Consider the following 140491-nt stretch of genomic DNA (forward strand, 5'->3'; position numbering starts at 1 on the left):
CACTCTGACTGTCCTGGGAAGGTTAGCCGTCTCCAGTGATGTAGGCTGCACGACCGACTGACTATTTGAGTCTGTTTGGCTCACAGCTGTCCCCCAGTGCTTGGCATATTGTAGGAACTCAATAAACATTTGTTAGATGACAAATATTTCAAAGAATGTGCAACAGCTCCTGGAGAACTGTTTCCAGTAGATACAGATATAAATTCCTAGCAGCATCTTGGAGTAAGAGGACAGGCCGCCTAGGCTGCCACCTCTAGAAGGCCTTGGATAGTGGCCAGTGCCTTCCTACAGAGGCCCAACAGTCACCCAACACGAGCTGTCATTCAGCTCCTCACTCTTGCATTTTGAAAGTCCTCTCCCGGCCGGGTGAGGTGGCTCAAGCCTGTAGTCCCAGCACTTTGGGAGGCCGAGACGGGCGGATCATGAGGTCAGGAGATGGAGACCATCCTGGCTAACATGGTGAAACCCCGTCTCTACTAAAAAATACAAAAAACTAGCCGGGCGAGGTGGCGGGCGCCTGTAGTCCCAGCTTACTCGGGAGGCTGAGGCAGGAGAATGGCGTAAACCCGGGAGGCGGAGCTTGCAGTGAGCTGTGATCCGGCCACTGCACTCCAGCCTGGGCTACAGAGCGAGACTCAGTCTCAAGAAAAAAAAAAAAAAAAGAAAGTCCTCTCCCAGGGCTAAGAGATAGAGAATTCCTCTAGCCTGTTCCCACCAGGCCGGTGGCTCCTAGAGACCCAGTCCTGGGTAACCTCTCCTATTCACCATAGACAATAGGCCACTCAGCAGACCGGCCTTGGGTGCTTGTGTTGGGATCCACCTGAGCCTATGAGCATGGACTCTGGCTCACATGGTGAAGGGGAAACTTCAGAGAGAGGGTGACCTAGGAAGAGGTGCCAGAGATGCCTGGCTTCCGATTGCCAAGCTCAGTCTGGAACCCGCTTGCAGGTGACACGGATCACTGATCATAAATGATTATTGCTTGAGGCAACAGGGCCCCAAATCTGAGGTTTTCCCAGCACTGGGGATATGGGAGACAGGTGGTTAGTGACCTTGAATGTACAGTGTTCTGGCTTGCACAGAAGGCATGGCAAAGACAAAAAGGACAAAAAGATGAAAAGGAGACCTGCCTACTTTGTAGTGACTAGCGGCAAAGACAAAAAGGAGGCCTGCCTAAGTGGTAAGTCACTGTAGGCAAGCTCTCTGAGGCACAGTCAGGAAGGAAAGGTGAGCCACTGCCCTTGATGGAAACACAGGAACAAAATGCTTCAAGCCCATTCTAAACTTGTGTTTTACTGGGTTCGTTTGACTTTTAACACACCACAAATTCAAAAGGTATCAAAGGATATAAAGGCTACCCATGCTGGCCTCCAGGCCTTTCCGCAAAGACAGCCCAGGGAGCAGTCCCAATGATCCCAGCTGCACCCTGAGCTTTCCAGGAGCACCTCATGAGAAATGCCTGAGAAATGATGCCTGCCCCCTCCCGTGTGTCCCCCCACCCCCCGCCACACACACACACACACACACACACACACACAGCCATTACAATATCCCTTTGTCTCTGTGCCAGAGGACTCAGATCTTTCTTGGGCTCGAGTTGCTGTTCCTTCCCTGAATTGTTCTTCCCTGAGCCTCAGGAAAGGCTGATGGATAGGCTGGGGTTCTCAGGTTGGGAAAAATGCAGGATCTGGCTTTGGGTGTGAGAGCGGAATGATAAACTCAGAATGCTCCCCAATGTCTGTGCCAGGGCTGAGTTGGATGAAGGAAGACAGGGTTCCAGCCCGGGCCTCACAGTACACTGTCCTCTGAACCCAATGACCACTTTTGGGAAGCAGAAAGTTGAACCAAACTGGGAGGAGAATTGCTGTCCTCAGCCTTGGCAGCCAGTTTCATTTCTCCTGCACCCACCACCTGGGACAGGCACTAAGGTAGTCAATGTGGAGGGCCCTGGAATCTGCGTTCACAACCCGCATGCTAGACAGTCTCCCACTGCTCCATTGGGCATGGCTAACCTCCTCATTTCTTCATTCACCCTGGCAGGAGGAGGAGAGGGACCAATTAGGGCTACAGTGTATTCTTGGCTTTAAGCCTTAAATGACACAAGCTTAAATCTTTCCTTCGGCACCCACAGAGTGCCAGGTAAAGTGCACTGGGTAAAGTGCTCTAAATATATTAATTTACTCCTCTTAACAGTTCCAGAGGTTGATACTAATATTACTCCCACTTGATGGATGAGAACACTGAAGCATAGAGAGATTCAGCAGCCTGTTAGCAACTGGTTAAGTGGTAGAGCCAGGATTTGAACCCAACCTAGCCAGGAGCCACGACTCTGAATCATTGCCTCAGAGACTGTATTCCTACAATGCTGCAGTCCAGGTGGCTCTTCCCCATTGGACAAAACCAGAAAGAATGTTTCCAGAAGGTGACTGATTAGCTGGGGACCCATAGCCATCAGTGGCCTTTCCCAAGCCTTGCCGGGCTCATCTAGCTGCTCCCAGGAAACCTCCCCGCTCTTCTGGTCAAGCTGCTGACCTGCAGGCTGAAAACCAGTTTGGGAGTCACAGGCATGCTCACACAAAAGGTAGAAATAATCCAAATTTCCATCAATAATGAATGGATAGACAAAAAGTGAGCTAATCATACAATGAAATATTCTTCAGTCAGAAAAATAAATGAAGTACTGATACACACTACAACATGGATGAAATTTGAAACAGTATGCTAATAAAAGACGCTAGGCACAAAAGCCACAGGTGATGATTCCATTTATATGAAATATCTAGAATAGGGAAATCCATAGAGATAGAGAGTAGATTAGTGCTTGCTTAGGGCTGGGGGTTTGAGGAGATAGAAGGCTGGGAGATCCAGATTTCTTTTTGAGCTGATGAAAATGTTCTAAAATTGACAGTGGTGATGGTTGCACATATCTGTAAATACACAAGAAAACCATTGAATTATACACTTTAAATGGGTGAATTATATGACATGTGTATTACATCTCAATAAAGCTATTACCAAAACACAAAAGCCAATACAGCATACACACATAGTTCGAGAACATAAGGCCGCCACCCAGCCGAGGTAGATCCAGGCTCTGCCCTGCAAGTGTCCATGTCCTTGCAGTCCAAGTTTCCTTCAGTCTCTGTAGAGGCCACAGCTCCCCTGCAGTGAGTGACACTGCCCCTCAATTCAAAAGGCCCCTCCTGTGCTGTACCAGGAGACTGGATCCAGCCTACCAAGAACCTCTTAGACTGGGAGACAGCCCCCTTCACAGAGTGAAGTTGGAGGGAGGGGAAGAAATTTTTGCCTTGGCAGGGCCCTTGGGGTCCCACACGAACCAACTATGTGACCTTGGTCTCAGTATCCTCTTCTGCAAATTGAGACAACTGAGTCCCTACCCTAAATAGTCTTGTGAGTATTTCATGAAATTATGAGTCTAGCACAACTTCCAGCACTAGCCAGTGTATTCCATGTTAGAAAACAGATGAAGGATCGAGCGAATTTGGGGGATGATGTAGATAAAATCAGAGTAGTGCGAGTGAATGGATTTAATTTGTTAAGAAAGAAGAAAAAGTTTTAGAAGATTGTCTCAAGTCTCTTGCATTTCTTTTGTTCATTTCAACTCCACACCTAGTGGGATTGTATTTGCCTAAAATGGACAAGTGAAAGAGGACACTCCTACCCCTACAGGGAGAGGGCAGAAGAGAAGAGGGGAATAAAGAAGCAAGGAAAAGGGAGATGGAGGAAGGAGAGAGTGTTGGTGAGGAGGATACTAGGGAAACTGCCTCAAAAACTCAAGGGACAGGAAGGACAGAACTGCCCAGGGAAGGGGTGGCTGAGGGGAGAGAGGAAGGCTGAAGAAAAGAAGGAGAAACGGAGGCAAAGGGAGGGAGAGGTGACCAAATCATCAGGTGAAAGGGGAGGAGGAGGAAGAGTCACAGAGAACTACCAGGGAGAAGAAGGAAGAAGCCAACTAGCCTGGGATCAATCTGGAGAAGATTACCAAGTCAGGAGTCCGAAAGCCCCCCTTCCAGAACCTGGGGACACTGGTCTCCATTGCCTGCCAACTGGGACCTCTCTTCCTATTCTGGCCCAGCCATCCTCTCCCTGCTCTTGGGCAGCCCTGGAGAATCCTGAGTCCTGTGGATGGACAGGTCTTTTCAGATTAAGTTGGACACCTGGAGGTTGGGTCCAGTCGTGTTCTGCCCGGGTCTGTTCAACCATCCCCGAATGAACCTCCTCCCACAAAACTTCCCCCACCTCCCAGACCCCACTACCCCTGGCTTGCCCCCTCCCTGACCCCACCCAGAGACCTGACCATTTCTCATTTCCTGAACCAGAGCATGCTGATCACCACTGGCCTTTGCTCCAGCAAAGTGCCAGCTTCCCCAGCCCTTGTCTAAATTCAGGTGGTTCCCAACCAGGCTTCATCTGGAAGCCTTTTAAATATATGGATAGCCACTAGGAACCACTAAGGAGTCATTTAGTCTTTAGCTGAGCACCAGCCATTTTAAGTTGTCTGGTTGATTTAATATGTGGCAAGTGTTGAGAACTCCAGTTTGCCTCCTTCCTTAAGCCTTCCTGGCCCTGGGCCAAGGCCACAGCCAAGGCAGTACTGCCTAATATATATTTGCCTGGTTAGGTACCTAGAGGACCTCCTCAGGTCTGACATGTTAGCAATGGTCACTCTGGTGTGGCCTTCTTTACAGCCCAGCCTAGACCCACAGCCTCCCTGGGGGAAGCCCTCCTGGTTAGGCCCTGGGACTCAGCAGATCAGGAAAGTTGCCAGCACCTTGCTTCGGGCCTGGCACACAGGCAGCAGATCTTGACAGGCTCTAGAGCTCCCACAGCTTGGCTGGAATCTCTGCTGGGGCAGAGAAGATGGAGCAAAGAGCGGCAAAGTAGGTAAGTGCTGAGGGGGCTCTGTGCTGTGCCCTGGAGGTGTCTTAGGCCCAGAAACCCACACTGAGGTGGCAGAGGGAAGGATTCAGCAGCAGTTAAAGCTACTGTCCTGCAACCCAGAGCACACAAAGCCAACTGAAGACCTTGTGGGCCTAGGCCAGCGAAGGTAAACGCCAGGTTGGACAGGTGGTGGGTCCAGAGGTGGTGCAGTGGCTGGAGTCTTTGGCTTCTCACCCTGAACCAGGCAGGTTCAGCACAGCAAATTTGGGTTCCCTGTTCCCCACTCAGGGGTAACCTCTCACCCATGCTCATAGAGAGTGCCCCTACAGCCCAAGGGTCCTTCTCCTGCGTAAACCCCAGAGGGCAACACTGGCATCCAGCACAGACGTGCCACAGTCATTTTGTGTTGTCTGAAATGAGCCGTGACTGAGCCTGCAGGGGCCAGTGATCCAGGAGGGGCCTACACAGTGAAATTTGAGGAGCTCCCCCAACCTCTCTTGACACCCCAAGGACCTGCCTATGGTCTTACTGTTGAAGCTACCTCCTTCACTTTCAGCACTGCTACTTTTCTCAGAAATAAATATATTTTTATTGTTTTATAAAAATAACAATGCTCATTGTAAAAATACCAAAATCCAATACGATCACATCTTAAAATGTCAATCCTTCCCTAGCAGTGGGTGAGTTAGTGGGCCCCTCCCAAACAGGCTGGTGCAGAGGTCAGGATCCCAGGCACTAGAGGTGGGGCACAGACAGGGGGCTGGAGAAGGAAGTGGGGTGCAGAGGCTTTCTGCCAACTCAAAGAAACTACTCCTGAGTAGTTTCTGTGAGGATTGTTCCTCTCTGCTCATCCCAAGTTCCCAGCTCTCTTTAGCTGCAAAAGAACTCCCATTCCTGCCTGATGGCTGAGCAGAATGGCAGGCCTGGAGACTGGATTTTTTGGGAGGAGGGCAAGTGCCGCGGAGGATTTCCCAGGGACCTTAAGGTGGGCCCCAAAACTAGAGAGGAGAGAGGAGGGCAAGAGACCCAAAAAGAAAGTTGTCAGAGCACAGCTGAGGAACCCAGGCTGCCTGAGCCTCTGGGGCTCTGGGCCTGAAATGGCTGGGGGGGATGCGCTAGCTGAGAGAGTTAACGGGGTGGTAGAGGCAGAGAGAGTCAAAGGGGAGGACAGGAAAGAAGCAGGGGGAGCCCCGGAAGGCACCCATGACTGCGCACCCCGGGAGAGAGGCCAGGCCCCAACCTCAGCTAGAGGGAAGCGCACCCTAAGTAGCCAGACTGAGCAGGACAGAGTGCAGGCCTGGAGAGCGGGCCTGGTGCACCGGCCAGAGCATCCCGAAGGATACGAAAGAAGACAATGCTGGACAGGTTCTGAGCACCTGAGCCGGATACTGAAGGCTCTGCCAGAGCTGCAGAGCGCTGGCAGTGAAGGACAGAACCGCTTCGCAGAGAGGTACCGGGTAGTGTCTGGGGGAACCTGGCCTACGAATTCCACCCGCCCACATACATCCCTTCGCTCCCCTAGCAGCCAGCACAGGCCTCACATTGCCGACCCTAGAGAGGGCTGCTGTGGGTCGTGGTGTTGGGGGTAGGGGGCAGGGGAGTGTATTTATCCACAGGCACCGGGGATCCAGTTCTTAGCGCCACGAAGGCTCGGGAGATCCGTCCCTCCTGCTGAGTGGCCAAAAGGCGAGAAGGTGTGTGGTGCAGGCTGGAGGGTCCACGGGGAATGACCGGAACAGGCCCGAGCCCCGAAAAGGCGGCAGGAATAGGAGGGTGGCAGAGGATGCTGAGCAAGGCTGAATCCAGAGAGGATGGCCTCTTTCCCCGACTCCAGCCCGGCTTTGGAGAAGCCCCAGGGGATCCCAGTTCTAAAGGCTCTCTAAGGGGAGCTGGGAGCAGGAGTGCCCCTCCCTGCCAACGGTCTTCCCATTTCTCCCACTGAGAATGAAGGACCTGAACCACTACTGCCCTCCCGCCACCGTCTGGTATTACCCTTCCATCTCCCTTAGGTTCAGTTTCTCAATCGCCTTACCAAAAAAGAGAGGAAGTAAAGAGTCGGAAGAAATTCTCTGGGCCCCTGGGGTCTTGGCGGGTTGAGATCACAGTGAGGCCGCAGGGGGAGACTGAAGGTGAAAAGGAGAGCAGCAGGCCCGGGACACCTGCGCTCAGGTCCCAGTCGCGAATAGGGAATCCCTGATCCCAGTGAATTCGCGCCAGGTGGACCCGCCACGCCTCCAAGCTCTGCGTCCGTCTTGCACTGGGCAGGAAGTTTCCTCTAGAGCCAGGCAGGCACTCAGCGTAGGCACGCTTTGTTCCCCAACCCACGCACATACTCTGAAGGGGCGGTGCCACACCCCTACCTCCCCCAGTACACCCTCACCATGCGTCTGTACCCAGGCACAGGTGGCCCAGCTTTCCTCACCAAGGACCCGGGGGACCTAGCGAAGCAAGATGTCCACTGTCTCTAGGAAGGGGAGGACGCGGGTGGGAGCCTAGTGGCTCCCGCACAAAGCGCCTCCTTGGTGGGGAATTAGATGGCCCAGGCAGCGAGCTTAGGGAGGCACTGGGGGCCAGGCGGCCTGGGGTTCAAGAACCTCTGTTCCTGCGGATGTCCAGGCTCCCAACTCGGCTTGAAAGGCGTCTGACTGGGTCAGGGAAGGGCTCAGTGAGGAGACCCAGTCCTCCTCTCCACTGCTCCTCTATACACACCCCGGCGCCTCCCGGCACAGAAGCCCTGACTTCCTCACTCCATCCGAGCGTGCTCGTGCACTGGGGCTGGGGCCCCACTGCCCAGTCCTGCCCACAAGAGACACCCAGGATTCCTGAGGGAGGCCGAATCTTATGCCTCCAAGAGAGAACGTGAGAAAGGAAGAATAAAGGGTGCAGGAGAAAGGAGAAGACTGGAACACCCAAAAGTCCATACCTAGCTGGCTTGGAGCCGGCCGGTGCTCCCTGCAAGGCTCCCAGGAGCAGACAGGGAAGGGAAAGTTGCCAGAACGTCCAGAGTCCAGGCTCCAGAGGACTCTATAAGAGGCCTCCGACCTCTCCCAGGAGTGTGCTCACACCCAGGACCTCATCCATAGGCACTGGAAGAGGACTCCAGACTGAGACTCGAGTTATTGGCATGGCAAGATGCCATTTGTGAAATGAAAAATTAAAGTGATGACAGCAAACGAAGCCTGGCACGTCCAGCAAGTGCTGCGTTTCCATTTTTGTCTGCACGGAAACCGGGGCCTCATCTGCAGCAAGCAGAACCGCTAGAGATGGGGGTAGGGGTGCAGTGTCCAGGCAAGCCTAGTGTTTGCTTATATTTCTGTTTATAATTTTTGTATATTAGATGCATCTTACTCAAGTAATAAAAATAAACTTGAGAGAGCCAGAGAGGCAAAAAACTCTGTTTTTTGTGTTCAAAAAACAGAGGAGCGGAGGACTTGCGAGCTGATGGCGGTGGCCACAGCCCAACGGAGGTGGCCGGGACCTCAGCCTCCAGTCCCGCAGGCTCCAGGGAGAGCGGAGCCGACAGCGACGGGCAGCCCGGCCCGGCGAGGCAGACCACTGCCGCCGCATCCTGGTGCGAGGTAAGGGGACAGCCCGCGGCCCTGCTCCACTGGACCCTCACCCTACCCATACTGGGGCCCCCGACCTTCCTGCAGGTGACATCTCCCAATTCATACATTCATTTATTCATCATCCAGTCATTCATTCAGCAAATATTATTTTGAGCGTCTATTGTGTGCTGAACATTGAGCTGAGTGAGGGGACAAAGCAGCGAATGGGACCGAAGCTGTCCCCGTTTCTCCGCCTCTCGGTCCAGTCCCCTAGTCGTAGGCCCACCCGGGACCTCTACTGTGGCGGGGGCAGAAGTGCAGAGTAGAGGTGGTGGCTGGGTGAGAGACAAGACTTTTGGGAAGCTTGGCGGATGGAGAGGGAGAGGGTCTGACCTGCATGGCTGTCATTAAGGAGTTCACTGCCACTGCTACCGCCAGGCCAGGCCAGGAGGAACAGTGCAGAGCTCACCGCACACGGGCAACATGGATTCCTTCAGCCGAGCTCAGTTCCACTGGGTCACACTTTCCCCAGGACCCTCCTGAAACCTCTTTCTCACTCCTTCCTCCTACATACATACACATTCCTACAGTGCTGTGCCCCAGGCCCACAAACTCTCAGCGCCTACAGGTAGTCCACGCTGCTCTCCCTCTGAACACCCTGACTTAAGCCTTGGGCTCAATCCCACCTTTCCTGCCACCCACCCAAATCACTTTGTGGCTGCATTTCCCCTTCCTTCCTTCCTTCCTTCCTTCCTTCCTTCTTTTCTTCCTTTCTTCCTTTCACCCTCCCTTCTTTATTACCAGCAAGACCTCCCGACCTGCCCTTTTTTACCCTCCCCTTTCCCTAGGTTCCATATCCTAAGTAGAGTAGTTGTTAATTATTCAATTAAATAATTGGTATGTGTCCCCCTGCAACCTCACCTTCTGCCGGGAGTATCTGGCATCGGAAACACACAACCATTCACATGAACACTGTACACGCACTATGGTACTGACACACGCACACACTCATATACCTGCTTTCCCACTCACAGGGATAATGGAGGCTGCACCAGGGACACATGCAGCCATGCTACAGCCACTTTCACGGGCATATCCACACCCGCTCTCACAGACCCCCTTAACCAGATTATTGGACAGACGGAAGCACCCTGCTCACGCCAGCAGGTCAAAAAAACGAAGGAAAGTCTGAGATTGTAGTGCTTTAGGGGAAGGGTCACAGGCCTTGTTGCGCGTGCACACATTTGCACACACACCTTCGTTCTCAATCTCTCGTCCAGGTCCCCTTCTGAGTCAAAGGAAGTCCCCTCCCAGTGCGTTGAGAGAGACACTAGGCTCGGGCGAGCGCCCGCCTCTTCAGTAAATGCTGGGGATCCGCACGCCTCGGGGGGCTGAACCCCGGGACCCCAGCTGCTCAACTCCTCACAGCTTGACCCTGCTTCACTTCCAACCTTGCTCACCTCCGCCCTTTACCTCTCCGCAGACTCGGAGAAGGCGGGACCCGGGACAGCGACACAGCGACAGAGCATGGGGATAGCTCCGCGGAGGGAAACAAGGAAATCCCCACCTTCTATCCCTGTCTCGTGGTGCGGTCCCCTGTGACGGCCTCAGACCTGCGGGGAAACCAGGACTTTGCCGCCTACCACGGTCTCAGCCTTGCTCTCGAGTCTCTGGGCGCCTGCACCCGGCTGTCTGCCTGTGCGCCTGTTCAGTCTCCCCCGGGGATGCGAGTGAGTCGGTTTCCTTGCCTCACTTTCCCAGCCTCATTCGCCCACTCTCGCCCTTGATCTTCCATGAGGGCCAGGGGAGGAGGTCCTCCCGTCTGCGTTCATGAGTGTAGGTGTGGGTATAAATCTAGGGGTTGGCGCACTGAGCCCAGGCCTGCGCCCCCGCCTCCAGCACCCCCACCGACCCCACCCTGCCAAGCCCCCGAGCAAGGCCAACCTCCTCTTCTCTGCTAGGTCTCGCCGAGGTCGCCTTCTTTGCGCACTTTGGTTATTGATCCTGCTGAATCGGCCGGAGCGCAGCGGCTGCGCTTCTGTGGGAACAAGGGAGTGGGGAGGTGAGTAGGCTAGGGGAACGGTGGAGGGGAGGAGAGATTGATTAACTTTAGGAGGGGTTGTAGGGCATTCTTCAAGGCCGCCCCATTCTCCCTCTGCCGGGCTTGGAGCAGTGCTAGACTACGGGTGGAGTGGGACCACCGCTCCCCTCCCCCTCCCTCTCTCCCCCTGGCGCGGAGCCCCGGCGCAGCTGGGAGTCTAGGAACCCTGACTCCCGCCCAATCAGCGGCGAGGGAAGGAGCAGCGGCCAGGGGCGGGGCCAGAGGAGGAGGAGTCGGGCGGGGGCGTGAGGGGCGGGGAGCCGCGCTCACGACCAGCCTAGGCTGGCTCCGCGATAGTGGGGTTGGCAGTGGCGGTCGGCATGGGCGATGGGGGCGCCGAGCGCGACCGGGGCCCTGCGCGCCAGGCGGAGTCTGCTGGCGGCGGTGGGCGCGGCGGGGACCGCGGCGGAGCGGAGGACTTGCGAGCTGATGGCGGTGGCCACAGCCCAACGGAGGTGGCCGGGACCTCAGCCTCCAGTCCCGCAGGCTCCAGGGAGAGCGGAGCCGACAGCGACGGGCAGCCCGGGCCCGGCGAGGCAGACCACTGCCGCCGCATCCTGGTGCGAGGTAAGGGGACAGCCCGCGGCCCTGCTCCACTGGACCCTCACCCTACCCATACTGGGGCCCCCGACCTTCCTGCAGGTGACATCTCCCAATTCATACATTCATTTATTCATCATCCAGTCATTCATTCAGCAAATATTATTTTGAGCGTCTATTGTGTGCTGAACATTGAGCTGAGTGAGGGGACAAAGCAGCGAATGGGACCGAAGCTGTCCCCGTTTCTCCGCCTCTCGGTCCAGTCCCCTAGTCGTAGGCCCACCCGGGACCTCTACTGTGGCGGGGGCAGAAATGGAGTGCCGGATGCTGAGAGCCTGGTCTCTGTCCCGTGACCCTCAAGGCAAGTGCGGAGAAAAGCGTCACGCGCGCTCCGCGGGGACAGGACGTGGAGAGAGCAGCGTCGGCAACCGCGGGAGGAAAAGGCCCCGGCTCTGCAGGGCGGCCGGGGTGCTTCCTCCCCTCCTGCTCAGCCGCGTTTCCCATCCCCGACAATCCGGACCCGCACGGATTGCCCGGGGGAGACGGTGCGGGACGCGGAGGGTGGCGTGCGCGGCACTCGCCTGCTGTGCTTCACTCTCTCGCTTCCCACTTCCTCGCGGCGCCTGGGCCCAGCCGGCTCTCGGCGCCGCCTTCCCGCGGCCTGGCCTTTCACGTCCTTCCCTTTCTCCCTTGGCTCTCTTCCTCCTCTCTTCTTTCCTGGCCATTCCTCTCAGCCGAACGCGCCTTCCCGGCACCTTCTTCCTGCAAGCGCCTGGATCTGGACTGCGACCGATTACCCAGCTCTTCCCGGCCTCCTTGCCGCGAGGCCGAGGCTCCCCAGGCCCCCAGCGCCAGCCTTTCTCAGTGCCGAGGGCTCCGCTTTCCCTGGATCTGGGCCTTGCCCGGCGAGATGGGAGGAGAAAGGGGACTCCAGGGTCTTGCCCTCAGCCCGACCCCAGGTCGCGGCCAGAGACTGAAGTCCGTTGCCTCCTCCACCCCGAAGCCCCGGAGACCCAGCGCCAGAAGAGGCCACTGGCGGTAATGGCTCCCCCAGGCTCCTTCCTGGGCTCCCTCCTCCCGACTTCCTCCCGCTGCCTCTTTCCAGCCTCTTCACACGCGCCGCTCGGGAGAGCCTCTGGGCCTCTGGAGGCCACTGGCCCGAGCTGATTTCTTTGGCCTCCGCCTGGGGAAAGGGAACAGGCTGGAAGCTGGCCCTGGGTCGTTCCAGCGAAGGGATTCTGTTTGGTCTGAGCTCGGCTACCCTCAAGCTGACTGGGACACCCTGGGCCAGTTGGGCACGACCTCTCTGCGGCTGCTGGGTGTGGGTGGCTCTGAGGACTGGAGTGCAGAGCATGAAGGCAGCCCAGGGTGAGGGTGACTGATGACTGCCTTGAATACAGAGGTAGGGGCCCTAACTCTGGGAAACATTGCTGGTGCCAGATGTCACTGGGACAGTGGGTGCTCACTGCCACTCATAGTTGACTGCTTAAGTCAAGGCAGTTATACCATCAGGAATTCTAGCAGGTGTATGGACCTGTTGGGCACTAGGAATTAAATCCGGTTTTATTCTTTAGACTGTGGGGTGTCCTGAGTGAAGGCATAAGCAGCCCTTTTGGTTCCTTTAAAAAAAATCTGTAGGACTGCCAGAGAACTCAGTCCCCCAATCCTACACATTCCCAGGGGAAGATCTAAAGTCCCTGCCTGTGACACTCATCATCTTGAACCCCACCTATGGGTGGGCATTTTCTTCCCCCCAGGACAATTATGAGTTCTGTGCCCACCTAACACCCTCTCTCCGCCCTACTAACCCTTTATGTAGAGCAAATAAGTTTTGTGTACAGATGTCAATTAAATAGCCTTCAGAGGTAAACTAATAGGAAGTGGAATTCAAAAGTGACCCTCCACCCTGTGAGGTGGGGCCACCCAAGCTGGAGCAATCCACAGTCAGGCAGAGATGGGCTTGCACTGGATGTAAGACAGCCTGTGTGAGTCTTCAGAGGCTGTACTTTTTATAAATGTATGTGCACACACAGAGGTGCCATTGCATTTGTAAAATATAATCAAAATATTAGATATAAAGCATAGAGGATATATTTACACACCTAACAGAAATGAAAGGCAAGTGTGGCTTTTATAAATCCCTCTGCCCTTCCCCATTTAATGATGGGGAGGTTATTATGGGCCTGAAACGCTCAGGATGTGATTTACCACTAATCTCTCCTAGCCAGGGTCACCTGCACTGGCAGTCCCGCCATGGCTCAGGGCTCTGATCAATGAGACAGGCCTGGCACTAGTGAAGGAAAGTCTGAACTACCTTGGACCCTGAATGAACATCCTTTCCATAGGCCTTCAATACACTTTTCCCTTGACCTCTGAGAACACATCCTCCCAAAGAATCTTTGGAAGGAAACCACTAAAAGGTAAAAGGGAGTCATTTGCACTTGCTATTGTGTGTCAATGTTGGGTTGAGGCCTCCTCAGGACCTCCCCTTTCTTGGGGAGGACTTCTGGGTCCTTTCGGCCTCCTTTCATTCTGCACTCCTCCACCTAAGGGCATACCACAGGGGAGCAGGTTTGTTGAGGGAGTCCTTTGGCACAGGGAGTAGGAGGAGAGCTTGGGCGCCAGAGTTAAGCAAAGTTGGTTTAGATTACTGACCTTATAGCCCTTTAAACCTGAATCAATTTCTTTGTTTCTCTTTGCTTGTTTCAACAACTTACAAAGAGACCCATAGCCCTTACCTTAAAGGACTTGCCAAGAATCAGAGGTGATGTCTAAAACTGCAAACACCCAGTAGGATCTCCATAAATATTTGTTGACAGAATGAAGGGTGTAGCTCTGAGGTTAACCACTTTTGATGGGTGGGGCAGTGGACCTTTGTTGTCTGAGGCCTCTCCCAAGTCACCCCTTTCTCCCTCCTTCTGGCTCTGGCCCAGGGCCTGGGCTGTACTGGGAGCTGAGCACCTAGGGGTCAAGAACACACTGATGGTAAAGGAAAATTAGCACCATCTTGCAGACCACACAGTGCGGCCCTCCCCAATCTCCTTGGTGGGAACCTTTTGGGGCCAGTGACTCAAGCCTCTGCCAATGCAGGGTAGAGAGCCAGGGAGGCCAAATGTGATCCGTCCCGTGCATCAAAATGAAGGCTCCTTCATGTCACACAAGGGCACGGACCGGAGCTGCTGAGATGATACGCCGGGCGCAACAACAGGCACCCCGCACATCGCACCGCGGACACAGCGAGCCTCCCATTCGGACCCTAAGGCCGGAGAAGGCCGCTCCACACCTCCGCGTGCACAGTCCCTAGACCAGTGAGGGCGGGGACAGAGGAATCCTTTTGTTTTATATTGGAAACCGCACACCAAAGGCAGGCAGGAAGCAACCAAAGGAACAGGCCGCCTGAGTCGTGGCTCAAACAGCACAGGGCAGCGGCCGAGCACCAGCCTTTTCGGTGGAGCTGGGATCCCAGCAGGCAGAAGAGGTGGACAACTCTGACCCCAGACTTCCTACGACCCCGCGATCGACGCTCGCACCTGCGCACTCAAACGCACCTGTTTCCCAAATTAATCCGGACGCGAATTTAACGACCGATTTTGATAGATCCGGGAAATTCTGTCCACCAGCGTCACCCAACACAGCAACTTTTACAGACAATGCGTGGTGTCCGTTCCTGTTCACCCAAAGCGGCCTCTCTGGGCTGAGAGCCACTCCTGTGGGTCCTCAAACCCCACTCGAAACCCTCCGAACCCGTCTGTCTGGGAGCGGTAGGGCGTGATGACTGCAGGATCCCTTGAAGAAGCGACTCACTGCAACCCCACCACCAGCAGCAAAAACGCTTTCACCCGGGAGCTGGATGGATGCGCAGATGGCTGGGGGCCGTGAGGGGACGCGTGAAGCCCAGGCCTCTCGCTTGGGTTGGGCGATTCCTGCCGTGGGACGGGTGGAATTGACCTTAGTGGAGTTCAGCCCCTCGGAGAATCTGCGGGCAGCCGGGATCCACGCTCCAGAAACACGCCAAGTCCGAACTCGTACACACAGCACAATGGCGTGCAGCCGCTGGAGCCCTAACTCCCAGTGGCGCGTCTGAAGAAGCCATGCAGTGGGCTGCAGCTTCTGGGCTCCGGCTGGGAGGTTAATGCAGGGACAGACGCCTCGCCTCCAGCAGCCGGGTCCAGGCTCATGGCCGGCCTCTGCTCGCTTTCTGCTTGGATTTCCAGCAGTCACCGGACTTGGGGAGATCGGCCCCGGCCACAGGCCTAGCCCTGCTGCGCAGGCGTTTAGCAAGGGCCACTGGACTTTAGTCTCAATATCTGAGTCTGTTAATAGACCTGATAACCCAGGACCAGCACCCCAGGCAGACGTGGAAAGGTGTAAATGGCTCATGCAAGGAACTACACTTTGAGATTTTTGTACTTGTTTTTATTTTTTGGTTTTAGCTTTTGTAGAGGGTTTCTTTTTTTGTTTTGTTTTCTTGGAATTGCTTTACGTTATTTTTTCCTTTTACTTGTTTTCGGCAGGAGGCCCACATTCCCGTGGTGGGTCTATGCCAGCGGGCCCTCTCATTTGGGTCTTCTTTTGTTTCCCCCCTTCCATAACCCTCACCCCCACAAACACACACTGAAGCAGACCAGCAACCCAAAAAATCATCTTGTAGTTGTATCTTGTGTGCCCAGTTTTCATTTTCAGGGAACCGTTCAGTAAGATTAGACAGCTCCTTCCCTCCTCAGGCGATTTCTGTTCCCCTTCTGGTCTGGTAGGCCCAGGAACCCATGGAACTGCCACCAAATCCCCCGCGCCACACACCCGCCTCTTCAGGAACGGTTGCCCAGGTAGCTTCTGGGGAGTCCGAGGGGGAAGGAGGCCAAATTCTTTGGAAGTCCAGACAGTGAGTGGGTACCTGGGGCTACAGAAAAGGGAAGAGATGGCAGTGACATGCACCCGCAGTCAGTCAAAGCCACCGGGCTCAAGTCTTCCTCTTTTGTGCACCATCTGTAAGAAGATAGGGTGTCTATGCATCATGTTGGCCTGGGTGCCATTTCCCCAGTTACCTCTTGGCTGCACGCTCCCTTCTTGTTGGCTACATTTCTTTGATTTCTATTTTAATGGTGGGAAGTGGAGCATATGAATTTTGCCTATTGGTTCTTTGCTTAATATAAAATCACAAATAATGCTAGACCTGACTACCCTTGGAGAGCCAGTAGCCAGTTACCTGGCTGTGCATCTGCAGATCCTGTACCCCAGTTCAAGATACTCTGATAGAGGACACCAACGCTGCATGAGCCTGCCCACCAATCCCTGGGGCCAGACAGATCTAGGAGCCTAGTTCACTCCTCACACCCCCAACCCCGCTTATCCTGGAAGGCGGTTGGGGGTTTCAGTGCCCTAGGTTCTCCCACTGTTGGTGGATGCTGACTGGGGACATCCAGCACTGCAGAAAGAGGTAGCAGCCCCAGGCTTGGATGTGGCCTACAGAGCCAGGGTGAATGCACCTGAAAAGTCAGGGTGAGTGCCAAACTGGAAGAGTGTGCTGTAAGGTCTTGGTAGGGGCTTGGGCTTATAAAGGCTCAGGGCCCGCCTTGAACCGTCTCCCCCAGAGCCTTAACATGCTTTGTTCTTTCTTTTTTTTTTTCTTTTACTTTGTTTAGATACACTGGTTGCTCCGTCGCCCAGACTGGAGTTCAAGGGTGCAATCACTGTTCACTGTAACCTTGAACCCCTGGGCTCAAGCGATCCTCCCTTCTCGACCTCCCAAATTGCTGGATTACAGGACTGAGCTACCGCGCATTTCTTGTTCTTTAACTTATTCCACAAAGATTAATGCGTACCTACTGTGTGCCAGACTGATCCTGGCTGAAGCTGCCGGCATGCAGCGTCCCAGGGATGTGAGCTATTTCTGCCCAGCTCCCACAGCCAGGCCAGGAATAGCTGGGTAGGGACTTCTGCGCTGAAGTCGAGGGGGCAGGCTCCCCGAGCCCGGTTCCCTCGACGCCAGGCAAAGACCACATAGAAGGTGGTCACTGTGCCCACCAAATCCAGGCGATCTTCCCGGATGCTTTTAGTGTAGAGTAGGCACTCAATAAATACTTCTCAAATAACTTAAACGAGACAGAATTCATCAACATCGCATATTTCTGTAGGTAATAGGCTGCCAACACCTTCTCCTGGAAGAACATGTATTCTAAGATTATCTTATTTTTTGACGTTGCAATGTCCTTCTTATATGAAACAGTGATCATGGCAGGACATAGAATAACTGTTAAAACATGAAGTTGGCAACGCCATAGCTTTGGAATTTTGTTTGTGCAATCCGCAACTTTGGGAACCACTGAATTAGGAAACCTGAAAACCCTTATATATGCGGTCGCTTAGAAGCCGGCCCAGGCTGGAGCGGAGGTCTTGGGAAGCGCTGGGCGGCTCATGAAGTCAATGGTGAGTCTCCTGGCTTTCGGCGGCTGCCGGGTGTGAGGTTCCACGGGCAAAGCCAGACAGAGGGTTGACAGAAATAACTAGATAAATCTGTGCCCCTGCCCCTGCCAGCTCACAAGGCTGCAGCCCACGGCTGGAGCCAAAAATAACCGCGCAGTTGATGCCACGGTTTCCTTAGCGTCTTGCTGGAGACATTGACTTTCAGAGCCCCTATCCCGCCTTCTATTCCCCACTGCTTGGCAGCCCACCACGTCCACCCGCGGAGCTGCGGGAGCCAGAGCCAGGGCCGGGCAAAGGACACTGTAAAGCACAGCCTCCAGCAGGGTCACACTTACAGTGTAGACAGGTGGAGGATTTAAATTCAAAAAGTAATACGAGCTCGATTTTTTTAAAAAACCGAAGGCAGAGAAGGATCCCAGGAACAGCCATTGTTTCCAATTCTGGGCGAGTCCTTCCAGGCGATTTTTCCACGCTTTTATACGAACAAATAAATAAGAGCAGAATCATATGTCATAGGCTGTTTTGCAATTTACCATTTCAAAAAATTTAATCTGCAGTGATCATCTTTTCTGCTGAACTGGTTCTGCTGTCCCTTGACTGTAGAATTAAGTATTCCTTTGGTTGGGGAAAGCCTACTTCCCCTCAAGACAGGAGGGACCTCGGGGCTGTTTTTCCTTAGTATAAATACTGTGAAGTAAGCCTCGAAGGCAGCGGTCTTCTGACCTTTGTTTCTGTGGGGTAAGTTTCTAGCAGTGTGATTGCGGCTTCAAAAGGTTTACACACACAATTTAAGTATGTTTCATTTTCTGTAATAGGTAATTGTAAAATAGATAATTCATCGAAACATCTTTGTTTTTTTCAGACATCAGGAGATGGGGGTCTCACTATTTTGAGTTTAAGCTGGACTCAAACGCCCACATAGCTAGGATTACTGGTGGGAGCCACAGCACTTTTTAAAAAGTATCCGGTGAAAAACCTCTCCCATCCCTGTCCCCATCACTCACTTCCCACCTGGCTCGAGGACTTTCTAATAATGTCCTTCCAGATAATGTTTACGCCTATGGAAATCAGTGCAGTTATATAATTTTTTTCTCCCAATATATCTTGGGGTGTAAATAACTATTTATTTTGTTTTTTTATAGATGCATAATAGTCAATTTAAATGGACTAAGTGGATCATAATCAATATCATATAACCAGTGCCCTATGTGTGGACATTTGGTTATTTTTTTATCTGTTTCTATTATATGTAATCCTGAAATTTAAAAAAAACTTGTTTCTTGGTCATTTCCACCCATATGAGTATATCTGTCAGAGAAGTTCCTAAAAGTGAGTTACTGGGTCAAATAGTATCTGTATTTGAAATTTGCAAGATAATCCCAAATTGTCCTCCGTAAGATAGTAACAATTTACACTGCCACCAGGGATGTCTGAAAGTGGTTGTATCCCCAAATTTGCCAGCACAGTTCACATTTTACATCTTGATAAATATAGTCAAGTTATTCTGCAGGCGAAGTTTAGTAATTTATGCCCACCCCTTTGCCCTGTTCCCACCTTGGACATTTTGTATCATTTCATCTTTGTCAATCTTCATATTCATTAGCCAGCTGTATTTCCTCTATCTATTGATTCATTTCCTTTGACCAGTTTAATTTGCAAATATACCATTTCCTCACTGATTTGCAGAAACTCTGTGTATTGCTTTCAATATGTGTTGCAACATTTTAGTTTACAATTTATCCTTTGATTTGGTTTAGGATGGCCTTTTGTTTTCAAAAGTATAAAATATCTTTTTATTTTTGTTATGTCATTATATTTTATTTTTTAGAGACAAGGGCTCACTCGGTCACCCAGGCTGGACTGCAGTGGCCCAACAATAACCCACTATAATCTTGAACTCCTGGCCTCAAGCAGTCCTCTCACCTCAGCCTCTGGAGTAGCTGGGACTACAGGCAATCCCCACAATGCTGACCCGCTTTAATTTTTTTTTTTTTTTTTTTTTTTTTTTTTAGTAGAGACAGGGTTTCACCATATTGAGGAGGCCAGTCTCAAACTCTTGGCCTGAAGCAATCCTCCTGCCTGGGCCTCTTATAAAATATCTTTTTGATTACAAAAGCAATCCATACTATTTTGCTATGTCATATAAAATTTAAAAGTTTCTCATTTATCTTACATAATACACTTCCACTCCTAAGATTTACCTTCCAAACTTTACCTAGTAATTGAAAAATACAAATATGTAAGTTATATATTACAAAAATGGGATTTTTGGCCATGGCTTTTTTTAATTTAAAAAAATTGTCTTAGTTTGCAAGTACGGTAAAAGAATATTTCTTTCTTTCTGGAACTCCCTCATTTTTTTTTAAACACTACATAGGATTCCATTATGTAGATATAATATAACTTATTTAACTGGTTCTCTATTGATGGGTATTTAGGTTGGTTGTAATTTTTCATTATTACAAACAAGGCTGTAATGAACATCTTTGTATCCTAATTTGAACAAATGGTTTGTTTTATATTTAATTATTCCTATCTTTTTATCAGGCAACACCTCATTTTTACCATAGAATAAGTGCTCCCTTGAACAAATGGTTTTGTTTAATCTTATTTATGAGACAATTTGGAAAATGTAAAACCAGGTGGAATATTTTATTATGTTAAGGAATAACTGTCAATTTTTATTGTGATAGTAGTATTGTAGGTGACTTTCTTAAGAGTCCCTCTTTTTTAGAGATACATGTTGAAATACTCATAAGTGAAATGTTATGACTTCTAGAATTTGCTAACAATTACAGCAGAATAGAAGAAATAAGATTATTCCTGAGTTTCTAATAGTTGAAATTGAGTGATAGGTATATCGGAGCTCATTATACTGCTCTTCCTAATTTTGTAAATGTTTGAAATTTGTCATAATAAAATGTTTAAAGTAACAACAATCATTTTACATATACATGGTATGAATATAATTACAAGATAAATTCCTGGAAGCAAACTTTTAAAATCCAAGGATATAAATTTAAAGTTATGATAGTATTTCCAAATTTTATACCAAAAACACTGATTTATGCTCTTAGCCATCTTGTATAAAAGTGCCATTTCTCTACGTCCTCCTAACTCAGGATATACTTAATTTTTTAGAGTGAAATCTTTTCAAGTGACAAAAAATCTCATTTTATTAGTAGTTTAAATTGCTAGTGAGGTGAAGCATGTTATTATGTAGTTATTTTTCATTTTAATATTCTCTTCTGTGAATTATTCATATATTTAGCCATTTCTCTATCGAATCACTAATCTTTTTCTCATCTTTGTAAGTGCTACTTATATAGTAAGGAAATGAGCCCTTTTTCTGTGACATGTATTGCAAACAACTCCCAGGTCACTTTCTAAAAACACACACACAAAAAAACAACAACAACAAAAAACTTTCTTTGTGGGATTTTTTTTTTCTAAACTGAAATTTAAACCCTAATCACATTTAATGGTCGTTCCTTTTTGGGCTTCTAGATTCTAACTCTTAGTTAGAAAAATCTTCATCCAGCATTTAAAACATTATATACACATACACAAACGTATTTTAAAAATTTTGTTACCAAAAAAATTTTATTACCTAGCTTTTTCAGCAAAAGAAATAATAAAGAGAGACAAAAAATGCGTAGAATCTTTCCTCCCTGATCAGTTTCCACTCCTCAGAGGCAAGAGAAGAATGAGGTGCTTATTTTGCCAGATTTGTTCCTATGTGGTTACAAAAACACAGACACATGCACACAGAGGATTTACTTTACTGCTTTTTTAAAATATAAAAATGGGTTTATGCACACTTGCCATTTCACTTAGTAGTATACAATAAACATCCATCCAGGTTATGTGTCTCATTCTTGTTAATGTCTACATATAGCCAAAGTTATTACTAGATTATGATTTTATTGACAATTTTCCTATTGATAAACATTCAGTTTTTTCCCTTTTGTTCCCTCTTGCAAACTATGCTACAAACAATGGGTCTGTATTTATCAAGTATGCCAATGTTTCTGTGTGATAGAAAGCTCTATAAAATTCTGAGACAAAGGCACTGTGCATTTTAAGTTTAGCTAGGCATTATTTCTCTTCAAAAACCATATATTGTATCAATTTATGTTCTTATTAACAGAGTTTGAGAGACCCTAATTCTGCTCAGCCTTGCCAGCACAATTTTCCAAGTCTGATAGATAAAATATGGCATCTCAAAAAAAAAAGAGAAGTATCTCATTGCTGTTAAAACTTTCATTTTTCTGATTCCTCTAGCCTGAGTAGTTTTTCATATTTATTAACCACATGCATTTCTCCTTCTCTGAATAATTTGTTTGGTTTCTCCCTGGACTGCTTGACTTTACTCACTGGTTTACAGAGGCTGTGTGTACACCAGACATTAGGACTCTCTTAAGCATTCATTATGAATGTTTTCTCCTAATCTTCATTCATGTTTTAACTGTCTCTTACCCTGCAGAAGTATTTATTTTTGGTACTCAAATATGTCATTTATTTTCCTTTTTAGAAGGTTATTTTATATTTGTTCTTCAAATTTTGGAGCTTTATTTACATTTAAATTTGTGTTTATTTTTGCACACAGTGTGAGATAAATAACTTGATTCCAAATAATGAACTAATTGTCCAAAAGCCATGTCTCTGATAACCCTGTCTTTCCTCCAAGTAATTCGAAATACTATCTTCATAACATACCAGATCCACACAGACGCATGGATTTGCTTCATAACCCTTGTGCAGCATTATACCATTTTAGTTGCTGTAGATCTGTAATATATTTGCTGTGTGGTAATACATGTATTCACTCCCATTGTTTAACTTTTTTTGTTGACTATTCTGGCATTTTCAATGTTCCCAATAAACTTGAGACTGAATTTTCCATAAGGAATTTTTATAGTAATCACATTATGTTTGTAGGTACAGGCAGGAAGGGCCTTGCACACTTAAAAGTCAGCATATTATCAGCCAGGCATGGTGGCTCATGCCTGTAATCCCAGCACTTTGGGAGGCCGAGGTGGGCAGATCACCTGAGGTCAGGAACTCAAAACCAGCCTGGGCAACATGGCAAAACCCCGTCTCTACTAAAAATACAAAAATTAACCAGGCGCGGCGGTGGGCACCTGTAATCTCAGCTACTCAGGAGGCTGAAGGAGGAGAATCGCTTGAACCCGGGAGGTGGAGGTTGCAGTGAGCCAAGATCACGCCGTTGCACTCCAGCCTGGGTGACAGAGCGAGACTCCGTTTCAAAGAAAAAAAAAAAAAGTCAGCACATTATCAGCTTATTGTGCACAGAGACTACCTGGTCCTAGGTAGGAAAAGAAGTGAGATAGGGCTTTGGAGGTGGGACGGGGCGCGGGGGGGGTGTCTATTGGGAGAGGTGCCAGCAGGGCACCGGAGGTCAGAAGCATAAGCTAGCTTCTATTAGGCCAGGGGTCACCATCTCTCCCAAGCAAAGGCTCTCTGGGCAGAATTCATCCTCCCACATACCCCCAGAGCTCACCCCTCTTTGAGGAGGCTTGAGGGGGAGCAAAATGTAGGACTCGGAATGAGTACATTTCACCCTAGTAAGTGCCTACCTGCAAGGAAGCCCTGGAATGAACGCTGTTCCTCTTTCCTGGTGCGCCTCCCAAACTCCTCCCAGAAAAGGAGCAATTCAAAAAAAGAGGGCTACTTTAGTAAGATAGGCTATATATTGCTGCAGAGACAACCCCAAATTTTAGAGGCCCAACAAAACACAAATGCATTTATCACTCACATAAGTCCATCACACGTGGACAGGGGCTCATCTTGGTACTCAGAAACCCAGGCTGGTAAAGCTTCTTCACTCCTGCTTCCAAGACCATCACAGTAGAAAGGGTGTGGCAGCACACACACACACTCTCTGGTTATTGGGTTTTGTTACTTAGGGCAGGGGCAGTAATATCCCCTTATCTTGTTTTATTGCCTTCCCAGCACTCATCATTGCCTTATATATTTTTAAAATTTATTTTTTATTAAAAATAAGTTGTTTGAAGGCTGGGTGCAGTGGCTCACGCCTGTAATCTCAAAACTTTGGGAGGCTGAGGCGGGCAGATCACTTGAGCATTTTGAGACCAGTTTGACCAACATGGTGAAACCCTGCCTCTAATAAACACACAAAAATTAGTGGGCATGGTGGCGGACGCCTGTAATCTCAGCTACTCAGAAGGTGGAGGCAGGAGACTCGTTCGAACTCAAGAGGCAGAGGTTGCTGTGAGCCGAGATCACACCACTGCACTCCAGCCTGCGCGACAGAGCAGGACTCTGTCTCTAAATAAATAAATAAATAAATAACTTTACATTTATTATCTGTCTCCCTCCCCAGTACAAGGTTTATGGAAACAAGTGCTTTTCTCTTTTGCCCATTTCTGTATCCCCAGGCCCTAGAATAGTATTTGACACATAAGTGCTTATTAAATACATGTTGAATGGTTGAATATATTCAGTTGTTTTTTGTTTTGTTTTGTTTTGTTTTGTTTTTGAGACGGAGTCTTGCTCTGTCACCCAGGCTGGAGTGCAGTGGCGTGATCTCAGCTCACTGCAAGCTCCGCCTCCCGGGTTTACGCCATTCTCCTGCCTCAGCCTCCAGAGTAGCTGGGACTACAGGTGCCCGCCACCTCGCCTGGCTAGTTTTTTTTTGTATTTTTTTAGTAGAGACGGGGTTTCACCGTGTTCACCAATGCGCCCGAACTATTCAGTTGTTTTAATCTACATAAATGAGATTAAACTACACATGTTATTCTGTAACTTACTTTCATACACTAATGTCTGTTCATATAGCTTATTGCCTCATTCTTTTCAATTACTAGATGGTGTTTTATAATATGAATGTACCAGTATTTGTTCAGCCATTTCTCTTGTGGAAATATTGAAGATGCTTTCAAATTTTTGATGTTTTGAGCAGTGCAGCAATACACATCATTGTTGTATATACTTTGGAGCACCTGAGCCTATGTTTCTCTAGCACAAATGCCAACGAAAATAAAATCAGGCCGGGTGTGGTGGCTCATGACTGTAATCCCAGCATTTTGAGAGGCCGAGGTAGGCGGATCACTTGAGGTCAAGAGTTTGAGACCAGCCTGGCCAACATGGTGAAACCCTGTCTCTACTAAAAAATTACAAAAATTAGGGGGCGTGGTGATGGGCACCTGTAATCCCAGCTACTTGGGAGTTGAGGCAGAAGAATCACTTGAACGTAGGAGGCAGAGGCTGCAGTGAGCCGATATCACACCACAGGACTCCAGTCTGGGCGACAGAGCAAGACTCTATCTCAAAAAAATAAATAATAATAATAAAATAAAATAATTGAAGCAAAAGTTATGCTCATCTTTAATCTTGATAAATGCAGCCTTAAAAGATGGACTCATTTATGGTTCTACTAATAGCCTATAGGAATGTAGATTTCCCTACAGTGCATCATTGTTATTAATTGTCATCATTGTTTTTAATCACCTGTTAATGTCCTTTCAATCTTATGGGATATAAAGGGCTTTCCATTGTTGCTGGAACTTGTATTATATTGATTACTATAAAGCTATGCTTACCCTTTCATAGGTTTATTGGCCATTTAGCTGTCTTTTTCTGTGAACGACCCAGATAAATTACTTGACCATTTATTTTATTAGGCTATTTTCTTTAATTTTTTTTTTTTTTTTTTTTTTGAGACAGAGTCTTGCAGTGTCACCGGGCTGGAGTGCAATGGTGTGATCTTGGCTCACTGCAACCTCTACCTCCCAGGTTCAAGTGATTCTCATGCCTCGGCCTCCCGAGTAGCTGGGATTACAGATGCATGCCATGACGCCCAACTAATTTTTGTATTTTTAGTAAAGAAGGGGTTTCACTATGTTGGAGGCTGGTCTCCAACTCCTGACCTCAAGTGATCTGCCCACCTTGGCCTCCCTAAGTGCTGGGATTACCGGCATGAGTTACCACAATCAGCCTCTTTGACTCTTAAACGTATTTTTTTTTCAAATCTGTTTCTTTTACTTTATCTTGATTTTGGTGCTTTTGTCACCCAAGTTTTTAGCTTTAATGTAGTCAAACATCCTTTATGTTTCCTTTACAGCCTCCAGTTTTTTTGTGTTTGTTTGTTATTCGTTTTTTTGAGACCGAGTCTTGCTCTGTCTCTCAGGCTGAAGTGCAATGGCACAATCTCAGCTCACTGCAACCTCCCCCTCCCAGTTCAAGTGATTCTCCTGCCTCAGCCTCTCAAGTAGCTGGGATTACAGGTGCCTGCCGCCACTCCCAGATAATTTTTGTATTTTTTAGTAGAGACGGGGTTTCACCACGTTGGCCAGGCTGGTCTCGAACTCCTGACCTCAGGTGATCCACCTGACTCTGCCTCCCAAAAGCCTGGGATTATAGGCGTGAGCCACCACGCCTGGCCTACAGCCTCCAGTTTTGTAGCTTGCTGAGAAATCTCATCCCAAGCCTAGGATTCTAAAAACATCCTCCTGTATTTTCTTGTAATGCGCTTATCATTTGATCATCTATGACTTGCTGTTTAATCCACTTTAAATGTGTTGTTATTTATGGAGCAAGAGAGAAATTTAACTTAATTTTATTCCAAACATACAATTTATGGTCACCAATCTGCCTAATTGACTAAATCACTCTTTTCCCATCTCGAATGCCCCTTTATGATAAACTCTATGACTATAGATACATGTGTCTAATATCCCCTTATCTTGTACTTTCCATGCTATTGTTTCCCCATATGCAGTCATTTGAATCCCATCTTCATTTGTTATATTCATATTCCATTTATTTTCTTAACATTTTAGCTTAATGCATTTTAAGATTAAATTTCCACTTTAGCCTCACCCTAAGCTTATAAAATTACAGGTTTAAATTTTTTATAGTAAACATTAAAATAAATGCCTAACTTTTGACATGACATATGTTTATTTATGTACCATTTTAAATCATCTTACAGATGGAATACAGAGACACTATTGTGTTCTTTCTACTAATGGATTAGTCAGTTTCTGTGACAACACATCACTCTAGCTTTATGGCATGCTTTTGTTGTCAACTTTTTATCTTGAAATAATTATAGACTCACAAGGTGTTACAAAAATACTACAGAGAGGTCCTGTGTATCCATCACCTAGCTTCTCTGTAGACGGCATTTTACAAACCTATAGTACATGATCAAAACCAAAAATTCACACCAGTACAATATAATTAACTAGACTACAGACCTTCCTCAGATTTCACCTGTTTTTCCTTGCACTATTTTTTTGATTTTTGTATATAGTTCTATGACATTTTATTACATTTATAGATCCATGTCACCACCACCACAGCCATGATACAGTACTATGGTGTCACCACAAAGGAACTTCCTCTTACTACTCATTGATGGCCAGGTCCTTCCTCCATCCCCAAACTCTGGCAATCACTGATCTGGTCTCCACCTCTATAATTTTGTTACTTTTATATTAAATAAATGGAATCATATAGCATATAACTTTTGGGGACTGTTTTTTCCCCTCAGTATAATTTCCTGAGTAAATGTGTGTATCAATCATTATTCCTTTTTTTCCTGAGTGTTATCCCAGAGTACAGTTATGCCACAGTTTGTTTAACCATTCACCCACTGAGGGACGTCTGATTTGTTTCCATTCGGGGGCTATTACAAATAAAGCTGCTATGGTCATTTGTATACAGGTTTTTGTGTGAAGATAAGATTTCAGCGGGCATAGTGGCTCGCGCCTGTAATCCCAACACTTTGGGAGGCTGAGGCAGGCGGATCACCTGAGGTCAGGAGTTCGAGACCAGCCTGGCCAACGTGGTGAAACTCCATCTCTACTAAAAATACAACAATTAGCTGGATGTGGTGGCAGGCACCTGTAATCCCAGCTACTTGGGATTATTGGGAGGCTGAGGCAGGAAAATCACTTGAAACTGGAAGGTGGAGGTTGCAGTAAGCTGAGATCGCGCCACTGCACTCCAGCCTGGGCAACAAAAGTGAAACTCCATCTCAAAAAAAAAAAAAAAATGCCATACATGTTGGCAGGTGCCTGTAACCCCAGCTACTCAGGAGGCTGAGGCATAAAAATCGTTTGAACCTGGGAGGTGGAGGTTGCAGTGAGCTGAGATCACACCACTGCCCTCCAGTCTGGGGGATACAGCGAGACTCTGTCTCTAAATAAATAAATAAACAAAACAAAACAAATATTTCATTTCCCTAGAATAAATGCCCAGGAGTCCAGTCACTGAGTTATAGGATAAGTATATTTTTAACTCTTTAAGAAACTGCCAAGCTAGTTGTACCATTTTCCATTCCCATCAGCAGTGTAGGAGAGATCCAGCTTCCCTGCATCCTCACCAGCTTTTCCACTCTCGGTATTTTTTCTTTTCGCTGTTCTGATAGGTGTTTCTTATTGTGACTTTAATTGTCTTTCCCTGACGGCCAGCAATGTTGAACAATTTTCATGCGCTTATTTGTATGGCATGTTTTGATATTTGGTGGCAAGTCTGAGGTTGCCTTTCTCATCTGGTTCGTGCCTCCCTGACCCTGAGGGAGACAGCTGTACTTGGCTGCTCCCTGAGGTGGCAATCCTCCTTTTAGGTCTTGTATAAAGAAGGAGGGGTGATTTGATCTTATGATTAAGGGCTCAGGTTCAGATGCTCCAGGGAGGGCTTGAGGAGGCTGATTAAGGGGAGGGTATGACACTAGCTGTAATAGCACCGTTCCTCCTATTCATACCCCACAAAACATGTTTGATAAAATCAGTGCCATTTGAGATGGATTCACTTGGGAGTGTTGTGACAAAGTTCTGAGTCTGCTCTCACAATTGGAAATTATGGAACCTGAGCAAAGGAGACTGATCCAGTCACAGTGGGGTCACAAATATTACCCTATCATTTTAGAATGTGAACAGAATTGGAGCTGGGAAGCTTGAGTTGTCCTAAGAGGTCTATAGTTTCTACGACACATCCTTTTGATAGGCTCCGCCCAGCAGCCTGGCAGGACCCGGCCTGGGATGGGGAGGGAGGCCACCTCTGAGTGAGCAGTGACACATCCTCCACCCTGGCTTACCTTCTCCCTGAGGCTGACTGTGAACAGGATGGTGCTTGAGAACCTGTGAGATCAGAGCCAGGACTCTTGAGCCAGGAGCCAGAGCATACCCTGGAGAGGGAGCGTCAACTGGCACCGGCACGACCCAGAAAGAGTCAGTCTCCTGGGGTGCCACACTTGGAGGGAGGGACTCAGGGTAACCATCTAGAGCAGGGATTCTCAAGGTAGGTGCCTCAGTCCCTGTGGATTACAAAGAGCCTCCTGGTAGACAGCATGTCCCAAATACAGCTCTTTCCATTATGTTCTCCAGGGGAGTGATGAACTCATCCAGAAGATTCCATCTTTACTCATGACCAAGTCCACTTCATTTCAACCTATTAATTGAATTATTAAGAATTACCAACTGAGGGCCAGTTATGATGGCTTACGCCTGTAATCCCAGCACTTTGGGTGGCCGAGGCAGGAGGATCATGAGGTCAGGAGATCGAGACTATCCTGGCTAATATGGTGAAACCTCATCTCTACTAAAAATACAAAAAACTAGCCAGGCATGGTGGCGGGTGCCTGTAGTCCCAGCTACTCGGGAGGCTGAGGCAGGAGAATGGTGTGAAACCAGGAGATGGAGTTTGCAGTAAGCCGAGATTGCACTACTGCACTCCAGCCTGGGCGACAGAGCAAGACTCCATCTCAAAAAGAAAGAAAAGAAAAGAAAGACAGAAAGACAGAAAGACAAGAAAGAAAGAAAAGAAAGAAAAGAAAGAAAGAAAAGAAAAGAAAGAAAGAAAGAAAGAAAGAAAGAAAGGAAAGGAAAGGAAAGGAAAGGAAAGGAAGGAAGGAAAGGAAAGGAAAGGAAAGGAAAGAAAGAAGGAAGGAGAAAGAAAGAAAGGAAGGAAGGAAGGAAGAAAGAAAGAAAGAACCGAGGGAAGGCATAAAGTAAAATGATGGAGCCAGGCGCAGTGGCTCATGCCTGTAATCCCAGCACTTTGGGAGGTCGAGGTGGATGGATCATGAATGAGACCAGGAGTTCGAGACCAGCCTGGCCAACATAGTGAAACCCCGTCTCTACTAAAAATACAAAAATTAGCCGGGCATGGTGGCACGCACTTGTAGTCCCAGTTACTCGGGAGGCTGAGGCAGGAGAATCACTTGAACCTGGGAGGAGGAGGTTGTGGTGAGCCGAGATAGTGCCACTGCACTCCAGCCTAAGCAACAGAGTGTGTTCACAAAAGAAAAAAAAAAAAAAAAAGGAGGGTGTTTCAAGAGTTTCTTGGACACTGCCAGTATGACCTTGAGTAAATTACTTAAAATTTGTTACTCCATTTCCTCATCTGTAAAATGGGGATCATAATTCCAAATTCATGGAGACATTGGGAAGGTTAAAGTGCTTAAAAGAGCGGGGTGTGGTGGCTCACAGCTGCAATCCCAGCACTTTGGAAGGCTGAGACAAGAGGATCACTTGAGCCCAGGAGTTCAAAACCAGCTTGAGTGAGACCCCATCTCATTTTTTAAAAACAAAGAAAAAAATAATTTAAAAATAAAATAAGGCCGGGTGCAGTGACTCAGGCCTGTAATCCCACCACTTTGGGAGGCTGAGGAGGGCAGATCACTTGAGCTCAGAAGTTACAGACCAGCCTGGACAACACGGTGAAATCCCCTATGCCCCCGTCTCTACAAAAAAATACAAAAATTAGCTGGGCGTTGTGGTGCGCTCCTGTAGTCCCAGTGACTCGGGAGGCTGAAGTAGGAAGATCGATTGAACCCAGGAGATCGAGACTGCAGTAAGCTGAGATGAGCCACTGCACTCCAGCCTGGGCGAGAGAGTGAGACCCTGTCTCAAAAAATAAATAAACAAAACAAAATTAAATTAAATTAAGTGCTTAGAACAGTGCCTGGCCCAGAGCAAGTACTGCAGATGTGTCAGCCTTTGTTATGGCTGCAATGTCAGCTGCCACTGCCCAGTCTGGCCGCGTTGCAAACTCCGACTGCGTGCGCCCCCTGGAGGGTATTGGAATTCCTGCACCTGTGGAGGGTTGCTTTCTTCCCTGGGTTTCCTCATGGCGGCCTTGAGTTGGTAAGCTTCCCATTGCCAATGTTAAGTAATGGAAATTCCTGTTAGTTTAGCTTCGTTATCATGGACATCATTTGTTGGTAGTGATTTTGAAAATCCTACAGGTGTGATGCTGCATATTTCCACAATCTAATTTGTAACAGAAAATGTTCTAATAACTAGATTTCAAGCCATCAGTATGTGTGGGTCAAACATGGATCATCTCCACCCCTGTAGTTACATGTTACTAAGTTCTTTATCAGGAATGCATGGGGAACATGGGCTGCTGGGTTTTCAATCTCTCTTCAGTGGGCTCCAAAATATTGGAGGCCCTGTGCGTGGAGGGCATTGGTCAGAGTCCAGGAGTGGCCCTGCTGTTCAGGACTAGGTATATGGGGAATGGCAGAAGCCCCCATCTGGAAGGCATCCCAGCAGCCTGATATGGCAGCAGTTGTCCTTGGGCTCCTCCTGGGGACCTCAGCTTCCCAGACTGTCCTCTGCCCCTCATCAGCTAGCCTCCTCCTCATGGACCCCAGGTCTGTGGATAACACTCCTTCATGCATGCACACACACACAACACATACACACACACACAGCTTAAGACCTGGCTCTGGCCTCTCCAGTAAGCCTTATCTGATTGATCACACTCAATTCTAACCCATCATTCCCTATGTACTTGAGGATCCAGCATATTTTTCCCATCTGTTCCTTACTCTGCAAAGGCCCAGAATCCTGGCTGGGTCAGAGTGAGTCCTTTCTTCCCAGACCACGATGGTATTTGTACTGAGGCCTATTCACATACATTTAGCCACTCATTCGATACAATATCCTGCATTGGGTGGTTAAGGAATCTGGGCCCAGAGAGGGTGAGCAACTTGTTACAGGTCATGCAACCAGATCCAGGCCGGAGCAGCTCCGCGATAGATCACACCACCTTTTATTAAGATGCTTTCTGGTGATCTAACTCCCTAGCTAATGAACTAACCTGGCTCCTTTCATGGTCTCCGCAGATGCCAAGGGGACAATTCGGGAAATTGTCCTGCCTAAGGGCCTGGACCTGGACCGGCCCAAGCGGACACGTACATCCTTCACTGCCGAGCAGCTGTACCGCCTGGAGATGGAGTTCCAGCGCTGCCAGTATGTGGTGGGCCGCGAGCGCACTGAGCTGGCCCGCCAGCTGAACCTCTCCGAGACCCAGGTAAGAGACCAGGGCCAGGCCACTCCACTCTTGTCCTGGCAGCCTGGGAACTCCTGGGGATATGAGGCCCTGTGAACTGCTACAGGGAGACCCAACTTCAGAGGAGTTCAGACAAGCATGAGGGAAAGATTTTCAGCTACAGGTAAATGAAAGCAAAAGAGCAAATAAACACACCGCGACCACAGACAGTCAGGAAATGCCAGTGAGGGCCTTCTGGATACATCAGGCACTTTTGGATGGAATATGGAAAAGGTTCAGAGAAACGGGGAGAGCAGCCCTCAGGGCTCAGGGAATGGCTTGAGGGGGTGTTGACATGTAAGAGGCGTGACGAGAAGGGATGGTGAGGGCTTGGCTGGTTGGAAATAAAGATTCTGGGGAAGATGAAACATTATAAAATTGGGCTGGGGACCTCTTGCTTCTCCATTCCTGGCCCTGTCCCACTCTCCATCACCTTCCCTTCATCTCAGGGTGCCTCGGTCTCTTGTTGGAAAGGAGGGGTCTGCACACCCCCTTCACCTGGGTAGGGCTGGCATTTTAACAATAGTATGCTTAACTCGAAAGAAAAAAACTTTTGTAAATTAAGCACCTACACTGTATGAATGGAGACCCTTCGAGCTGGTTCTAGAGCTACAGAATACGACTACTAATGATAATAATAATACTTAGTACTTAACATGTGTCAGGCACTAAGTGCTTTGCCTATGTTAAGTAACTAATCCCTGCCGAGATGCAGATGATGTCATTCCCATGTTACAGGTGACAGGAAGTTATGCCCAAGGTCAGAGAACTAATTCATTCCAGAGCTGGGCTTTGGACAAGCAGTCTCTCATCTTCATGTTGCCTATAAACGGGGCAACCTTCCTTGAGCTTGTCAAAGAATAACTCAGAGACCCTTCTTTCAGCCAGAGCTCTAGTAGTTTGCTTTCATATTTGGGGGAGATCAATCAACACATGCATTGCAAACAATGGCCAAAATAGGATTGATAAAGTGGAGAGGAAGGGAGGAGGGGAGTGAGGAAGCGCTGGTCTGGAGCAGTGTGCTGGTTTCCTTCCAGGGAGTGAGGCAGGAGGCTGTGCTGGAGTGAGGGCTTCCCCTCTGTGCTGTGTGGCTGCTGTCCTCCCCTGTGTCCCTGCCTCAGTGAGGTCAGCTCTCCTTGCTTCCCTCAGCATAATTCCTCCAGCCCCTCAAATCCCACCAACAGAGTGCTGTGTAGCCCACCCCTGGGGAGGGAGTAGTCAGATGCCCGTGGAAGTCCTGGTCCCCTTGAGGGGTGAGCAGGTTCCTCCTGGGGTACACTGAGTGTAAGACAGAGGAAGAGGCAAGAAGGGGCGAGAGGCAGAGGAGGGGCAGACAGGGAGGAGAGGCAGACCAGGAGGAGGGGCAGGCTGGGGAAGGACAGCAGCTGCTGTCCTGCAGGGCTGGGTCATCTCCACCTGCACTTGCTTTCCCCCAGCTGCCACTGCAGAGCTCCCAAACAACCCTTCAGGGCCTCCCTCCAGCTGGGCTCAACAGGGGGCTGGGAAGCCCGGCCTGTGTTCAGAGAGAAGGCTGCAGCGGCAGGCCCAGGCCAGAGCTCCTGGGGAAGTCACCGAGGCCCGTATTCCCTACACTGAGCTGCCCTTGGAGGTCAAGCCCAAGCCCCTCCTCTTCCAGGAAGCCTTCTGCAGGCGCCTTGCCCTCTTCCCAAGAGACCTTTCCACATGGCTTGACCTGGAGAGAGACAGAGAGAGAGAGAGAGAGAGAGCATGTGTACATGTGTGTGGTGTTGGATCTCCACCAGTATTTGCTTCCAAGGGCAAGAATGTGTTTATAGGCCATGGCCCCTCGTCACGCTCCACAAGGAGCCCAGAACACAGCTGGTCACATAGTAGGCCCTCAGCAAGTTCTCTGCACTGTTCCCACTGATGACCCTCCTTTCTCTGTCCCCAGTCCTAGGGTTGACAGATAGTAAAAGTCATGGACAGCTAATGCTTATTGAGCACTTCCCATGCACCAGATCCTGTTCCAAGGGTGTGACACAGTCTAACTAGTTTAGTCCTCACCACAACCTTGTGGGATACATGTGAGATTTTTCTTCCAACACCAAGTGTATGGTATGTTCCAACCACCAGCAGGCAGTGCTCCAATTCTCCAGCGTCACTGAGTATATTCAACAGTTCAGTACTGACATCTATTCCCAGAGCTAGCTCAGACCCTACAAGTTAAGGGCTCAGTCCCACAAGACAGTGCCACAGCAGACTCAAGTTCCAGAAGCCACCTGTGCTTCTGAATGGACTGGCCTAAAACTGGGGGCTCCCACATCACCCTCTTCAGGTTTGACAATTTACTAGAATGACGCACAGAACTCAGGAAACACCTCCCCTACACTTGCTGGTTTGTTATAAATGACACAAGTGAGGAACAGCCAGATGGAAGAGGTGCAAAGGGCAAGGTAAGGGGGAAGTGCGTGGAGCTCCCATACCATTTCCAGTGTCCCCGTTCCCAGTGCTTCCACGTGTTCGCCAACCAGAAGTTCTCCTGGTCTCCTTGTTCAAGACTAAATCCAGGCTGGCCCAGCACAGTGGCTCATGCCTGTAATCCCAGCACTTTGGGAGGCCAAGGAGGGAGGATCACTCAGGATCCTAGGAGTTCAAGACCAGCCTGGGCAGCACAGGGAGACCTTATCTCTAAAATAGTTTTTTGAAACATTTTTTACAGTTTACACTGTAAACTGCAGGGTGTGGTGGCACACACCTGTAGTACCAGCTACTTGGGAGGCTGAGGCGGGAGGATTGTTTGAGCCCAGGAGGTCAAGGCTACAGTGACTCGTGTTAGCTCCACTACACTCCAGCCTGGGTGACAGAGCAAGACTCTCGCAAAAACAAACAAAAAAAGACTATAATCCAATCTCCATTTCCCTCCCCTGACTAGAAGGAAAAAATGGGGTCGGCTGAAAGTTTCTACCCTCTAATCACAAGTATGGTCTTTCTAGAACCAGCCCCAGTCCTGAAACTACCTAGAGATCCACCCTGAATCACCTCATTAGCATACGACAGTAAGTCTTATTTATTTATTTATTTATTTATTTATTTATTTATTTTATTTTATTTATTTACTTACTGTAGAGATGGGGTCTTGCTTTGTTTCCTAGGCTGACCTGGAACTCCTGGTCTCAAGTAATCCTTCCTCCTCCGCCTTCCAAAGTGCTGGGATTATAGGTGTGAGCCACCATGCCCAGCAATAAGAGTATATGGTTTCCACTTTAAAAAGAAGGAAACTGAGGCATAGAAAAGTTAAATAAATAACTTGCTCAAGATTTGCAGCAGGCTCATTCATGAGCTCATTTAACCTTTAGAAGAAGATGGCTTTATGAGTCCTATTATCCCCATTTAAGCAAACTGAGCCTCAGAGAGGTTAACTAACTTGTAGCTAGGATTCTGTGGCATTCTCAGTATGTTCAGCCATACTTTTGTTCAAAAATATTATTAAATATCTACTATATAGCAGGTACTCTTCTGGGCACTAGGGCTATAGCTTAGAACAAAACAGACCAGGCACCTGCCCTTGTGCAGCTAAGATCCATGGAGACAAAGACAAACTGGATTTCCAAGAGTGATAAGTGTTATGAGGGAGCTCAAATGGGGTCATAGGAGAGACTAGAAGGAAGTGTTTTATTGAGGTGTTCAGGGAAGGCCTCTTTGAGAAGATGACATTGAGCTTAGGCCTGAGTGACAAGGAAGAGACAGCCAGATGAGGAGCCAGGACACGTCAAGGCAGAGGGTAACTATGAAGACCTGAGGGGCAGGAACTGGCATAGAATGCTCTAGAAGTGTCAGAAGGCCAGAGTGGCTGGAGCTACAGGGTAATTGAGTAAGTAGGTAGGGGAGGATCATGCGGGGCTTAGAAATCATGATAATACATTGAAGAGAAAGTGACAGGAGATGATTGGCATTTTACAGAAGTTGCTCTGGCTGCCACCCAGGGAAGGGACCACAGGGGACAGGAGTGGACGGGTAGGGACTACTGACATGGGCCTTGAACAGAGAGGTGGTGGAGAAGAGAAGCGCACTGACATGAGAGGTACTCTAATTTAGCGCTGGAACCTGTTAGGACTTGCTCATGGATTACATGCACAGGGTGAGGGAAAGGAAGTGGTTTAGGTTGAACAACTGGGAGAATGGTGACACCATTTAATGAGTTGAGAAAGTAGGGGAGAAGCAAGATGGTGGGAGCGTAATCAAGAATATTGTTCTGGATCAGTTAAGTTTGAGATCCCAGCAGAGATGTCAGGAAGGCATGTCAGATTTTGGGGGGAGGGCTGGGTTTTCTCTGATTTAAGTTATCTGAGAGTCTCTGTCAGAGCTCTTTTGGGGGAAAAGATAAGAAATTCCTTCAGGTGCCCTCAGATAATGGATGGTCTCCCCAGGGATAAAAACAGAAGCCATAGCCTTGTGGAAATTCAATAACAGGAACCACGGTGTAGCCAGGAATTGGAAGAGACTGGAAGCCAAAGGTTCTTTTGGGCCCAAGAGATTCAGCACCAGCTACTCACAGATCTTCCTCCCAGTGCTCTGCTGAATATGCGCTCCAACGGCTCTCCAAAATATCTGCTTCTCTCTCTGTTTCTCCTCTCCTCTCCTCTCTTCTCTCTTCTTATCTCTTCTCTTCTCTCTTTTTTCTCTTCTCCTTCTGCCAAACAACATCTCTACCTTCTTCCCTGGATACTCAGAGGACCCAGGCATGGTTCCAATTCAGGCAGAGAAAACACAGAGCTTGCTCAGGGCCCATTTCCATGGCTAGTCTCTTTTTTTAATCTAGAGTGCCCAATTCAGTTGAGTTGCCTACAGATTTAAATCAGAAGCCCACTTACATGATTGGGCAGGCAGAATGGGGAAGCCCTTTCCTTGGCTCCCCACCACCCACAGGGCTCTGCAGGATAAAGAGTCCACCAGAGTAGGAACAGAGAGCAAGACACAGTGCAGCTGACCTCCGTCCCAGCCTTGCCCAGACTCCGTGGCTGTGAAACAGAGGCTGCGCATGGCTGCCCTGGAGAGCAGGGGCAGCCTCAGAGGAATCTCTCTCTTGAGACTGCAAAAGAACCCTCTGCCCACCTTTATCAGCCCAAGGGTAGCATGCACTCAAAGCTCTTCTCATGTTGGAGAACAGGGACAGCCCCACTTAGTCCAGTTCTCCTTGATTTTAGAAACTTTCTGATACACCTTGTCACCATGCTTTGTTTAAAAAAGAAAGTTTGGTGTTTGATTAAAGCGGCATTTCTCAAGGTATGCTCTGGAGACTAGCCTGTACGTACAGCTCCCCTGAGGTAAAATACAGATGCCTGTGCCACCCTCAGCCCAGAGGTTCCCAGTCAGATTTCTAGGGAAGACCCCACAACCTATATATTTTTCGTCCCCAGTGCACAGTGATGTCTGAGAATCACTGGCTTACGGAAAAGTGAGCAAATCTGACCAGATGTGATCACCATGTTGCTTAAAAGACTTTATCATCGGCTGAGCACAGTGGCTCACTCCTGTAATCCCAGCACTTTGCGAGGCCGAGGCAGGCGGATCACAAGGTCAGGAGATTGAGACCATCCTGGCTAATACGGTGAAACCCCGTCTCTACTAAAAATACAAAAAATTAGCCAGGCGTGGTGGCAGGCGCCTATAGTCCCAGCTACTTGAGAGGCTGAGGCAGGAGAATGGCGTGAACCCGGGAGGCGGAGCTTGCAGTGAGCCAAGATTGTGCCACTGCACTCTAGCCTGGGTAGCAGAGTAAACCCCATCTCAAAAAAAAAAAAAAGAAAAGACTTCATCATCTGCCAGGCACTTTACTAAGTCCATGATTATTAGCCTACGGAGTCATTACAACAAAACTATGAGGAAGAGTTATGAACCCTGTTTTACTGATGGGGAAACTGAGGCACCAAGAAGTTAAGTAACTTGTCCTAAGTCATCTAGCTAGTAAGGGAACCAGGATTGAATTAGGGGCTGTCTGACCTCTGATTCTCCACTATATTGTCTGCTACTTCAACCAAAACACTTACCATATCATAACACTTACTGCTTGCCCATGACCCACTAGTGCCTGACAGCCAAGAGGGTCGAAATGGAGTTTTATTTATTTTTGTTTTTTCAGCACCTGGCAATGCCTGGCTTGCATCAAATGCTTGATATTTCTGTGTTGCCTGAATGAATGACCGGAGTACCAGGGTCCGAACAGGACATAAGAGGATGTGGCTACAGAGGAAGGGAAGGTGAGAGGCTGGCTCAGGACTCCCCTCCTGCAGCTGGCCTGGAGGACATTCTTAAGGCCAGGAGCCCAGGAGTCAGGCGGAGAACAAACTGCCAAGTCCCAATATGCCCCCGGGATGTCCACTTAGCTTGGATAAGAGCTGCTCCAGCCCTTCAGCATTGTCCTCAGCCTCATGCTTGATGCCTCTGCCCCACATGGCTTCTTCCAGAACAGCAGAATAGATTATACCTTTCCAGTGCAGATTACAAAAATCAGGCCATCCTAGATACACAGATACCGCTCACCTCAGATTAAGTATGGGCCCATGGTCACAGGAAACAGTCTTTAAAAGAAGAATGCCATTTCCAGATCAACAATGAACCTTGGAATTTAATACTGACCATGAGCCCAAAGAAACTGGTGGATAATCTCCTGGAAAATTCCTCTGTAGTCCTGGCAGCCAAGTGGAAACCGTGCCCATCCCCTGGTGCGCAGCTGTGGGTCACAGTGTAGCCTAGCAAGAGATCAGGGAGGGGGCGGGGCCATGGGTCACAGTGTGGCCCAGCAAGAGATCGGGAGGCGGGTGGGGCAGCCACCAAGCACTCACTGAGTCCCAGGGAGTCAAGATGACAGCCTCCAGGAGGTCACACGGGGCCCTGAGAAGACAGAGGAGGGAGACAGCCCAGAAGGTGCACTGAGCAGGTGAGGGGAGAGGCACACGTCAGGAGGTGTGCTGGCCTCGCCACCCTGTGAAGTTGGCTAGGAATGGTTTCCCAGAAGCGGAAAAGGACGGATCACTTTGGATTTAACCTTGAGAAGAGGATGACCCTGAGGTGGAAATGAAGGCCTCCTGTGGGAGGAGGGACACATTCAGAGGGTTCTGAGCCTGTCTGTTCTTCAGAGAGACAGAGAGACAACATTTGCAGGACCTTATGAACCTACCTGTTAGGGCCTGATGGGCCTGATGGGATTGATGGTGGGAAGTAGACAGTTGAGCCTTCTTACTCCTTCCTGCCCTTGAAGTCTGCAATGCTGGGAAGCACATTAGAATCACCCACAGAGCTTTAGAAGAATACCCAGGCCTCAGCCCCATTCCCTAGAGATTCTGAGTTAATATGGGTGTGGAATGAGGCCTGGGCATCGTCCCAGAAAATTCCAATGTGCAGCCAAGTTTGAGAATTCCTGACCTAGCCCGTATGTGGCCAAGAAACAAGAACCCCTGCTCCCAGCCCCTGCTCTATCTGCCTCTGACTTCTCCTCTCCTAGAGTCCAGGCTCACCTTCTCAGGAGATGCCCAAAACCATCACCAGCTCATACCCACCTCTCCTTGCTACACTCAGAGCTGCAGAAAGATGGGATATGTGGGACAGCGCCTTGCAAATGCCTGGTCATTCCTCATCTGTCACACCCGGTTACTGCCACTCCCTGAGTACGAATTGCCCTCTGTTTGTCGGTAATGAGTTAGTGCCACTCCCCTACTAGACCTTCAGCTTCCCAAGGACCAGAATCATGACATCTGTGTCTCCTCTCCCTCTAGTTCAGAAACAGAGCTAGAAACAAAGAAAGCAAGTGATAAATAACTACCCACATTTCCTGTGGGCCAGGCACAATGCTAAGCCCTCTAAATGGGTTTTCTTCTTTCATCTCCGCAATAGCCAAGTATTATTGTCCCCATTTTAAAGATGAGACACTGAGGCTCAGGGGTTCCTGGAGGTGGTGCCTGGCTTCATGTCCTAGGACGGGGAGGTGCTGGCTTGGCTAAGAGGTCAGGAAGCTTCCCAGCAGGGACAGGGAATGCAGCAGTGTACAGCGCTATGCTCCTTGAGGATCTGGTGGGATTGCTTCCCTCAGCAGTCAGATTCCAGAGGTGACAAATAGGAAAGGATTTTCTTTTTTCCATTCATTGCCTCTAGCTGGATTTGGCTGAATCTCCCTTGACCATCCCTTACTGATATCTTCTTCAAATGTCCCCTCTTCAGGGAGGCTGCATGTGCCATTCCATTAACAAAATAGTCACCCCCCCCTCCTTTCTGCTATCCTGCCACCTTTCTCTAAAGCAGTGCCCCCCATAGTATGACCCTTGGGCCACTGCCAGCCCATAAACTGTTACTTGTCTATGACATGGTAAGTACAGAAATAGACAATAGGTATTTAGAAAAGGCCTGGTGCAGTGGCTCATGCCTGTAATCCCAGCACTTTAGGAGGCCGAGGTGGGCAGATCACAAGGTCAGGAGTTCAAGACCAGCCTGGCCAACATGGTGAAACCCTGTCTCTACTAAAAATACAAAAATTAGCTGGGTGTGATGGCACACGCCTATAATCCCAGCTACTCAGGATGCTGAGGCAGGAGAATCACTTGAACCCCGGAGGTGGAGGTTGCAGTGAGCCGAGATCGTGCCACTGCACTCTAGCCTGGGCTACAGAGTGAGACTCCATCTCAAAAAAAAAAAAAAAAAATGTATACAGCAATCTTTCCAGTAATTCATTTTAATTGTATTTTTTTAAAGTATTGGTCCTCAACAAAATTGGACACTTAATAAGTGGTCTTCACCTCAAATAATTTGAGAAACACGGCTCAAAGCCCTTGTTGCCAATTGACAGATAGGCTTGCTTGTGTTTGTTGTTCATCCTCTGCCTCCCCAACTCCACTGCCCACTCCACATGGCAAGGATTCACTCGGCTTTGTTCACTGCTGATTCCCTGGGCCTCAGTGTATATCTGATGAGTGAATGAACACATAAAGGAAGCAATCAACCTCAAGTAGATCCCATAACTTTCTGGTCATTTTTGGTTATTGAATCTGTGTCCGCCAGGTGCGGTGGTGTGCACCTGTAGTCCCAGAACTTGGGAGGCTGAGGCAAGAGGATCGCTTGAGGCCAGGATTTTGAGGCTACAGTGAGCTCTCATCGCACCAGTGCACTCCAGCCTGGGCAGAAAACCAACACTTTGTCTCTAAAAACAAAAATAAAGAAATAAACTCAATCCAATGTCCTTCAAAACACCAAGCTCACATCTAGTTTAAATCTCATCTTCTCCTGAAGCCCCACACTGCTTCCCCACTCAGAACAGCCTTGACTCACTGCTTGCCAGCAAGGTTTGAGGTTTGCGGAAAGCACATCTCACATAGAAGCATGAACACGCGATCATCCTGCTGAAGAACTACGAAAGGACCCCTGCCCACTCTGCCTCCTCCCAGTGCAGCCTCTGGAGGGAATTGTGATCTGTCTCAGTCACTTGCTCCCTCTTCCCCCAACAGCCACCTCCTCCAGGATCAGAGGGCAGGGGGTGGCTTCAAGGAGGCAGAGATATTTTTAAAAGACTGGACATCTTCTGGTGTGAGGAGGGGAGGCACACAGGCCTCACTTTCTGAAGGCCTTTGCTGGCGGGCCAGTCACTCCTAGGAGGTGGTGATGTCTGGCATGGCCAAGGCGGCCTAGTCTGCCTTGGTTCTGCCTGTCTTCTTAACCTGGGCAACCCTCTGGCTCCAGCCTCCTCCTCCACCCATTTCTTGGCACCTTCTCAAAACCTTCCTTACAGGAAGGAACCAGCAAGGTCTTCCTGACCTTTTCTTATTAGGCCCTCCCCTCCATGATTCTCAACCTCCCTCCTGGTACACCTGCCCCAGCTCCAGGCGAGGAGCAGGGTTGGCCTCTGTGTTCCCAGGGAAACAACTCTGGGTCCTCCCATGGTGGCACCCATGACATGGGCCTGTAGGTGCTGTGGCCTGATGAGTTTCTGGACTGGGGCATGAATGCCAGTCTCTCCTAGTGCCTACAAATGATTCTTTTGGGCTCTCCCCCAACTTGCGTCTGTGGGGCAGCACACCCTTCCTCCCATGAGGTTCTGTGGCCCCCGGGGGACTGAGCCTGAGCTTCCTGCCCAGTTCCCTTTCCTCACGTAGACTAGGAAGGGGATTGGAGCACTGGGTGCTGGGTGCTAGAGGCAGGGCCAGTTCTGCCTCCTCTCAGAGGCCCTAAGAAAGACCTCTTCCATGATGCTGGTGACTCTCTTCAGACTGTGGCACCACTTTGTCCTCAGCTTTGAGTGTGTGGCCATCAGAAGTCCCCCTCAACAACCTGCCACATCCAGTCGCACTTGGTGTCATGTTGAGAAACTTGGCCTTTATAGGTGATGGGGCGGGAGGGTGCTGCTAAAAACTTCAAACTGGGCAATGGTCAGATCAGGTTAGAAAGAGCTCCTGGCCGGGCGTGGTGGCTCACACCTGTAATCCCAGCACTTTGGGAGGCCGAGGTGGGCGGATCACAAAGTCAGGAGATCGAGACCACAGTGAAACCCTGTCTCTACTAAAAATACAAAAAATTAGCTGGGCGTGGTGGCGGGCATCTGTAGTCCCAGCTACTCAGGAGGCTGAGGCAGGAGAATGGCGTAAACCCAGGAGGCGGAGCTTGCAGTGAGCCGAGATCGCACCACTGCACTCCGGCCTGGGCGACAGAGCGAGACTCCATCTCAAAAAAAAAAAAAAAAGAAAAAAGAAAAAAGAAAGAGCTCCCTCCAAAGGCAGCAGCAGCCAGCATGGAGGCAGAGACCTCACCGTCCTCAGACAGGAATCTGGCCCCTCCTCTGGCCATGGCTCCCCCGACGTGATAAGGACTCTGCAAAGCCAAGGGGTCTAGGCTGCCAGAAGCCTGTGCCCACCTTCGAGACCACCCATCCCTGCCACCAAAGTGTCCAGTTTCAGAATTCCCTGCCAAATGGCCCTGAGCCCACATCCAGCACCTGTCTGGGCCTCTCCAGGGTCAGTCCTCCCAAGGGGAGACCACAGACATTATTCAGCACTCCAGGCCCAAGAAGCAGCCAAGGCGCGGTTATTTGCAGAGTGTGAACAGGCTGAGGCAGCCACACACGTGTGGGTCAGAGCCAGGGTGGGCCATGAGCCAGAGGCTTTCATTTTTTCTCTTGCCCCAAGCCCTCTAGATGTTACAGTTTAGACCTGGGGCAGAGACACCTTTAAAACACCGGTTTCTTCACCTTGGAACCACCTGGTGAGCTTTAAAAACTAGTAGAGTCTGGGTCCCAGGCTCCCCCGTTCTGAGTTTATTGGTCCAAGGTGAGAAGTGAACTAGGGTCTTAAAGCTCCCCAGGTTCTCAGGGGCAGCCAGGGTCGAGAGGTGCTGCTGTAGAGACAGTGCCATGGTCCAGGTCAGAGAGAACAAAGGAAGAGAGGAGGGTCTGCTCTAGGGAACGGGGAGAGGGGCTCTTGCATAGGTGAGTGGAGGCGGCCATGATGGAAGAGGGAACATGGGAAGCCTCTGTTTGGAGGACAGAGCTGCACATGTGGGGTTTGGGGTGTTTTTTGAGTTATCCATGGGGAGATGTCTAGCAGGCAGGTGGATACGTGGCCTGGATCTCAGTTCAGACTCCTGGGCCTGAGGTAGAGTTGGAATTACCAGCACATAAATGGTGGCTGAGGCCATGAACTTGACTTTGAGCCAAGGGCATGTGGGCCAAGAGGAGAACATCAGTTGTACCCCCAAACTCCATCCTCTGTCTGTCAATCCATTCCTCCATCCTAGGCCAGAGTCAGTTTAGCAGTAGAGGGGCCTCCATAATTTGGGGGACCAGAGTCCCTAATCAGTTGGTTTAGAGCAGGCTGGTTGTGGGGAGACCCTAACAACAATCTGCTCTTCTTTCCCTCCTGCTCCACCCTCACATCCTGCCCCACCCCATCCACCACCTGCCCCACCCATGCCCTTCCTCTCCTCTCCTCCTCCCTCCTGCCCCCACTTTGCTTCGCCTGTCCCATCTCCCTCCTTGACAACCCCTCCCCCACCTCAAGGTGAAGGTCTGGTTCCAGAACCGCCGCACCAAGCAGAAGAAAGACCAGAGCAGAGACCTGGAGAAGCGGGCGTCCTCCTCAGCCTCCGAGGCCTTTGCCACCTCCAACATTCTGCGGCTGCTGGAGCAGGGCCGGCTGCTCTCTGTACCCAGGACCCCCAGCCTCCTGGCGCTGACCCCTAGCCTGCCAGGCTTACCTGCCAGCCACAGGGGCACCTCCTTAGGTCACCCCAGGAACTCCTCCCCATGCCTCAACCCACTGCCCTCGGCCTCGGCTTCCCCTCCGCTGCCGCCCCCTCTGCCAGCTGTCTGCTTTTCCTCGGCCCCACTGCTGGACCTGCCTGCCGGCTACGAACTGGGTTCCTCGGCCTTTGAGCCATACAGCTGGCTAGAACGGAAAGTGGGCAGCGCCGGCAGCGGCAAGAAAGCTAACACTTAAGGCTCCTACCCTGTGACACTGAGTCCTGAGCACAGCACCTTCCCAGCCTCCTGTGCCCCAGCGGACTGCACTGAGCAGGCCCCGGAGAGGAGGGACAGCAGCCACACACTCCTCCCCACCTGCCCCCCAGCTCAGAGACTCAAGACCAAATGGCCTTGGTCCCGCAGCTTGTGTGCGTGAGTGGTGTGCGTGTGTGTGTCTCTCACTGAAATAAAAGGAAAACAATGACAAGAAGGGAAACAGCGCCCACAGCACAACTACTTACCCCTCAATCCCTTCTATCCCTCTTGTCCCTGGACGGGAAAATGGGCTTAGAGTCAGAGGGACCTCAGATGGGAGGAGGCAGAAACTGGGATTCTGGGGGTCAGGGGACTCACATGTGTGGGTCAGCAGGCACCTGACTCCCACTCAATAGAGGCCCATGGCACCAACACGAATTCTTTGGTTAAATGTTGCCCTTTACAAACTCTCTTTCAAACATAAAAAATACTTGAGAGAGGGAAACATTGTCACGTTGAAGAGGATGAATGATGAAAGGTGAGACCAGGTCGAGAGAGAGGGAGAGAGGGCATCAAAGGTAAATGCAAGCAAGAGTCCAGGTATTCAGAGTGGGCCTACCCATCACAGACTGCAACATGAAACCCTTTAGAATATATATATACACAGCCTGGCCAACACAGTGAAACCCCATCTCCACGAAACATACAAAAACTAGCTGGGCATAGTGTCAGGCACCTGTAATCTCAGCCACTCAAGAGGCTGAGGCAGGAGAATCGCTTGAACCCAGGAGGCGGAGGCTGCAGTGAGCTGAAATCATGCCTCTGCACTCCAGCCTGACAACAGAGGGAGACTCTGTCTCAAAATGTATATATATAATGTATATATTTTATATTGCTCAAACAATATAAAATTTTTAAAAGTTAAATAAGAGTCTTGCTCAAGACTCTTTTATTTAACTTTTTATTTTGTAGTAATTGTAGATTTACAGGAAGCTGCAGAGATAGGACAGAGAAGTTCCCTCCATTGGCAGGAACTCAATAGTATGAGACAGATAAGCTTCATCTTCCCTAACTATAGTACAATATCAAAACCAGGAAATTGACATTGGTACCATGTGTGTGCATAGTGCCATGTCATTTTATAGATTCGTGGACTCACCACTGCAATCCAGATGCAGACCTGTTCCATCACCACAAAGATCTTGCTCGTGCTGCTCCTTGGTGGTCACACCCACCCCCGCCCTCCACAGGAGAGTTCTTTGAAAGGATGGGCATTACGAGACAGGAACCAGAGACCTGAAATGGGTCCTCAGGCGGGAGGATGCGGGGTCAGATTTTGACTCTGTGAACATAAATAACAAGCACAGTCTCCTCCAGTCTGCTCTGAGAAACATAGCAGCCACTGCTTTGGTTTCAAATTGGCTGTCCTGAGTCACCTGGAATGGGTGCTTGGGGACAGTGATCCCTAGACAAACATACTTCCGCCCTTCCCTCTGCTCAGTGGTATGGTTTGGGGAGGAGCTTAGAAATGCAGAAATCCTGAGTCTAGAATGAGGCATGGGGGTGATCGGAAGACCTTGGGTTGGGCAGGTCCCGCTACCACCCGGGGTTCACCCTGCCTTGCCCAGTGGACCTGTACCACACTCCACTCACCAGGAGAAACCACAACTCTTAGTTTCATGACACAAAGAGAGTTCTTGGGAAGCAGTGGCGAGGTCTTGGGTGGAACCCAGGCCAGGCTGTGCACATAGCTTGATTTATAACTCCAGGTATTTAGTTATACAGTACAGGGACCTCTATTTTACTTTCTGACCTGGACTGGAAAGGTCAGGGCAGGCCTGCTGTATAGAACTCTGGAGGTGAATGTGAGAAGATGAGACCTGGTTCTACGATCAGATGGAGCGAGACCAGCCCTCGTTTTCAAGGTCTCTCAATAATCTGAGACAGACAGGCTTCAGGAGACCCAGGTCTGTGGGTGGAGACACAGGCTCAGCTTTTGGGGGTTCACAGCCCAGTAGCAGGGACAAGAGAGGCCTCTCCTAAAGGGCTGACTTTGGGAAGAGGCTAGATGTTTAGCAAATCTTGGCTGCTAGAGAATCCAGAGAAGGCTTCATGCAGGAGGCAGCACTGAGACTGACCAGAAAATAATTCTCTACAGATGTTCAAAAAGATGACGATGGAATTGTGGGGAGGAAGAAGTATCCAGGTATAGTCAGGGCAAGGAGTGCAGGGTGAGGTCAGGTGGCGAGAACAGTGAAGAGAGGGCAGCCTGCCAGAAGTTGGGTGTGGAGAGACCAGAAAGAGCTGTGCTGAGGGACGAGTATGGGAATGTTGACAGCACCTGAAGGTCCAGGGGGAGGAATTGAATTCACACAGTTTGGGGTTGGCGAGGAGGGACCGCCTAGCACAGAAGCAGGAAAAAGCCAGCCCTCCCCTCTGCCCTTCTCCCTCCACATCCTGCAGCTCCCAGGTGACCGGGGCCCCTCCCAGACCTGCAAAACTCAGTGTGGGGAAAGCTTGGGAGCCAGAGCCCGAGGCTTCCTTGTTTACTGTCAACCTAGAGGAGGAAGAGAGGGAGGGGAGGGGAGAGGGGAGGGGTGGCCGCAGGGGAAGGCTGAGCGGCTCTCTCCAGCTCCAGCTGGACCTGAGGTCTCAGAGCTGCCACCAGCAGCAGGCTCAGGCACTGGGCTCCCAGCCGGGCACTGCATCATGGCCATGGAGATAGACAGCAGGCCTGGGGGGCTCCCTGGCAGTGGCTGCAACCTAGGCGCAGTCCGAGAGCACATGCAGGCGGTCACCCGAAACTACATCACCCACCCCCGTGTCAGTGAGTAGCCCCTCCACCGTGGTGGGTGAGGTCAGGGTGGGGAGCTGGGGTGGGCTGCCAGATTCCCTGGCTCTGCTTCTTGCCTCAGAAAAGGAGGAGGATCCAAGACCTGGGGAGACTTGGAGGGCTCTCTGTCCAGCAGAGTGACACCGTGGGGCCACCTGGACCAGGGGCCACCTCTGCAGGTGAGGGGTTGCAGGTCCCCAGCCCAGCCTACCCCAGAAGAGAGGGCTGGGGAATAGCTGCATCAGCCCAATCCTGCTGTAACACCCCAAGTCCAGAGACAGCTTCCAGTTGCCCCTGAGAGTGGGGTGTGCTGTGCACCTGCTTTTGTGTAAACGTGCCTCTGTGAGGAGTGTGCACCCAAGCACTCAGCGTGAGGCGGGGTGTGAAAAAGTGTACTTGGAGTGGCGTGTGTGGCAGTGTAGAGTGTCAGCACTCTCAGCCTGAGGAAATAGGTGCCTTGTGTGCGTCACATCAATGGGTGCATGTCGTGTTCTGCTCCCGACTGGGGAGGTGCCTGTGTGCATAAGCAGGTAGGAGCATGTATCTAGGGGGTACTCCCACCTTCACTTGGGGTAAGGAAATGTGTGCAGCATGCTTATGCACTCAGGGCAAAGGTGTGTGTGTGTGCACTTAGGTGTGATGTACGTGTGTGCATGTGCGCTTATGGAGAGAGCACGTGTGTATGTGTTCCAGCAGGGTCATATATCTGAGTATGGTGAGAGTGTGTACAGCTGGGATAAGAACAAGTATCCAGGTTTGAGGCATGGAAGTGTCCACAGGCGCTGGGATGTACCCTTGTCAATTTCAGAGGGGAGGCCTTATGTGTGGCTCCTGTGCCTGTCCTGCAAGGGTGGCCCAGATGTCTGGGGCAAGGTCCAGAGGACCAAAGGGAACCCCTGCATCTCCTTGTCCAAGGTCACTCTCCCTAGCTTGGTGAATTCTCAGGCCGCCCTGCTCACTGGAGTAAACCAGCGTGGCCCGCCACAGCTATGCTGAGCCAGAGGCTCACTGGAGTAAACCAGCGTGGCTGCCACAGCTATGCAGAGCCAGAGGCTCCTAACAGGGAGTGTGATGTGAAGGGAAGTGAGCCTGACACAGCCACCCCACCTCCCTCTGTTCCTCTGTTACTATCCAGGCCAGGAGAGGAGGTGGCCTGAACTCAGAGGGTAGCTGAGGGGTGAAATCAGAGCAAAGGGGCCCAGGGGCGCATGGGAGGAGAGCCCTGGGGTGTGGGGCACCTCCTGAGGCCTGAGGCAGGTGCTGAGGGTGGAGCACATTCCAGCTAAGAAGAAATGGTGAGAATGGGGTGGGTCAGATTTCTCAAGGAAGGCCTGTAGGCCCTGCCCCATGGAGGTTGGGGGAGGATAGGAGGTCCAGATTCTCCCTAGACCAAAGTTAGGGTCACCTAGGCCCAAAAATATGCAGTGACTGGACCCCCTTGGGTCCAGAGCCCAGGCCTGGAACCCTAAGCTAGGATGTGTGACTCTTGCCAGTCTGTTGTGATGAGCCCCACTCCCTTCAGGCCGTCCCTCCTCCCTGTGGGCACTGGGGAGCCGCTGGGTGCTGAGTGTGGTGTGTGATCTGCACCTTCATGCTCTGCTTTCCTTCTTCCTGGAATATGCCCCCACCTCCTGATGCCCAGGGACCCTATAGATAACATCTAACCCCACACTCCTCTGGGCAGGACGGCCCAAGCCTGGAACCACCTCCTGTCAGCTCCTTCCCACCCAGCTCCTTACTTATAGTCAACATTCCTTGGAGGTTCTGACCCAGGCTGGAACCCAGGGGTGGCAGTGTCCCCCCGCCACCCCCATGTTTGCATGCCTCCCTCGATGCTGGCTGTATATGGCCTCCACCCAGGAAAATGTGTTCACACCCAACAACCCAACAGGGACCCAGAGCAAAGGTCAGTGCAGGGGAGCCCCTCTAGGCTCTGCTCCCTGCCAGCACCTTTACTTTTGCTGCCTATCAAGTGTCTCCACAGGATGCACGGGACCAGCCTCAGCCCAGCCCAGATGCCCTCCCACCCCCAGGGGCATGCTCAGGTTCCCTTCATCCTCAGTGTCTCCCAATCCCCTCCCCACCCCACTCGCTTCCTCCTCAGGCTCTGAGGGTGGGAGGGGTGGGGGTGGGGTTCTCCCTGGGGCCTGTGGACAGGCACATGGCTGGCAAGGGTTTGAAAATGTAGGGCTGCACCCTCAGTACACTGGAGGCAGGGTTGCTCTATCCCTCTCCGCCTGTCTCCTCCCCAGCCTGGCCTCCTACCCTGGGTCTGTAAGCACTCCCAGACAGGAGAACTCTGGGAGAAAAGCTGGGGAGCGGGGAGCTAAGGGCAAGGAGGCCCCAGGGCTCGCTCGGCCACGGGTGGAGATGAGTCCAGGTGACTTAAGAGGCATTCCCTTTGCCGGGGAGGTGTGCTAAAGAGGCCTGAGACTTTAAGGGTGATTTCACTGCAGTGGCTGAGAGAGGACTGGCCAGAAAGGAGGAGATACCAGAAAGGGTGGAGGAGCTAGAATTGTTCCCCAAGGGCCTTGGCTCCCAGCAGGGGAGGAGGTATCCTGGAGCTTCATCTGTTTGGGCAGAAGATGTTGGGCTTGGCAGGTGGAGGTGCCCAGCAGGAGCAAAGGTCAGGAAGGACAAGCTGGCAGCCTGGTTGGAGGGATGAAGCCAGGTCAGATCCCCGCAGATCCCCCAGGAGCTTGAGTGCCAAACCACTGGCTTTGCTTCCCCGCCTCGGTTTCCTCAACTGGAAGGGGAAGGAGTTACACGGAGAGAGTCCCAACAAGCAGGGTCTTGGGCTGAAGAGCCCTCAGCTTCCAGCCCCTGACCTCCCTCCGCTAATCCCTCCAGCGGGATCGGGGAGGAGGTGCGGGACCTGCTGCCCTGGGCTTGCCCCCACCCTGGCCTCACGCATGGGCGCCTGTCTCAGCCCTCTCCCAGGACGCTGCAGGTGTGGCTGGGCCAGCGCTAATTAGTGGGCCGCGCGGGAGCCCCGCTGAGCCTTTGACAGAAAAGGCGGTAGGGAGGTGGGGGCAGGGAGGCGCTCCACCAGCCAGAAGTCCGGAGCACAACCCAAAGTGTCAGCTAGGACAATGGAGAGGGGGTGGGCCGGGCAGCTGGAGGGAGTGTCGGCAAAGTCTCTGGAAGGCCCATGGAAGGAGCGCCCCTCGAGTCTTCTGATCCAGCCCTCTGCCTGTGGCAATGCACCCGCTTCCTTCTCCAGGGTCCAGGCGAACATCCCAGGGTTGCAGAGTGGCTATAATCGCTGAGCGCTGCAGGATACCGTCCTGAAATGTGGCGCGTCCTATGAGAAACTAGCCTACTTTCTGGGCCTCGTTTTGCCACTCCATGCAAGGGACACATGGAGGTGGAGGCTGCAATATACAAACAAAAGGACTGGCTTGCAGTCAAGGACACCTCTGTTGCTCAGCCCCCATTTTGGCTGTGTCCAAACCGAACAGCCTAGAAGAAAAGATCAGGCTGGCCTAACAGCGGAAGGGCAGAGCTCTAAGACACCTGAGGGGAGAGACATCATCCCTCTAGGGTCCCTGTCTATAGTACTGTGGGACAGCAGTAGGGAGAGGACCCAGTGGGCTGCAGTAGTCAGTCAAGGGCAAGGCCTTGAAGGATGTGCATAGTCCAGTGCTGAACAGAAACAGCCGCGTAAGTGGATTATCTGCCATGAAGGGTCCAGGCTACGAAGCGATGTGTTCACGCAGAGCCAGGCCTGGAAGCTGCCAGAAGACCAGGAAGGCAACTCACAGCTGAGGCTGATGTGCTAAGATGTTGAGCTTTGATATCTCACCCTGATCACCCGTGTGGCCTGGCCGGGGAAGGCATCTGACTCCCAGAGGGCCTGCGGCAAGTACTTTGCAGCTGCCTCTAGGCCTCTTCCAGCCCAGCCCCTCCTCCAGAGGGAAGGGCTGTGTGGATCCCCTAATCCTCTGCCCCCCATCACCACTCTGCTGCTGCCCCCACTCCCAGGTGGAGCTGCTGGATGTCAGGGTTAATGGGGATTCTACATGACAGGGTCTGTGAAGTGGGGGAGCAGCTGTGAAAGAAGGGCGGAAGTTGAAAGACTTGTCTCCGGAGGCAGTGGAATTAGAAATGATTCCCTGGACTTTTCTGGTCCTTGGGCCCCATCCCCTCCCACACCCCCCCCTCCCTATCCAGCCCACCCACCCTGCATCTTTTCATCACTGCTTTCTTCCCCCAGCGCAGCCCTTTGGCAGGTGTGGCGTGCCAGATGCCAGCTCTCCCTGGGGCTTATAAAAATGAGGGTCTCTCCTGCCTGCCCCGCATTCCCCTGCTTGCACAATCCACTAGCAATCCAGACAATCTGATCCAAACACCACGTGGGTGTGGGAGTGCTGTAGCTGTTTAGAGGGTTTTTTTTATTGGTGGAAAGGGTAATGCCCAAGCCTCTGTTTCCTACCCTTTCTTGTTGAGGAGTCTTCCTACACCCAACAACCCCTTAGTCCAGTGCATCCTCTTTCTCTTCTACTCTCTGCCTTCTCAGGAAGTATAAGTGGTGCTACCGGTGCAACCCTTTAGGCTGGACAATAGGACTCTCATTTGGTTTGGAGGCTTGGGAAGGTCAGGAGGGGACACACAACGGTTCTGATGTGGGAAGCATGGGAAGGAGCAGATGGGGTCAGTTAACATAATCCATCCGCAAAGATTTCTTTTTCTTTCTTTCGTTTTCTTTCTTTCTTTCTTTCTTTCTTTCTTTCTTTCTTTCTTTTTTTTTTTTATTTTTTATTTTTGATGGGATCTTACTCTGTCACCCAGGCTGGAGTGCAATAATAGCGTGATCAGAGCTCACTGCAGCCTCAACCTCCCTGGGCTCAGGTGATCCTCCCACCTCAGCCTCCTGAGAGCTAGGACCACAGGCATGTTCCTCCGTGCCCGGCTAATTTTTTAATTTTCTGTAGAGATGGGGCTTCACCATATTGCTAGTCTCAAACTCCTGGGCTCAAGCGATCCACACACCTCAGCCTCCCAAAGCGCTGGGACTACAGGCGTGAGCCACTGTACCTGTACAAATATTTCTTTAGTGTGTACATATTCCCGGCACTATTCCACGAAGTGGGACACCGCGATGAGCACCACAGATGATGTCTTGCCCTCTTGGAGGTGACAGGTCTTACTGCACCTGACGTGAGCCTGTGCATGCCAGCCCACTGCCCCTCTTTCTGATCCCCAAAGGCCCTGAGTTCTTTCTCACCTCTGCTGGAAGGTGTCCTTTCCCTAGCTCCCTGGGGGCTGGCACCCCTTGACCCTGAAGGCTCAGCTCAAACAGCTCTTCCCATAAGATGCTTCCTCCAAGCGCACCCAGTCTGGTCTTCCCTCCCACTCTCGTTTACCCATCCTGATCTTTCCCTTAGGAGCACCCACTGCAGTTTGTAATTATGTTATTTGCTCTGTATCCTTCTTTTAGCCTGTAGGCACTTCATATTTTCATTTGTCACTTTCATTTGCCTCGCTTAGTACCTAGAAGGCATCCATGCAGTAGACATGCTTGAAGAAAGGAAGCGGGGAGGGAAGGAAGAAAGCAGATCTCAGAGGAAAGGAGAGGGAGAAGTGGAGAGCCAGGCCAAACCTTGAAGTCCTCTGGCATCCAAAGGTCTGAGAGTGAGGAGTGTGACTGTGAGTCTTCAGAGAAGGCTGATGGGCGGCCCCAGAGGAGATCTTCCAGAGGGCAGCGTGCCCGGGCTCTGAGTATAGCCATCGGAGACCACTGAAGCCAGAGTTGATAGGGCCAAGGAGAGGGTGGAAGGTGGGGAAGGAAAGCCAGCAGTGGGGGCCATGCTTGTGAGGGGAGGAGCTGGAGAAGGACTGGGACTGAGCGAGGTTTCTTTAGGACTGGAAACATCAGAGCTTCATGGGAAGACAAGAGAGGAAAGAGGGAGAGAGGCAAGGAGGCTCTGGTCCTTCATCCCATGGAGTCATCTCTAGGGCCTGTTTCCCAGTGCAGGGGAAGGACCCGCTATGAAGGAAGCAGGGACACCTCCTTGGTGGGAATAGGAAGGAAGAAGAGGGTGTCTCAGGTGCAGGCCAGTCAGGTCTGTAAGGTAGGTCTGAAGGCAGGGAACTGAGGGAGGTCCCCTGCTATGGCAAAGTGCAAGTTGAACTTGTCTTCTCTGGCTGTCCTCGAGGCCCTGAGTTTTCCAAATGGTTCTCACACTTGGAGGATCCTTGTACAGATCTGTGCAAGAATCACTGTGCCCAGTGGGTCTTCCTAGTTCAAGTCCTGGTGAAGAGCTTAGATCAAACAAAAATAAGAAGTTTGACCACAGATATCCATATTGGAAAGGGGAGGGACTTTTGGTTTTTCTTTAGCATGTGGTGGCTTGGGGCCAGGCTTGTCCAAAGCAGGAGGGTAAGTGAGCCGAGAACCAGTGTGGTCCAGCAAGAAGCACAAGGCGGGGTCCCAGCTCCAGCTCTGCCACAGATGTGCTGTGTGGCCCTGGCCAAGGCTTCTCACACTTCTGGGCCCCATTTTCCTTGCCTGTGAAAGAAGGGTTGGGCCACTCCCCTCTGCATCCTGCCAGCCTGTGACTGACCTAGTGGCCTCACAGGCCCCATGCCCACCTTGCCAAGTGCCTTCATTTCAGGTGTCTCATCTCATTGGTGCATCACAAGAACCCCAGAGAAGGGCACTGGTATCCCAGGACTATGGGCAAGGGACTGTCCCAGGTCTCTCAGCCAGCCTCTAGCAGAACCAAAACTAGGCTTGCCTCCTGCCAGTCCACAGCTTCTTCTATGGGAGTTTGGAAGTATTTCTTGACATCTAACGCAATTCCCTCTGCAAGCTGAGCTCATCTCCCATGTGTGGGTCTCTGCAGCTGCCACATCTGCAGGCATTTCCCTCCTTCCCCTGCCTTTTCACTCCCTCCCCTCCCATGCTGAGCACCCAGTGAGCCTGGGGAGTCCAGGAACCTTGTGATGAGAGCAGAGGCCCCATTTGGTTTGTCTCACTGACACCTGCACCCCCTACACACCACACACACACAGTCCTGGTGAGGGCAGAGGAGGGCACTTTTCGGCCACAGCCGGGGGCCAGGAACTTTTGGAAAATGTTTGGAGTGAGAGAGGATGGAGTGGGTGAGGTGGGGGTTGAAGCCAGAGGGGAAGCAGCCCCAGGGATGAGAGGCCTCTGTGTGATGGGGGCGGACTCTGAGGAGGCCTCTGCCCTCTGCCCGGCTCTCCCCCAGCCTCCTGCAGGTGTCCGAGCAGCGGGGGCCCTACGGGCAGGGGCATGACCCTTACAGCAATGGTGGCTGGCCCTGTCACAGCTAATGACCCTGACGGCCCAGGCTGGGAAGGAGGTGGGGTGTGGAGAGGAAGGGAAGGCGGAGGATGCCTCTGTGTGTGTGAGCAGGTGTTTGGGGTGAGACCCCTCCTCACCCCTGCCCCTCCCCCAGCCTACAGGACTGTGTGCAGTGTGAACGGGCCTCTGGTGGTGCTGGACCGGGTCAAGGTAAGACTCTTCCGCTGCCTCCCTGGCACTAATCCCAGGGTGCCTCTCCCCTGCCCTGCAGGATTTCTTCTAAATTACCCTTTCCCTCCATGGCCCCCAGGGCCTGCTCTATTCTCTCCGTCCAGGCACCCACTCCCACTTTCCTACCCTAGCTGTATCCGCAGCCATCCAAGCTTTCTCCTCCCTGCCTTTTCAGTAAAAACCATAAAAACCCATGGAGGCCCAGCCCTGGGCCTTGGGAAACTTGCTTCTACCCCTAATGAGTTGTCCTTCCTCTTTGTTTCCCCATCAGTGGCATGGGCGTACCTAACCTCAGAGGAAGGCTGGACCATAGCACGGTTGCACCTAACCTCCTCGAGGGCTAGACTCTCCCCACCCGCAACTCTCACAGGATCTTCTTTTAAGGGGAAAGAGGAGGAGGTGGCGAGTCAATGCCAACTAAAATTTCTAGGGATCTTGATGACTTCCAAAGGCCTTTGGAATATCTCAGTCTCAGCAACATGGGTGGGAAGTGAAGTGGCCCCACCAAAGTAAGTGGGCTGTGGGCTATTTTGTAGCCCCTGGGAAACTGGCAGACACTGACAGTATCTTGAGTCCTGGGGTTGGGAATTCTTGAGCCATAAAGAGCCCTGCAAAGGTACAAGATCACTCTCTTATACTTCCTCCACCAACCAGCCCCAATCCCTCAGCCTCCCACCCCACCTCCTAGCTGAGCAAACTGGAAGTCTCAGGGCCCCTTTGAACCCTCTTGTCCCAGACCCCACACCTGCCGGCACCCATGTCTGTAGCTCCCTCCCACCCCACTGCTACCTTGTTATGGCAATGGCCTTGGGCTCCCAGCCTGGCACCCTCCTATCCTCTTTTCATCCTCCAGCCTTTCAGACCTGACCCTTGCATCAAATTCGCCTAGGGCTCCCCAGTGCCCTCAGCTTACAGGTCTTTTCTTTTCTTTTCTTTTCTTTTCTTTTTTTTTTTGAGAAAGAGTCTCACTCTGTCGCCCAGGCTGGAGTGCAGTGGCGCAATCTCTGCTCACTGCAAGCTCCGCCTCCCGGGTTTACGCCATTCTCCTGCCTCAGCCTCCCGAGTAGCTGGGACTACAGGTGCCCACCACGACGCCCGGCTAACTTTTTGGAGTTTTAGTAGAGATGGGGTTTCACCGTGTTAGCCAGGATGGTCTCCGTCTCCTGACCTTGTGATCCACCCGCCTTGGCCTCCCAAAGTGCTGGGATTACAGGCGTGAGCCACCGCACCCAGCCACTTACAGGTCTTTTCTATGAAGGTGGCTGCAAGCCTTTCCACTCATGCTCATCACTCTCCCTTCCCCGTATAAAAACTAACACCTGAAATAGTGTCTGCATGGGGCTGCCACTTGAGATCTCTGGGCACTTGCATATCATTTTTAAAAATGTGATCAGTAATGTATGTTTATTAACAAATTAAATAACGAGATCTCGCCACCAGTTTCACAGCTATAATTTTAAAGTAGTGATGAGCACAAATAGTATTTTGAGATCTCTGCAACAGCTGTAATGTGATATGAAAATATCTGTGATTTCTGATGGTGACAAAGTCACAGGTACTGTGGAACTGCTAATTCTACTGTGGTTTGTTCCTTACATTCAGAACTAGAGGAAACACTAAATTTCTGTAAACGTTAATGAACGTAAAAATGTAACTTTCCCATCCAAGATCACAGAACCCCTGAGTTCTCTCTGTAGACTCTGAGATAGGTTCCAGGCAAAGAATCCTTCTCACAATTAATTGGACAAGAGGATAGAGTATGTGGAAAGGAATGACAAAGATTGGGGGCTTGTGTCTGGGCATTTTATAATAGACACACAATAATTGTACATATTCCTGGGGTACACAGTGATGTTTTGATTTATATAATGCATAGTGATCAGGTCAGGGCAATTAGCATATCCATCATCTCCAGCATCCTTTCTTTGTGTTGGGAATATTAGTATCCTCTTTCTGGTTATTTGAAGATATATATATATATTTGTTAACTACAGTCATGGACAGTCATCCTATTGTGGTATAGAACACTAGAACTTATTGCTCCTGGCTAGCTGTAATTTTGTGCACAGATTTTTCCCTCTGCCTCCTATACTACCCCTCCCCCTGTTCCCTCCCTCTGACTCATCCCCAGGGATGAGAGGTCACCTTCTCCTGGATGCCTCTCCCTCTTTTCTACTTTTTGTGGTCTTATTAGTGGCGTCCATTGAGGCATTTGGTCAAGATCTGGCCATGTATCTCCTCCCTGCCCTTCCCCACACACACCATGCCCTGCTATTGGCCATGAACTGTGTTTTGTTCGTCTTTAGCTCCAGAAGCCCAACACAGCTTTTTTACTGAACACATAGGCTATAGTAGGTGCTCAGTATGTTTGCTCAAAGGAAAGGTGAGTACATTAATGAGATAAATGAGTGAATAAATGTTAGCATGACTAGCTATGGACCTGTCAAAACCTGAGCCAGCAATATTAAAGAAATCAGACCGATTCGTTGCTACCAAACAGATTCTGAGTTCATAGGGACATTACCGCTTGACCCCCCAGTGTAATGGACGTCCCAGGAGGAAGTGTGGCTGAGTGGTTAAGTGTAGCACACTGGGTTTGGATTTTAATCCCAGCTCCATCCCACTCTTTTCTACTAGCTACCTGCCAACCCTAGATCAACAGCATCAGTACCACCCAGGAACTTGTCAGATATACAAATTCTTGGGCTCCACCTCAGACTGACAGAATCAGAAACTCTGGGGGTAGGGCCCAGAAGTCTGTCCTCACAAGCCTTCCAGATGAACTGATGCTCTAGTTAGAGAACCATCGATCTAGGATTGCAAGTCCCAGTTTCCTCATCTATTAAATAATAATAGGGTTATTGTGAGGGTCACATCAGACAAACGAACTATTATTCTCCCTTGAGAATAGCCAGCAGTATTTCTGCCTGGAATGCAGAAATGCTAATAAGCCTGATTAAACAGTTGGTGCCACCTCCTGCCCCCTCTCCACCTCCACCACACTCTCCACCAGACCTGCCATTCTCCATGGGACCCAGGGTGGCATGGAGTCGGAACCTATACAGGTGTCCACTTTCTCCACTGTAAAATGAGGCCAACCTAGGAAACCAGAACTAGGTCCCCAGATCTGTGGTTCTGCGACTATCGTTTGCATCTGTAGCTTTGGCAGAGAAAATAATTGGGTGGTGGAGGCACCTCTCCGCATCCCTCTCCGCTGCCCCTACCCCTTTCTCTCTCCCAGGATTTGGCAAATGCTACAGCGTTTCTACAGCGCCACCTTCTGCCCACATTGAATTACACAGGCAATTACTCTTCCTGCTTCCGTCCTCAAATGTAAGAACATTTGAGGGAAGAATTTTGTGTAGATCAGAGGTTCTTAGTTTAGGGAATTAGGTCCTTGAAATTGTGTGCAAACCTCTGAAGGTATGCATGAATGTGCCTGTGCATTTTTCTGGGAGGAGTTTCTACAGTTTCATCTGATTTTCCAGATGTTTGTGACCCAGAAAAAGCTAACTGATTTGCAGAAGTTGAACAAGCATCAGAATATCGGGGGTGCAGGGCCCCACCCCAGAGCTCTGATTCAGCATGTCTGGCGTAGGAGGCCCAAGAATGTACATTTCTATCAAATTCCTAGGTGATGCTGCTGGTATGGGGACCACACAGAGAACCTCTGTTCTAGAGAATTTTCTGACTCCTGTATTCTGTGATTCAAATTGCTCCTTGTTTGAGAATTGGAGTAAGCACTCACCTTAACCACCAGACTCGACCCCCAACGTCTGTGGCTGCTTTCAAAAGAGTCTGCATCAGCTCTGAAGAAAATTTCCAAAGAGGAGCTCCCGCACTGCCCTGGCCATTGTCAGCAGGAGGGACCTTAGAGGCAGCATTCCTGTGCACAAATCCCGACAGGCTTGCTAAGAACTTCCAGTCCTCCGTGTGTACGCAGCAGCTCCGCGGTGCCTGGCCACTTGCTGGTTGACAGCTCAGGTGAACCTCCAGCACGGGGTTACATTGCACTGCATCATGCCCTCTTCCTGCAGCCCTCTTAGTAACCCACAGTGAGAGTCGATAGGATCAGGCCTGCTCAGTATGCGGTTGGGAAATAGGGCCCCTTATGATACAAGCTCCTGGACTCGCTATCCCCCAGTGGAATTCTCCCTGGCACCCACTGCCCTAACTGGTCATGAGACGCCATCACCACCAACGAACAGCCAGCACACACTTAGAGTCTGGGGCTCCCCCTAAAGTTTCCAGACACTACACCCTCCATGCCTGGGTGTGAAAACCTGATGGCCCTTCCCCAGATCTGACCATCATTTCTGCTATTTAAAGTTCATTTTCTCTGATTTTATCCTTCAGGGACACAGAATGCATCCCTCTCCTCTCCACTCTCCTCTCCTGCCACCCTCCCTCCCTAACCCACATAAGCCCACATGAAAATCATCACTATTTATTTATTTATTTATTTATTTACTTACTTACTTACTTATTTATTGAGACGGAGTCTTGCTCTGTCGCCAGGCTGGAGTGCTGTGGCACGACCTAGGCTCACTGCAACCTTCGCCTACCGGGTTCAAGCGATTTTCCTGCCTCAGCCTCCCGAGTAGCTGGAATTACAGAAAATGATCACTTTTAATCACTCCACAGCCTGATTTCTTTGGGGCACACTCTGGCCTGTGCTCTGTACAGCAACTTTTCCCCTGAGGTTAAAACAGCCCTCCGTCACCTCCAGGGAGGTGATAAACAATGAGGCAGGGCCCGTTTCGTATCGAAACACAGGTTATCAGAGTGGGAGAGGAAAACGTGTGTTCCACGCGTTTCCCAGGCACTCGCTGTCCGTGCTCCTGGGTTCCCTCTTGTGGTTGAGAACCCAAGATGCCTGGGTTTTCGCACCTCCTCCCACCTCGGAGCCTTCCTCCTGGGCCGGCCTCCTGCTGAGGACCCTGCTCCGCAAGGCTGAGGGGTGGTTTGGGGAACCACAGGTCACCTTCCTGGCATCCTCTTCACAGGACAAGGAGGGACCTAAGCTAGAGCTTCCTTCCGTGTGACTGTCAGAGCTGCAAACCTTCTAGTCTCAAGTTCGACCAGCAGGGGTTCCTGGCGTAGTGGCCCCTAACCTGGTCACACCTTGCTGGGGAACTGGGCCCGTCGCTCCTCCCCGCCAAGCCCTTAAGGTCACTAGTTTGTGGCCAGTAGGTGATATGATAGTAATGATGATGATAATCACCAGCACTGTGCTGATAAGGCAAGTCCTCTATCTCTGATCTTTTTCATAACTACTTTGGCTATTCTCAGACATTTATGTGAACTTTAAAATCATTTTATTTTAAAATAAACAATAATCCATTAGGGTTGGATTACATTTATATACTTTTTAAAAGGATCCATGTTTTTATGCTAGTAAGTCATTCTGTCTTGGAAGACAATAATGTTCTTCATTGTTTAGGACTTGTTTTATGTTATTCCATATTTTTTTCTTCTACCTTTCTTATTTATAGCTATTTTATGAGTTTTGGCCCTATGGCGGATGGGATAGTCTTCTCCATTGCTTCTTCTAACTGGTTACCACTAAAATAGAAAAGAAAGGGGGGGAGATGATTTTTATATATTTATCTTATAAACAGCCAAATTATCTTATTCATTCTAAAACTTTTTTCTAAACCTCTTAGTTTTTCTAAATGTAGCCTCTTGAGTTTTTCTAAATGTATAATATAATCTGCAAGTAAAGCGAATTATGTCTCTTTTTCCATCAGCATACTTTTACTTTACTTTTTATTTTGAGACAATTTCAATTTTATAAAAATTTTCAAAAATAAAAATATAGTAGGAACATCCACGTCACCAACTGTTAACATATTATCTCATTTGCTCTATCATTTGCTCTCCATGTGTGGCTGTGTGTGCATAATTTTTTCCTGACACTTTTTTTTTTTTTTTTTGAGACGGAGTTTCACTCTTGTTGCCCAGGCTGGAGTACAGTGGCACAATCTTGGCTCACTGCAACCTCCACCTCCCCTGTTCAAGCGATTCTCCTGCCTCAGCCTCCCGAGTAGCTGAGATTACAGGTGCCCTCTACCACGTCCGGCTAAGTTTTGTATTTTTAGTAGAAATGGGGTTTCACCATTTTGACCAGACTGGTCTTGAGCTTCTGACCTCAGGTGATTCACCCGCCTCAGCCTCCCAAAGTGCAGGGATTACAGGCATGAGCCACCACACCTGGACTTCCTGAATCTTTTGAGGGTATGTTAAGCTCAAGTACTTTGGTGTGTATTTCCTAAGAATTAAGATATTCTTTTATATACCCACAGTACAGCTATCAACTTCTGAAATTTATACTGATACAATACTTTAATCTACCATCCATATTCCAATTCCCGGGTAAGCTGATAAATTGGAATATAGCATTTTTTTTCTTCACTCCAGTATAGGATCTAGTCTAGGGTCAGGTATTGCACTTGTCATGTCTGTCTAGCTTCCTATCATCTGGAACATTTTCCCACAGCCTTTGTCTGACATTTTGAAGAATACAGTCACCTCCCACCACCATCTTTAAAAAAGTAGAACATTCGGCCAGTTGTGGTGGCTCACGCCTGTAATCCCAGCACTTTAGGAGGCCGAGGCAGGCAGATCACCTGTGGTTAGGGGTTCAAGACCAGCCTGACCAACATGGAGAAACCCCATCTCTACTAAAAATACAAAAACTTTGCTGGGCATGGTGGCACATGCCTGTAATCCCAGCTACTCAGGAGGCTGAGGTAGGAGAATCATTTGAACTCAGGAGGCAGAGGTTGCAGCGAGCCGAGATCGCACCATTGCACTCCAGCCTGGGCAACAAGAGCGAAAGTCTGTTTAAAAAAAAAAAAAAGGACATTTTCTGTTTATGTTTAATTTTCTCTTTTCTTTTTCTGGTCTTACTGTATAAACAAAAACTTCCAAAACACTGTTAGGTAACAATTGTAATATAGGTATCTGTGTCTGTTATTGATTTTTATTGGAAATGAAGGTAACTTTCACATTTTACCATGTACAAGGATGCCGATGTTGGTTTTGGTTAATAGTTTAGTGTTCAAGTAGTTGCCTTCCATTCCTGTTTTATACAGAATTGTATTAGAAACAGATGCTTGGCCAGGCACAGTAGCTCACGCCCATAATCCCAGCACTTTGGGAGACCAAGGCCGGCAGATCACCTGAGGTCAGGAGTTCAAGACCAGCCTGGCCAACATGGTGAAACCCCGTCTCTACTGAAAATACAAAAAATCAGCCAGGCGTGGTGGCACACGCCTGTAATCCTAGCTACTTGAGAGGCTGAGGAAGGAGAATTGCTTGAACCCGGGAGGCAGAGGTTGCAGTGAGCCGAGATCTCACCATTGCACTCCACCCTGGGGGACAGAGTAAGATTCTGTCTCAAAACAAACAAGCGAAACAGATGCTGAATTTTATCAGAAGCCTTTTGGCTTCTATTTACATAATCTTATAGGATTCTTTTTTAATCTATGTTGACGAACTCTCTATTATTATGATTTTTGTTATCAAATGTTGACAAATTCCGTAATGTTGATTGCTCTAGTCTTGCATTCTTGGATTAAATCCTACTTGGTCATACATGTTTATTTAATACACTGCTTGATTAGACTAATAATTTATTTCTGCATCTATGTTAATAAGAGAAATTGACCTACAGTTTTCCTTTTGGTACTATCTTTAATGTATTTGGGAATTGGGGGGGCTTTCTATTTGGTAATTGTTTCCTTCTAATTGTTACTCATTTTATTTTATTAGTTTAACTAGGTCCTCCAGTACAAGGCTGAATAGAATGAAAATAGCAGAGATTCTCACTTTGCTCCTAATTTTAAAGGGAATGCTTTATGCATCATATCATTGAATTTCATATTTTCTGTAGAGTTTGTTTGTTTTTTGTCGAGACAGGGTCTTGCTGTGTCACCTGGTGCAGTGGTGCGATCTCAGCTCACTGCAACCTCTGCCTCCCAGGTTCAAGCGATTCTCCTGCCTAAGCTTTCCCAATAGCTAGGATTACAGGCACACACTACCACACCTGGCTAATTTTGTATTTTTAGTAGAGATGAGGTTTCGCCACGTTGGCCAGGCTGGTCTCAAACTTCTGACCTCAAACGATTCGCGCACCTCAGTCTCCCAAACTGCTGGGATTACAGGCGTGAGCCAATGCACCCAGCCTATGTAGGTTTTTTGAGGATATTCTTTTTGGGGTTAAGAAATTTCCCTTTTATTTCCCGTTTTCAAAGAGTACTTTTGTTCTTTTTGATTTTAGTTTTAATCATGGATGGGTTTTTTTAAAAAACTTTTTTCAAAATGTTTTCAGATGTTCATAGTTTTTAATCTTTTAATTTGTTAATAAGGTGAATTATATAAATAAATATTCTCATACTAGACCAGCCTAACATTCCTAAAATAATCCCAACTTGGTCTTTTAAAATTTCTGTTTGTGTGTATATGTTTATCTTCATTTCTTTTCTTTACTATTTTGGCTTACAACTTGGTCTTTTTAATGCATTGCTAGATTGGATTTGTTAATATTTTGTTAGGATTTGTGCATCCATGTTCATGAGTGAGATTGCCTACAAGTTTCCCATAATTATTTTATTTTGGTATCAAGGCTATAATTGCCTCATAAAATGAGTTAAATACAGTACCTTCTCTTCCCAGCTTTGAAGAGCTTAAGTTTCAAATTGTTTATTCCTTGACTGTTAGAACTCACTGCTAAAACTATCTGGGACTGGTGTTTTCTTTGCTTATTTAATATCTTCAAGATTTCAGGATTATTCTGGCTTTCAATTTCATTTTCAGTTGGCTTTGGTTTGAGTTATATTTATTCATTTCATTTAATTTCTCAAATATGTTGCATAAAATTGTTCATAGTTCCTTTCATTATCTTTTAAATATTATCAGTTTATCTAGTTGTGACTTTTTTTATTCCAACAATTATTTATTCATGCCTTTCTTATTTCTTAATCTGTGTTGCCAGCAATTTGTCTTTTTTAGTCAGCTTTTCAAAAAACCAGTTGGCTTTGTTGGTCTTCTCTATTATATATTTGTTTTCTGTTTTAATAATTTCTACTCTTATTTCCTCTACTTTCTTTGGGGTTTTAATGCTGTTCTTTTTTCTCACTTCTCACATTGCATACTTTTAGCTTCTTCAACTATTTTTCTTATCTAATATAATCATTTAAAGCTTTAAATGCTTCACACATATGTTGATATACAGCTTTTCACTATTACGGGAGCTAAATGTTTTCTAATTCTGATATAAATGCTTCTATACTTAGAATGCTTTTCTTCCAAATGTAAGAGGTTTTTCTGACTTTTTTTTTTTTGCTCTTGTTATTGATTTGTAACCTACTTTTATGGTCAGAGAACATGGTACAGCTTTATATCTTTCATAGGTAGTGGCACAAAAGGATGACCTCCTCATTCTTTTCCAGATAATCTGTTATTTCAGTCTTAATCGCCTCTAATGACCAAAGGTAATTCAAAAGAGTGCTTTAATTTCCCAGAATATTAGGAATTTGGGAGGAAAGTGTTGTCTTTTTACCATCAATATTTTGTTTGTTTGTTTGTTTGTTTTGGGTTTTTGTTTGGTTTGGTTTTTTTTTTTTGTAGAGATGGGTCTCGCTGTGTTGCCCAGGCTGATCTCAACCTCCTAGATTCAAGTAATCTTCTCACCTCAGCCTCCCAAAGTGCTGGGATTACAGGCGTGAGCCACTGTGCCTGGAACCATTAATTTTAGTTGGATTAAGATTATGGCTTACTCCCTGGAGTAAATCAGCCACCTAGGAAGTGAGGTGAGGGAGCCTAGAGGATGCAATGTGTTTACTCCAGGACTTTTTCCAGGAAGAAGGTGCAGATATGGGGCTTAGATCTCTTGGTACTTATGACAGCTGGTGATGAGTGTCAATGGGGATGGTGTGTTCTGCTAGCCCAGCTTCCCTGGCCAAGTCTGTGGTCTCCTCTAGCTGTGGGTAAAGACTGGGACTGGGTGGCTCCCAGAGCATGCATAGACAGCAGAGCTCAGGGATTCCCCGGGACAAAGCTCTACCTGCCCATGTGCTGCCTGTGGTCCTGGAGGGACAGCCTGATGGTTTATTGGTTTGGTTTTTGGATTGGTTTGGTTTGGTTTTCTGAGACAGAGTCTCACTCTGTCACCCAGGCTGAAGTGGGACATGATCATGCAGTGGCATGCAGTGGCATAATCATGGCTCATTGCAACTTCGACCTCCTGGGCTCAAGTGATCCTCCTGTCTCAGCCACCTGACTATCTGGGACCCTGATGTGTTATAAAAATTGAAATATAATTTGCGTACTGTGAATTCAGTGGCTTTTAGTATACTCACAGAGTTATGCAAACATCATCATGATCAAATTCCAAAACATTGTCATCACCTCAAAAAGAGACCCCACACCCATTAGTTCTCACTCCAGTCCTCCCTCTCCCAGCCCTGAGCACCAACTAATCTACTTTCTGTCTTTATGGAGTTACCTATTCTGGACATTTTCTATTAATAGGACTGTGGAATATGTGGCCTGTTGTGTCTGGCTTTTTTCACTTAGCATAATATTTTCAAGGTTCATTCATGTTGCGGCGTCTATCAGTACTTCTTTTTTTATGAATTGGCATATTTATTTCTCAATTTGTGAAAATGTCCTTAATTTGTTGATGTAACAAACAAATTTCAACTCTGATTGCTATGCAAAAAACAAATCTGCTTTGCAATGAACTTTATACAGGCAACACACTATATATGAAAAAATTACTAACTGAACTATGGGTATTAACTACTGAAAAGAGTTAACAGTTGATTATAATTTATTTTAACAATCTAGGAAGGTGGCAGCCAGCAGCAGTTCTAACGCAATTATGGGTGCTATCGGGAATTCGGGAATCTTGGTGGAGCTGGTAGTGTAGTGAAACTTGTTCGCAAAATACAAACATACTTTTAATAGCACATGTGAACGGATCTCTCTAAAATTGACCTCATTGGTTTTGTTCTCAGCAAACTGATCTGGGCCACTCAACACAGATTTTATTGTGCCTGGTGTTGATATATGTTCCCTTTTTACAGTACGTTCGTGACCATCAGATGATATCGATTTGACATACATGGCATCAGGGCCTTCGCAGCCACCATAGGTTTTCTCCCCTCCATCCATTTTGTTCTTATGAAATCCTCCTTTGCTTCCCAAGGATCTTGAGAAGTTTTTCACTAGCCCCACAGCCACCATAGCCAGGTCCCCATGTACCACCACAACCCCATTCCAGGGCCGCCCCCTGAGCTGGCTGCCTGCCCCCATGGGTTCCAGGGCAGTCTCTTCCTTTTTAATGCTGAATAATATTCTACTGTATAAATACACCATATTTTGTTTATCCATTCATCAGTTGATGGACATTGAGTTATTTTCACTTTTGGCTATTATGAATATTGCCAGACTGCTTTCCAAAGTGGCTGCACCGTTTTCTATTCCTCCCAGCACTGTATGAGCATTCAAATTTCTTCACATCCTCAACAACACTTGTTATTATCTATCATTTTATTTTATTTTATTTTATTTTATTGAGATGGAGTCTTGCTCTGTTGCCCAGGCTGGAGTACAGTTGTGTGATCTTAGCTCACTGCAACCTCTGCCCACCCCCGGCTCAAGGGATTCTCCTGCTTCAGCCTCCCAAGGAGCTGGGACTATAGGTGCCTGCCACCATGCCTGGCTAATTTTTGTATTTTTGTAGAGACAGAGTTTCACCATGTTCGCCGGGCTGATCTCAAACTCCTCATATGATCCATGTGCCTCAGCCTCCCAAAGTGCTGGGATTATAGGCATGAACCACCTCACCTTGCCTATCTTTTTTATTATAGCCATTCTAGGGTGTGCGAAGTGGCATCTGTCTCATTGTGGTTTTGATTTTCATTTCCCTAATAACCACTGATGGTGAGTATTTTATCTTGTGGCTTTTGGCCATTTGTATGTCATCTTTGGAGAAATGTTTTTTCAAATCCTTTGATCAAATCCTTTTGATTATTGCATTTTAAAAGTTCTTTTTTTTTTTGGATGGAGTCTCACTGTGTCACCCAGGCTGGAGTGCAGTGGTGCAATGTCAGCTCGCTGCAACCTCTGCCTCCTGGGTTCAAGCGATTCTCCAGCCTCATCCTTCTGAGTAGCTGGGACCAAAGGTGTGCACCACCACACCTGGCAATATATGCGTATATATATATATTTTTTTTCTTTTTTCAGTAGAGACGGAGTTTCACCATGTTGCCCAGGCTGGTCTCAAACTCCTGACCTCAAAGTGATCTGCCCGCCTCAGCCTCCCAAAGTGCTGGGATTACAGACATGAGCCACCACACCCAGCCTAAGAGTTCTGTATATATTCTGAATATTAGCCTGATTTTTAAAATTCCTGATCCCTGGAAGGACTACATAAGTCAATTCTAGTCCCATGCCACTGGTACCGAAAGACGCCTGTGAGCAGAGCGTCTTTCTCCTGGTGCCTCAGCAGAGGCAAGCGCTTTGCCAGTGTGTTGACCGCTAGTCCACAGGGGCAGAAACAGATATGCTGTCCAGGAACCCGAGGCAGCCCAATCATTACTACATCTTTATTGAGCTTTTACAAAGTGCCAGGCACCATGCTAATGGATCTGCATATATTATCTCATTTCTTCCCTGTAGCAGCTGTGGGAAGTAGGTATTATTATTATCCTCATTTTAAAGATGAGGAAACTAAAGCTCATTACTTATGACTCACATATTTAATGAGTTACTGAAATCGTAAAGTAACTTCCACAAGGTCAGGCAGCTACTAAACTTCAGAGTTTCATTTCTAACCTGGTCTTGCAACTCCGAAGTGGGTGCAACTGCCTCTCAAACAGAATTCAGACTTTCTCTTCCCAGCCCCTCGAGTTCATTTCCACAAGTGTCTGGGCACAAGAGGGGAGAGAACAGCTTGGGACTGGGTCAGGGAGGGCCGGAGGAGGAGAAGGGACTCTGCCTCTGGTCTCACTGTCACGTGGCTGCTCTCCCTCCTGCCAGTTTGCCCAGTATGCGGAGATCGTCCACTTCACCCTCCCAGATGGGACTCAGAGGAGCGGGCAGGTGCTTGAGGTGGCTGGCACCAAGGCGATTGTTCAGGTGAGTGGGGTCAATGGGACATTGGCTAGTTAAATCAATGAATTAACCCATAAAGTTCCCACACTATCTTACAAACTCTGAGGGCAGGAAATGGTCTATTTCCCTGAGAGCACAAAACATGTCCAGAATGGGTAGCCCTGTTCCCTCCAGCAGGCTCCTTAGTGGAGAAACTCCCTCTTGTTCCCACAGGTGTTTGAAGGGACATCAGGGATCGATGCCAGGAAGACCACTTGCGAATTTACAGGGGACATCCTACGAACTCCAGTGTCAGAGGACATGCTGGGTGAGGGACAGGAAGGAGAAGGGATGGAGGTGCTCCTCTGCCCTCCCAGCCCAGCTTCTCTGACCAAGCCCTCAAGCACACTACATTGTCACTTCCTGTTTATATGCCTGTCTCTCCGGTGGGCTCTTTGAGGTCTGGGCTGTGTCTTCTTCTCTCTGATTCCTGACCCCAGCGCAGGGTCTGACGTACAGGTGTTCAATAAATGAGGAAGGTGGGTTCAATAGACTAGAGACACAGTAGGTAGCCACCTATTTGGAACCAGGCTGAAAGGGACTGCTAAGCCTTGAATATCCCCTAATTCTCTCCCAAGACCTGGCCTGGCCCTCTCCTCTCTCTAGTCCTGGAATCCCCCATTAGATTGTCCTGGGCCAAGGCCTTGCCTATAAAGGTTTCCAGGAGAGGAAGGAAGACTCTCACAGGAACAGTCACTGTAGCTGGCTCTCTGGGCTACCTGTGGGCTGCAGGGGAGGGGGACACGGGACACTCCTTTGGGGAGTGGGAGGGAGCTGGTTGTGGTGTGGAGGGTAGGCAGCAGTGAGGGACACGGCTAGCCTGAGCACCCTCCAACACTCCTCGCCCACACTCAGGTCGGGTTTTCAATGGCTCCGGCAAGCCCATTGACAAGGGGCCAGTGGTCATGGCGGAGGACTTTCTGGATATCAATGGTGAGTGACTGGAGGCTCTGGATGGCTTCAGGACCAAGCCCTAACACCTTCCCCACTCCTGGAAGTTCTGTCCAGACTCACGAGCAGATCAGATGTGATGGGAGAGCAGCAAAGGCGTCTCTATCCCCAAATCTTCCACTGAACCTCAACACTGCCATCAGCACTCCATGTCCATCCTCTGTAAAATGCCATCATCGTTGGGCAGTGCTCCACGCCTGCCCCAAGGCCATCATGCCCCTGCCTTTGGCTTCCTGTCCACAATCCTGAGAGTGGGCTGCGGTGCTCTGCCAGCTCTCATCCATTCAAGTGGGTACCTTCCCCAGGCCTCAAACCCTATCCCACCTGTTTACTGAGGACATGCTGGAGGCCTGTGGGGACTCATGGCTTGCCCTAGGCCACACAGAAAGTCAGTGGCAAAGCACAGAAGACTCATCTGCTCAGACAGGAGGTTGAGTCACCCGCAGGCCCTCTGAACCCTGCACTAGTACCTGGAGGTGGGGATGAGGGCTCTGCCCCCTTGGGCCCTAGAGCCTCAGCCCGAGTTTCCACCTGCCTGCCACTTCCAAAGCACAAGGGCAGCGCTGTCCAAGGTAGCACTGGGCCTGTGGCTATTTAAATTTGAACTAATTCAAATAGAAAGAAAGTCCCATTTCAGAGCCACATGTCATGTGCTCTGTAGCCATTTGTATCTAGGGCTACATCAGGCAGCACGGCCAGAACGCGTTTCTATCATCGCCAGAAGGCCCGTCAAACAGTGCTGCTCTGGAGTCTGGGGTCAGTGTTGAGGAGGTCAGGGAAGGGTTTGAACCCCTGAGCATGGCTCTGTGCTCGCCCTCTCCCAGGCCAGCCCATCAACCCGCACTCCCGCATCTACCCCGAAGAGATGATTCAGACGGGCATTTCTCCCATTGACATCATGAACAGCATTGCCCGCGGCCAGAAGATCCCCATCTTCTCAGCAGCCGGGCTCCCCCACAATGAGGTGAGGCCTGCATGGCCGGCAGGCACGGCTAGGGGAGGGACAGAGCAGTGGCTGCGCTGCTGGGCCAGTGAGGACAGCTCCTGTGCCAAGCAGGCAGGGGCTGGCGGGGCTGGGGTCGCCAGTATCAAGACTGGCAGCTGTCCCCAGGCAGCTCAGGGACTCAGGACTACACAAGATTTCCTCCAGGTCCAATCTTCAGGCTGCCCCAAGCGAGGGAGCCCATGGGGAGCTCCCAGAGTAGAAAGTCCTGCTCAGTGGAGCTCACAGCCCCTACCACTGTCCCTGCACTCATCTTTACTACCCGCTCCTGCTTCTCTCAACCACCAACAGCGAACAGCCACTTCCTCTCAGAGCAGCTGGTGTGACAAGGTCTCGAGATGCTCCTCCAGCCACCCAGCACCCTGACCACTCAAAGTGGCCTGAGTGATCAGAGGGCATAAGTGCCCCCACCCTACTGTGACCCTTCCTTCCTGACTCTGGGCATGGTGTCTTGGAGGCCCGCACACTGCAGGCTCAGGGCAACTCTGTGCCCAGATAGCCCCCCAGCAGGCTGTGGAAGGGTATGGCCCTGCCCTATGCCAAGGTGCCCAGACCCGTATGGAGGCAGCTGCTCTTTGGGGCTGATACTCTGTCCTGCCTCTCGTATCAGGCATCCCCAGCCCACTAGCAGCCGCACAATAGCCCCCACCCTCCACCCCCAAGAAAGACTGTAGCACCTGGGGCAGCCCCTTCACCTCTCTGGGCTTGGATCCCTCCCACCAAAGGCCATGAGCCAGTGGTGCTCAATGGGGCGGGCATTGGCTCCGACTGTGACGTACTCCCGCCCAATCCACTCTGCCCTAGATTGCCGCTCAGATCTGCCGCCAGGCGGGGCTAGTGAAGAAGTCCAAGGCTGTGCTGGATTACCATGATGACAACTTCGCCATCGTCTTTGCAGCCATGGGGGTGAGGGACTTAGCAGACTGGCAAGTGCTGGAGGCTGGGAGCAGGCAGCCTGTCTCCCTCAGCCCCTGGCATGACCTGATCTGATGGGGAAGCCATCAGTGTCCCGGCCAGCCAGGAGGGGTGAGGATGGGAGCAGTGACCAGGGCCATGTGGCCCTCAGGGTGTCCCAAAGGCAATCACAGTGGTAAGATGGGCCCTGGGTGGCCTGAAGGAGGGGAAGCCAGGGGATTTGGGGAGAAAAGATAGCTTCAGGAAGGGGAGGCCTGGGAGGCCAGGGAGGTGGGCAGAGCAGCAGCTGGTGACAGGAGGGTCGGGGATGGCACTGAGCAGAGCTGGACTTAAAGAAATCTCAGTCTCTCCGGGGTCATCTGACGAGGTCCTGTGAGGACTGGGGCAGCAAACCCAGCGCCTGCCCTTTCCAGCCCCAGGGTCACCACCCCGTGGCCATGGTGCATAGGGACTGGTGGCTGGTCAGTCTACAGGCTTTCCTGAGGACAGCTGGGAGGGGCCGGGCCTTGCCCTCAGGCCACAGGGCCCTATCTCCAGCCAACCCTGCTGTGTATCCAGGTGAACATGGAGACAGCCAGATTCTTCAAGTCTGACTTTGAGCAGAATGGAACCATGGGGAACGTCTGCCTCTTCCTGAACTTGGCCAACGACCCCACGTGAGCTCTCCCCTGAGGCCCAAACTGCCCTCAGGTGGGCAGACCCTGTCCCCTTCCGAGACCTAGAGTGCCAGGGCTCCAGGGCATCCCAGAACTACAGCCATGGGCCGTAGCTGGGAGAACAACCTTCATTGTGTAGATGGGGAAACTGAGGCCTGGGAAGGGCTAGGAAAGGCTAGCCTCCTAGGAAGGGCTAGGAAAAACCCACAGACAGGGGGAGCCAGACCATGACTCTGCCTGCTGCCTGTGCCCTCTGCTCTTCCCACAACCCATGTCCAGCCACCATCCCAACTCAGGGCTCCTTATCTCCGTGTCACATCCACAAAGTCACCCCAAGGAGATCATTTCCCTAAACATTTGTTTAGAAAAACTGCTATTTTAAAAGTGTAGAAAATGGGAGTTTAAATCTGGGGGTCAGGTGGGTGAACAGAATTCTAATAAACTGTCCTGGGTATTTCTGGAGGGTACTCCAGAAAGCAGGCAATAGAATTCTGGAGGTGTTGGTGACATCCCCAAGGGGAAGAGCCACAGCCCCAAAGCTGGGAACTGAGAGTGTCTGAAGCCAAGGTACGGTGTTCAGGAGTGCTCCACGTGGGAAGGGTTTGTAGGGCTGGCAAGCATAGAGACAGGGACATTAGGTGTGCTTGGAGCAGTGAAAGGGACAGTGAGAGGAGCAGTGAGAGGGAAGAAACCATCCAGAGAATGTGGGGTGACAGTGCTCCAGCTGACCCAAGTGTGGGTGCCCTAGGGTAAGACAGAGGTAAAGCAGGTGCCCCCAACTCATCTACAGGGTGATATGCCAGAGTCCTTCCCCTTCAGCCCGCAGGGGACAAAAGCCACTTTCATCTTCACCAGACAAAGTCCTGGCCCTGCCTGGCTTTTCCCACCCAACTTGCCTCCTGGCCTCAGCCTCTGCCCCCTTTCCTACCTTAGACAGTAGGCGAGGTGTGTGTTGGAGTCTGCCTACTCCCGGAAACCGTGGTCCTGGCCTAGGGGATGGGGGCAAGGGCTCATCTTATCCATTCCTCTGCCACTATGCACAACACCAGCTTCCCAGTTCACCTTGCACTCAGCCCCCGGGCTATGTGGAGCATTAGCCCAGGCTCCAGGCTCTCTCAACACCTGGCCACACCTCCAGGATCGAGCGGATCATCACCCCACGCCTGGCGCTGACCACTGCTGAATTCCTTGCCTACCAGTGTGAGAAGCATGTGCTGGTTATACTGACGGACATGAGTTCTTATGCAGAGGCCTTGCGGGAGGTGAGCTGGCTAGCAAGGGGTGTCAGGTTCCTTCCTACCCCTCCCTAAGCCCGACACCCCAGAGGGTCACCCTGCAAATAGAGGGGAGCTGGTCCACTCAAGCCTGCCCCACTCCCATGAGTTCCAGGGCTTGGTCTCAGCCTGGCCATCCCTCCCCTGCGCCCCACTCCATTTCTCACAGGGTCACTGAACTCCCACCCACCCTTCCTAGCTTCAGCCTCTCACCCACTTTCTTACCCCAATGCCCATGGATATTGCAGGTCTCTGCTGCTAGAGAGGAGGTGCCTGGGCGCCGAGGCTTTCCTGGATATATGTACACAGACCTGGCCACCATCTACGAGCGGGCGGGCCGCGTGGAGGGTCGGGGCGGATCCATCACGCAGATCCCCATCCTCACCATGCCCAATGACGGTAGCCTCCTCACAGCCCACTACCCTCCAGAGCTCCCCTGCCCTCCCTTTTCCAACCACACACTTAAAGAGCCCACGTTGCTTTGCAAAGATGTGCACCAGCGCTTTTCCTCCATCGAGATAGACACGGCCCTTTCCTCCACCATCCATGCCCCCCACACACCGCTATCACTCCCATGAGGGAAACAGAACCCAGGTGGCCCTGAGTGGTTGGAGACCTGGGCCCCACCCACACTGAGACCACTGTGTTTTCTTGTAGATATCACCCACCCCATCCCAGACTTGACAGGCTTCATCACAGAGGGACAGATCTATGTGGACAGACAGCTTCACAACAGACAGGTACTGCCCTGTCCCTGCCCACTTCCTGCTCTCAGCCCAGAGAAACACTAAGGAACAGATGTTCCACTGCCCCCAGGCGTGAATTAGGAGGGGCCAGGAAAAGCGAACCCCAAACAGGAGACAGCCACAGGGAAGACTGCGTGGTTCACAGACAGAAGATAGGCCTGAGCAGAATCTGGCTTAACTGGCTCTGGGATCTTGAGAAGATAATTTCATCTCTTGGATCCTAGGTTTCCTCATCCATAAAATGGGAATAATCAAATATATCATCCAGACGCATTGTGGAGGATAAAAATAAGTTGGCATATAGACAGCATCTGGCAGATAGTAAATACTATTTCCCTTCCCTTTCTAGTTATTTGCTTTGGTGGACAGAAAACAACGGCTGACACACATCTGTCCTGTGTGTAGGTTAAAGGCGACCCCTATGACATTTTTCTCTTTGCTTGGCAGGTTTTTGTTTTTGTTTTTTTCAGCTATTAACCTTTAAGCTTCAAAGAGGTTTTTGTCCACATTATCAAAAGTTTTGAAATACTGAGCCTTTTATTGACTAATGCCATGTCATCTACCCTCTCCACTGTTCTGTCTAGGGCCACATATGACAGCTGCATGCCCAAGCCCTAGAATTTGTGGGAGATAAGAGAGGGTGGATGTGCCTGTTGACCCCTCGGAATGTAGAATAAGTGAGGAGCTTCTCCTGAGAACAATTTGGGGACAGGGGGAGCAAAGCTTGAGGCCTGCTCTCCACCACTTCCTTCTTCCTCTCCCTCAGATCTACCCCCCGATCAACGTGCTCCCTTCCCTGTCGCGGCTGATGAAGTCAGCCATTGGGGAGGGCATGACAAGGAAGGACCATGGAGACGTCTCCAACCAGCTGGTAAGGAGGAGAGGGTCCGGGGCTGGTGGGTCCTCTAGTTTCAGAAGCTGAAGGTCTGAGCCCCATCTGAAGGACAAGCTTTTCTCCTGTCAAAATTCCTTTCCGAACGGGGTCCCAGCAGAGCCAGGTTAGGGGCTACTGGACTCCAGTGGTAAGCCCGCAGCGGACACCGACGCCTTGCCCCTTCCGCAGTACGCCTGCTATGCCATCGGGAAGGACGTGCAGGCCATGAAAGCAGTGGTTGGGGAGGAGGCGCTCACCTCTGAGGACCTGCTCTACCTGGAATTCCTGCAGAAGTTTGAGAAGAACTTCATCAACCAGGGTAAGGCGCGTCGCTGGCGTGGAGCCAGTAAACTCTTCACCCTCCTCCCGCCCCACACGCATTTCTACCACTCCCGGGAATCTCGCTCTGTCCCTAGGCCCCTACGAGAACCGCTCGGTGTTCGAGTCGCTGGACCTGGGCTGGAAGCTGCTGCGCATCTTCCCCAAGGAGATGCTGAAGCGCATTCCGCAGGCCGTGATCGACGAGTTCTACTCCCGCGAGGGGGCGCTGCAGGACCTCGCGCCCGACACTGCGCTCTAGCCCGGCGCGCCGTGGTGCCCCAACACCCGCAGGGACCCTGCCCTCGGCTCCCGGGTCTCGCCTCCCTCGCCACCCCAACCAGCGGCTTCTGCGCTGCCCTCCGCCCTCCGCTGGCTCCAAGGTGGGGGGCCGCGCGCTCCATCCCTTTGCCTCTCTCGGTTGCTTTCCCGCGCTCCATGGCTCCCCCTCGATTCCCGGCGCTGCGGAAGAACAGAAGGTTGCGATGCCTTGCTCTGACGGGAGCATCTGTATTTTTATGTTAAAAGCCCACGAAATAAAAATAAAAAGTAACTGAGATGAATTTATCTTCGTTGAAAACAAGATTGGCAAAAGAAAGATAAAAATGAAAGGAAAAGATAATCGTTGAAGCTGGGGGCTGGGGTGATGAGTACATGAAGTTCATTAAACTATTCTCCCTATAAAAAAAAAAAAGAAAGAAAGAAAGCCCAGCGCGGAGCCTGAGGATGTTGTCCCAGCTACTCGGGAGGCTGAGACGGGAGGATCGCTCGAGCTCAGGAGTTCCGGTCTGTCGTGAGCTATGCTGATGTGGTGTCCACACTAAGTTGGGCATCAATATGGTGACCTCCCAGAGACGGGGGCCAGCAGGTTCCCTAAGGAGGGGTGAACAAGTCCAGGTCTGAAACCAAAAGGTCATAACTCCAGTGCTGATCAATAGCTGAATCGTGCCTGGGAATAGCCACTGCACTCCAGCCTGGGCAACATAGCGAGACTCATGCCTGTAATCCAAGCACTTTGGGAGGCCGAGGCGGGGGTCACTTGAGGTCAGCAGTTCGAGACCAGCGTGGCCAACATGGCGAAAGCCCCGTCTCTACTAATATGAAAAAACATTAGCTGGGTGTGATATCGCATGCTTGTAATCCCAGCTACTAGGGAGGCTGAGGCAGGAGAATCACTTGAACCCGGGGGGAGCAGAGGTTGCAGTGAGCCGAGATCGCACCACTGCACTCCAGCCTAGGTGACAGAGTGAGACTCCATCTCAAATAAATAAATAAATAAAAATTTTAAAAGCTACATTAATGTCTTAACAGTTGACAATAGAATTTTTCTTAGGGAGATAATTATCTTCCTTAAGAAATAGCTTGGGCTGGGAGCGGTGGCTCACACCTGTAATCCCACCACTTTGGGAGGCCAAGGCGGGTGGATCACCTGAGGTCGGGAGTTCGAGACCAGCCTGACCAACATGGAGAAACCCCGTCTCTACTAAAAATAAAAATAAAAATAAAAAAATAGCCGGGTGTGGTGGCACATGCCTGTAATCCCAGCTGCATGGGAGGCTGAGGCAGGAGAATCGCTTGAAACCGGGAGGCAGAGGTTGTGGTGTGCCAAGATCGTGCCATTGCACTCCAGCCTGGGCAATAAGAGTGAGACTCCGTCTCAAAAAAAGAAAGAAAGAAAGAAAGAAAGAAGGGAGGGAGGGAGGGAGGGAAGGAAGGAAGGAAGGAAGGAAGCTTGATAGACTGGGTGTGATAGTTCAAGCCTGTAATCCCAGCACTTTGGGAGGCTAAAACAGGATTGCTTGAGCCCAGGAGTTCAAGACCAGCCTGGGCATCATAGTGAGATCCCTGTGCCTAGAAAAATAATTTTTAAAAATCACCTAGTCCTGATGGCACACACCTGTAGTCCCAGCTACCCAGGAGGCTGAGGCGGGAGGATTACTTGAGCCTGGGAGGTCAAGGCCACAGTGAGCCGTGATGGCGCCACTGCACTCCAGCCTGGGCGGCAGAGAGAGACAGGGTGGGTCCCTGTCTCCATAACAAACAAACACACACATATCTTGATAAATTTCATGTGGAACGTGAGCTCAGGAGCCTTGGAAGGGACAACCAAGGCCACAAAAGATGTGCGTAACTCTAAACAGCTCTGGCTGAGAGATGCTAGGTAGAATTTGATTTGCTCCAGACAGGATGAGAGGAGAATTGCTAGGCAGAGGCCCTGAAGGACATGGGCGGCATGAGTGCAGAAGACTGAAGATCCCCAGTTAAGAAATGGATGAAGAGTATTCTATAAATCAGGCTGGCTCATGTTACTTTCAAAGCTGCCAACTTTTCTGTAATATCAATCCCTCTGTCTCCCCTGACCCATCGACAGTGAAATCATGAATGCTACCTAGGAAGGGAAAGATGGGTGGTTTGGAAGGATAGAACTTCAGCAAAGAGCTGAGTTTCATTTCTAGGTAAACGTTTTGTAGATGACGTCAGAATTATTGGATCAAGAACTAGCACCAAAGGAGGCCCTCCCTATTCCCATCCCAAGATAATTTACAGCCATCTTGGGGAAAGGTTTGAGTGTCCACTGGGCAAAGAGTTGTTTTTATTTAATAACAGCTTTATTGAAATATAATTCCCATACTATACAATTTATTTATAATTGTAAGAGTTAAGTTTTTGACATAGTCACAGAGCTGTGCATCCATGGCCACAATCAATTTTAGAACGTCATCATTACCACAAAAAGAAACCCTACACCCTTAGCTTTCACCTTTCAACACCTCCCTACAATCCATTCACTCCTCAGCCCTAGGCAACTACTAACCAACTTTCTCTCTATGGATTTGTCTGTTTTATGTCATATAAACGGAAACATACAACATGTGGTCTTTTGTGACTGGCTTCTTAGCAAAATATTTTCAGGGTTCATCCATGCATGCATCAGTACTTCATTTCTTTTTATTGCCAAATAATATTTTACAGAATGGATATACCACCTTTTGTTTATCCAGCAGTTTGTGGACATGTGAGATGTTTTCACTTTTTTGCTGTTATGCATAATGCTGCTATGAACATTCCTGTGAAAGTTGTTATGAGGACATGTTTTCATTTCTCTTAGGTAGATAACTAGCAGTGGAATCGCTGGGTCAGATGGTAACTTAGTTGAACGTTTTGAAGGACTGCCAGCTGCTTTCTAAAGTGGGTGCACCATTTTCCATTTCCCCCAGCAGTGGATGAGGGCTCCAGTTTGTCCACATCCTCAGCAACCCTTATTATCTGTCCTTTTTATTACAGCCATATTAGTGGGTACAAAGTTGTATCTCATTGTGGTTTTGATTTTCATTTTCCTAACAATGAATGATTATTGATCATTTGTATATCTTCTTGGGAGAAATATCTATTCACATCCTTTGCCCATTTTAAAATTGGGTTGTCATTCTATTACTGAGTTGTAAGATTTGTTCATATATTTGACATACCAATTCTAGTCCTTTACCAATGATTTGCAAATATTTTCTCTCATTCTGCATGTGTGTTGTCTGCTCACTTTCTTGATGATGTCTTTTAAAGCAAAAAAAAAAAAAACTTAATGTTGATGATGTCTTGTTTATTTTTTCTTTTGGTGTCATATCTAAGAACCTATTGCCTAATCCAAAGTCACAATGGTTTGTACTTATGTTTTCTTCTGAGAGTTTTATAGTTTTTTGTTTTTGTTTTTGTTTTCAGATGGAGTCTCACTCTGTCACCCAGGCTGGAGTGCAGTGGCACGATCTCGGCTCACTGCAACCTCTGCCTCCCGGGTTCAAGTGATTCTCCTGTCTCAGCTACCCGAGTAGCTGGGACTACAGGCAAGCACCACCACACCAGGCTAATTTTTGCACTTTTAGTAGACATGGGGTTTTGCCATGTTGGCCAGGCTGGTCTGAAACTCCTGACCTCAAGTGATCCTCCCTCCTCGGCCTCCCACAGTGCTGGATTACAGGTGTGAGCCACCGCGCCCAGCCGAGTTTTACAGGTTTTTTGTTTTGTTTTGTTTTGTTTTTTTGAGATGGAGTCTTGCTCTGTCGCCCAGGCTGGAGTGCAGTGGTGCGATCTCCGCTCACTGCAAGCTCCACCTCCCAGGTTCACGCCATTCTCCTGCCTCAGCCTCCCCAGCAGCTGGGACTACAGGCACCCACCACCATGCCTGGCTAATTTTTTGTATTTTTAGTAGAGACAGGGTTTCACCTTGTTAGCCAGGATGGTCTCGATCACCTGACCTCGTGATCCGCCCGCCTCAGCCTCCCAAAGTGCTGGGATTACAGGCGTGAGCCACCGCGCCCGGCCAAGTTTTGCAGTTTTAACTGTTATATTTGAGTCTTTCATCCATTGTAATCTCTTATATTATGTGAGCCAGGGTTCCAATTTCATTCTTTTGCATATGGATGTTCCAGTGTCCCATGTTTTGGAGAGACTATTCTTTCTCCCATTGAATTGTCTTAGCAAAAATCAGTTGACCATTAATGTGACAGATTATTTCTGGACTCCAGATTTATTCCATTGATCTATATATCCATTATTATGCTATTACTACACCTTCTTAGTTACTGTAGATTTGTAATAAGTTTTGATTGGGAAGTGGATGTGCTCCCACTTTTCCAAGATGGTTTTGGCTATTCTGGATCCCTTGAATTTCCACATGAATTTTAGGATCAACCTGTCATTTTCTAAAAGGAAGCCAGCCTGAATTATGAAGAGGACTGCATTAAATCTGTAGATTGATTTGGGGAGTATTGCTATCTTAGCAATATTAAGTCTTCTGATCCATGGACATGGAATATCTTTCTATTTATTCCGGTCTTCTTTAATTTATTTCAACTAAGTTTTATAATTTTCAGGGAATAAGTTTTGTTTGTAGCACAGTGTTGAATAGAGGTGGTAAGAATGGACACCATTGTCTTGTTCCTGATCTTAAAGGGAAATCATTCAGCTGTTCACCATTAAGTATGATGTTAACTGTGGATTTTCATAGATTTCCTTTACCAAGTTGAGGAAGTTCAATCTATTCCAAGTTTGTTGAGTGTTTTATAATAAGAGATGTAGAATTTTGTCAAATGCTCTTTTTGTGGCTATTGAGATGCTCATGGTTTTTTATCCTTTATTCAATTGATATAGTGCATTATATTGATTTTCAGATATCAAACCAAACCTATATTCTTGGAATAAATTTCCTTCGTCATGGTGCACAATCTTTTTAAATATGTTACTGGATATGATTTGCTAGTGTTTTGTGGAGGATTTTTGCATCTATATTCACAAGAGATATTGGTCTGTAAATTTTTTTCTTGTGATGTCTTTATCTGATTTTAGTAGCAGGGTAATACTAGCCTAATAAAATGAGTTGAAATTGTTCATTTTTCGTTTATATTTTGGGAAGACTTTGTGAACAACTGGTATTAATTCTTTTTTAAATGTTTGGTAAAATTCACCAAACATCTGGACTTGGACTTTTCGGCAGTTTTTACTACTAATTTCTACTACTACTAACTGATTATCTTTAATTATTATATGTCTATTCAGATTTTCCATTTCTTCCTGAATCCATTTTGGTGGCTGTGTTATTACAGGATTTTTTCCCTTGTTATCTAAGTCATCTAAATTGTTGGCAAGTAATTGTTCATAATATTCCCTTGTACTCCTTTCTATTTCTGTAAAGTACACAGTAATATCCCCCTTCATCTCTTATTTTAATAAATTTAGTCTTCTCTCTCTCTTTTTTTGGTCAGTCTAGCTAAAGATTTACCAATTTTTAAAAAACAATTATTTTACTGATGCATAGTAGATGTACATAATTTCAGAGTACATTTGATAATTTAATACATTCATATAATTTTTAAAGATCAAATCAGTGTACTTGGGACATTCATCACCTTAAATACTTGTCTTGTCTTTATGCTAGAAACACTGAAATTATTCTCTCCTGGCTATTTTGAAATGTACAATAGATTGTTGTAAACCATAGTCACCCTACTGATCTATCAAACACTAGGTCTTATTTCTTCAAGTTTGCCAAATTTGGTGTCCTTTTCTAAAAACCAACTTTGAGGCCAGGCATGGTGGCTCATGTCTGTAATCCCATCACTTTGGGAGGACAAGGTGGGAGGATCACTTGAGCCCAGGAACTCGAGACCAGCCTGGGCAACATAGTGAGACCTCATTTCTACAAAAAATTAAACAAAATTAGCTGAGCATGGTGGCACGTTCCTGTAGTCCTAGCTACTCAGGAGGCTGAGGTGGGAGGATCACTTGAGCCTGGGAGGCTGAGGTTGCAGTGAACCATTGGAACAATGGAGATTGTGCCATTATACTCCAGCCTGGGTGACAGAGTGAGATCCTGTCTCAAAAAAATAAATAAATAAAAAATAAAAATTGACTTTGAGTTTAGTTAATTTTCCCTATTGTTTTCATCAATCTCAAAGCAGTCTCTAATTTTCCTTGTGGTTTCTTCTTTGACCCATTTGTTATTTAGGAGTGAATTGTTTAATTTCCACATCTTTGTGAATTTCTCAAGTTAATTTCTTATTCATTTCTAATTTCATTCCAACGTGGTCAGAAAACATTTCAATTATTTTAAATTTACTGAGTCTTGCTTTATGGTCCAGCATATTGTCTATTCTACACATGTTTCATGTGCACTTGAGAGGAATGTGTACTCTGCTGTTGTTGGATGAAGAGTACAACAGACGTCTTTCAGATTTAGTTGGTTGATAGCATTGTTCAAGACTTCTATTTCCTTATCTTCTGGGTACTTGTTCTATCCATTATCAAAAGTGGGATATTGATGTCTTCAATTATTATTGTTGAATTATCTATTTTTTCTTCAATTCTGTCAGTTTTTACTTCCTATATTTTTGGACTCTGGTGTTAGGTGCATATATGTTTATAATTGTTATATCTTTCTGACAGATTGACCCTGTTTTCATTACAAAATATCCTCCTTTGTCTCTAGTAACATGGTTTGATTGTGGGTTTTGTTTTGTTTTGTTTTGATGTTCAAGTCTATTTTGTCCGACATTAGTGTAGCCACTCCATCTTTCTTATGTTTACTGTTTGCATAATATATCTATTTCCTTTTCAACCTACTTGTATCTTTGAATCTAAAGTGTCTTCTGGGCTGGGGGCAGTGGCTCACGCCTGTAATCTCAACTCTTTTGGAGGCCAAGATGGGAGAATCACTTAAAGCTAACAGTTTGAGACCAGCCTGGGCAACATAGTAAGACCCTATTGCTACAAAAAATATAAATAAATAAAAAATAAAGTGTCTCCTGTAGACAGCATATAGTTGAATATTGATTTTTATCCAGTCTGACTGTTATTACTGATATGGTAGGATATACAGCTGTCATTTTACTTTTCTTTTTTGTTTTATTTATTTCTGACTTCATTACTTTTCATTTTCTGTATATGTCATGTCTTTTCCATTCCTGTTTCTCCTTTAATCTTTCTTTTGCATTAAGTGAATATTTCATAATGTAACATTTTAATTCCCTCAATAATTTTTCATTCTATTTTTTTCAGTTGTTTTCTTAGTGGTTGCTCTAGGGCTTACTATATTCATTTTAGCTTATCAGAATCTATTTCAGATTTATACTAAATTAATTCTGGTGAGACACTGAAACATTATTCTTCTATTACTCAATTCCCTTTTCTAACTTTTTGGGCTATTATTATACATAGTGTATATATAGTATGCAAATAATACATTGTTATAATTATTGCTCTGTATAGTTTTATGTCATTTAAAGAAGGTGAGAATATAGTAAATACATATTTATAGGGTGTATTATATTAATCTTCTAACTTACTATTTCTGGTTCTTGTTATTTGTTCTCACGGATATGAGTTACCATCTGCTGTTACATCTTTACTCCAATACAGTTTTGCTCCCACCCACCTCATTTGTGTTGTTATTGTCAAATAGATTACATTTCTATACATTATAGGCCCAACAAAACAATCATATACATGTTGTTTTATACAATTTATTTTTAAGTCAGTTAAGAAGAGAAGAAATACACATTTATATTGTTTTTATAATTACATAGTCATCTTTACCAGTGCTCTTTGGATTTGTTTGTTTTGTGTTTATTTTGTGAGGATTCAGATTGTGGTGTGGGGTCACTTACTTCTAGTCTGAAGAACTTCCATTAGTAATTCTTGTAAGGCAGGGATGCTAGCAACAAATTTTCTGAGTTTTTGTTTGTCAGGCAATGTCTTTATTTTGCCTTTATTTTCAAAGATAGCTTTTCTGGATATAAAATTCTTGAGAGTTGTTTTATGTTCAGCATTTTGAATATGTTACCCATTGCCTTTCGGCCTCCATTGTTTCTGATGAGAATTCAGCTATTAATCTTATTGAGGTTCCCTTGAATGTGATTTGTTCTTTTTCTCTTGCTGCTTTCAGAACGTTGTCTCTCAGCATTTTTAGTATGATGAGCTTACGTGTAGATATATTTGTGTTTAACTTACTTGGAGTTTGCTGAGCTTCTTAAATCTGTAGATTAATCTTTTTCATCAAACTTGGCTAATTTTCAGCCATTGCCTCTTCAATTACTTTCTCTGCTCTTTTCTCTCACCTCTCCTTCTGGAATTCCCATTATGAGTACATTGGTATGCCTAATGGTGCCCCCCGGCTTTTTCTGAGGCTCTGTTTTCCTTCATTCTTTTTTCTCTTTGCTCTTTGGATTGCATGATCTCTACTCCCTATCTTCAAGTTTGCTGATCCTTTCTTCTGCAAGTTCAAATCCACTATTGTTCCTCTCTAGTGAATTTTTCATTTCAATTATTATCCTCTGCAATTCCAGAATTCATTGGATTATTTTTAATGGTTTATCTTATCGATAGTTTCTATTTGTTCAGAAATTGCCACCATAACTTTTTCTACTTTTTTTTTTTTAACATAGTTTCATTTAGTTCTTTAAACATAGTTATAACGGCTGCTTTGAAGTCTTGGTCTGTTAAATCTGATATCTGGCCTCTTTCATAGGCAGTTTCTGTTGTCTGCTTTTTTCCCCTATGTATGGGTCATACTTTCCTGTTTATTTGTATAGCTCATGGTTTTTTGTTGAAATTAAACTTTTTAGGAAATATGTTGTAGTAACTGTGAATTCTGATTTCCCTTCCCCCCTCTCAGGCTTGTTTTTTGTTGTTTGCTTGTTTATTTGTTTAGGGACTTGGATAGGCTCTCGTAGTGAAGTCCTTTTCCCCTTCAATGTAAATCTGATTTAAGGGGTATGACTTGCTCTTTAGGGTTCCTGTCCTGAGCAGACCTCCCCACCCCTACAATGTAGTGGGCACCCAGATACCTGCCTTCCTCCACATCTGGTCCCAAGAGGCAGAGAATCCCTCTCCCACCTGTTAGAACCTGTCTTTCAAATTTTTCTTTCTCCCCCAAAAGCATTATCCACTTCCTTCCAAATAGATACTCCAGGGTGCCGTCCTGAAAGTCCTGTTTCCTACCCCATTACCACCCCAGCCAGAACCCAGACTCACTACTGGAGGACTCCCAATTCTCACAGCCATGTTCCCCCACCCTACTCCCATCCATGGGCGAGCATGCTGCCTGGCCACAGTGAAAAGTGTCAGCTTCCACAGCCTAGGCCTGTCTTAGGGTGTGTCCCTGCTCAAACAAATGGATCTCAGCACTCCAGGCATAATTAGTTAGTTTCACATACCTGACCATTTCTCTGGGGTATACCGCTCCTCCTCCTGGAAGACAGCACAGGGCGCCAGGTTCCAATGTCCCCTGGGTCTTCACAGTGCCCTAGTCCACACAGCTCTTTTCTGGGACTATCCCACAGGTCCTAATAATTCTTTTACCCAATAGAGGCTTTAACCTCAGGAGGTTTTACTAGTCAGGCTTCAGTTGAAAGTGACAGAAGCTCAATCAAAACTAGCTTAAGCTTCAAGAGGATCCTGGGGTGGTTTAGAGAATAGATGGGAAGCACCTGGCCTTGGGCACTGGCCCTGAAGTGTGCAGACAGCGCCTCTCTAGATGCTCCCCCTACTTCTCCCTGATGGGCCTGCTCCCCTCAGCCTTCCATCTCCCTTGCCTGGAGCTGTAGAACCAGTTACTCTGGAGCCACACCCTTACTATCACCTTCCAAAGAAGAAATTGAACCTTTCTCTGGGCATTTTCTGCTGTCTGCCCTTCTCATGGTCCAGCTTCTGTTGTTCCACCAGGCGTTATGTTTGCCTAGCTGCATGGCTGTGGCCAAGGGGTTTTTAGGATGACACATTCTCTCCTCCCAGAGACTCTCCTAGTTTCCTATATCTTCCTCCCTTACTCTATTGACCCTTCTCCCTCAAAATCACTTGCAGCCTCTTGCCTCCCTAGAAAGAGGACTGAGGCAGAAAGGCCTCAAAGTGCTTCTCAACCCTGGTTACACACGAGAATCACCTGAAGAACTTTACAAATACCATCGCCCAGGCCCCAAACCAGATGAATTAATCGGAATCTTTACGGGTAAGTCCCCTGCATGAGTGTTTGTACAGCCAGGGTTGCAAAACACTGGTACAGAGATGTAAGATACCACAGGTCAAGACAGTGAGGATGAACTTGGAGAGGTACTGAGATGCTCTCTCCAACCCCACTACATACACAGGGTCCTGTTGTCATTATTAGAATCCTAATACCCCAGAAGCAACAAAAGCCCAGGAAATCCTCAAACTTTATCCCTGAAAAGCATTGTCACTTTATCTCAACTTGAAGCCAGTTGCTAAGGCCCTACCTGGGACAGATAGCCAGCATGATTTGCTAGTTTTGAAGGTGTTTGGCAGGTGTGCTGAGTCCTGGCTACTGGGGTTGGGGGACAAGTGGGCTCTCAGAAGACGGTTCCCTGGAAAGTGAGAAAGGTGCTTCTGGGTGGATAATCTGTATTCTTGTCCCTCTCTGCAGGTCACTGTGGTCTTAGGGGACCTCCTGTCCTTTTCTTAGGGGAAATACATGGAATGTGGGGGTACAGAGGACAGACTGTGGTAGGGATGGAGTCAGATATGCCCAGAGTTGACCCTGGAGCCACAGGAGCCTTCTGATCAACTTGGGGTCATTCCTGTTGAGAAGGGATGAGAATGTGGATGGCTCAGTAAGACAACACTGATTCAAGCAACAGTTATTGCTTGGCTACTATGTATTCTAAAAAGTCAAAAGGCAAACTAAGGAAAATATTGACAACAAATATAACATACATAAAGGGTGACTATGCTAATAAGTTTTACAGATCAATAAGAAACACATTAAGGCCCTCAAAGAACCATGTAAGTAAAAGAATTCCTAGAAGACAAAACCACTGATAATTAAATGTTTAACCCTTGTTGGTAATTAAAGAGCCACACTAGAACATCATTTGCCACTACCAAATTAGTGAACATTTACTTAAAATCCTAATATCCGATGCTAGCAATGGTTTGAATAGTTCCTCTTTGGGTAATAGCAGATTTACAGGTAGTGCTTCTCTGCTAGCACCGTTCTCATTGTTTGCATTCCTTCATTCCTTGTAAACTAGGTGCTATTATCCCCATTTTGCTGCTGTAGAAACTAAGTCAGGTAACTTGCCCAAAGCCACACTGCTGATGGGACGCGCACCCGCTTCACTGCAGTTGGAAGTGGACGTGAATATATAACCTTCCTGGAAGGCAGTCTGCAATCCCATATTGACAGCTGAAAAATATTCATTCCCTTTCACCTAGTGATTCAACTCCCAGGAATCCATTCTAAGAAAACAACCAGAGTTAAGCCATTTCGTTCCCCGCAGCTCATGTGAAACAATGGCACATCCATTGTGATGCTGGGCTGTGGTTGCATCATAATGTACATGTAGTATGTGGAGTGACAAATGGGCGCTAGCTCATAATATAATGCTATTAATAAACGAAAAGAGATACAAAAAATAGTCATGATATGCATATATATTGCAATAAACCATGATTTCTGTGGGTGGTGGGATGGTAATTTTTAATTTCCACATTGAACATTTCTGTTTTCTACTTATTAGTTTGATAATCGGAAACAAAAGCTAAGCTAAGTGTCTTTGTTGTTTGTGTGTTTGATGCTGAGTTTCCCGGGCAGCAGGACTGGGAGGTTGGGTGGGGGTTTTGGCTCAGGCCGGGAGCAGAGCGGCGGGTGGGGAGCGGCAGGCGGGCAGGGTCCCCGGAGGCTCCCGGGCTCTGCCCCTCTAGCTAGAGAGGCGGCCGAACCCTAGCGGCCTGGAAGGGAAACTGCGGCCAGCGGGCGAGGAGCCGCCCCCGGGGACGGGGCGCCGGCGGGTGGGTGAGCAGCCAGCCTGGCCCGGGTCGGAGTTCCAGCCCCGCGATGGCCTCCGCGGGCAGCACCGCTCGGCGGGCGGGCTCAGGAAGCTGGCACTCAGAAAGGGAAGAAGGGAGAGGTGCTCGGCCGCAGCCAGCTCCACGTGGCTCCATGCAGCGGGCGAACAAAGTCTCCTTGAAGGCCACCTCGACTGATGCGGAGTCCAAGCAGCCCAGGTGGGTAGCGGGAGAAGGTGTCCAGGCTGTGAGGCGCGAGAACCCGGCCCAGCGCCTCCCTGGTGGGCAGGGCCTGGAGCGGGCTGGGGCCGAGGCTGCAGCCGGAGAAGCCCGGAGAGCCAGGCGGGGGCCAGGGATCGCCTCCCGAGAGGTGCCCGGGCCGTGGCCCAGAGTCGCTTCCCCACTGCCCCTCCCACCAGCCAGCCCCTGCCCGACCTCGCCGACCACCTCCGTGCGCAGGCGACTGCCCTCGCCACGCCACGCCGCCCTGCCTCGCTCACCGCGCCCCACGCTGATCCCAGCCCCAGCAAGGAGTCCGACCAGACCACGATCGACCAGACGGCGATCTGGAGCTACTACCAGCTGTTCGCGGCGGCTGTGGGCAACGTGGAATGGCTGCGGTTCAGTCTGAACCAGAGCCTCAGGGAAATCCCCACCGACTACAAGGTAAGGTCTTGAGTGTGGTGGCAAAGACTGAGGTCCCTCTCCCGCTACCCTGCTCAGAGTGGTCACCTGGAGAAGAAGATGTCCTTTTCTGGGTAGAACCTCCTAATTTAACTCATCTTCTGGCTGTGGAAGGACCATTTTGGGGGCAGGGAGGTTGGGTGGGCTGATGAACACACACTGGTTAATTAACAAAAGGATGTGAGCATTCCTGGGGACAAAGGAAAGACAGTGAAGGTAACCCCAATAAATTTATATAAATTGTGGACCCTGGGATCTCAATCCCACTCAGCCTCATCCTGCCTGCTCTGGACCTCACAGGGCTTCACTGCCATCCACTTCGCAGCCCAACGGGGCAAGCTTGCATGCCTGCAGGTCCTGGTAGAGGAGTACAAGTTTCCCGTGAACCTGCTGACCAACAATAGCCAGACCCCCCTGCACCTCGTCATCCGCAGGGACAACACCACCGTGGCCCTCCCCTGCATCTACTACCTGCTGGAGAAAGGCGCAGCCCTCAATGCGTGAGTCCGGCCTGCTTCAGGAGGGAGGCTTCAGGCACGGGCACAGCCCCACCTCCAGGCAGGCAAATCCATGCAGGACAAGCAGAGGGGCTGCTGGAGGTGATAAGGATTGGGTCCCACATAAAGCAGTCAGGAATCCACATGGTGTAGTAAAGAGACTGGGCTTTAGCCGGGCGCGGTGGCTCATGCCTGTAATCCCAGCACTTTGGAAGGCGGAAGCGGGCGGATCACCTGAGGTAGGGAGTTCGACACCAGCCTGACCAACATGGAGAAACCCTGTCTGTACTAAAATACAAAATTAGCCGGGCATGGTGGTACATGCCTGTAATCCTAGTTACTCGGCAGGCTGAGGCAGGTAATTGCTTGAACCCGGGAGGTGGAGGTTGCGGTGAACCGAGATCGCGCCACTGTACTTCAGCCTGGGTAACAAGAGCGAGACTCCGTCTCAAAAAAAAAAAAAAAAAGAGAGAGAGAGAGAGAGAGATTGCCCTTTGACAGACCTAGTCTACATCCCAGCTCTGCAACTTGCTAGCAGACAGCGGCACCTTAGGCAAGTCACTCAACCTCTAAGCCCAGTGCTTTGGCTCCCAAACTTAGGAGTACATTGGAATTACCTAGGGAGCTCAAAAAATATGAACACCTGGCCAGGTGGTGTGGTGGCGTAGTCCCAGCTACTCAGGAGGCTGAGGCAGGAGAATCGCTTGAATCCGGGAGATGGAGGTTGCAGTGAGCCGAGATTGCACCAATGCACTCCAGCCTGGCCATAGAGCAAGACTCCTGTCTCAAAAAATAAAAAATAAAAAAAATTAGGCCGGGCGCGGTGGCTCACGCCTGTAATCCCAGCACTTTTGGAGGCCAAGACGGGTGGATCACGAGGTCAGGAGATGGAGACCATCCTGGCTAACACAGTGAAACCGCGTCTCTACGAAAAATACACAAAAGTTAGCCAGGTGTGGTGGTGGGCGCCTGTTGTCCCAGCTACTCGAGAGGCTTAGGTGGGAGAATGACGTGAACCTGGGAGGCGGAGCTTGCAGTGAGCTGAGATTGCGTGGCTGCACTCCAACCTGGGCGACAGAGTGAGACTCCGTCTCAAAAAAAAAAAAAAATTAAAATTAAAAAATATGAACACCAGTGTTGCAATCCAAAGGTTATAATTTAATGGGTCTGTGGTGTGACCTAGGCTTTGGAAGTCAGAAAAGATCCCCAGGTGCTTCTAACTTGCAGCTAAGTTTGGGAACCTCTGTCTCAGTGTCTTCAACTGAAACTTGGGAGAATGGCAGTGCCTATCACATGGGACTACTGTGATCACTGAAAAGTGCATGGCATATAGGAGACTGCATTCATTCAAAGCATCAAGCATGCACTATGTGCCAAGCACTACGCTGGAGTCACAGAAATGGTCCCTCTCCTCACGAAGCTGACATTCTAGTGCAGGAGCAGAGAGTAAATTAGCAAACAAATAAATGAACAAAATCTTGACAGAGCATGGGAAGTGGTTATGAAAAAAATTAACAAGGTGATGGGGTAGGTGGTAAAGCAGGTAGGGGGAGGATCTATTTTGGATGAAGCAATCACCTCTAAGGAGGTGACATTAAATTGCAACCTGAAGACAGAGTGAGCCAGCCATGCAAAGAGCCAGGGCAGTGTTCCAGGTAGAGGTAACATCATGTGTTGGGAAACAGTGGGCAAGGTCAAAGGATAAATCAAGGAGGTTAGACCCAGGTCACGCAGATCTTGTGGGCATAAGGAATCTGGTGAGACATAGGGAAAGGGCAGGGGGCTGGTTGGTTTAAGAGTAGATGAGGTTAGTGGTCTCTGAACCAAGCCAGCCCTCCTTCCAGCAGTTCTTAACTGTCACATATCTCCTAAAATCAGATTTTTACTGTTCACTTAGTCCAATTCCTCCCTCTACAGTAAAGGAAATGGAGGTGCTGAAAGGGAGAGACATAGCTAGGGTCGCCCAGTGGACAGATGGTAGAGCAGGGCTTGGAAACTGGTGTGTCCATCTATCTGATGGGCAGATGCCCTTTGTCTTTCCTTTCTGCTGTCATCCCCATTGGCGGGGCCTTCCACAGTCAGACATGCAACGGCTCCACGCCCCTGCACCTGGCAGTCTGTGAGGGCCTGCTGGACTGTGTGAAGGTCCTGGTACAGAGTGGCGCCGACGTCCACGCCCAAGATGCCATGGGCTACAAACCCATTGACTTCTGCAAAATATGGAACCACCGTGCCTGTGCCCGGTGAGAGTGTGAGAACCAGCTAGAGCCTGCCCACCCCTTCCCCTCCCCCAGCCTTTTCCCTAGAGCCCTCACCATAGCTGAGCCTTTAAGGGGAGGGTTGGGAAGCCAGACAGCTGGAGGAAGCGTCTACTGCCCAGGATATTTTGGATGAGGCAATCACCTCATCACCTAGGCTGGGGGGTAAGTCTGCCCAGGTCCCCTGCCCTCTGGGTTGACCACTGCCCTCCGTTCCTGCCCTGGGGCCCCTGGCTCCTCAGCAGGAGGGCGGTGACCATGTCATCAAGGACTTTCCTCTTTCACCTAAAGAAGTAGGGAGCCGGAGGGCCCCAGGCAATGGGGATGGCTCATCTTGCTCATCTCCCTCTGGCCACTCCCCTCATCCCCATCCAAGCCCTCAGCAGCAGCCAGTCTTCCCAGCCCAGGTGGAATCTCTGTCACTGTGGGATGACACCCCTGTCCCGATCTTGGCACCAGGTTCTTGAAGGATGCCATGTGGAAAAAGGACAAGAAGGACTTTGCCCGTGAGATGAGAAAAATGAAGACGTTCAAGAGCCAGCTGGCCCTCATGGAATACAACTACCTGATTGAGTATGAAGTAAGCAGGGAAGCGGGGGGCTGGGTGCCAGCTGCTATGCAGGCATGTGAGCAGAGGGGCAGTGACCCACATACTGTGGAACAGTGGCTAGAAGCACTCCCACCCTGAAAGAGTCACCCTTTCACCTGTACTCCCACCCTGTACTCTGACTGAAATTCCACTTTTAAATAAGCCAGTCTTTTGGTCAAAAGTCTTATCCTGTGTTAGAAACCCAATTTAAGCAAGCTTAAATTCACAAGCATTTCCGGGCCCCTCCTAGTGCACTGCCTCTTTCAGGATGAGAACCTTCAACGAGACCAAGGCCCTGCCGGTAACTGGAGCTCACACTCTGGTTAAAAAAATCTACCCTTCCTTCCAGCAGCACTGGGCATTCACTCTGTGCTAGGAACCGACTAGACCCTGAGGTCCAAAGATGAACAATATGTGGTCCCCGTGCTCAAGGAGCTTAGAGTCTAGCAGAGGAGGCAGGTTACAGCCCCATCAAGGAGAAGAGGGTCCAGGAGGGTGTCAGGAGGCATGATGCTTAAGAGGAGTCTTGAAGGATGCGCAGCAGTTAGCTATATGAAGAAGGAGGGAAGGGCTGACCAGGCATAAGGAGCAGCCGCATAGGAAGGCATAGAGGCACCTGGGAACACAATGTATGCAGAGAACCGAAAACTCAGAGCAGCTGGGGATCAGATGTAAGTTGGAGGCTGCCAAGATTTGGCAGGGGCCCACATCAGTGAAGGACCTTGGCTGGGTAAGAAAGGGGATTTTAAGCAGGTGTAATTACATAGGGTGCAAAACCCAGAAAACTCAGAAGATACTGGCAATCTTAAGTGAATCCTGAAGTGGGGAGGGCTTTGAGGCTGCTGACTCCAGCACATCAGGTCTGTTTCAGCTCCATTTCTCTCCAGTTCTCAGCCCTATCCTCCTCTAATGCCAGGGTCACTAGTCCTCAGAGTCACACACTGTCCAGAGGAGGCAAGGCCCATCTGTTTTCTGTAGCTCTAACCTTTTCCAGAAGCTCCTTGCATCTCCCCTCATCTCTTATGGCCTCAATTTGATCAAGGGTCCATTCTTGTTTCTATAGCTACAACTAAAGGAAAGCCATATGCTGACTGACTTAGGTCTGGGGCAAGGTCTGATGGAATTATTATGATTGGCTTAGCCTAATCAGAGCCTGTGCCTGGAGCTGGGTCAATCTCCAAAGCCTCTGATTGCTTAGCAACAGTCTGGGAGTGAGATAGTGAGACAATGGCGGTGGGGGAGGTTCTATGACAACATATGGAAGGCTCCAGTGGAGGCAAGGAGAGAGCTAGATTGAGCTGCTGCCACCCGGCCTGGAGAGCCAGCCAATTGTATCCTCCCTGCATGACTTCTCACTTCCAAGAAGTGTGTCCACATCAGGCCATCTGGTCCTTTCTGCTTTCTCCTTCCAGGGTCAAGGATGCAGTGTGCACTTCCCATTTGCCTTTTCCCCCTTCACACCAGAGACTCTCTTATGACAGGACATGTCTCTACTATCAGATTGCAGATTCCTTTAGAGAAGTGGGGACTTGTCTTTCTGTAAGACTTCAGGTTTTCCCTAGGGCAGGGACTGTGTCTCCCATGTCAAGTTGGAGCCTCACCTAGGGCAGAGGCTATATCTCTCCCATCAGATTGGAGATCTCCCCTTTGGGAGAGATGCTTTGTCTCCCCACTCAGCCCAGAGGCACCCTTATGGAAAAAGTTGTCTCCCCCATCGGAACACTGGCTTCCGTAAGGTAGGTGTTAGTCCCATCAGACTCAGAGTTTCCCTCATCCGTCAGACCGTGGTTTCCGAAAGCTACAGGACATCCTTGCACAGAAGCAGAGGGCAGCAGGCCTCCATGACTCTCTTGTACCCTCTGTTGTTCCAGAAAGAGCACAAAATTCTCAGAGAAGCTGCTATCAGAAAGTGGCTACAGGGCAAGCTGCACCCAGGCCACTCTCTGGTCTCTAATACCAAGCAAGCCCGGGCCACCGCCATCTCCAAGACCCCAGAGCAACAGGGATCGCAGCTTTCCAGGAGCTTCCAGCCCTCTGTGGAGGCGCGCCTGCAATGCATTTCACAGCCCACGGAGATGCCCAAGCCCATCTACAGGAAGTCCACGATCAAGCGGCCCACGATGTGGAACGTTAGCAACAACCCTGCTAGACCCCCCACCACCCAGATCAGCCACTCGCAAGGCATCCGCCTGGGCGTGCATCCAGACCCCAGCCCGCAGCACGACTTCAGCAGCTTCCTGGAGGTGAGGCCAGACGGGCACGGCGGTGCACGGCTGCACACAGTGGATGGCCACTGGGTGGCGCCAGTGCCGCGGCTGCCTTTTGAGGTGCTGCTCCGCATGCTGTACCCACGTGTGTGGCCCTACAGAATGAAGGTGCCCCAGGGCTTTTACCCCATCACCATGAGGGAAGTGCCCAGGAAGCGGCACCTGGGTGAGGACACCTTCTGGACTGACACTCTGGCCATGAACCTGCGTGACACATTTGATGAAGCCTTCCTGGCAGCTGTGCGATCCCATCAAGGACTCCCTGCCCTGCCCTCCCCACAAATCAACCCATAAAGTTATCATTGCTACCTCTCCCCCTGAGGCAGCCCAGTGAAGGCTGACGTGTGGCGATTCGCATTGTGGGTGGTGAGGAAAGGGGGAAGGGTGCCTATGGGCTTCCCACTCCCAAGCTCGAGAACAGGAGTCCCCCTTCCCAATCAAAAGCCCAGACCCCAGGCCTCCTTTCACCCTGCAAAGAAATCTCTTGGCACCCCCCCAGGAAATCCAAGTTAGGTTCAGAGTCGGGGGTCAGTCGCTATCCTTCACCTTGGCATTGTAAAAGTTGTCACATTTTGGCACCCCCAGTGCCCTCCCACGCCAAAGGGCCCAGGCTTCCAGGATGGAAGGACCCACTGGGAAATTCTGTTTCTTGTTCAGATTAAGCCCTTCCTGCTGCAGGCTCTAAGCTGAGACCCAGAATGGGGTGGAGGACAGCTAATATGTCCCCCTGGCACGGGCTTCCCTGCTACTCTGGGCTGCCATCCTTATTCCCAGCAGCCACTGAGGTTCTTATTCCCAGCAGTTCAGGGAGGCATGGGCAGCACATCCAGGGAGGGGAGGGATGTGTGGTTTCCATCCCAGTCTATGAAAGTACTTGTACTTCCTCCAGGAAGTTAACTGGCTCCCCTGTATCCCTTTGTACACATCACTACAATTCATTCATTAAACAAACATTTATTGAGTGCTTTCTAGGTGCCAGGCATCAAGCCAGGCACTGTTAATACAAAAATTCCAGCACAATCCTTGCCCTCAAGGAGCTTACAGTCTAGTGGGGAGATGACCATTAGGCAGGCAAGTAAGCCCAGAGTGATCTGTGTAGTATGCCAAGGTGGGGGTCAGGAGGAGAGGGTATAGTCAAAGCTCCTCGGAGGAAGTCAAGTCTAAGTTGAGATTTCACAGAGAAAGTACCCTTTCTCTGTGACCAAAAGAAAGGAGGAATCAGAGTGGCAAGGGAGAGCCACTGCATCTCTGGATACAGGAGGCTGGGACCCAGAATGCAAGAAGACAAGTGATGAGACCAGAGAGGTGAGCAGGGACCAGGACACCATGAGTCTCACAAGCCATGCTGAGGGGTCCAGATTTTATCCTGAGGGCAGCAGGGAGCCATGGAAGGTTTTAGGCCAGAGAGTGACTTGATCAACTATGCAATGCATTTTAGGAAGACAGCTCTGGCTACGGGATAGAGAAGCAGTAGGAGACTGTCACGATAATCCAGGTGAAAGATGATGACAGTGGGAGTGGCTCAAATCAAGATGTTAAGGTAGACCTGACCATTTTGCGAGATTGGATGTGGTGGGCAGAAAACGAAAACAGGAATAGAAGAAGTTTCCTGTCTGGCTCCTGAGTGATCTTGGGGCCAAGGGAAGTACCCAGAAGGGACAGGTTCACAGAAGACAGCAAGTACCATCTGGCCCGTGGACCTGCACACAAAAGGCAGCAAAACTGTGATTCAGGTGATCAGGAAGGATGTTGGGGCTGGAGGTCAACACTAAATTCCTCACAGTCCTTGAAGCCATCCAGATGGATAGGCTTCCCCAGGGAGCCCACAGCAGAACCCTGAAAGACCCTACTGTGCGTGGGCAAGTGGAGAAGCCTGCACAGAAGCCTGAAAGGAACAGCCAGAGAGGTAGGAGGACAACTAGCCACAGAGGTGCCAGGGAAGTGTCATCTAAGAAGCAAGGGGTGATCAGCCATGTCAAAGGCCGCCCAGATCTAGTAAGATAGGAAAGGGGTCTGCTGGATATAGCAACCTCTGGGAGAACACTGACAGTAGAACGGAGGGGGCGAAGCCTCATCATCAAGGTGAAGAACCAAGCAGCAGAGGGAGGCGAGTAGGGCCAGCTATCAGTCCGATGGGAGGATAACGCAGGCCGCCAGTGTCCCCTGCCTTGTCTATTCTGGTCTGTATAGGAGAAAAGGGCCTGGCAATCTCGTTCACACTGAGTGAAGACCAACATGTGCTCTTCCTCTCGGGGAAAGGGGAAAGCTGGTATTCTTAAGAGAAGGTAAATGCTAAAGCCAAGGAAATGAAGGGCTATGATGGAACTTCAGGCATGATCTAGAGGAAATATTTTCAAGCACAGGGGTTTTTCCAGTGGCTTAAAGGTATCACATGTGTACAGTTTGTCTCTGTACCTGCCCGCCTCACTTTGAGGTATAGAACATGGCCAGAAATGGCTCTCACGGGGACTTCATTCCAATATGTACTGTTGAGCACTTGCAAGGCACTGTAGTTGGAGTATAAGGTCAACAAATGCAGGTCTGTGCCCAAGACCTGGCCTGCCTTCTTAGAAGGCAGATATATCTCCCCAGGAGCCAAGAGTGCACAGAAGAGGGCCAGGCCTTGGATGCTCTTAGAGTGACAAACAGCTTCTCCCATTAGTCCCATTTCTTTAAAAACAGGCTGCCTGGAAGCTAATTTTTATTTCGTTTCTCCTTGAGCCTAAGATAGTATTCAGCCAGAAACCACTCCTTTTCCCAGAGGAAGATTTATAAATAGGATATTGTAGATGTTCTTCTGAAAATCTAGCCCAGTCCTAAATTGTCCCCTCTCCTACTCCCAGTTTGACAGTCACAGAGCCTTGGGGAAAGAGATGGAAGAGAGTACATCAGAGAGGCTGCCTATAGCCCCACTTCCCACTCCTTGAGCAGGCTCAGTTCCTCACCCCTGCCCCCTTCCCATTAAGGGCCACAAGAACAGTCCCTTGGGAAGGGCAAGACCCAGACCCAGAAAAGGAGTCCCTGGAGCAGAAAAGTGAGTCCAGTCCAGGGCAGAAGATTAGCAGGAAGAAAGGAAGATGAACTGTCAGGGTATTAAGGCAAACAGTGCCACCTAGAAGCTTTATTCAAACGGAAATCCGTACTTGGAGAGAAATCACAGTTCAACAGCAAAAACTATTTCTGTTGGACATGCCAAGCCATGGCCCCTCCCCATGGCCACCTGCCCAGAGAACTTGTCACCATCTGCTCTTCAGCTTCACAGACCCTGCCCTGCCTGACCCAGCTGGGCCAGAACCTCCTGACCCACCTTGGAAGGGACAGGGGCGGGCTGAGGGATCTCAGCCTCCTGGCTAAGCAAGCTCTGCCACCCTCCTTGGTGCCCTTTGAGGTTACAGCCTCTTGCAGCATCAGATCTGAGCCAAGCTGAGCCCCCCAAGGAGAGTGGGGATGGGGCTTCAGAGTTGAGGGGAGAAAAGCCAGGGCAGGTAGTAGGTGCCTTCCTGACTTCTGGTCCCCACCTGGCATAGAGGCCCAGGGGCCTGACTCTTCTGATCTTGCCCCCACATCCTGCCCGCATCGGGGTCAGTATATCTTCTGACGACTGGGTAGAATGGCCTCTTTGATGAAGGAGAAGACAACCAGGATCCCTAAGCGTTTGCCCCGCTTGCCTTTGGTGAAATAATTGGAGACGACATCATCTGTGGAGACACAGGCAAGAATATGAGAGAGAGAGAGAGAGAGAGAGAGAGAGAGAGAGAGAAAGTGTGTGTGAGCGTGTGTGTGAATACGGCTCTCCCAACCCCGAGCCCAGGTGTCTCCAACACAGGGCTGGAATCCGGTTCCCTCAGTGGACCCCTGCCAACCCAGGCCTTGCTGGCTTGCTCCCACCTCGGCCCCTTACAAATCCCTTCTCACCTCCTGGCTGCATGGTAGAGGGCAGGACATTCTCCCCAGCCGAAAGTGACACAAAAAACGCAAACGGAATAATCCACAGGCAGAAAGTGAAATAGGCCAGGACCTGGCAACAAGAGAGACTGAGAAGAGGGTGCCCCAGAGGTGCCAAGAGTGGGCTGGCTGTGGTCATTGCGTGTTGGTCAAGAGTGCACAGAGGGCCACACCTGATCTCCAAAGGGGGCCCAGGCCTGGGAAGCAGGGAACGCCACCCTCAGACATGGAAATCCTTCTGTGGGGAAAGGTGGAGGCTAAAGATGACTGAATGTGGCCACAAGCCCCACATCTTGGTCACTAGGACAAGTAACTCCCCTGGACTGAAGGGGGCAGACGAAGTCCTAAGCCATGACTGACTGACCCACACTCCCCAAAGAAGTGACCTTGCTTTTCCCAGAGGTTCAAACTGGAGCAGGAGGGTGTGGAGAAATCGTGAGAGAAGAAAACCTTGGCAGCCACTGAGAAAAGCTGGGGCTCAGGGGTGCAGTCCATCCCAGCCCTGTAAGGACTGTGTCAGAGAAGGTCACCCTAGTGCCCCTTCCTGACCTCAGGATGACCCCTCCAGGGGGACCCAAAGGACTCACTGAGGAAGAGCAGTGTCCTCCCCGCCTCGGCCAAAGGGGCACATTCTGTCCCCATCCACACTGCTTTCTCAAACCATCTATGTTTTGTTTTTTTTCAAACATGTAATCCTTGAACAGATTCCGTTTCAAATCATAGCTAAGTTCACAAAGTAAACCATGCAAGTTCCCTTTTACTACCCTGTCCCTGTTAACAGCTGAATGTGCTGGACACCTCTTACCTCTGAGAAGGGATAATATTCTTCTGCAAAAAACTGAAATGCTAGGTAATGATTCACCACCACTAGTCCTGTTGAAGGAATGAAGAGTCAGTCAGTTTAAGGGGAATAACAGAAAGCTGTACTTTTAACTTCAAAAGGCCCTCAGAAGTTGGGAGCCTCCATGGAGTCTTAGGCCTGACTTTACACTCAACTCAGAGTAGGCTACTGCCTAGAACTGTCTCCCATCTGCTACAATGGGAGAAGGAGCCTCAACCTGCCCACTGCACAGGGCATTCCAAGTAAAATTAGAAGGTAACAAAGCTCTTTGCATGTTATAAAAATGAGACTTCTATGTTACATAATCCAAAGTATCTTGATAATGAACCTCGTTTTTAGAGGATGTGAGTGCTAAAGAAAGCTCTCCCACAGTGACACGTGGGGAGAAATCATGGGTTTGCAGACTAGATGCCCCTAAGAGGCTCTATTCCAAACTGGGCAGCACGGAGAAGTCCTGCTCAAATAAAAAGGCTCTCACTCCTCAGGAATAAAAGGGCACGACTTGCTAGATGCTTTGAGGTGCGGTCTTCAGGTTCCTCAACATCCTGCTGGAGGGGGTCCTTCCCCATCCTGTCCCCAGGTAAGGCATACTGGTGTGAACGGATACGTTCTGGACACACACACACATAGCCACCCCTCCTTGGTGTGCAACTGAGTTTATAAAAGAGGGCACGTGTGCATATCCTAGACACAGGCTGCTCAAGACACTCATCCCTGACTGTTCCCATGGTGAGGTAAAGGGCAGGCACCAGAAAGAACATGTTGCCTGAAACTGTCCCCTCATACACACCTCACAGCAATTCCCATATCTCCTTTCTTCTCTCCTGCCTCTCCCATTCTAAGGCAAAGACTACAGTTCTGCTATGCCTAGCCACATGCTAGGGCTAAGAGATAATGGGAGGTAGGATAGTGCCTGGTGCCCACAAGATCTTTTGGAAAAACTCTTTTAGGCATCAAAAGGCAGATCAAGGGAATGAAGTCAGGGGAGTCTGCTGCTGAGGGGCTGGGGGCAGGACCTCTTCCCTAGGACAGAGGCACCTGGTCACCATGGAAGATCTCCCTAAACAAACTCTGCTGAACAAATTCTTTGGTGAAATCACACCAACATCCAAGGAAGGAACCAGTTTTGGCTTTAACAATATGCCCTTTGTAGGGATAATATTCACTCTCCAGGGTCTCTCACAGAAATAGAAAAGTCACTCTAAAAGAACCCCTAACTCCATCTGATACCCTGACTGAAAGCTAGGGTAGCCAGTAATGATGAACAGGAGCAATGGTAATCTTGGCAACCAAAATACTTTCCGAAGCCTTTTCCAGGAATATCTGTAAATATCTATACGCACCTACTATATGTCCACTGAGTCTCCCAACAGTTCTTTCAGAAACATCCTCTCTGAACAGATGGAGAAGCTAAGGCCCAGACAGGGCCAACGATTCCCCAGGGTCAGAAAGTGGTGGCAGGGCAACACCAAGAAGACGGGTCCTCCACATCCTGGCTCAAGCCCGAGGCAGTGGCAACCAGTGAGAATGAGATGAGAAGCTGCAGCTGCCAGGAGGCGTTCACACCAGGCCAGAGTCTGCAGGGCGCTCACAGCCCCACGAGGCTCCAGTCCTAACCGTAACTTTGGGTCAGAGGACTAGACGGAGAGCTGCCTGCCTGCCTGCCTGCCTACCGGAAGGGCTTTCAGCTTTTTCTGGCCAAGTGGTTTTTTTGAGGCTGGAACTGCTCAGTTGGGGGCCCTGCCTCAGCCAATCCACAACCTCCTTTTTCCCAAACTCTCCTTCAAACTTACCTCTCTGGGAAAGCTCTCCCTGTCTGAGCCTCCAGCCCCCACAAATTCTATTCACTAGAGCCAAGGTGGGCTCTAGAGTCCTCAGCAGTAAGAACCGCATCTTCCCAATTAGCCTGGATTCCTGGAGGACTTCAACAGTTGGATTCCTGTTTCTGTATCCCCTTTAGTGCCCAGGACGGAGATGGGCACACCCAACCACTTCAGGGGCTTCCCCAACTCTGTCCCCTCTCACCACATGACAGGATGAAGTTAGGCGAGGTCAGCATGATGAAGGGGAAGGTCTGGAGGAGGCCAAAGTAGACGAGGTTGGTGAATAGGCCCACTCCAATCATGCCGGTGGGGAAGCGCTCAAAGATGTAGAGACCGATCAGTACAGCGGTGGAGAACTGAAACAACCAGAGGCAGACGATGCAGGGCGCTTCTTCCAGGAAACCTTCCTGGACTCACCCACCCCCAGCCGGCTCTGGGCAGTACTAGGTTCATGCTTCAATCTCCTCATTTCAAAGGTCTGGCCTCCCCAACTAGATCTCTGCTCCCAAAAGGCAACTTTTTTTTTTTTTTTTTTTTTGAGATGGAGTCTTACTCTGTCACCCAGGCTGGAGTGCAGTGGTGCGTTCTCCTGGACTCAAGCAATTATCCTGCCTCAGCCTCCTGAGTAGTTGGGACTACAGGCATGCACCACCACACCCAGTTAATTTTTGTGTCTTTAGTATGGACCAGGTTTCACATGTTGGCCAGGCTGGTCTCGAACTTCTGATGGCCTCCCAAAGTGCTGGGATTACAGGTGTGAGCCACCGCACCCAGGCCATTTCTCAAACTTTTTGACAGCAACCCACAGTAAGAAAAACATCTGCCAGGGGCAGTGGCTCACGCCTGTAATCCCGGCACTTTGGGAGGCCAAGGCACAGGCAGATCACCTGAAGTTGGGAGTTCAAGACCAGCCTGACCAACATGGAGAAATCCCATCTCTACTAAAAATACAAAATTAGTCAGGCATGGTGGCACATGCCTATAATCCCAGGTACTCGGGAGGCTGAGGGAGAAGAATCACTTGAACCCAGGAGGCGGAGGTTGTGGTGAGCCGAGACTGCGCCACTGCACTGCAGCCTGGGCAATAAGAGCGAAACTCCGGCCGGGCGCGGTGGCTCAAGCCTGTAATCCCAGCACTTTGGGAGGCCGAGACGGGCGGATCACGAGGTCAGGAGATCGAGACCATCCTGGCTAACACGGTGAAACCCCGTCTCTACTAAAAAAATACAAAAAATTAGCCGGGCGAGATGGCGGGCGCCTGTAGTCCCAGCTACTCGGGAGGCTGAGGCGAGAGAATGGCGTAAACCCGGGAGGCGGAGCTTGCAGTGAGCTGAGATCCAGCCACTGCACGCCAGCCTGGGCGACACAGCGAGACTCCGTCTCAACAAAAAAAAAAAAAAAAAAAGAGCGAAACTCCATCTCTCAAAAAAAAAAAAAGAAAAAAACATTTTACACTGTGACCCCAACACATATATACATATATATGATCAAAGCTCAAATTTCAATTCTATTTATGTTCCTTTTTTTAAAAAATGCTGATTGTGACCTACTGAATTAACTATACAGCCAAATAATGAATCATGCCTACAGTATGAAAAACACTACTTATAAGGACCTACAGTTGTCAGTGCTTAGCAAATGACAGTTGGCTGCATGAAGGGCTAATTCCTGCGCCAACACCCACAAGCTGGGCCTCTGGACCAGAGCTGAGGGCTATAGTCTTGTCTCCACTGTGAACTCCCAACCTCAGGCCATGGCCAGAGTGCAAGTGGCTGCTGATACCAGGCAACCTGAGGGGCTGTGGATGCTTTCCCGCCAACAGCACCCTACCCCCAGCCTTTCCTGCAGCTGAGGGAAGCCTGTCCACCAGTAGTCACCCCTATGGCTTTGACATCAGTGGCAAGGACGGTGTCTTCAGTAAGAGAAGTCTCCCATGAGAGCAGGGGAGGGCGAGACCAGCGACGCTGTGCTGCTCTTAGGACAAATCACTTGATCCGATTAGAAAGACGGCAATGAACATATACTCAAAACTGTCTTATGGCTCCTCTAAGTTTTAAATGCTGTGAGCAGAGCAAAGGGCTAAAGACAGTAAGAAACAGCTAAGCAAAGTCAAATCCATGGTCTTGTCAACAGAGAATGTACACTTAGCTGTCACCTTAGGGACTAGAGGACAAGGCCTGCAGTGAAACAATGCCACTTGGGGAAGGAGGCCAGGGAAGGTCTGGGCCCAGGAGTGCAGACCCAAAAGACAGCGTTCAGGGCAAGGAGGTAAGCGTGTATGCTCAGGAAACAGCAGAGACACAGGCCTCATCATTCAGGCCAAACTCTCCCCACTTCCTGCTTTTAAGGCAGGGTAAAAAGTGAGGAGGACTCCTGGAGAAAGATGCCACTTACCCAGATCATGTATTTTATGATCCTGCTGGTGGCCACTGTGTATTCTTCTATCAGTTCTGCCAGGTAATAGAGTCCAGCCGCTGCAGAGTGGGAGGCAGGGAGACTATCAGCCAGGGTCATTCCCACCATCCTGGTCACCCCTCTCCCTGCAGCCCAGTCCCCATCCACCCTTTATGGACCCCAGAAGGTCAAGAACAAACCAAACATCCCATATGTTGCCCTTCCAAGTCTGCAGAAGTAAAACTTTTTAAGGGCAACTAAGGAGAAATCTCCTAAAAATCAATGAAAGTCTGCATTTGATGCCTCAGTGCAATGCTAACCTCTGGTTCAGAAAACGGAATTTCGAGTATTCGATAAACACCTGCTGGGCACTTGGCATGAGCCAGGTCCTTGGGCTGAGGATACAGCTGAACAAGACAGACAAGGGTCCTCCCCGACCCAGCTCAGGAAAGGGAAGGGGAACAGTAGGGGGAGACAGACGGACGAGTTCAGTGTGAGAACTACTACTTTAGGGAAAGGACAGCGCGCTGCTGGACCATCAACCCCTGTGGACTTCCCGGAGAAGATGACATCTCAACTGAGGCCGAATGGGAACTAGCCAGAGGGGAAGTGTCAAAGGTGGAGAGAGCAGCAAGTATGAAGGGCCAGAGGCGCAAAGGCGGCGGTGGGCGTTGGGGAAAAGTTCCGCGCCGCAGGCCAGCGAAGAGTGGTTAGTGGTCAGCAGGCGCGGGCGGGGCATTCGAGCCACCCTTTCCTGGGCACTGCCGGAGCGGACTTTGTGACACCTGGAAGAAGCCGCGGTCAGGCCAGGCGGTCAGGCCGGGCTGCCAGGCTCGACAGGAGGGGCAGGATCAGGCGGGATGGGATTGGGACGGCGAAGGCCAGGAGCACCGGGCAATGGCCCCACGAGTGGCTCTGAAACCCCCGCGATGCGACCCCCAACGAGCACCGATGCCGAGGCGCGACCCCGCGCGGGGCGGGGTCGTGCAGTCTCACCGACGGCCAGCGTGATGAAGGCCACCTGGATGAAGAGCGACAGCCAGCTCAGCAGGTACATAAACCACATGGCGCCCCACCCGCCCGCTCCCCGGCCGCCGGGACCGGCCTGCGCGCTTCGGCTCCGGCGACACAGAGCCACCGCCGCTGCCGCCGCGTCCCCGCCCCGCGGACCGCAGGACGACGGTGCGCCGCCGCCGAGAGGAGCTCGGCTCGAGCGCAGCCCGGGGCCAGGCCCGCGCTAGCGCCGCCCTCCGGAGAGGAGGGCCAACCGCCGCTGTCCCGCGTTCTCCGACCACCAGGATCCCCCGCTCCTCTGAGCGGAATGAATGCAGACGGCGGCAGCCGAGGGGAGGCGGGACGGTCCCCAGGGGCGGAGACCAAGCGCCCGTACTGGGGTTCGGAGTGCAGCCTCCAGCCCCACCGTGTGCACTCCCGCACCACCCTGGAGGTGGTCCTGGGCCGGACAGGGCAGCCCGACAGCGCCCCAGTAACCTCCCCAGAACCTGCCTCCCGGCAGGTTGCGGACAAATCTGTCTCTTGCTATCGCAGGTGACAGGGACAAAATTATTGAAATTCCTAATATATGCCACGCTCTGTGATAAAGGCGAGGTGTGTTCTTGTTGGAAATCTGAGCAGATGATGTCAATCATTTTATGGATGGGGAAGACCAAAGGAAGTTGCCCCGGGTCATGCACCTAGGAAGCGGCACAATCAGGAGTTGGAGTGATTTTAATCGGTCATCCTCAGGCCTAATTCCCCTCTAGGCTGTTCTTTTGGGGTACGTTCTGCACCTTTGTATCTCCTGCACCTCACCCCATGCCGGGCACGCAGGGCGCTAGGCGCTGGATGCATTTACTATACCTTTGGAAGGGTTCCTGAGGGGCACCTGGAACCGGTTAGTTCTTGTGAACAAGTCTCCCATGTAGTGGCTGAGACAGGCATGCAAAATAAAGTATGTAGAACAAGAGTCTAGTAGGCTTATTTCAGACTCATATTTTTCATGCATAAAAATACATATTCCTAAAAAAACAATTACCATATGATTTAGCAATTCTACTTCTGGGTACATACCCAAAAGAACTGAGAAAGCGGAGACATTTGTATACCAGTATTCGTAGCATTATTTACAATGGTCAGAAGAGGGAGGCAACCCAAATGTCCATCGGCTGACAAAAAGATAGACATAAAGTGCTATAAACATACAATGAAATATTATCTAGCCTTAAAATGAAGTGAAATTCTGACACATGCTACAACATCAATGAACCTTGAAGGCATGAGTGAAATAAGCTAAGTGAAAATAAGCCAAATAGGAAAGGACACACATTGTATGATTCCACTTATATGAGGTACCCAGAGTAGTCAAAATCATAGACAGAAAGTTAAATGGTGCTTGCCAGGGTCTGGGGGACAAAGAACAGGGAGTTACTTTTTAATGGATACAGGGTTTCAGTTTGGGAAGATGAAAAAGTTCTGGAGATGGTTGGTGCTGATGGCATCACAACAGTGTGAATGTGCTTAATGTCACTGAATTGTATACGTAAAAAATGGTTAAAATGGTAAATTTTATGTTATGCATAACTCCCCCCCTCCAAAAAAAAATAATAATACATAAGATTACAAAGCCCACCCTTGCTAATACGGTGAAACCCCGTCTCTACTAAAAATACAAAAAATTAGCCAGGCGCGGTGGCGGGCGCCTGTAGTCCCAGCTACTCAGGAGGCTGAGGCAGGAGAATAGCGTGAATCCGGGAGGTGGAGCTTGCAGTGAGCCGAGATTGCATCACTGCACTCCAGCCTGGGCTACAGAGCGAGACTCCGTCTCAAGACAAAAAAAAAAAAAAAAAAGATTACAAAGCAGGCTGGGCACAGTGGCTCATGCCTGTAATCCTAGCACTTTGGGAGGCTGAGGTCAGAGAATCACTTGAGGCCACGAGTTCAAGACCAGCCTGGGCAACAAAAAATTTTAAAATGGCCAGGCATGGTGGTGTGTACCTATAGTCCCAGTTACTCTGGGCTGAGGCAGGAGGATTACTTGAGTCCAGGAGATGGCGACGGCAGTGAGCTATGATTGGGCCACTGCATTGCAGCTGGGATGACAGAATGAAAACCTGTCTCAAAAAAAAAAAAAAAAAGATTACAGTTGCCGGGCACGGTGGCTCACGCCTGTAATTCCAGCACTTTGGGAGGCCGAGGCGGGTGGATCACAAGGTCAGGAGATCGAGACCATCCTGGCTAACCCGGTGAAACCCTGTCTCCACTAAAAAATACAAAAAAAAAAAATTAGCCGGGCGTGGTGGCAGGCGCCTGTAGTCCCAGCTACTTGGGAGGCTGAGGCAGGAGAATGGCGTGAACCCGGGAGACGGAGCTTGCAGTGAGCCAAGATCATGCCACTGCACTCCAGCCTGGGAGACAGAACGAGACTCCATCTCAAAAACAACAACAACAACAAAAAAAAAAACAAAAACAAAAACAAAAGAAAGATTACAAAGCAAACCAATTATATTGAAATGCAAGTATTAAAATATTTTTAGAAAACCAAATGTATTCTGTAATTTCTGTGCTTCTTTATTAATATATGACATAAGCAGACCTATTACAAAATCTAATAACTACCTATCACAATGACAAAGTAGGAGTTAGTATAAATGATATTTTAAGATATCATTAATCATATGAGAGAGTTATAGATAAAAATAGAAACTTTTCTCCTTCCGAGTTTTCAGGCTTCTTGAATTTGTCTCCCTAAATTCTATACCTGCTGACTTCTAAGGGGTTCCTGGACCCCCAGTTAAGAATGCCTGAGAGATATGTATATGGGGTATGGTGGGGTGGCTCACACCTATAATCCTAGCACTTTGGGAGGCCTAGGCAGGAGGATTACTTGAGCCTAGGAGTTCAAGATTGACCTAGACAACAAAGTGAGACCCCATCTCTACAAAAAATTTAGAAATTATGCAGGTGCAATGGTGCCTGTAGTCCTGGCTACTCAGGAGTCTGAGGTGGGAGATTGCTTGAGCCTGGGAGTTCAAGGTTGCAGTGAGCCAGGATCACACCACTGCACTCCAGCCTGGGTGACAGAGTGAGACCTTAAAGGCTATATGCTTTTTTTTTTTTTTCTCTTTTTTGAGATAGAGTCTTGTTCTGTTGCCCAGGCTGGAGTGCAATGACATGATTTCAGCTCACTGCAACCTCTGCCTCCTGGGTTCAATAGATTCTCCTGCCCCAGTCTCCCGAGCAGTTGGGATTACAGGTGCTTGCCACCACACCCAGCTAATTTTTGTATTTTTGTAGAGATGGGATTTCGCCATGTTGGCCAGGCTGGTCTTGAACTCCTGACCTCAAGTAATCCACCCTCCTTGGCCTCCCAAAGTGCTGGGATTACAAGTATGAGCCACTGCACCCGGCCTCACCATATGCTTATTTACAAGGCTTTTCACTGCAGCACTGTAGGAGACTGAGAACAACCTAAGTGTTCATTGACAGGAAACTGGTTAAGTATATTTTGGTACATCATAAAACCAAGCCCTAAAAGCCAATGAGGGTGTTCTTTATGTACCTATATAGGACTATTTTTGAAAAAAAGCAAAAGAATGGGGAGAAAGAATCTATATACACATTTTTTACAAGGAGGGACAGGGTATCACTCTGTTACCCAGGCTGGAGCACAGTGACAAGATCATGGCTCACTGCACCCTTGATCCCCAGGGTTCAAGAGATCCTCCCACCTCAGCCTCTCAAGTAGTTGGGACTACAAGTGCATGCCATAACACCTGGCTGATTTTTTTTTTTATTTTTTTGTACAGATGAGGTCTCACTATACTGTCCAGGCTGGTCTGGAACTCCTGGGCTCAAGCAATGCTCCTGCCACAGCCTCCCAAAGTAGTACTTTGGGAATACAGGCATGAGCCACATCACCCAGGCTACACATTTTTTCTATAAAATATCTCTGGAAGGATACATTAGAAAACAGTAATATTGCTTGCTTCCTAGGAAGAGAAGGGGTGGGGTTTGAGAGTAGAAAACGGCATTCCCACTGTATGTCTTTTTATATCCTTAAAACATTGAACTATATAAAGATATGGAAAGGTGTTACCTATTCATAAATGAAGTTTAAAATTAAAATGTTCATAATATGATGGACCTGCTAGGATGTCTCTAATTTCCTGTTGTTACCCAGTCCCTATGTGAGGAAAAACCACTGAATGGTGCCCTACTGGTAAGTTTGCTAACCTTGGGTCATGGGACGTGGTCATCCCTGATTGTTCCAATAGGGGGGCTTCATGTCCAGATCATTTCTACTGAGGAGTCTGTATTGGAGACACAGAAGCATCAGTGAGTAGAGGCACAGTAAAGTGTCTCTCTCTCTCCCCGCCTCTCTTATTTATTTACTTATTTGACACAGAGTCTTGCTCTGTTGCCCAGGCTGGAGTGCAGTGGCACGATCTCAGCTCACTGCAACCTCCGCTTCCTAGGTTCAAGCGATTCTCCTGCCTCAGCCTCCCAAGCAGCTGGGATTACAGGCATTCGCCACCACGCCCAGATAATTTTTGTATTTTTAGTAGAGATGGAGTTTCACCATGATGGCCTGGCTGGCCTCAAGTGATCCACCTGCCACAGTCTCCCAAAGTGCTGGGATTACAAGCATAAGCCACCATACCCAACCAGTAAAGTCTCAATTGGTCTTTCTTTCTTCCCTAAACATCTTCCCAGGGAAGGAGGAAACTATAAAAATATCCCCCATCCCTCTCCAGAATTGTAGATAAGGGAAACTGGAGGCCCCAAAAGGTTAGGTGCTTTTACCTTTGCACCAGTCTTGTTTTTCCAGGGCTGGGCACTTTCACTTCCCCACAGTTTTAAAGCCAAAAGTAGCCTGAGAGAGGTAAGGCTGAGGATTCGAATTTCCTCCAACAGCAGGAAGAGAGAAGCCACCATTTCCTGAAAGTGGTGAGAAGTCAGCTCCACCTGACCCAACAGGATAGGGCGGGGCTCAGGGAGGGTCCTCAGGCTGTGTTTAGGGAAGGAGTTACCAGGGGAGCAAACCCAGGCCTTTCCTGAAGGAGGGAAGAAAGGATAGCAGGGCCACCACACTCAATTCAAGGTACTGATTTCAAGAGTGAAAGGGTTTGGAAGTTCAAAGGTGACTGACCAGTTTGTTGATTTATATATTGACAGGTGGCTGGGCATGGTGGCTCACATCTGTAATCCCAGCAATTTGGGCACCGAGGCAGGAGGATTGCTTGAGCCCAGGAGTTCAAGACTAGCCTGGGCAACCTAGTGGGACCCCATCTCTACAAGAAATAAAAAAAAATTAGTTGGGCATAGTGGCATACACTTGTGGTCCTAGCTACTTGAGAGGCTCAGTTGGGAGGATCCCTTGAACCCAGGGGTTCAAGCCTGCAGTGAGCCATGTTTGCACCACTGCCCTCCAGCCTGAGTGACAGAGTGAGACCTTGTCTCCAAAAAAACCCCACAAGGGGCCAGGCGCAGTGGCTCAAGCCTGTAATCCCAGCACTTTGGGAGGCCGAGACGGGCGGATCACGAGGTCAGGAGATCGAGACCATCCTGGCTAACACGGTGAAACCCCGTCTCTACTAAAAAATACAAAAAACTAGCCGGGTGAGGGAGCAGGCGCCTATAGTCTCAGCTACTTGGGAGGCTGAGGCAGGAGAATGGCGTGAACCCGGGAGGCGGAGCTTGCGGTGAGCTGAGATCCGGCCACTGCACTCCAGCCTGGGCGACAGAGCAAGACTCCGTCTCGCCGGGCGCGGTGGCTCAAGCCTGTAATCCCAGCACTTTGGGAGGCCGAGACGGGCGGATCACGAGGTCAGGAGATCGAGACCATCCTGGCTAACACGGTGAAACCCCGTCTCTATTAAAAAATACAAAAAACTAGCCGGGCGAGGTGGCGGGCGCCTGTAGTCCCAGCTACTCGGGAGGCTGAGGCAGGAGAATGGCGTAAACCCGGGAGGCGGAGCTTGCAGTGAGCTGAGAACCGGCCACTGCACTCCAGCCTGGGCGACAGAGCGAGACTCCGTCTCAAAAAAAAAAAAAAAAAAAAAAAAACCCCACAAGGGCCGGTCGCGGTGGCTCATGCCTGTAATCCCAGCACTTTGAGAAGCTGAGGCAGGTGGATCACCTGAGGTTGGGGGTTCGAGACCAGCCTGAACAACATGGAGAAACCCCCGTCTGTACTAAAAATACAAAAAATTAGCCAGGCTTGGTGGTACATGCCTGTAATCCCAGGTACTCAGGAGGCTGAGGCAAGAGAATCACTTGAATCCAGGAAGCAGAGGTTGCAGTGAGTCAAGATCGTGCCATTGCACTACAGCCTGAGCAACAAGAGCGAAACTCCATCTCAAGAAAAAAAAAGAAAAGAAAAGAAAAATGTCACCATTAAATGTTTGTAGGGCGGGGGACCAATTCCATATATTTCATGAGAGGGTTCTAGGGGAAACTAGTTATTTCAAAATAATCGGCATCTCTACTTGAGAAAACAAAAACCAAATTGCTTTTCAGCTTTTTGGCTAAGATGAAGTGCAGAAAGCAATAATTGCTAGCATTTATAGTGTTGTTTCTCTGTGTCAGACACTGTTCTAAGTGATTTGCATGTACTAACCTATTTAATACACACATCTAGCACAGGCGATACTATTACTGTCTCCATCACAGATAAGAAACCAAGGCACTTAGAGGTTCAATATCTTGTCCAAAGTCACACCGCTAATATTTTAAGCAGCCGGGGCTCAAACCTGGGCAGGCTGGCTCCGGAGTCCACGTGTTTTCTCTGGTCTTTCTGAGTTGAGTCACCTGCCTTTGCAGTTACGGTGATTCTGCCTGCCTTGTCATTAGGTGCCACTTGGCCAGTGGGCTGGGTCCTGCCTCATCTCCCTGCAGGCTGCCTGGTCCCCCAGGGTTTTCCTCTTCTCCCCGTGCCTTTATCCTTGCAGGAACAAATGAATACACCTCAGGGTTCTGGCTCTGACCACTCCTGGTCACTTTTGGTCCCCTCCACTGTCTTCACCCACTCCCCTTCTCATTCTAACAGACTTACATATTCACTATGCCTGAGGCCAAGGACATCCTTAGTAGGATCTGTGGTCCCAGTGGTCCACCCACACAGTGGGGACTGCACATCCCCAGGGGCTGGGAAGGTGCGGACAGGTGGAAGTAGCAGGCAGTAGGGCCAGGAGTCTGCCGCAAAGTTCCCCTTGCCGGACTGTGCGGGCTGCTGCCCTCTAGTGGCGACCAGAGAGCTGGCGAGGACCAAAGACAGGTTCATCGCTTACGGAAAGGAGTTTTGAGAGACAGTGGGGACCCCACTATCCGGCTCATGAAGGCCAGGTGGGCAGGCCCCGAGACACACAGCAGACACCCACCCGCCACACACACACAGTACACACAATTGTAGAGAGGGTCCACCTTGGCATCGGGGCTCCTGCTGCCCCGGCATGGTCTGGCTACAGACGATGGTTGCGTGAGAGACGTGGCAGAGACAGGCCTGGAGGCCCAGGGCCCTCCCTCTGCCTAGTCCTCTCCTCCCACTGTGTGGCTCTTACGTCAACCTGAACTCCTTCCCCACCAACTCCCCAGGCCTCCCAGGAGCGCAGTGTTGGGGTAGGAAGAGCTGAGGAGAGAGGTTACTGCCCGCCCCACTGCACCCTAACACATGCCATCCACCACACGATGTCCCCTCTTTAAGGTGCCACATGCCGGGGGAAATTTTTTCTGTGATGGCCCCTGTAGTTGGCAGGTGTGTTGCTTGGCACCCCACCTCTAAGATCTTGGTTCTGCAGCCGTCTAGCAAGACCAAAATTCTAGTGAGAGAAAAACTACAATGAAAAACAATGACCCCTGCTATGTCCACATAATCTGTATGTCCAAGGAACCTAGGCCTCCCCACCTGGTTTCTACACGGTGCCTGTGCCTTACCCAAGCAGCTGCCACACGGCCCTGGCACCCCTCCTCCATCCCTGTCACATGCCTGGGGCCCTAACTCAGGTGACTGGGTTAAAGAGCTTTCTAGTGACAAGTCCTCAAAGGGCACTGTTAATTGTCTCAACGTTGTCTTCAGCTAAACTGCTAGAGGACAAAGGGCAGGGGGTGGGGCGGGGGTAAAGGGGTGGGGATGGGGAATGACAAGAAGGAAAGGGTGGGGAGGGAAGCACACGCACACATGCATGCACACACACACATGCGCATACACACACACGCACACACACATGCATGCACACGCATGCAGCAGAGCCCCTGAACAGGACTGTTCTAGTCCCACAGCCTGGGGTGCAGGGAGGTGAGCAGCTGGCTGATGGAAGTCCAGCCGCCCTGGGCTAGCAGCTCCTATCCTGAGGCAGCCCCATTAGCCAGGACAGCAGAGAGCCATTCACGGTCACTCCTGTCATTAGCATAATGCGGATCACTGGAATCTCGGCTGCAGTGTCTCTCTGTCTTTATCCAAGCAGCTCCAGGGGGTCCTCCCATGACAGGAATTCCTGATTCGAAGAAAAGGTGCAGCTCTCTCTGACAAGCTAGCTCCCCTCCTCAGAAAAAAAGAAAGAAAGAAAGAGAAGAGACGACATTGAATGTATCAGAGAATAAGAAATGCTGCCAGCCTGAGCAACTTCTCCAGCTGGGGCGACAGAGTAAGACCATGTCTCAAACAAACAAACAAACAAAGAAATTTCTGGATCAGGCAGATGCTAGCTCTACATTCCACTTCACAACCAGACCCTACATCAGCCTGTATTTGAACACCATGGCAATTCACTACCCCATGATCTGTGAGGAAATTTTTCCTTACACTAAACAGATTGGTCCAGTTTCCCCACTTGGGACTACCCAGAAAAAGCCTATATATCTAATATAATTTATTATAAATAGGTGATATTTGTTGGACATGTCTTTTACCAGGCACTGGGTTAGGTCCTTTATACACTCTCTTGTTTAAACCATAATACTTCTATAAAGTAGATAGTAGTAGTAGTAGTAGTAGTAGTAGTAGTAGTAGTATTGAGACAGAATCTCGCTCTGTCGCCCAGGCTGGAGTGCATAGCAGGATCACGGCTCACTGCAGCGTTGACATTCCCAGGTTCAGGTGATTTTCCTACCTCAGCCTCCCGAGAAGCTGGGACTACAAGAGTATGTCACCATGCCTGGCTGGTTTTTGTATTTTTTTGTAGAGACAAGAATTTGCCGTGTTTCCCAGGCTGACCTTGAACTCCCGGGGCTCAAGCAATCTGCCTACATCGGCCTCCCCAAGTGCTGGAATTACAGGCATAATCCACCACACCCAGCCAAAATAGGTATCCATTAGATCCATTTTACAGAGGAGGAATCTGAGGCACAGAGAAGTTAGGTAACAGCTAGCAAGTCCCAGCTAGGGCAATCCATACTACTATACTCATGACACTACGGGACTTTTAGTGCTAAAGCCAGGAAAGCCACTGGCATACTGGGACAAGTTGGGCACTCCAGTCGCCAGTCTTCCTGGCAATAGCATCCACATGCTTACCCACTGAAATACACTGCCTCGGCACGTCCACTCTTCACGTTTCTCACACGCACACGCACGCAGGCACGCACACAGCCCCCATCTTCTTCCAGACCACGTCTCACCTTTTCACAGCCATTCTTCATTTGATACAAGTGCCAGTCCCTTTGCCAGCCTCCTCCCTCTCTCGCCAGTGTTTCCTGGGCAGCATGTCCTTCCCTCCCGGTGCAGTTCTCCCCACGTCTTGTGCAGTCAGATGCTGACAATCAAGGGGACCATGTCCATAGGTTGAGGGTTTGTGTCCAATGTCCTCTTTTCCTTTTTTCCTCCCCAGCAGAGCCTCTATTTTGTTTAGAGCAGCAGTGTGCCCTGCTTTTAAAAAAACAAACATAAAATAGAACAACTCTCCATATCACCCTCAGCCCAACCACTGGAGGAAGGACGTCTGATTCTGGGGCAGTGGGCGGTGGCAGGAGGAGGAAAATGCACAGTGAATCTCAAATCCAAACAACACGTTAGGATGGTCTCCCTTGGGGGTCCCTCCACGCCTTGGCATTCTCTACTCCACCCAGACAGAGGGGAGAGAGCTGGTTGCTGTCTTCTCTTTCTGGGGGGTTCTTTCCTCAGACACAGAATCCCCCTTCACCCATTACCACCTGCCCACCTCTCCACCTGAAAAACGCCCACTCATTTCTCAAAGCCCAGCTCAAATATTTCCTGAGCAGGCCATAGAGTGTCCTCATCTCTGTGTCCACAGTACCCAGCACAGGGCCTGGCATGAAGAGGTACATGAGGTGGGCAGGAGTTATCCTGCCTATGGGGATGGCCCCTGAAGCCATATTTCTGCCAGGTCACCCTCCCTCCATTAGAGGTGGAGATCCTTGACCCAAGCTGGCTAAATGGGTTCTTTCCCACAACTGGAGAGCAGAACTGAGCGAGGCCAGATTGGCCTGTGTGCAGTGTGTGGCAATGAACCATCTCAATGGCAGCTTGTGAGCCCTGTGGTGGCCATTTATGCCATGTGGAAATGACGGAGGAAGTCAGTCTATGGTGAGAAGGCCCTAGCCGATGCTTGCGAGGAAGGTGTCTCACATGTCCGTGTGAAGAGACCACCAAACAGGCTTTGTGTGAGCAACAAGGCTGTTTATTTCACCTGGGTGCAGGCGGGCCGAGTCCGAAAAGAGAGTCAGCAAAGCGTGGTGGATTATCATTAGTTCTTACAGATTTTGGGGTAGACGGTGGAGTTAGGAGCAATGTTTTGGGGGCAGGGGGTGGATCTCACAAAGTACATTCTCAAGGGTGGGGTGAATTACAAAGAACCTTCTTAAGGGTGGGGGAGATTATAAAGAACCTTTGTAAGGGTGGGGGAGATTGCAAAGTACATTGATCAGTTAGGGTGGGACAGAAACAAATCACAATGGTGGAATGTCATCAGTTAAGGCTATTTTCACTTCTGTGGAAGGCTTGACAGAGGGTATGGTCAGTGGGGTGTGGCCTCAGCCTTACAGACCCTTCCCGTTCCGGCTGCTCCCTGCACCCTTGGGTTCTCTGAGGCACTACTGAATTTCTATTTCTTGCAACTCAAGAGTCCTAGCCGGGCGCGGTGGCTCATGCCTGTAATCCCAGCACTTTGGGAGGCCAAGGTGGGTGGATCACAAGGTCAGGAGATCAAGACCATCTCGGCTAACACGGTGAAACCCCGTCTTTACTGAAAATACAAAAAATTAGCCAGGCATGGTGGCGGATGCCTGTAGTATCAGCTACTAGGGAGGCTGAGGCAGGAGAATGGCATGAACCCAGGAGGCGGAGCTTGCAGTGAGTCGAGATTGCACCACTGCACTCCAGCCTGGGTGACAGAGTGAGACGCTGTCTCAAAAAAAAAGAGTCCTAACTGCTCCAGGGGAGGAGGTTCCCAGGGCTCAATAGATGCTGACCCAGAGTTTGGGCCCTACCTGTCCCACAGCCAGCTGTACCAATGTCCCCTCATTGTCCCCCAACTCCCAGTCTGGTAGCTCTCAGCTGGGGCCGTACATTGTAGTTACCTCAGACAGGTTGAATCAGACTCTCCAGGACGGTCTCCAGCAGCTCTTCAAGTCAACCTGCTTCCACAGGGCCACATTGCATTTCCTCAGGGCTTTCACAGGGCAGCCAGGATGGAACACAGCCCTAGGGAAGAAGGAGCACAGGAGAGCACCGGGCCACTAGAGTCCTGAGCACCAACACCCGCCTTTACCCATGCAGAGCTGTAGAGATGACAGCAGTGGAGGGGCCTGCAAGTGAGGCCAGCCCTGCCCAGCCTGCCCTTCCTCCTCTTCCTCCTAACCCAACCCAGCAAGGGTGATCCCTGGAGCTGTCCTGGTCCCACCCACCACTCACATGCATGACACACTGAATTATAGGCATAATCCACCACACCCAGCCAAAATAGGTACCCATTAGATCCATTTTACAGAGGAGGAATCTGAGGCACAGAGAAGTTAGGTAACAGCTAGCAAGTCTCAGGTAGGGTAACCAACCACACCGGTATACTCATGCCACTGAACTTTCAGTGCTAAAGCCAGGAAAGCCACTGGCATACTGGGACAAGTTGGGCACTCCAGTCGCCAGTCTTCCTGGCAATAGCATCCACATGCTTACCCACTGAAATACACTGCCTCGGAAGGTCCACTCTTCACGTTTCTCACACGCACACGCACGCAGGCACGCAGGCATGCACACAGCCCCCAAGTCTTTTTCCAGACCACGTCTTTTCACAGCCATTCTTCATATGAGACAAGTGCCAGTCCCTTTGCCAGCCTCCTCCCTTTTTCGCCAGCATTTCCTGGGCAGCATGTCCGTCCCTCCCGGTGTAGCTCCCCCCATGTCTTGCAGAGTCAGAGTCAGCCATGACACTCTGAGTCATAGCTCTGAAACTCTGAAGAGCCCTGTCCATCCTCCTGCGCATACCCCTCCTCCACCCCACCCGTGATCACTCCACGCGCCCTTCCTGCCCCTTCTCTCTGCCTATCCAGTTACCAGTCTTTCAAGACCTAGGTAACATCCCTGCCTCCAGGAAGCCTTCCCGACTGCTCCAGTCCATTCTAACCCTTTCTTCTCTAGCCTCCTGTTTGCACCCAGCGTTCACGGTCCTCATCGGACATACTCACTGACTCCCTGTGACTTCTGCTGCTTCTTTTTTTTTTTTTTTTTTTGAGGCGGAGTCTCGCCTGTTGCCCAGACTGGAGTGCAGTGGCGCAATCTCGGCTCACTGCAAGCTCCGCCTCCCGGGTTCACGCCATTCTCCTGCCTCAGCCTCCCGAGTAGCTGGGACTACAGGCGCCCGCCACCTCGCCCAGCTAGTTTTTTGTATTTTTAGTAGAGATGGGGTTTCACCATATTAGCCAGGATAGTCTCAATCTCCTGACCTCATGATCCGCCCATCTCGGCCTCCCAAAGTGCTGGGATTACAGGCTTGAGCCACCGCGCCCAGCCTCCACTGCTTCTTATCTGACTTTCCAGGCCTTTAACACCTTGCCTCACTGACCAGTCTGTGAGACCCTTGTCTACTCACCACACCCTGGCCAAACATTGAGCCGGGCATGAGGGAGATGCTCAGAAGTCCAGGCACTGGTGGATGCTCCCACCCCACTTTCCCACTTCCCCACTCCAGACAGTGTCAGTGAGGGGCCCATACTTAGAAGGGTCCTTGGAGAATCAGGTTGGATGGGAGCAGGAGCCCTCTCTCTCTCACACACACACACACAACAGTGGCTTTTAGCACCAGTCGATGGTAGAGGGATGGGGGAGGCTAGATTACCTCTTAATTTCATCCCAAACCTGAAATCTCTGAGCCCAGCACACCAGATTAGCTTCCTGTGGCAGCCACACTGCCTGTCCCACCTAAGCTGCCTGTCTTTACTCACCACTACTCTCCATGCACCTTCAGGGGGAAGGGGCTGGGAGTGGGCAGTGGCAGTGATGTGAGTCTGAAACCACATTCAGAGACCAGTAAGAGACCAAAATCAATGCGTGACTAATTTTAGGGCTGCTGGCTTGGCTGGCTGCAAGCAATGTGTGTGTGTGTATGGGTGTGTGTGTGTGTGTGTGTGTGTGTGTAATGACAGTGAAGAGAAAGCTAAGTGCAAACCTCTGCCAGCCAACAGCAGCAGAACTGCACCTCCCGAGAGCTTCTTGAGTCTCCTTGCCATCCCCATATGCAGTGTTGGTGAGAGCTCAGCAGGCAGCTTCTCCCCAGAGAGCCTCAGGGCAAGGCTGGGGAACAGAGTGTTACAGACTCAGCGGCTGACAGGCACAAACCTAGGGACATCTCACACACAGAAAGGCACACACAAGAGAGGCCCCCCGCAGCTGGCAGTGCAGGGCTCCCAGGGAGTGCACAGGTAGACATGTGGGCACATGAAGACTCACTCACAGACACCCAAGCAAGCAGAAAGGTACCAGACTAACCTAGACACCAAATCCACACAGGTAGCAGGCCCACAGACACAGCTTCACACCTGACATCCTCCCGAGACACCCAAATCAGTCTTCCCCAGTCAAAGGCAGCCTCTGGCTAGTTTGGTGCAGTGACAACAGTTTGTCACTCCCATCTCACCTCCCTTTCTTTGCATCTACCCAATTTTTTTTGAGGTCACCTGAAGCAGGGCCAGTTGAGCTTTGCCTGCCCTGGACCTAAGAGGTTCTCTATCCCAGGGCTGTGGGGTTTGGGAGATGGAGGCCAAAGTTGGAAACTGGCTCTCCACCCCTCTGCTAGGGACTGGAGCCTGCCCTTTCCATGGAGGGGAGGTGGTTGGGGCAGTGAGGGCAGGCAAGGCTCCCCAGCTTTCCCAGGGCCCGGCCCTGGTTGCTTCACTTGCTGGAATTGCATACCGCGTCAGGCCTCTGAACCCCAAGGGAAAGTCTGGGGGCGGGGGCTGGGAGAGCCTGGTATGGAGTCTCCAGTGTCCCCTCAGTTCTCTGGGCAGGCCCATCCCATCATCTGCCAGTGGGTCCTACATACCAGAACATCCATGGGCAGCTGTGCCTCTGGTCACTAGAATGCAGCTTCGAGAGCAGCTTCAGGCTCTGGTCCCAGGGTCAAGCCTGGCTGTATGAGCCCTGATCACTCTTCCTGGGCATCCCTTGGAGCTGGACACCATGTGGACACAGCGGGATCTGCAGAGCCAGGGGTACCCACAGGGGCAGTCCCAGGCGCTGACTACACAAGCAGGGGAGGCCCGTGTGCGCCACGCAGGGGAGCTGGGCCTAGGGAGGGAGTCGGAGCTGCCCCTCAGGGTTGAGCTGGGCAAGTATGTTCTTACTGAGGGTTGCCCCCATCTGGGCTGCCAGATGCCACCCCAGATATGGTATCTCCCTTCTCCTCCTGTCCACACTACACACAGCATAGTAGAATTGCAGCTTCTCTCACTCTGGCCCTGCTCTCTGCCCTCTGTCTATAGCCCTCCTCTTTCAGATATTCAACAGGCTGCCTCCTCATCATTCGGTCCAAGATCACCTCCTCGGGGGGCCTCCCTGATCACACTAGCTGAACAGCAGACCCCAGCCCATTCCCCACTTTGACTTTCTCATAGCACTTATCACTACAAGACAATACAGTTGATGTGCATTTATCTTCTGTCTCTCCCACTGGAATGTAAACTCCATGAGGGCAGGGACTTTGGCCTGTCTAGTCCCAGAATTCCCAGTGCAAACAAAGTAGGCATGCACTAAATATGTTCCATGAACATGAGCAAGCATGCACATGCAACTGACACACGACAAACGTGCACAACGCAGACACACAACACACATGCACGCACCCCCACATGCACTTGTGGGCAGAGGCATTTGAATGTCTCACTTGGCTCAGCTCCCGAGAGCCCAAGGGAAGCGTTATCACCCACGCTCTCCCACTCAGGTAGCCTCCAGTCGGACTCCACTCAGCCCTCCTGGTGCTAACTCGGCCTGACACACCGGTTGCACATGGGACCTCCTGTGGAAGCTGCAGCGAGCCCACCACCATTGTGGTGGCTGCTAATTGGCTCTGTGTTGGGCCGTGGGTCACCGCTCGGTCAGCCATGGCTGATACCTTCTTCCCACTTGTCTCAGGAAAGGCGCTGCTGTCCCCTCTGCTTAGTCCTCAGCAGGCCACTGAACCGCACATGCCTGGCCACATGGGACCAACTGGGCCAGCCAGCCTTTCTGATGGTGCCTCCAGCTCCACTCGTTCTTGAGAAAGAGCAGAGACAGCTCAGCAGTAAGACTGGCCCTGGGCTGGGTGGTTGCCCACGGATGTAGCGTAATAAAGAGGGTGTAACGAAGGGCCCAAGCCCAGCACCTGTGCATAACCTGTCACGGTGCCCCTGCCATCAGAAGAACACCCCTCCAGGCCAATACTTGCTCTCCCTTAGGGCTTCTCTTAAAGTGCACAGCCCTAACTGGGGCGGGGTCCTGAAAGGTGGGGAGAGGAAGGCCCGCTCACTGGAACACACAGTCGATCCTTGCACATATCCACCGTCAGGTCTCTGAGCTTGATGCTGTTATGTCCCTTGACACTGCTTCCGGGGCTTTTCAGTGGACGGCTTTTGGGGTAGAAGTGGCAGCCCCAGCTTACCGGCCGTCATGCTCATGTCTGGGATCTCAGTACTCTGGGGAAGGTGAGGTGGCTTTTCCTCAGCCTAGGCTGGGATCCTCAGTGGGTGCTGGTTTACCTGACTTTCCTCCCAGTGGGGTTTGAGGGTGGAGAGGGGACAGTGCCTGGGCCACGAGACAGCACAAGACCTGGATTCCTGTGGAAGGGTGCCCACTCCACTCCCACCTCTCAGGCCTCTAGAGCCCAACTTGTACCACTTCACAGTTTTACCAGGGCCCAAATCGCCTCCTAGAACACCTCTCACTCTCCAAGCCATCCTCCAATCTTGCCTTTTCTACTGCCTCTCTTGCCTGCTCCTGCACACTCTGACTAATCCTTGCCCCATCTGCCCTGACAGGGGACTGCAGAGCTGAGGGCAGGTCTTGGGTAAGGCCCGCCTCTCCTGCCTTTCTTCTCCTAATGCTCCAGCTGGGGGTTCATGACTACAGAAAAATCCATTGTGTCAACAACTCCAATGGCCTCCCTTGATATAATAGTCCATTATGCAGACAGAGGCAGGATGCTAGGGAGGGCCCATGAGAGGTCCTGGGTGACACCTCTTGGCCCTGATCTGGCCCTGGCCTGGGTCTGGAGAACTGAAAGCCACCTGACTTGTTTTCCACAGGGGCCAGAAAAGGCTGGAGCAGCCGAAGTCTTTCGGAAACAGTATCTGGGGGATATTCAGGGCTGCCTCAGAAAAGAAGGTAAGGGAAAGAAAGAGTGGAGGGCCAGCCCCACTCTCCCATGCTGCCAGGCCTCAGCTTGCTGCATCTTCCTGAAGCCTTCAGAAGTGATGAGCTGGCTCCAGGGCATGGACCCCCAGCTGCTGCTGGTCCCAACCTCAGGGAAACAAAGCCCAGGCCTAGGGTTTTGGTATGAGGCATGTGGGGAGGTGAAATTTTGTAGCCTTTGAATAGCATCCAGTATTAATCCAGTCATAATCCAGCCAGTGGATTATTAAAGAAAAAAAATCAAACAAGAATAGAAAGTACACTTCTACCTGATTTATCCTTAAAACCTGGCTGTGGGATTATTGAGTTGATAGAGGGACTCCAGGGTCATAAAGTGGGTGGCATCCTGTCATCTATATTCACTTCCAGAGTTTTCCAAACTCGATGGAAGAGAAAACCTGTGGTGTGTGTAGCAGCGAAAATGTATTAGGGACTCAATACCACCTGAGAAACCAGACTACATCTGTGCAAATAGCCTTGCTTCTTTAGCCATTGAACAGGATGAAACAAGTCTCTCTCCTTTGGGGCTTTCTGGGCCTCAATCTACTGATGGGCAGTACGTTGTGTTTCTCCAGGGTAAGGGTGAGACAGGTAGATTTGTGAGGACGTAGTGTTCCCAAGGACCGTAAGAATCCTGTGTTCTGGAGGTACCCATTAACATCTCTTGAGGAAATATTGGGAAACACTGCCGAACTGATCTATGGATCAGTTTAATCCATTCTATGAATATCTCATTTTATTATTTGCAGTAACATATAAATCCTGCCCTAAGTTATTGGAAGACAGTTTTATAAAACTGAAAACCAAACATTTCCCCTCCTAAAAACACTCAAGTCGTACTACCGATAGCATGGATCACTGCGGTCACTCCCTCAGCCTTGCTCTTGGCCCCCTCTCTGGAAGAGATTTCTTCACAGAGTGACCAACTCCTCCGATTTTAAAAATGGAAAAGTCCTATGTCCCAGGAGCCCTCCTCAGTTCTGCGCAAACCAGACTATTGGGCTCACTCTCCTCTAGCAGGTACTGGAAGAGCCAGGACTGGCTGCAGTCAGCCCCAGGAACTCTCTGAGACCTACAGATCATGATGCAAGGGGACTGGTATCACTGATTAAGCTACTGGCTGGCCCGTCCTCTTTCTTCTGTCCAGTCTCTTGCCTGCAGGTCACTGTCCAGACCTCCTGGGCAGGTGAAGGGAAGAAAAGCTGCCTAGCCCTGCCCACCAGCCACAAGCACCCAAGCATGACACTCTGAGTTCCAGCTCTGACCCCATCTCCTGCACAAACCCCTCCTCCGCCCCACCCTTGCTTCACTCCAAGTGCCCTTCCTGCCCCTTCTCTCTATGCATTCATGTCTCACCAGTCTTTTAAGACTACTGCCTCCAGGAAGCCTTCCTGACTGCTCCAGTCCATTCTAACTCGTTTCTTTTCTAGCCTCCCAATGCTCCCAGCTGGTTGACTCTCCCAGCCCCTCTTTCTCACTTTCTAGCTTCAGAGTGTCAGAGAGGGACTCATGCCTGTAATCCCAGGATTTTGGGAGGCTGAGGCAGGAAGATTGCTTGAGGCAAGAGTTCAACACCAGCCTGGGCAACACAGGGAGACTTTGTCTCTATAAAAAATTAGCCAGATGTGGTGGTGTGCACCTGGAGTCCTAGCTACTGGGGAGGCTGAGGTGGGAGGATCACTTGAGCCCAGGAGTTCGAATCTGCAGTGAGCCATGATCACACCACTGCACTCTAGCCTGGGCAACAGGGGAGGGGGCACCCTTAGAAGTGTCCTGAGAGAATCAGGTTGGATGGGAGCAGGCTTTTGCTCATGTACACATGTAACTGTGAAGGATGGAACTGTTAAGTTGAAGAGGGGTTGAAAACCCTCAGGATTCTGGGAGAAGGCACTCTGGCTGGAAGGAGAGTCTTCTGGGAACCTGGTAGGAAGTGGCAAAACCAGTCGAGACAGTTGCCTGGAGCAAGTCTCACAGCCTCTGCTTTCTTCCTTCCCCCAACAACCCTTTCCTCCATCCCCCAGGGACTGTCCCTTGTCTCAGCAGGAGCTCTCCCAGAAGCCCTCACTCAGCCCCAGGCTTGGGCTGCTTCCCAGATGCCTAAAGGCAGATGGGGAAGGTGGGTTCCAGCCAGGCTCCACTCCAGGAGCTGAGAAGAAAGCCCCAGAGGTGGCTCTGTCTTGCATTCTTCCTTGAGGCTCAAGGATTCAGATAAGGAGCCATGACTTTATAACCTTTATGTAGAGTATAGAGAGATTTATATGTGTGACTGTGTCACTAAAATGGCACTTTTTATTTTTATTTTAAAATTATTTTCATTTTTATTTTAAAATTACACGGGGAGATGCGGAGATCACTATGTTGCCTAGGCTGATCTTGAACTCCTGGCCTCAAGTGATCATCCTACCTCAGCCTCCCAAAGTGCTGGGATTGCAGGCATGAGCCACTGTGCCCAACCCAATTCTATTTATATAACATTCCTGAAATGACAAAAGTTTGGAAATGGAGAGCAAATTAGCTGCCAGGGTTCAAGGCAGAAAGGGAGTGTGAGTATACAAGGAGGAGAACTGGAGAAATACCACTAGAGATGGATTCCAGCTCGGTATCTCAACTGTGGTGGTGGATACGTGAACCTACACATGTGATAAAACTAGAACTAAACACACACATGTATTTGTAAAAATGGGTACAACAGGCCGGGTGCGGTGGCTCAAGCCTGTAATCCCAGCACTTTGGGAGGCCGAGACGGGCAGATCACGAGGTCAGGAGATCGAGACCATCCTGGCTAACACGGTGAAACCCCGTCTCTACTAAAAAATACAAAAAACTAGCCGGGCGAGGTGGCAGGCGCCTGTAGTCCCAGCTACTCGGGAGGCTGAGGCAGGAGAATGGCATAAACCCAGGAGGCGGAGCTTGCAGTGAGCTGAGAACCGGCCACTGCACTCCAGCCTGGGCGACAGAGCGAAACTCCGTCTCAAAAAAAAAAAAAAAAAAAAATGGGTACAACAGGCTGGGCGTGATGGCTCACACCTGTAATCCCAGCACTTTCGGAGGCCGAGGTGGGCAGATCACCTGAGGTCAGGAGTTCAAGACCAGCCCGGCCAACATGGTGAAACCCCATCTCTGCTAAAACTATAACAATTAGCCAGGCGTGGTGGTGTGTGCCTGTAATCCCACCTACTCGGGCGGCTGAGGCAGGAGAATCGCTTGAACCCAGGAGGCAGAGGTTGGGTTGCAGTGAGCCGAGATGGTGCCACTGCACTCCAACCTGGGCGACAAGAATTAAACTCCATCTCAACAAACAAAAACAAAGACAAAAAATGGGTATGATAAAAAAATGGAGAAATCTGGGGCTGGGCACGGTAGCTCACGTCTGTAATCCCAGCACTTTGGGAGGCCGAGGCGGGTGGATCATGAGATCAGGAGATCGAGAACAGCCTGGCTAACACAGTGAAACCCCATCTCTACTAAAAACACAAAAAATTAGCCGGGCGTGGTGGCAGGTGCCTGGAGTCCCAGCCACTTGGGAGGCTGAGGCAGGAGAATGGTGTGAACCCAGTAGGCGCCACTGTACTCCAGCCTCGGCGACACAGCGAGACTTTGTCTCAAAAATAAATAAATAAATACATACATAAATACATAAATAAAAAGAAAGACAAAAGAAAAAGCATTCTGACAGCTACGTATATGCCTTGCAATGGCTCAATTCACCCACCATTTGGGCCAGGCACAGTGGCTCACACCTATAATCCCAGCACTTTGGGAGGCCGAGGCAGGCGGATTACCTGAGGTCAGGAGTTTGAGACCAGCTTGACCAACATGGAGAAACCTCATCTCTACTAAAAATACAAAATCAGCCAGGTGTGGTGGCACATGCCTGTAATCCCAGCTACTAGGGAGGCTGAGGCAGGAGAATCGCTTGAGATCGTGCCATTGCACTCCAGCCTGGACGAAAGAGTGAAACTCCATCTCAGAAAAAAAAAAAAAAAGGAGAAATCTGAAAGACTGATGGACTGTATCTACGTTAATACCTGAGTAGTGATATTGTAGTTGTAAAAGATGTTACCACTGGGGGAAACTGAGATCTCTTTGTAGTATTTCTTTCAACTGTATGTGAATCTAAAGTTATCTCGAAAAATTATAATTATTGATTTTTTTTCAAAAAATAAATACAGCCAGGTGCAGTGGCTCACCCCTGTAATCCTAGCACTTTGGGAGGCTGAGGCAGGAGGATCACTTGAAGCTAGACGTTCAAGACCAACCTGGGTAACAAAGCGAGACCTCATCTCTACAAAAAAAATTTAAAAATTAGCCTCGCGTGGTGATGCATGCTTCTAGTCCTAGCTCTTTTGGAGGCTGAGGCAAGAGTATCACTTGAGCCCAGGAGCTGGAGGCTACAGTGAGCTATGATTACACCACTGCACTCCAGCCTGGGAGACAGAATGAGACCCTATCTCTTAAAAAAATACAATTTTATAAAAGGGGGAACTATGAGTTCTGCACATTTGCTAATGGGCAAGGCAGGGGCCTGGAAGAGATCCCCCTCCCTCTAAACCTTGCCCACCGTTTCCTTGCAGCAACTTCACAAGGCCTCTTCCAGAGGAGGTCTGTTCTGGAAAAACCCACCCCACTGCTGTGAGTTCTTTGCCTCTCTCTTCTGGGACACACAGTGTTGGTAGCTCAGTACCAGGGCTCCATCTAGAAGCCAGATAACTACATCCTGATAAAGGAACTAGACAGGCTTGGGAGGGGAGGTCTGTGAAACTTATTCCACTGGTTTTACATGCCACAGAATTCATATTGGTTCCACCTCCCAGCCATCTCTCCATGTACACTTATTTTTGGGTTTCCTGCTATATCATAGCATAGGAGATGTCACAGTTGGTGCAGGGTCCAGTGATGGAATGGGGGATTCTGATTATTCAAGCACCAATGTCTCATTCATCATGACCAAAAGCATGTACTAGCGTCCATAACTCACAGGGCGTTGTGGCAATCTGGTCCCTAACCTCTGAGCATTTCTGCCGCTATAAAATGGACATACACTTTATCTTACAGAGTGTTGTATAGTTAGGCACTACGAAAGAGATATAAACATCCCTGACACCTGACAAGGAGACACATTCCCAAAATGGCAGTATAGACTGGGCAACTGGAGGGCTCATGGTGCCTTGGGAATCTTAGGAGATGTCAGGAGACCAAATGCCCCAGTGAGAAAACTGCACATCTCAGCAGAGGCATCTCCTCAGTGCTGCTGCAGTGCTGTTTAACCCTGGCTGTCACATGTCACCCTGGTGAGCCAAGAAGAGGAGGACAAGTGTTGGACCTCAGTTGAAATCTGAAATGACTGAGTTTACCTGTAAATGATTAACTGGATTAAGCTTTCTGCTTTTAGGGAGAGGGGAGGATTGAGTCAGAAATCAAGTTTAGTTGTAGAAAAAGTTATCTTTTTGTACCCCTGAGTTTGCAGTCTGTAAAACATTGGAGCCGCTACACAGGTACACACTTTCATATACAGTGTGTGCTTATACACTGATATACACAGCCCATGAGCTTTCTCACAGGCATATACCCAGTGGTGCGCTGTTAAGTGTTAACGGTCAGCTTTCTGGAAACAATAATACTAACCTGAGTTGTAGCAGTTACCGATTTCTGTGGTGTAAATACTCCCACCATGGTGATTTCAAGCTACCAACATAATTACACCTCATGGAAGATGGAGAGTTGTACATGAAACTGGGTCTTTGTGAGCTGTGTGAGCTGGCTCCAGCGTAAGTTACAGGTGCACATTTACGCATCTGCCTAAAGGTGCCTACATATGCAGGCTTGCTTAGGTTTCTTTGAGAACTGAAATGTTAACTTGAAATCTGTAGACACATTAATATAGAAAAATACATGAGGACGTCATCTCAACTACATGCATCTGTAGACACATTCAGTCACTTAGAAACATATATGAAGAGAAGTTCGAATATATAAAAAAATACACACCTATGCATAGATTGACACAAGCCAGGACATGCATATAAACTCACACATAGACACCCACACGCTCAGAAAAGAAGAGGGAGTCAACTAACCGGATTTGCTCCAGTTGCTGCCCTGGCCTAAGGCCCCACATCCCTCAGAACAATTTAAGATCAAGGCAGATAAGATCCCTCTTTTCTTTCAGTTCCCTTACATGGCTGAAGAGACTTGAAGAACAGAACATTTACACCAGCTGTGCATGGCTGCCTCTGTGCTCTGGGGACCCCATGCACCCCTTGTCCCTTCTGGGTTGGTCCTGGCAGTCCCGTAGGCTGTCTTTCCCTTGCTTTGCAGATGCCAGCCCCAGAGTCCCACCTCCACCCTTGGTAAGGAAGCCCCTCACCTCTGCCTCTTTCATTGTGGGAAAGTGAACTCCAGCCTCTCTCTACTTCCTCATCCCAGATCAACAGATGTTAGCATGACCCCCTCCTTGCTCCCTCCCCGTGACTCCTGCTCTGTCCCCCACCCCCACCTCCATCACTTGCTTGTTCAACTCTCACCTGGACCAATGTCCAGCCTTGTAAGTGTTTCCCTTCTCCAAACTCTCCCTTCCCATTTGTCACCCTGTAAGTGACCTACCAGATTATTTTAAAGCACAGTGCTGAGGTCACACATGTACTGGCAACTTCGAATGCAAGACCAACTAGGGCTAGATCTCTTTGAGGCCCCCTGACCACATGTCCAATTCCTGCTTTCTCAGTTCACAATTTCACGTCTCCTTATTTTCTCTTTCTCTTCCTGATCTGTTCTGTACATTTAGTTTCCGCTGTGGAATTTGCTTGCTCCCTTCTTTAGCTCACATTGGGCATTGGCTACCCGTCATGTTTGTGACACCATGCTTTATAGTTTATAAACCACTCTCAAAGCCATTTGTGGAGTACTGAGGTTAGCCCTGGACATACTGTGGTGAGTAAAAACAGATGTCGCTGTGTTTCGTGAATTAAGTTGACAAAATCTGTTGAGGACCCTGACCAAAAGTCATCTGGCCCAAAATTGCAAGTGGATTTGTGAGGTAAGATATTTTCCTATTGTCTCTCTTACCACTCTTTCCCCAAACTATGGCCTCCCTGGGGTCATAGGGACAAAGTACAGAAGACAGAGAAGACTGCAGCTTGCAGATTCTTAAAGAACTTTATCAACCTTGTGAGCATCATGGGAGCAGCTACTGGATGTTGCAAGCCCAGTGTACACTTGTATACCCTGCTATATTGCAACATCTTAAATTTCCTTCCCTTGATATTAACTACCCACACATAATAAGCCACATATATTATTTGTGTGAGCCTTAGGCTTATTACTTTTATTTTAGAGCCTCCCGTTTCCTCATTTGTAATATGTGATTAGAAATCTGTCATTCTCGGCCTGCCGCAGTGGCTCACCGCTATAACCCGGCACTTTGGGAGGCCGAGGCAGGCGGATCACTTGAGGTCAGGAGTTCGAGATCAGCCTGGCCAACATGGTGAAAACCTGTCTCTACTAAAAATACAAAAATTAGCTGGGCGTGGTGGCGCATCCCTATAGTCCCAGTTACTTGGGAGGCTGAGGGGCGGAGGCAGGAGAATCACCTGAACCCAGGAAGCATAGGTTGCAGTGAGCTGAGATCGCGGCACTGCACTCCAGCCTGGGTCACAGAGTGAAACTCTTGTCTCAAAAAAAAAAAAAAAAGTGTCATTCTCATAAGGTTTTTAGGATGATCAAACAAGATAAAGGTACATATAAAACAAGTTAAAGGTACATAAAAGAGCTCTATACAATTATAATACACAACATCAATGTATTTTATTTATTCAATGCCATTTCTTCTTTAAATCAATTATATGGCCATTATTTATTTCATAAATAGGCACTCAGTGACTTTGAAATATTATGGTCCAGATGGAGACAACAGGGTTGTACAACAGAAATACAATGTGGGTCAAAACTTTAAATATTCTAGTAGCGACACTAAAAAAGGTAATAAATTGGCAAAATTAATTTTACTAATCTATAATCTTGACCTACTATATCCAGAATGTTATCATCTCAACATGTGATTCATATAATAGTGACTAATGAGGTATTTTACACTCCTTTCTTGGTACTAAGTCTTTGAAATCCTGTGTGTATTCTACACTGATGGGACATCTCATTTTGGACTAACCACATTTCAAGTGCTCAGTAATCACATATGGATACTGTGTAGGACAGCACACACTAATTGGTAATGTAAATACAAGTTAGTTAAGATCTGTGAAGGACTTTATGGTTTCCAAAAGTCTTTTGACATTTAAATCTTGCGTTAGCCCCAGCAGGCGGATGTTTATCATTTCCATTTTGTAGAGGAGAGGCTGCAGCAATTACCTGTAAGTCACCCAAGATCATCCAGCTAGTAAATGGTCAACTCAATTCTTGTCTTAAACCTAGGCACTTTCCCTTTTGCTTGCTTGCCTCAACAAGCAATACAAAGACAAACTTAATATTATCATACACATAGGCCCCATGGCTCATTGCAGTAGTACAGGAGAGAAACAATTATTTCAAAATCCACCTACAATCTAGTCTTCAAAAATCCTGCCCAGTTTAATTGCACCAGAATCTATTAACTCTGTAATTCTAAAAATATGTGTCTTGGATAATCTTCCAGCTCTAATGTGCTGTGAATAAAAAATGTCGTAGGTAGGCATAAAAAAATCCTACCCTCTTCTATTACATTCTCCATCTGATATAGAATATATGATATGCACATATTCTATAAACGAATACATGATATAGAATCTAGCATGTAGCGATTTTTTACTTCTGTGAATTACAACGTGGTACAGTAGGAAATGAGGAAGCTTAAAAAGCACAATTTTCTCACTAAAGCATAACCAGACACAGCAGCCTATTAGGGTTTCTCCACCAGAAGATGGCAGGCAGTCAAGGGGGACAGAGTTCGACCGGTGATAGGCCAGCTGATTTCCCCTAAGAGATGCCAAGGGCAGCTGACCGCCCCTCCTGGCCCGTGAAGCTGCTCCTTGCGGGCCGAGAACTGCCCAGAGGAGCCAGAGGAGGCCCTCAGGAGCCACAGCTCTCCCTGACCTGGCCTGTATTTGCACCCCTAGGGATCCCATTCCCTTTCCCGACGCATTGAAGGAAAGGGAGCGGAACGGGGGCGGAAAGGCAATAAAAAACTTGTAAAGCCGTAACTGCTAGTTCTCCCAGTAGCCTATGTCCCTGCAAACATCCTCCACAAGAAGTAAACTGGGTGGGTAGTAAGGGGTGAAGGCTCCCTTCTCAGGGCTGCCGGGACGGCCTCGAGGGCTTGACTCTGTTTAGGTCCCAATTCCTCCCGGATCCGTACACTCACACAAGCACAGGGCAACAATCTGAGCGAGTGTTCGTGTGTGCCCGTGTGACTCGCCATCGCGTGGCAGATGTTCGGTTGAACACTACAGTAATTTCTGTAACAGGCTTATGAGCGTAGGTCCCTGGGCCCACAGCTTCGCGGGGGTCTGGTCGAGCGTGCGTCACAATCTACGCGGCCAAGAGCAATGCGCACGCGCAATATAACGCGGGGCTGCCAGCAACTTCCGGGCGCTAAGGGGCAGGCAAGGCAGTGACGTGTCCTAACAGTCCGACGGACCTAGATACCCCTCTTTGGTTCCTCCTCTTGGGATTAGTCTCCATCTCTGGAAGCAGGATCCAGGAGGACGGGAGGGGCCGCTGCGGACCGCAGTCGCGCGACCCTGAGGAGACGCCAGCCTGAGGAACTCAGCGATCCCCGACTCCTACCGGCGCTGCGCCCCGCCCCGCCCATGCGCACGCGCACTGGGCGGCAGCTGGCTGCGCGGAGCTTTCCGGACACGGGGCGGTGCCCAGCCAGCTGGAGGGAGGGAGGCGTCAGGCGGGGAGGGAAGCGAACGGCTGGACCAGCGGCGACGGTAGCAGCAGCATGGCCGCGATCTATGGGGGTATAGAGGGGTGAGTGCGGCCCGGCGGAGGGAGCCTGGGCCCGATGGTGGGGCGGAAGGCCGTGGCCAGGCTGGCAAGCTGGTGGCCTTGAGCCACGGCGTCCGGGCACTTTGGGCGGTGGGACCTTGCGGAGAAGAGGTGTGTGCACGCGCAGGGGCGCCCTGCAGCGCGCGGCCGTCTGCCTTACGGGGACTCTGCGTGTGCAATAGCCACACCCCAGGTGGGGGATCCTTTGTGTTTCTTGGCGGAACCACGCCCCTTTCTCCCACGAAACACCCACTCCGCTGTCTTCAGCTGGGGAAGCAGCCCCTTTTTCCTATTCCTGACCTCGGACAGAGTTTTGAAGAACAGGTGTCAGGTGTGAAATTGCTGAGCGGGGTCAGGGTGGGGAGTGGGAGTGGGGGTGGGGAAAAGCGGGACAGAGATCTTAGTTGGAGGTTATCCGGGAGCTGGAGCAGCTGTGAGCCAGAGTGCTAGGTTGTCCTGATGTCTGAAAACCACTCCATCCCTGTTGGCCTGCCATGCTGCTTTCACTAGATTGCATTTTTCTGCTCAGAAGCTTGTTTACTGAACTTTTTGTAATAGTTCTGCCCCTGGGTATGGCTATGGATAAGATATTTACCCTCCCTGGGCTACATATGTGCAAAGTGAGGATAGAGATAAATAAGATCGCTACGTCCCTGTCAGTGGCAACATCCTGTGAATCTGAGTGTGTCAAATCAGGGAATAATGGGGTGGCTGTTCTCTCAGCCAGGGCACTGTACTTTCGAATCTGTAATTGTTTTCACTTCTCTGGCAGCCACACCCCACTCTTGATTCACAGACTCCACAGTCTTTTCCCATAAATTATTAGGAATGAGCTTTCCCAGGCCGGGCGCGGTGGCTCAAGCCTGTAATCCCAGCACTTTGGGAGGCCGAGACGGGCGGATCACAAGGTCAGGAGATCGAGACCATCCTGGCTAACACGGTGAAACCCCGTCTCTACTAAAAAATACAAAAAACTAGCCGGGCGAGGTGGCGGGCGCCTGTAGTCCCAGCTACTCCGGAGGCTGAGGCAGGAGAATAGCGTGAACCCAGGAGGCGGGAGCTTGCAGTGAGCTGAGATCCAGCCACTGCACTCCAGCCTGGGCGACAGAGCAAGACTCCGTCTCAAAAAAAAAAAAAAGGGAATGAGCTTTCCCATCCTGGATCTGTAGCACTTAAAAACACACACACACACACACACACACACACACAAACAAAAAAAACAGTATAGAAGTCTGCATTCATCCTTGTTATAGTCATCTGTAAGATATGATCCGTTTCTTCCAGTTCGTCAAGACATTCTTTTGGATGTTGAATCTGCCAACTCATGTATTAACTACCCCCTTGAAATTTCATGTCCTCTTTGAGTTTGATGAGCGGTCTTCAGTGTCCTCTTCTTCCATTCGTAAAAGTAATGGTCAATAAACATATATCCCACCACCACAGATCTCCCTGTGACCTATCGTGACCCCCAGTAATCAACATTTGACGGTTTACTTGCTTAAGTATGTATGAACTCACCCTGTCATGTGGTCAGCATTTCTCCCAAAGGTGTCTTAAAGACACCTGGATCTTGAAAGGCAGTCTTTAGCTATTGTGAGGGAAGCAGAGAGATGTGCCATTTTTCTTAGGAGTGTTTGCTGAGCATTGCCCGTGCCAGTTCCTGTGCTAGTGCTGAGAGGGTAAGTGATCAGGAGCTTGACCCAGTGGAACTTGAAGTCTAGTAAGAGGTGGACACAAAGCCTCTGAACACACTCTTCATACAGAGGAGTCCTTAATAACTTTAGAGGCACTGTGAAGGTTTGACTAATGGAGACTTAACTAATTCTTGGGGGTGGGCCACACCTCAGAAAAGGTTTCCAGGACTAGGTGAAGTGTAAGTAGAGTTTTGCAGGATAAGGAGGACATCCCTAAGGGAAAAGGAGTGAGAATTATGTTTCCGTTAAAGAGCACGCAAACACTGAACCATAGAGGCGGGTTTGGGAGTGGTGATTGAGTTTGTTGAAACTGTGTCTTCCATCACACTGGGCTCTGCCAGTGTGGACAGCACAAGCTTAGTTCTCTCTGCGGGTTTTTTCCGAGCAAGACCAAGTGCCCTCTTGTGTTCTGTAGGGGAGGCACACGGTCCAAGGTCCTTTTAGTCTCGGAGGATGGAAAGATCCTGGCAGAAGCAGATGGACTGAGCACAAACCACTGGGTAAAAACCACACTGAGGGGATCAGAGGGCTTGGTTCTGATTTTATTCTCTGTAATTCCTGTTGAGGTGGTGGCTGGGGCTCATAGAGCAGCCTGTAGGGGCAACATAGCTTCTGTAAGCCTTTGTAACTCCTTCTTCCTTTGATTGGGGCCAGCTGATCGGGACAGACAAGTGTGTGGAGAGGATCAATGAGATGGTGAACAGGGCCAAACGGAAAGCAGGGGTGGATCCTCTGGTACCACTGCGAAGCTTGGTGAGTCTGGGGTGGAGCCGGGGAATTCAGCCATCAGTGACACTGAGACAGCTAGCAAGTTCGAACTAGATGAGTTTGATGACTGTAGAGGGAAAGACCTCCAAGACTTAGTCCCTGGTGTCGAAACCGTCATAATCTCACCCAGTCTCATGGCTTCAGTTGCCACCTACAAAGTACAAGTGTGTTGGAAGAGCACAGGGCTTTGGAGAGCTGCCGAGACCTTGGTTTGAATCCCAGCTTTGCTGCTCAGTATCTGAGTAACCGTGTGTAGGTTACTTACCTTCTCTAAGCCTCAGTTTCCTCATTTGGAAAATATGGATAGTAGCTACCTCAGAGATGTTGGGAAGGTAAAATGACATGATACATTGCAAAGCGGTTAGTTAGTATAGAGCCTGACCCATAAGCACTCATTAAATGTTAGCTAATATTACTCCTGCTTCAAATCTTTCTCCCAAGTTGCAGTAGCTCCAGCCACTCCCTGGACATACATGTGGGATGTTCTGCAGCCATGGGCAAACCCCATGTGTTCCAAACCAAACTTACCTCTCCATCGCCCCTCACCTTGCCCTGCTGCCTGTTCTTTCTGTTAAGAGCACTACCGCCCTCCCAAGCTCCAAAGCTGGCATTGTGGAATCCATCTTTCTTCTGTCCATCCCCAGTCCAGGTTGTTCTATAAGAACAACCTGGTTATAAACCACAGCCTTCCGAGGGTTCATTGTGTGGGGTGAAAGGAGGACTGGGGCTGGGTGAGCAGGGTATGGCCAGATGGGGAGAACAGGAATCAGGCATCAGGACGGGGAGGGGGTTGAGAAAAGAGCTGGGGCTGGGGCTCTGCACACTCGCTCACCTCCCACGTGGCCTAGGGCCTATCTCTGAGCGGTGGGGAACAGGAGGACGCGGGGAGGATCCTGATCGAGGAGCTGAGGGACCGATTTCCCTACCTGAGTGAAAGCTACTTAATCACCACCGATGCCGCCGGCTCCATCGCCACAGCTACACCGGATGGTGAGGAAGTGGAGGGAGGGGTGAGAGTGAGAACTGGTTTTTTTGGGAAAGCCCCCTAGATACAGCTGACAAAACTTGTTCTGCAAATATCCAGAAGGCAGCCTCTCTTATATTCCCCTCGACTCCTTCAGTAGTTTAAGTCTCTGCCAGAGCAAGGACCAGGCAGCAGGAGGGAGGGCAAGAAAGGTCTCTTGATGGGAATCAAGGAGTGGAGTTAAACATAACTCCCCTGCAGATGAGGGAACCCCTGGGGGCGGTGTGGTGAGGAAGGCAGGCTGTGGAAGCTGTCAGTGCTGAGGAGGAAGTGGGGTGGCCTTGTGATAGTGTAAGAGTGTTGGTGTCATGGGATTGGTGTTTGAATCCCAGTTCCTGTTTTGCCTGCTATACCATGTTGATGAAGTTCCGAAACTCTCTTGAGTTTCCGTTTCCTCATCTATAAAATAGAAGTAGTTGTATTCATAAGATGGTTTAGGGTATGAGTGAATATCACTATGAGAACAGATCTAGCACAATCTCAGTAAAGCAGGTAGAGTCACTGGAAAACCGGCTGGGCAAGAAGCCGCATTCCCTCTAAGAGGTGCAGGCTTGCATTTCTCTTTGTCCCCCTAGACAAGGGCATTATGGGATTGGAGTTTTTCTGAGACCCAGGCCCTCACCCTCAGGCAGGAAACTAGCTGGGCCCAGTTTTCTCCTCTACAGGACTGGGTGGTGATCCCTTGCCTGGGGCTGGTTTCTGTCCTGTCTTTCCACAGCAGCAAGCTGTTGGTCTGTGCCAGGCCTTGGCCGCACCGAGCCTCCTATTCCCTTTCCCCAGGTGGAGTTGTGCTCATAGCTGGAACAGGCTCCAACTGCAGACTTATCAACCCTGATGGCTCTGAGAGTGGCTGCGGTGGCTGGGGCCATATGATGGGTGATGAGGGTTCAGGTGAGCTCACTGACTGGCCCAGCTCCTGGTCCTGGATCTGGCCCTTCCTTCACTCCATGTCTTTCTCTCCCTACCCTTGGCTCACTGAGCCCTTGGGGCTTCCTGGGGACAACTCCTGAACAGGCCATTCCATGTGCAGGATCATGACTGAGATCATAGAGGTACAAATGCTGGACTAGCTGCTGACCCTGCTCTCCAGCAGTGACTTGCACCCAGGACTCGGATTCATCCCTCAGTACAGGGGCCTGCCTGTGTTGACTTGCTGTCCTTAGGGAGGAGTTGAAACTGAGGGTAAGGCCATAGATGCCAGGAGATGGCATACCAGTCGGCTAGGGGAAAGGGGTGTAGAAGCCCTTCCCACCATCACCGCTTTCCAAGTAGCGTGTGTGTATTCTCACAGGGGCCCTTGAGGTCCAGTTCATGGCAGTGACTCCGGTGGTATTTGTGACAACAGACTGACCTTGTTTTCTCCTTGGGTAGCAGCTGGTGTGACACAGCCTCACCTATTCTGTCTTCCCCCTCCAACTTTCTCCTATCTTGGTCAGTCAGGTACTGTTTGATTAGAGACCTCCCCACCCCCCTCTCCCACCCCCTGCCACCCCTGGCTGGGAATCAGGAAACCTAATTTGTATAAAACTCAAGCAGATCACTAACCTGTCTGGATCTGAGTTTCCTTCCTCATGAGCTCAAGGTGACTGCTCCCATCTTCTTAGCCCTCTCTGCTCCCTGCAGCCTACTGGATCGCACACCAAGCTGTGAAAATAGTGTTTGACTCCATCGACAACCTAGAGGCGGCTCCTCATGATATCGGCTCCGTCAAACAGGCCATGTTCAACTATTTCCAGGTACTCCTCCTGCTCCCAGGAAGCATGCACACTTGGGGGTAGGGCGGTGAAACACTCCAAGTAAGAGTGGATGCAGAGGAGGGCCTGGGTGGGTGGGCAGGAAGTAGGATGAGCTGTGGGTCTGAGTTGCAGGGTGAAGTCGTAGGTGAGGACGGTGCATTTTAGGAGGTGCATTCTAGGAGGGTGTCAGTCATGAGGAGGGGGTGGTTTAGGGACAAGTGATTAGGCAGACTTCATTATTGGGCAGCTAGAATCTGCTGGGAAGGGAAAGCAGATGGCATTCTAGGCTAGAATGAAAAGTTCAGGGTGAGGTCGGAGGGCAGAGACAGCAGGTAGAGTGTGAACGCATGCACTGGGCTGTGAGCTGCTTCTGGCCTGGAATGGTCAAGAGAGCCCCTGAAGAGGTAGACAGGGAGAGTTCTGGGGGAGATGCATCTTCCTCCCCAGGGCATTGGGGATTGACTCCTCCTTGTTTGTGCCGTGTTCTTTTGTGGTAAGTTAGGAAACACCTGCCTTGAGCAGAACCAGAAGTGAAAGGCGGGAGAGAAGGTGAAAGGGAGAGGACAAGGTTGATGAGTTTATTTGATAGTTACCTGTGAGGCCCAGTTAGTCTTCCTGTCTAGCCATTTAGGTGGGCTGGGGCTGGGGCTGGGACCAGGACCAAGGAAGGAAAATAGAGATGCTGGGAAGTAGGGCCTGGATTATCGGGGCTGAGGGATTGATGATGAAAGAGGAGCCCCGGCTAGGCCAAGGTGAGGAATAGGAGGGGACCAGGCAGAGAAATCACTTGATGAGCAGTTGTTATAGGAAGTGCAGTTAGTAACTGTTAAGCTATCCCGACTCAGCCAATTGGTTCCAAACTCTACTGATAGGTCTGCTGCTCCCTCTTCTATCCTTTAGTCATTCTTATAGGGTTGTTACAAAGATCAAATGAAATAGTATATAACATGCTTACTACATTGCCGTAAGTGCTCAAGTTTTACCACCCACCCCCTCAGACATTTACTTAAAATGTATTCTGGGCCGGGCGCCGTGGCTCACGCCTGTAATCCCAGCACTTTGGGAGGCCGAGGCGGGCGGATCACAAGGTCAGGAGATCGAGACCATCCTGGCTAACTCGGTGAAACCCTGTCTCTACTAAAAATACAAAAAATTAGCCGGGCGCAGTGGCGGGTGCCTGTAGTCCCAGCTACTCGGGAGGCTGAGGCAGGAGAATGGCATGAACCCGGGAGGCGGAGCTTGCAGTGAGCCGAGATCGTGCCACTGCACTTCAGCCTGGGCGACAGAGCGAGACTCTGTCTCAAAAAAAAAAAAAAAATGTATTCTGGGGGCCGGGTACAGTGGCTCACACCTGTAATCCCAGCACTTGGAGAGGCCAAGGTGGGCAGATCACTTGAGGTCAGGTGTTCAAGACCAGCCTGGCCAACATGGTGAAACCTCGTCTGGTCAGGAGATTGAGACCCTCCTGGCTAACACGGTGAAACCCCGTCTCTACTAAAAATACAAAAAACTAGCCGGGCGCGGTGGCGGGCGCCTGTAGTCCCAGCTACTCGGAGGCTGAGGCGGGAGAATGGCGGGAACCCGGGAGGCGGAGCTTGCAGTGAGCCGAGATCGCGCCACTGCACTCCAGCCCGGGCGACACAGCGAGACTCCGTCTCAAAAAAAAAAAAAAAAAGAAACCTCGTCTGTACTAAAAATACAAAAAATTAGCCAGGTGTGGTGGCGGGCGCCTGTAATCCCAGCTACTCAGGAGACTGAGGCAGCGAATTGTTTGAACCTGGGAGGCGAAGGTTGCAGTGAGCTGAGATCGCACTACTGTACTCCAGCTTGGGCGACAGAGTGAGACTTTGTCTCAAAAAAAAAAAATGTATTCTGGGGAACCGTTGGTTCCTCAGGACCTTAGAGGTGTCAAAGATGTGTAGGTTTGTTGGGATTGGAAGGACCTGCCTTCTGTGGTCAAATAAGTTTTGGGAGAAACAAATTGATTTCTTGATTATAGGACTTCTCAGAGCCTTTAATTTGCTAATGTGCATTGTGACTCCCCAAGGGAGAGTTACAATATGCAATATTCCTTAGATTCCTTTGACCAAAGAAATCTTTTCAAGAGCATCCCAACCCAGCTACTCAGGAGGCTGACGTGGGAAGATTGCTTAAGGCCAGCCTAGGTAACAGCAAGACCTTGTCTCTAAAAAGGAAAAAAAAAATTACAAAAAAAAGAACAGCTCAAGAAACTATAGGAAAGACTTTGGTGAACACAATTCTGTTCTCTGTGCTGCCTTCAAACTAATCTATAAGAAATTATGAAGTCCATGTTAGAGAAAACAAATAACTTTTCTCAAATGAGAAATCTCAAATCCTTGTACTTTGGAGTTAAAAAAAAATTATTCTAGCTTTTCCAACAGTAGAGACATTAGGAAGGCCAACTTTGGTGGGCAGATTGGGATTTTCTTTTGCTTCTGATAACTCTCTTGTGCCCTTTCTCCTCTCAGGTGCCAGATCGGCTAGGAATACTCACTCACCTGTATAGGGACTTTGATAAATGCAGGTTTGCTGGGTTTTGCCGGAAAATTGCAGAAGGTACTGGAGGCGGGGTGGGTTTTATGTGGCTTTGTTCTTCAAAGATCCCTAATTGGGAGATTGAGTGGGGTTCAGACAGGACTGGACAACAGTTTTCCTCTCACCGAGTGACCTCTGTTCTCTGCTACCACAGGCCTTGGTGCTGGTGGGCCTTGGGGTGGAGGCAGAAGGGCACGTGGGTTGTGCTGACAGTTTTGTATTACCTGTGTTTTTCTCTTTAATAGCTGTCATGGCTTGTGTAGGCTGTATGCCTGTTTCTGAGGAATTTATGAAGCAGTTGTCCTTTGGACAAATCTGTAACTCTTTTTTCCTGCCAATTATACTCAAAGAACTAGGGTATTATAGAGAGGTTAGGCATATTTTGTTGGGTGTCAGGAGATGCTGAACAGAGGGCTTGTATATCTGTACATTGCTCTTTCTCCACTGTACGGTCCATCCTGCCTTAATTTGGGTTCCTGCAGCCTCAGGGCATTCTAGCGCTCTCTTCGATCCTGCTGGACTGAGTCCCCTCTAGAAAAGAGCCAGGAACAGGCTCACCAACAACAGATTGTTAGAAGTGGGTGGAGGGCACTGACAGGAGTCCCATCCAGCTGTTCATCTAGGGTCCTGGGTCCCCAGAGCTGTTTGTCAGTGGAGACTTGCTTCTCCACCTGCCACGAGGCAGGCATCCATCCTGCAGTAGACTCCTGCTAGCTCAGGATGCTCCCATGGTGGCTGCCTTGCAACAGAGAGAGAATAGCCCAGGAATGGCAGCTCCCTCATTTCTCACCAGTTCCCTTCTTCCATCCTCCCTACCCCAGGTGCTCAGCAGGGAGACCCCCTTTCCCGCTATATCTTCAGGAAGGCTGGAGAGATGCTGGGCAGACACATTGTAGCAGTGTTGCCCGAGATTGACCCGGTAAGTTGAGGTGGGAGTGAAGGTGGGGAGCTGCTGGGCGAGGGGTGGTCCTTTCCCACTGGGGATGGGACTATCCCATCAAATCCTGTGTAAATTGGATACTATTGTAAATGAACTTAGGGTCTGAGAAACATTCTGCAGAATGTCTGTAACAAAAAAGTTATTTGGTCAAATGCCCACCTCTGTAATTGACCTGTAATCTGTATTTATATATATTGTATTGGTTTAATGTATGTGTGTGTGTGTGCTGTCCCCTTTCTTTTTATTTTTTTATTTTATTTTTTATTTTTTTGAGACACAGTCTACTTTTGTCAGCCAGGCTGGAGTGCAGTAGCGCGATCTTGGCTCACTGCAGCCTCCGCCTCCCACTCCACCTCCCGGGTTCAAGTGTTTCTCGTGCCTCAGCCTCCCCAGTAGCTGGGATTATAGGCGCACATCATAACACCCAGCTAATTTTTGTATTTTTAGTAGAGACAGGGTTTTGCCACGTTGGCTAGGTAGGTCTTGAACTCCTGACCGCAAGTGATCCACCCACCTTGGCCTCCCAAAGTGCCAGGATTACAGGCATGAGCCACTGTGCCCAGCTTGTCCCCTTTTTTTCTGTTCATTTCAGTTCAGTCATGTTTCTGTTAATTTCCCTCACTTCTCTCTTTCCTTCCTCTCTATTGTTGCTCAACGCTTTTTCCTTCCTCTTCTCTCCTTGGCTTTTCTGAGTCTCTCCTATTTTCTTCCTTTTTTTTTTTTTTCCCTTTCCTGAGTCTATCTACTGTTTCTTGGCTTGAGGGTGAGTAACCGGGATAGGGTGGGTTGCTCATAGGAAACTCCCTGCTTCAGCACTGGAGAGACTAGGTTGGCCCCCGTATCCATTTTCTGCTCTCCACCCAGGTCTTGTTCCAGGGCGAGATTGGACTCCCCATCCTGTGCGTGGGCTCCGTGTGGAAGAGCTGGGAGCTGCTGAAGGAAGGTGAGCCTGCGGGGAGGCTGGAAGGGCAAGGCCAGGGGACGGGGCTGGAAAGGAGGTAGCCCAGGAAAGCTGCTTGCCCCAGAGAGAACCTGCTTCCTGGACCCTGAGGCCTAGACAGGCCACTGATGCTCCCATCTAAGGCCCTCAGCCTCACTCTGCCACTGAGCCCTTTAATGATGTCCCATCCACCTTCCTTGAACTCTTGAAAACATGCTGTGTTCCAAATGATTTATTGAATCATAGCCACTTTTTAAAAGTTAAAGACAGATCAAACTTAAAATTGGAGCACTGACTGGCATGTGATAACCTGTGGGGACATCCCTAGTCAATATAATTCTAGCCGGAAGAAAAGAGGCCTGGCTGCTTAGCCCTGGCAGCCTTATGCCAGGCAGTTGGATGGTTTCCACTGGACATTCTGAAGTAGCTCAAGGATTCCCATTGCTACCATGGAGTTCCTGGCATTGGGTCCTTTGGAGCTGAGAGGAGGGCAGGCCCCCTGGGCTGCTGGCTCCAGTACCCACGATTTTTCAGGCTCCAATACCCAAGTACCCAGTGCACCCTGTGTGCGGGGGACTCGGCATGTAGGCCCCTCCAGCACCTCTACAGGAGTACCTCAGGGTCTGGGCGTCCTTGTCTCCCTTCCTGGCCCCCGTACAGGTTGCTGGTCTCCTCTTATCTCTGTCCTTGTGTTCTTCCCTCCAGGTTTTCTTTTGGCGCTGACCCAGGGCAGAGAGATCCAGGCTCAGAACTTCTTCTCCAGCTTCACCCTGATGAAGCTGAGGCACTCCTCCGCTCTGGGAGGGGCCAGCCTAGGGGCCAGGCACATCGGGCACCTCTTTCCCATGGACTATAGCACCAATGCCGTTGCCTTCTATTCCTACACCTTCTCCTAGGGGGCTGGTCCCTACTCCACC

The 140491-nt window shown here is 49.6% G+C and overlaps 6 protein-coding genes, 1 long non-coding RNA gene and 1 pseudogene across 8 annotated transcripts in view; 4 read left to right on the forward strand and 4 right to left on the reverse strand.

The window, feature by feature from the left end:
- Nucleotides 1–2748: 2748 nt before the first annotated feature.
- On the reverse strand, nt 2749–10644 carry LOC117061990. Its single transcript, XR_004428170.1, has 2 exons — nt 10395–10644; nt 2749–2927 (listed from the first exon to the last, which is right to left on the reverse strand). It is a non-coding gene; the product is annotated as an uncharacterized LOC117061990 (long non-coding RNA).
- Nucleotides 10645–10810: 166 nt separating this feature from the next.
- On the forward strand, nt 10811–44516 carry VAX2 (ventral anterior homeobox 2). The gene is made up of 3 exons (XM_033175015.1): nt 10811–11118; nt 31640–31827; nt 43839–44516. Exons 1-3 carry the CDS (start codon nt 10872–10874, stop codon nt 44274–44276), a joined length of 873 nt encoding a protein of 290 aa, XP_033030906.1. The 5' UTR covers nt 10811–10871; the 3' UTR covers nt 44277–44516.
- LOC117063183 lies at nt 41100–41212 on the reverse strand (annotated as a pseudogene).
- Nucleotides 44517–46900: 2384 nt separating the features above from the next.
- On the forward strand, nt 46901–75080 carry ATP6V1B1 (ATPase H+ transporting V1 subunit B1). The gene is made up of 14 exons (XM_033175014.1): nt 46901–47102; nt 54536–54591; nt 67663–67761; nt 67951–68044; nt 68632–68709; nt 69552–69691; nt 70535–70636; nt 71204–71301; nt 72440–72563; nt 72824–72974; nt 73233–73315; nt 74088–74192; nt 74385–74514; nt 74612–75080. The coding sequence occupies exons 1-14, from the start codon at nt 46985–46987 to the stop codon at nt 74773–74775; spliced, it is 1542 nt and encodes a 513-aa protein (XP_033030905.1). The 5' UTR covers nt 46901–46984; the 3' UTR covers nt 74776–75080.
- Nucleotides 65455–66155, reverse strand: LOC117061988 (elongin-C-like). The gene has a single exon (XM_033175016.1). The coding sequence runs from the start codon at nt 66010–66012 to the stop codon at nt 65455–65457; it is 558 nt and encodes a 185-aa protein (XP_033030907.1). The 5' UTR covers nt 66013–66155.
- An 11743-nt stretch (nt 75081–86823) lies between the features above and the next one.
- On the forward strand, nt 86824–93597 carry ANKRD53 (ankyrin repeat domain 53). Its single transcript, XM_033175017.1, has 6 exons — nt 86824–87023; nt 87224–87470; nt 87789–87988; nt 90064–90228; nt 90703–90823; nt 92704–93597. The coding sequence occupies exons 1-6, from the start codon at nt 86854–86856 to the stop codon at nt 93391–93393; spliced, it is 1593 nt and encodes a 530-aa protein (XP_033030908.1). The 5' UTR covers nt 86824–86853; the 3' UTR covers nt 93394–93597.
- Nucleotides 93598–94037: 440 nt separating this feature from the next.
- On the reverse strand, nt 94038–103349 carry TEX261 (testis expressed 261). The gene is made up of 6 exons (XM_033175018.1): nt 103099–103349; nt 102103–102182; nt 99911–100064; nt 97850–97917; nt 97015–97117; nt 94038–96797 (listed from the first exon to the last, which is right to left on the reverse strand). The coding sequence occupies exons 1-6, from the start codon at nt 103166–103168 to the stop codon at nt 96682–96684; spliced, it is 591 nt and encodes a 196-aa protein (XP_033030909.1). The 5' UTR covers nt 103169–103349; the 3' UTR covers nt 94038–96681.
- Nucleotides 103350–128576: 25227 nt separating this feature from the next.
- The window catches only part of NAGK (N-acetylglucosamine kinase), a 12027-nt gene continuing 112 nt past the window's right edge, over nt 128577–140491 (forward strand). The window contains exons 1-10 of one of the 2 annotated variants that reach the window (XM_033175019.1): nt 128577–129898; nt 132026–132110; nt 132265–132363; nt 133227–133368; nt 134183–134293; nt 135026–135138; nt 137628–137715; nt 138516–138613; nt 139499–139577; nt 140280–140491. The exon at nt 140280–140491 is cut by the window's right edge and continues 112 nt beyond it. In XM_033175019.1, coding sequence (XP_033030910.1) covers nt 129870–129898; nt 132026–132110; nt 132265–132363; nt 133227–133368; nt 134183–134293; nt 135026–135138; nt 137628–137715; nt 138516–138613; nt 139499–139577; nt 140280–140470 — 1035 coding nt within the window. In that variant the 5' untranslated portion in view covers nt 128577–129869 and the 3' untranslated portion in view covers nt 140471–140491. Of the gene's footprint in view, nt 130248–132025; nt 132111–132264; nt 132364–133226; nt 133369–134182; nt 134294–135025; nt 135139–137627; nt 137716–138515; nt 138614–139498; nt 139578–140279 lie in introns of both variants that reach the window. The other variant, XM_033175021.1, reaches the window with a different exon arrangement.

This window comes from Trachypithecus francoisi, unplaced genomic scaffold (genome assembly GCF_009764315.1).
Source record: "Trachypithecus francoisi isolate TF-2019V2 unplaced genomic scaffold, Tfra_2.0 Lachesis_group17, whole genome shotgun sequence".
Taxonomy (NCBI): Eukaryota; Metazoa; Chordata; class Mammalia; order Primates; family Cercopithecidae; genus Trachypithecus; species Trachypithecus francoisi.

Bases quoted from the DNA above. Each gene is read 5' to 3' on its own strand.
- TEX261 (XM_033175018.1), bottom strand. From the start codon at position 103,168: ATGTGGTTTATGTACCTGCTGAGCTGGCTGTCGCTCTTCATCCAGGTG. The intron at 100,065-102,102 runs GTAAGTGGCATC...TGGTTGTTTCAG, and splicing joins TCATAAAATACATGATCTGG to TTCTCCACCGCTGTACTGAT. The intron at 97,118-97,849 runs GTAAGAGGTGTC...TCTTGTTGCCAG, and splicing joins AATATTATCCCTTCTCAGAG to GTCCTGGCCTATTTCACTTT.
- LOC117061988 (XM_033175016.1), bottom strand. From the start codon at position 66,012: ATGGATAAACAAAATATGGTGTATTTATACAGTAGAATATTATTCAGC.
- ANKRD53 (XM_033175017.1), top strand. From the start codon at position 86,854: ATGGCCTCCGCGGGCAGCACCGCTCGGCGGGCGGGCTCAGGAAGCTGG. The intron at 87,989-90,063 runs GTGAGTCCGGCC...GGCCTTCCACAG, and splicing joins AAAGGCGCAGCCCTCAATGC to TCAGACATGCAACGGCTCCA. The intron at 90,824-92,703 runs GTAAGCAGGGAA...CTGTTGTTCCAG, and splicing joins ACTACCTGATTGAGTATGAA to AAAGAGCACAAAATTCTCAG.
- VAX2 (XM_033175015.1), top strand. From the start codon at position 10,872: ATGGGCGATGGGGGCGCCGAGCGCGACCGGGGCCCTGCGCGCCAGGCG. The intron at 11,119-31,639 runs GTAAGGGGACAG...TGGTCTCCGCAG, and splicing joins CCGCCGCATCCTGGTGCGAG to ATGCCAAGGGGACAATTCGG. The intron at 31,828-43,838 runs GTAAGAGACCAG...CCCCACCTCAAG, and splicing joins TGAACCTCTCCGAGACCCAG to GTGAAGGTCTGGTTCCAGAA.
- ATP6V1B1 (XM_033175014.1), top strand. From the start codon at position 46,985: ATGGCCATGGAGATAGACAGCAGGCCTGGGGGGCTCCCTGGCAGTGGC. The intron at 69,692-70,534 runs GTGAGGCCTGCA...ACTCTGCCCTAG, and splicing joins CCGGGCTCCCCCACAATGAG to ATTGCCGCTCAGATCTGCCG. The intron at 74,515-74,611 runs GTAAGGCGCGTC...CTCTGTCCCTAG, and splicing joins GAAGAACTTCATCAACCAGG to GCCCCTACGAGAACCGCTCG.